The 133514-nt window shown below is 41.9% G+C and overlaps 2 protein-coding genes across 2 annotated transcripts; both read left to right on the top strand.

Moving 5' to 3' along the window:
* The first annotated feature begins 39935 nt into the window (after positions 1-39935).
* On the top strand, positions 39936-88850 carry SLC22A4 (solute carrier family 22 member 4). Its single transcript, XM_033140059.1, has 10 exons — positions 39936-40567; positions 66541-66644; positions 69065-69219; positions 74534-74705; positions 81677-81803; positions 83155-83252; positions 84963-85177; positions 86294-86476; positions 87286-87421; positions 88563-88850. Exons 1-10 carry the CDS (start codon positions 40175-40177, stop codon positions 88645-88647), a joined length of 1668 nt encoding a protein of 555 aa, XP_032995950.1. The 5' UTR covers positions 39936-40174; the 3' UTR covers positions 88648-88850.
* An 11860-nt stretch (positions 88851-100710) lies between these two features.
* Positions 100711-129274, top strand: SLC22A5 (solute carrier family 22 member 5). The gene is made up of 10 exons (XM_033140058.1): positions 100711-101246; positions 114881-114984; positions 116948-117102; positions 118057-118228; positions 119351-119477; positions 123328-123428; positions 125022-125236; positions 126171-126353; positions 126865-127000; positions 127962-129274. The coding sequence occupies exons 1-10, from the start codon at positions 100854-100856 to the stop codon at positions 128047-128049; spliced, it is 1674 nt and encodes a 557-aa protein (XP_032995949.1). The 5' UTR covers positions 100711-100853; the 3' UTR covers positions 128050-129274.
* Positions 129275-133514: the final 4240 nt, after the last annotated feature.

The following is a 133514-nucleotide window of genomic DNA, read 5'->3' as shown; positions in this document are numbered from 1 at the left end:
GGCACATTCTACTCATGTAAAAACACGCTGATTCCTGGACTGTCCGTGAGCTGGATTTAGAAGGCGATTGGGCTAGATCCGGCCCCCGGGGCTTAGTTTGCCTACCTATGTTCTAGGCACTCATGCAGGGTTGTGTTTCAAATGGGAAATCAAGGCACAGCAGAGACTTTATTGTACCCATATTTACCTGTGGGTCTACTTTGCAAAGAATTAAGAGCATTATATCTGAAGAGGAGCTTGCTCTCCCAGCAGTGCAGCAGTGGATTCCCAAGGCAGTCTGGCCTCCATCTCTGTGCCTCTGTCCCAGCCTGCCAAGATGGCTCTGCCTTCACAGCAGCTCATGGAGTCCTCCTTCTTCTTCCCCAACCTCTACATTTCAAAATGATGCATTTTTCCTGTGTAACCTCTTCCTCCTAACTTTGCTATTTACCCAGAGCTCAGGCAGAGGGTCAATGGCTGGCCATTGTCCATTGATGGCCCTTGTCCCCCAGGCGATTTCCTTGTTTAGCGTGCATTTTAAATCTAAGATCTGGCACCCAGGAATTTTAGGGTATTCCTTGCCCCCTGCAAACCCATGACAATAATATCAAAGCTCTCATTCGTACAGCTAGGACTTTGCCTTCAGTTGTAATCCTGGAATTCTATTGAGTGACTGCCTCCGGAAAACTTTTTGCAACATCTACTTGTGGCATTTCCCCTATGATGGCAATAACATAATTTTACAGGAGTTGATGGGAGGCCCTGCCACCCACGTGCCTTGCTATAATCTTTTACAGAAATGCAAAGTATTCTTTTTAATCAAACCTGCTTCTCTTTCACCAGACCTTGAGTCCCTTCCTCTCACTTGAAACAATTTTTTCTTTCAGGAATTCACAGCATAGTCCCATATAATAAAAAGACACAACCATATGTTTCACCATGTTTGCTCGGACTATGAAAACTCTGTTTCCCCTTCTCCTTCTTACATATGTTTATTATCTGTTTAAAAGCTACAAACACCAATCGTATATCTCATTTTCATCATACTTATTTTCTCATTACTCAGCTATTTGCAGCAAGAGAACATGAGCACTAAAAGGCCCCCCATCTAATGCATGTGTAATAATAATCATATGGTTGCTTGACAGAAAATAGGAAATAGTAGAAGTTTGTAAACAAATGAATCCAGCTACATCTCGGTCAGAGAGTGTATCACAAGCCTCATGCAACCAGCTTTTTCCTCATATAATGTGAGACCTACATTTTTGACATGTCAGACCAGTGCCTTTTGTTTCCTACTCAGCTCCATTTCTAAGGCCATTTTTCACCCAGCAGGTTCCACCGTCTACCTCACATGTGTTCAATAGTACTAAAATATGTACCCATCTTAGAAATTCATAAGTGGTTCCATTACCCCTGAATCCTGAGATTATAAATCATATAAACCTGTTCGTGTAGGTATTCTTTGGCGATCTTTTTCAGACTTCTTACAGATAACAACACTGGCAAAGAAACAAAACAATCTTGGGCTCCCATCTGAACACAAGTTCTTTTAGGAATCAGAATTCCCACACATTTTTCTCCTGGCTATGTGTTTTTTTTATAAGTTGACAACTCACCAGATTGTCCCAAGGCACATCAAGAGAGCCGCCTTGCACAGTAACATCCTGTAGTTAACTGGCTTCTTTCTAGATGTATTTTCTTGTGGTCTGTTGAACTTATCACAAATTACCAAAATGAGAATGCAGCTTTACAAATCTCTGCAAGCACAACTGAGAAATAATCTTTTTATTATTGTTGTTAAATGGCTGCTTAGTAATGCAGCAAAGCATTTTTAGGGAGACAGTTCATAATAGACTTTAAATGTGTTACTAGTCTCTTGGGCTAGTGGGACACCGGTGGCGCTGTGGTCTAAACCACAGAGCCTAGGCCTTGCCAATCAGAAGGTTGGCGGTTCGAATCCCCATGAAGGGGTGAGCTCCCGTTGCTCAGTCCCAGCTCCTACCCACCTAGCAGTTTGAAAGCACGGCAAAGTGCAAGTAGATAAATAGGTACCGCTCCGGCGAGAAGGTAAACGGTGCTGCTCTGGTTCGCCAGAAGTGGCTTAGTCATGCTGGCCACATGACCCGGAAGCTGTAAGCTGGCTCCCTCGGCCAGTAACGTGAGATGAGCACCACAACCCTAGAATCATCTGCGACTGGACCTAACAGTCAGGGGTCCCTTTACCTTTACTAGTCCCTTGGGCTATCAGATTAATTGTGAATGGGCAATTAACTTCATCACAACTACAGAGGCAATAACAATCTTTCAACAGTATATCATATTTTATATTTGTACACTGAGGAATGGTGCATGTGGTACATACATTCCAGTCCACCTGGGCCTTGCCACCACTATTAATCTATTTTTCTTTGATTCTGAACACATATTTAACTTCGATAACAGGAATTCCTCTTGAATAATAGAAAAACAAATAAAAACATGTAAACAGACTTGCAACATTCAGAATATATAGTGCAACTTACTATCTAATGTGTACCTTTTTAACACAATTGACTGATTCTTCATAACTGTTAGTGTTTTGCGGCAGGCAGCTGTTCTGAAGCACTGAATGAGCCAGTGGTCTTCATCCAGATGTTAACAGGCAAGTGCCCATATTACATTCAATCATATGTGAGGGGAAAGATCAGGAAGGAAATGGGTGTAAAGGCTGTGTCCATAGCACAGTATATACTTGTTGTTGCAAGCATGTCTATGAATGGAAGAAACAGAAATAGCTAGACTTGGCATCATGAAATGAAGACAATGGTTTATATATGCTGCTGAAAGCAGCAGACTTAGCAAAATAAAAACCATGAGGTGGGAATCACCTGTTGTGTTAGGTTAGTAGGAAAACAGGAAGGCTTAGGTAGGTCTTTGAAATGCAACACTCTCTTATTGCTACATGTCATGTCTGGGCTAAACTCCACCTATGAACATGCAGGCTATAGGAGTTCAGAAGCTCCAATGAACACTAATACTTAACCACTGTGTCTCCATATATTCAACGAGACCAACCAAAGTACAGCTAACCTAAAATACTCAAGATGTGCATATTTACTTAAAAGTAAGTTGCAGTGTTTTTACTGTCAGTGGACCCATGAAATTTACTGCCAGGTAAGTGTGGACAGGAAGAAGCTGATTTAAGCTGTAATATCCAGGGAACGTGTACACAGCTTGTGTGTGTGTAACTAGCCGTATATTGGGAAGCCCCCGTCCACCAATGGTAGGAGGAAAGAAAACTGATCTGTTAGGGGAACTACAAAATTCACCAAATCGTTATTTCAAACAGTGTTTGCAACAGCAAAAGGCATTCTAATTTGGGATAAATTGTCAGTTTCTGAGCTCCTGTGCTGAAAGAAACACTGCAACTGTGGCAGAGCAGCTATCTTGAGGGAAGATTTCAGAATTTTTGGAATGATAGTTGTAGATTTACTGTACTATAAACTGGTGGTCTGGAAAAACTCCTAAAATGGGTTATGGGTTGAGCTTTTGAAACTGCACAGATTACGGGAGCATGGTAGCTACAGCAGAGTTCAAAATAAGGCTTCCAGGTGAAAACACAGAATGATCACCGTTGCAGCCCCTTCCATAAACTTCTTTATAATATGTATCTCGTTCACTGCTCATACAAATGTTTACACTGTGACAAAATACATTTTGGAAGTCAGTGGTGACAATCTTCCAACATATCTGCATGTTACAGAGGAGCAGAAATCACAGGGTAAAGAGGATTTGCCACCAAATGCAGCACTTATAATTGAAATGAAAATAACCAAGACAGTCCTCCAAATGGGCTTGAGGCAGTTAGCATTTGTGTTGCTACCTTGGTCTCAGCCACAAATGTACAGATATCTTCCTGCACAATACATCCGCATTCAAGAGGGCAGCTTGTTGTTGTCCAAAAAGTCACTTCATATTGGATGTGGTGATAAATGTTCAACTGTACATGGCATTTGCTATGTAGTCCTTGCCTAATTTTGGCCCATTGCAGAGAAAATTTCAGACTAGTACAGCTCATCAAAATCTGAGCTCTCAAAATTATAATAGTAGAGTCTATCCCCTCCTGTTTCTCTTTCTGAATATTGTCAAAATAAGATTATCCTTGGAGTTTTCAAGGAGAGGCTGCAGGGCATATCAGTGGTGTTAGAGCAGTGGATTTCATTCATCAGCAGGTGATTGAACTACATGGACTTCCAACTCTATGATTACAGGTGTAGGAACCCCAAATGTGGTTCAGACGAGTCCTATATGCTCTAATCTGGGCCAATTTATCTGTCAACTGAGAAATAGCATAGGAGAAGTGTGATGTGTCCAACTGATTTTACAGATGCAATGAAGCAAGAGCTGTACATAATGTTCCCAGTGTGGGTGTACCTGCCACACAACATCTCATATGCCCTATGCAAGAAGGATTTGTGTGCTAATTAAGCAGGGCTATCACTCAAGTAAAGAGATGTTAATGGGTTTTAATAAATGATTCACTTACCGTAAATGTCTTTTTTCTATTAAAAGGAAGATTTGTTTGTTTGTTTCTAGATAATACACATGTGTACCACAGCAACCAAACAGAAATCATTAGGTCCACAGCTAAATAAATATCAAAATGGAAAAAGTAAATTGCTAAGCATGTAGAGGGACTTTAAAGAAGATTGGGGGCCATTTTCACCTGTGTGAACTGGAGCTTTTCACATGGTATCTGTGCCATGTGCGACGGTCGCGAAGGCAGAAGACAGCATAGCTGTACACTCCCACTGATATAGGTTTTTCCAATTCCATTACAGAAGGCGGCAGCCCCAAAAGCACATCAGCCACTCATGTGAAAATGCCCTTTGATTTAATGAGCTATCTCTCTAATATAATAAGCCCCTGTTACAGGCACTGGAACAAGTTAATAAACTCCAGATAGCAACTGGCAGCTGGGAGCAGCGACACAAGACTGGCTGTTTGCCACTTTTTACCATGCCAGGACTGACTGCCAAGGCCTGGTACAGACTGGTGAGTTTAGCCCACATAAACCGTCCCAACTTGCTCCCCCCCCCCATTTTGCTGGAAAAGGACAAGTTATTGTTTGCCTCAAAGCAATTCTCTGGTGCAACTAATCAGCTTTCAAAGGGGATCATTCACACTTGGCACTTCATTGCTACTTGCTGGGCCACAACAGTTGCGTTTTCCGCTCAAGATTGTTTCCAGGGCCTTAAGGTAAGGCATACCAGATACGCTTCTGTGCTTTCTCTTCCACCCTAACCCCACTCTCATTCTGCGCACACTGAGTAAATGATCACAACAGTTCCTTGGTGACCAGGCTTGCCTTACATAAAACTGGCTGGGTTTCTCAGAGGCCCTTCCACCGCTTCATGTTTGACTACACTGTGCTGCCTCGGTCTGTATTCCTGCCAGTTTACTTCTTTCTTTAATTGTTTCTGACTAGGAGGAATGTGGGACAACATCCGAGGCCAGCCAGGACAGGATGCCAAGAAAGGGAGGGGGGTATTAAAAGGTTAGACTACGCACTGCTTCTCTTGGGAGAAAATTCAAGCCTGAGGGATAAGGGGGTTTCCATTTGGCCTCACAGCCAGATTGCTCCAGCAAAGAATTTGAGTTCACTGGACTGATATGGGTTTGAGCAACCAGTGCAGAGTTTTGCCACATTCCAGGACCTTAGAACTGGGTGGCCTGGTCTGCATATTATGCAAAACATTTGCCGTTCATGCAAAACTTTTATTCAGATTCTGTTTGGGAAATGAACTTTATGAGTTTTTAACATTAAAAAATGAAATGAATCTGCGTGCCATTCAATCGAGCGTGAGGCTTCTGCCTTCAGTTAAATGCTGGATTTGGGCCTGGGGAAATTAAACTTCGCTGTGGCCTCAGGTAAATTGTGGGTGGCAGCATTTGGGACTGGAAATTCAAAGCAACCATATAGAGCAAGTGAACAGAAGGGGTGCGATGGGGGGGGTGTTCAAAGAGAAAAACTGGCTGTCATAAACCAGTAACAAATATTCTGAGAAGAAGTGATCCTGCAGAGACTGTGTGGAGAATATTCACTCGGGGTTTCCATTTCACCCAGTTCTTTTCTCGGCTGTACTGTCCCTTACACAGCACAAATTGATTGTAACAGCTAATAGGATATTAGTAAAATATGGTGCCAGATTTTGTATTTAATGCTAGTAACCTTGATTCAGTTTGAATCATGCTTAGAAAGGTATTTCCATGACTAGTTGGATTAGACTGTACATGGGACTGTGCATTCCAGATGGTAGTGATGTAAATGGGATAGTGGATAGATGGCACTTGGACTCAGATGTACAGTGTGGTGCATATTTGAGCACACATCAGATTTACAGCATCTGATACACAGCAGATGATAACCCCGTAGAGGCCTGCTTACATTAGCCGATAGCCTGATGCTGGATTAGGGCATTTGTTTTAGCTGGAATCAGATAAGCATTATTTGTGCATGCCTTAAAAATATGTGTTTTCATTTTTCGTGGCAATAAAGAATAAAAGAAGGCCACCTGCTAGCTTCTGTTTCTTCCCCATGTTGCCATAACCGAAATAAGCATTCTGAAGACCACAAACACGGTCTGCAAAGAGCAGAGGACAGGACATTGTGCAGAGGAGCTATTAACAAGATAGGTGGTCCAAAGAGTATAAACAAGTACAAATCACGCTAGGTCACGCATAGCGAAGAGCATCTGGAACTTGGAAATGTTAGCTCTTTCTCTTTCCTAACATTTTTAGACAAGTTTCTTCTCCAAAGAGTCTCACGCACCTGCCAGTCATTTGGCCGGACTTTGATTACTGCTAACAGTGAGTAGGAACAGAATAGCCTGTGTTTCATCTCTCACCAGAAAACCACTAGGCTCCAGGGGGAGAGAGAAACATGTGGGGAGGGATCCAGCAAGAGCATGTTATAGGTACACAGCTAGAAGGCTTTCATAGATTTCTGTTTTGGCAGCAGCCCTTCCTCTCCTACCCTTGAATTTACAAAGAGAGGAGTCAAAATGAATTTGGAGGTTGGGGAGAATGGCTGTGGAAGAAATGATGGGCCATATCCAACTAAGTCACTGCAGGAGCAGAACTTAGGCAATGAAACAGCTCTTTTTCCCCCCCCCCATGCCCCACACCCCCAAATCTGCTCTGCGTTTCTTCCCCGCATCCCTCTGGAGACGTTTTGTATAAAGGAGGGATGTGCAGGGAGGGGAGTTGGAGAGGAAGATCTGTTGCACCGTGACTTTGTTGGATTCAACCCTTTATTTATTTACGTATCTATATACTACCTTCTAGGGACGCGGGTGGTGCTGTGGGTTAAACCACAGAGCCTAGGGCTTGCCAATCAGAAGGTGAGCTCCCGTTGCTCGGTCCCTGCTCCTGCCCACCTAGCAGTTTGAAGGCACGTCAAAGTGCAAGTAAATAGGTACCGCTCCGGCAGGAAGGTAAACGGCGTTTCTGTGCGCTGCTCTGGTTCGCCAGAAGCGGCTCTGTCATGCTGGCCACATGACCCGGAAGCTGTACACCAGCTCCCTCGGCCAATAAAGCGAGATGAGTGCCACAACCCCAGAGTCGTCTGCGACTGGACCTAATGGTCAGGGGTCCCTTTACCTTTACCCTACCTTCTATATTGAGAAGAGAAGACTCCCTGGAAAAGACCCTGATGTTGGGAAAGATGGAGGGCACAAGGAGAAGGGGACGACAGAGGATGAGATTGTTCTTGAAGCGACTGGCATGAGATTGGCCAAACTGCGGGAGGCAGTGGCAGATAGGGGTGCCTGGCATGCTCTGGTCCATGGGGTCACGAAGAGTCGGACACGACTGAACAACTGAACAACAAGAACAACAACCTTCTATATAGCATGAGGCACAGCACAACAAAAATAAAACAAGAAGTTAACATAGTTTTAAACATCTAAACAGCAGTACAAACACAAGGAATAGTGACAATGCAAATCCTGAGGTGTCCATAGCAGTTCCACCCATGTATGGCATATATACTTAATATGGGATTTCCATCTGATATTTACTGTAACTACTAGACGCTACATCTATTCTCCTCCTACTCTTGATTTTTTTAAAACTGTCCATCCAGTGTGAAGGAGTAATGGCTGAAATGTAAAATACATGGTTTAATGTTCAAGTGGACTCATGTACAGTCACTGAAACACACACACAACTCAGCTATTTACTCAACTATTTGAGAGATTCGGAATTGTGGGTTGTTGTTTTTTTGTTTTTGTTTTTTAAAAAACAGTTTGGGTTGTTGTTTTTTATTAAGATTTTTTTCTGTTACAAATTACACAAGAACAGTAAAACAAACAAAACTATCTCTCCCTCGCCCTCCCCAGGAAATGAAATTACTAGATTACTGTGAAGCCAGCAACCATTAGAAAAACACAATTCCAGTCACTTATCCAAATGAATAAACAAATTATAGTTTAGAATTATGCTAGCCAGAAAATTTTGTAGCATGAGGAAAGTTCCACTGCATCTTCTTTAGCTTTATACATAATTAAGGTGTAGCAATCCATTGTAAATGTGTCCTTTTGTATCAAACCCGTTGCAAGATTTAATCAGTTAGTAATTTTTCTGCCAAAGTTAACTGCCATGCTTTCTTTCACCATGTGGCAACGGATACTGCTTCCAGAAATTTCCAATGACCAATAAGATGTCTGAAATGCAGGTTTGTGTTATCTCCCAAGAAGAGGTTGAGTAAAACCAGCTCCGGGGATTTAATGGTGTTTTGTCTTGTTGTGGCACACATTTCCCCAAATACTGATTCCTGAAACGTGGCCACTTTTTGCAGCTCCCTCACAGGTGTTGGTGTGACCCTAAGGATGCACACCCCCCTCCAACAAGTTTGGAACTGATGCCGGCTACTCTGGCTGGTGTTAAGTGACACTTTTGCAGAATTTTAAAAGCAATTTCCTTTGTACAGTATATTATTATATCAACTCATTACAACTATGTAACTTCTCTAAACATTATTTATAAATTCAACCTGGCTGTGGGTTTTTTTTGCACCCACAAGCAGACTTTGAAGAAACTGACAAACGCTTTTTCCGTGGGAACCATGAACTACTATGATTTTTTGTAAGCACACAAATGCTAGCAAAAAATATTGTAGGTGTGCAAATGGTTTATTTTCCCCAAGTTCTCCATTCTCCAAATATCTAAAAGATGCTCTACTGTGCCTCAAGACAAGCTGTTAGATGTGCGCTCTGAAACTTAGAAAATTGAACTTTGAGTTTCCCATGGTCCTGCAGAGTTCAAATAAGCTACCGTATGGCAGGGGTGGCCCAAGTACCACATTCCTTCTGGACAACCTTCTGAGGGACACATGACAGTGGTGGGTAGGGCCAGAAGCAAAAGTGGGTGGAACAATTCATGTAAATGTCATCTTTGTATAGTAGGCTACTTTCTAGACACACACACGGAGGACACGGGTAGCGCTGTGGTCTCTCTCTCACACACACACACACACACACACACACCTTTTCCACTCAAGTCATTAACAGGGTTCAAGGACACATTCCATCCTGGCAAAAACACTCAGGGTTAAGTAAGGGTAAAGGACCCCTGGACGGTTAAGTCTACTCAAAGGTGACTATGGGGTGCAGCACTCATCTCACTTTCTTTTTTTCCCCAGTTAATTTTTATTGAATTTTCTCGTAATTATAATGTAAACAGACATGTACAACTTTTATAACTTATATATCTTAAACACGTGTTAATACATAACTTGTACACCATTCTGCATGTTATATATACACTAGAACTTATTATTTTACATTTACGTACCTTATCTACAACTTATACAGATAAAGAAAAAAAGAAAAAAGAAGAAAAAAAAGCGAAAAAAGAAACAAATCCCAAAAACATAATCCCCCCTTCTGCTTCCCCCCATACTTCTTCTGTTTTGTTTTGTCATCTTCTTCCACGGTTTACACTTCTTTATTGCATTTGTCATTTGCCATCTATTATACTCCAATCCCATATTATAAATCCTCTTTCATTAATAATGATTTTTCTTATATACATAGTCGTACAAAGTAATATAATCATATTCTGTTTGTAGCTTCTAAATCTTAATATTATTTTATGTTCTCATTCATCTTCCAATAAAGAATTTTTTCAAAACTATGAGTATTACGTTTCCTTTTGTTTTCTCATATTCCATACAACTTGTTCAAATATACCCTAAATTTGTCCCATTCTTTTCCAAAAGTTTCACCTCCTTGTTGCCGAATCTTTGATGTTAAAAAATACCTGAAGCATTCCTATTAGGAATGGTAGGGGAAGATATTGAAAAAAATGATGTGAGGATATTTCTTTATGCAACGACAGGAGCAAGAATTTTGCTGGCTCAAGTTTTGAGACAGCAACGGACTCCTACCATAGAGGAATGGCGTCAAAAAATGGTTGAATATATGGAAATAGCAAAATTAACATTAACAGCACTCATCTCACTTTCAGGCTGAGGGAGCCAGCGTTTGTCCGCAGACAGCTTTCCGGCTCATGTGGCCAGTATGACTAAACTGCTTCTGGTGCAATGGAACACTGTGACAGAAACCAGAGTGCACGGAAATGCTGTTTACCTTCCCACCACAGCTGTACCTATTTATCTACTCACACTGGCATGCTTTCCAACTGCTAGGCTGGCAGAAGCTGGGACAGAGCAACGGGAGCTCACCCCATTGCACAGATTCAAACTGCCGACCTTCTGATCGGCAAGCCCAAGAGGCTCCGTGGTTTAGACCACAGCGCCGTCCGCATCCCTCTACTCAGGGTACAATGTAGTGTCAGTGAAAGGTGTGGCCTGGGAAGAGTTCAAAGGGCCAGGCAGAGAGGATGGAGGGCCTCATTCAGCCCTGGGCCCGAGGCTCCCTTCCGCTGCCCTAGAAAAACGGGTCCCTCCCAAAGAGATAGCAGACCTCCAGCCTTCTGTTCTTCTGATGCACACTACAGAGTGAGTTGAAAATAAGCACCAGAAAAGTGAAAACATGCATGTACTTTATTTTGCCTGCCCCATCAGCTCCTGCATTTGCTTTGTGTAGGATAGAGACTCTCGCTCAGATTATAGGGTAGCAGCAGTGACATAATCAGCATGCTATCTGCAGATGTTGCTGGCTTTTCTGAAGAATATTTTCCTTTGACCACATCTGTAAAAATCTTTCTCAAAAAGCATGAAGTCACCCTCCTCGTTCAGTCACTGGAGCACATCATATATCCCAAACCAATTTTCTATGATAATATGCTCTAAATTTAAACCTGAAGCTCGGGAATTAAATGGAGAGGCTTTTATTATTGGTCTCCATACTTTGTAATCTGCCGGGTTTCACTGAGAAAATGTACAAAGAAATATGAGCAGATAGCAGAGGCAGATGCACTAGAGGAAAGGGCCTTTTTAAAACTAAGCAGCTTTGTGTTGAGCAGGGCCCTTTTGCTTTCAACTTTAATAAAGGACTTGGGCTTGTAACGATTTCCATCTGGGGACACTTTTGCTTTAGAAAAGGCAATCAAGCATCTCCATCTCCAACTTAGTGAGCTGTAGGATCAGCAGAGTCCCTCTCATCAACGCAATGCTAGACCAGCTATATAAAAGTTTATCGATGTTTTATAGATTATGAAGTTTATCGATGTTCTGTCCACCAAAGGGTGTCACCCAGAAGAACAAAAAAGAGCCTGGCTGCTGGATCAGGTCAAAGACCCACCTAGTCTAGCATCCTGCTCTCACATGGCCAACCAGATGCCCATGGGATGCCCACAGGCAGTACCTGACTGCCACAGTGCTCTGCTCTCCCCAGTCAAAATTTCCAACAACTGGTTTTCAGAGGCATACTGCCTCCGAGGGAGAACGCAGCCCTCATAGCTGGTAGCCATCAACAGCCTAGTCCAGGCATAGGCAAACTCGGCCCTCCAGATGTTTTGAGACTACAACTCCCATCATCCCTAGCTAACAGGACCAGTGGTCAGGGATGATGGGAGTTGTAGTCCCAAAACATCTGTAGGGCCAAGTTTGCCTATGCCTGACCTAGTCCTCTAACGATTTGTCAATTCATAGCCAGTACTATGAGAGGGTGTTTGTACTCACAGCAAGCACCACCTGTCAGGTGTCAGGAGTTAACATGGGTGCTGTAACAGCCCTATTCAGGCATTCAGTCTGGTCATGGGAGTGCTAAAGGTGTGCAGGGGGGCAACTCTGAGCATGATGCCCTCGATGCCTTCTGCATGCTGGACATGCCCTCTCTCTCACACACCCCAATCTTTGTGTGTGTAGCACTAATATCTGAAGACAGCTTCTGGACATGTTCAGCTGTTTCTAGATCAAACGGAGCCTTCTAACCACAACCAGCTGGACGTGGTTAGCAGTCCTCTTCAGACCTTTGTGCTAAATTCTCAGATTTTGTTGGATGAGATGGAGCCAGCCCTCCCTTCACACACTTAGCCCATCAGCCCATCTCATGATCAGGCTAAGTGCCTGAAGAGGTCATGTATTCTTTGCATATATTTTCTAAATTATTTTGTGTAGGTTACTGTAAAAGTAATCAGAAGATGCACCATCCGTTGGTCTTAATTGCAGCTGGCATCCTTTAGCCCAAAGGGGGAGCTTTCCACATGTAATGCCACATGCTATCAACTTGGCTCCAAGCAGGTTCAGAATAATTTCAGCTATGTGGACTTCCACGTGACATATTTCTTCCTCTGCCAACAATGCCTTAACAAAACTGACATGGGATGGAAAGAATTAAGAAAGCAAGAGAAGCCATTCGTGTGGGCTGATCGTCTGCTTGCCCATCTCTACCACTTTCATTCTTTTAAGGGTGTTTCATTTTCTGGTCTCCTTATAATTCTCACTTATCATGTTTATTTTCATAAGATATATAAGGCCTGGGCTGCCATTTTTCTAAAAGGACCATTTGCAAATGCACCCCAAAATTGGCTCAGGAGGGGAGGGGTCCGGAGAACCTGCAGAACAGCATGCAAGGAGAGGAGAGGGGAGGGGACAAACTGAAATGCTTGTACAAATGGAATGATTGGAAGAGCACATAATTTAATTCCACCCTATATATGTTGCAAATTTTTCGCAAAGGTTACATTAGTTCCACTGAGCATGCAGTGAGAAATATGTTGAGCTGTGCTGTTTTTCTCGAAAAAGAGATGCCAAAACTCACCACAGACACCTCCCTCGTTTTCTTAGAATGGCAATAGCACCTGTCTGAGGGGTGCCAGAACTGAGTTGTGGTGAGTTCTGGCTGAAAAAAGCCATGATGTTGAGGCATTGTGAGCTAATCAATGTGGACACACACCAGTCACATAATGTACCAGCCAGGATGCAATATTAAAACTGCAATCTTAACATGCACTTACTTTGGCCATACTAAGCTCAGCAGGACTTCCAAGCAAACCTGCATAGGATTAAGCTGCCTAGTAAAGTTTCAGTGAAGTGAATAGGACGCTCCCCTGCCTCCAATTATATACTCAAGGCATTTGCAGCAGTAAGTCTTTATGAGACTACTGCAAGATTTCAAGTCATTAAAATGCAATGTTTCCTAGAGTATCAGGGCAACTGAATGGCACATTTTGTTTTGAAACACTAATGTTGCAAAACGTTAGGCCCATCCCAAGTTGTTCTTAGTTATAAATGAGGGTATTACTTAAAAAGGCGGGGCTGGGGACCTGGGAAAACCTGGTTGTGATAAAGAAACATGTTCTTACACTGATAAATCACTATTTTTGCATTAGCTAATACTTGGAAAGTAGTTTTAGAGTTCAGCCATCAGTGTAGCTTAATGTTACTGCAATAGATTTAAGAATCAATTACCTGTCACGAGGTCAGAAAAAATTGTAGCCCTGCAGCTGGGATGTTTTGGACAGTGAATACAGCTTGTGAGTCAGCTGTGCACATAACATTGTTTAGATGTCCACCTATGGTTTTTTTGGGTGTAGGTTAAAATGTGAATGTGATAAATCAAACAGGGACATTATACAGTATCAAACAGTGACACTTATCAGAAAATCATGCTGGGCAGCTCCCAACTGAGTGTACTTTGAAATCATAGCAATTCCTGTACTTCAAAAATAAATGGATTATATCTAATGGTAGCTTTGAAGCAGCAGAAAACACTGGTGCTCATAAAAAGGGAATGCTCCCTTGCCTACTGCAGCCCTTTGTGCCTCATCTCATACAGTTCTGGAGGAGCCAAGCCATAGAAGCAACTTTGAAGAGGGTGGCATGGTGGGTGAGGGGGGAAATCAATGACAGTAGAAAGCTACTGCAAAACCACTGTGTGTATAAGGAACAAGGAATAATTTTATTGGACAAGTACCAATCATACTTGGAATTTTGCTTTGACTACATTGCAATGTAAAGAAAAACCGACCTCATACACACACTATTCCCCTCACAATACAACAGCACAGCAACAGAATCCCATACCACCAACTGACCTACCTTCCGCACACAACCACGAATTTAACAGTTTGATAGCACAAGGGGAAAAAATTATTCCTATGCCTAGACGTTTTTGTGTATAAAGTCCTGTAACGACGTCCAGATGGAAGTAAACCAAACAGGTAATGACCAGGATGCAAAGGGTCTGCGACAATTCTCTCTGCTCTCTTCCTGGCTCGAACAGCATAAAGTGTCTCTATTGGAGGCAAACTAACACCAATTACCCTCTCTGCAATTCTTACGGCTTGTTGGAGCCTTTTCTTGTCCAGCTTGGAGGCTGTTCCATACCAGTCAGTAATAGAATTACAGAGAACAGTTTCTATTGTACCTCTATAAAATTGGATCAATAATTCCAGGGGCAAATTAAATTTTCTTAGTTGTCGCAAGAAATACAACCTTTTTAATAATACTATTAAATAATAATACTATTAAATAATACTTAAAAGACTCTACTACCACAACCATGTTACCAAGGAGGATGGAAAGTGGCAGCATTAAAACACATTAAAACACATGCAGCCAGCTCAGAGCAAATAGCTGGGTGCTGTGAGAAATAGCCTTCTGCTCATGTGCTCCTCAATTCTCTTCTTCTTTCCCTCATATACTCCGCTTGTTACTTCCTCTGCTGCTGTTACGTCTGAAGCTATGCCAGTCCTATAAACCAGGATGGCTAACTAGCTTTGTACGGTTTGCAATTGTACTTTGGAGGAAAATTACAAGCCTAGGTTGCTGCTATGGAGGGAATGGAAAAATTGTGCTTTGTGCTAAATCAGAAGTAGCTAGAAGTACAGTATGCCAAAGGAGGGGGCTGAGAGAATGTGTGATCACAACATTTGCTCCCATAATGCAGCCTTTGCCTGCCAGGTGCCTTCCAGATGTTTTGTACTCCAACTTCCATCAGCCAGCATGGGATTTGTGGTTCAAAATATCTGTAAGGTGCTAGGTTGGTGAAGGCTGCCATAGTGCTGAAGCCTGGCTTGGCAATGCGGCTGAACTGAGCCACAGCCACTTTGAGGTGGCCAATCCCAGTTTCCACATACCAGCTGTAAATCTGGATTAAAGGAGAAGACAGGCTGGCATTTTGATTGCAATAACATCATGAGGACACTGCAGGGGGGAAACCTGTGCGCATGAGAATAAACACCCATCTGGAAGCATCCTCAGTATTGTAAGGTTCAACACTGATTTAAGCTCCTTACCCAGAGTTGTAAAATATTAACAAGCAAGTATTATTATATTGTCGCAATCCACTGCCCATCTCTGAGCAGTGAGAGAATCCAGGGGTTCCCGTGTCCTTGGAATGAGGTCAACGGAGACTGTGATGTCCTTAGGATATATGGCTTTATTTACACTTACATACAAACTGTGCATAGGATGGAGGGGCTCACAGCATTAACACCTCACCAGATATTGCTTCCTCACTCTGTTGCCAGCAAGCCCCAAATTCCAGCACAAAGCAGCACAGAGCTAATCATATCTCTCCATCCTCAGCTTCACAGTGTCTCCTCCTCTCCTCCATTTCATTTACACAGCAATACTTTCCAGCCCCGCTTGTTGCTTCTTTGTCACCTAGATGCTACAAACTGAAACCCAACCTACCCCCCTTTGAGTAAAGCAGAGCACTAAAAGTGACCATCTGGTCTTCATCTACAAAGGAACCTGCTCGGCCAATTCCTTAACCTCCCCCAAACTCATAATACGATCAAAGAACTGCAAGACATTTTCCACATATGTATCACAAAAAATATAATTAGTTTTGTGGGAAGTTCTTTACTTTCTGATGACATGGAACATCAGGAAGGGTGAGTCCACCATCCCAAAATACACCATCCAGCCAATTTTGGTAGAGGCTATTGGAGTGTGGTTTTAATTTAGCTGGCTGTTTATACCACTGCTGAGCCCAGCTCACCTGGAGTCAATTGTCACCATTTCAAAACACAACAAAATGGAAGAAATGTGTACTAAAACACCCTTCCCCTGTAAAGGCTGTAACCATGGTATGGAATGGCCCAACTTAAAACTCCAGCTGTGTAAACTGTTTTAATTCTGGACGAAACTTAATTATAGCAAGAGCCGAAATCTGATCCTCTGCCCTTCAGCATATATATTCCTCCTTTTTAAAGGTTTAGATTCCCTGATTCTGATTTCTTGAACTGGGCAGGTCTGCAATATAAATAGATTAAAGGCTTTCTTAAAAAGGGTGGGTGGGTTGCATTTTGCTCTCGTGCAAAGACGCAGAGGCGCACACAGTACATTTTATGTTTCCTATCCTGACTCTGTGCTTTCCCTGGTCAATTCTGTAAGCCAGCAAATTACCTGTTCCATTGTGGAAGGTTCTCTCTCCAGGGCTTTTCTAATGCTGAATCTATAAACCCTGAAATATCCCTTTTCCAAATCTCTTCCCCAGGAGTAAACATTTGTATCTCAGCCCAAGACCAAGATGACATAATGTGACTGGACAGATTTCAAGGACTTCCACTTTTAAATTACTGCATGGATATGCCTGATCTGTGTGCCTGAAGCACAGTTGCAGAAAAACAGCAATCCATTTCCCCACCTGGAATATGAACAGACCTTATTACTTTGTAGTATAAGTGCTTTGTATTTCAGAGCTATATTGTGCATTGGAAGCCTTTCAAAACCAAGATGTTGATGTATTGTACTAATTGAGCTGCCAGAGGAGTAGGGATCCACGGAGTAAACAAATCTTAATTGTTTACATTTTTCCATTAATCATTAAAAGTTTCCTACATAACAAAGCCCAGAGCTCAACGTCCATCCCTTTCTGATTTTTCCCCCCCTTAAAAATTGTTTAACTTTTTCTGCTGTTGGATGCCTGCCACATTGGGGCACTAATAAGACTGAGACTGTTTCGTTCCTGTTCAAATAAACTGCTGGTGCCATCCTTAGTTGACGGATGATAACGAAAGATAAGTGGGAGAGTGGCTCTATGCTAAAATAATGCAAAATGATTCCTCTTGCTGCTGTTTTATTTTAAAAGATTATCAGGGCTAAAAATAAAAAAGGGACACAATTGTTATGGAATACTGGCAAAGCCTTCCTGCATATCTTTCCAGTAGACATAACAAAGATTGTCTTTGCTCATAACCATTTAGAGAACTACATAAAAAAGGCTTTCCTCTTCAGGTAGGGATGGGAAACTGGCTTAACTCTCCCCTGCCCTGCTGTGGGCAAACTTTGCTAGGTAGGCATTATTAGGATGTCAGGTGATCTCTTCAGAGGCCAAGCAGCTGGTGGGTGCTGAAAGGGAGCTCCTTTGGAGTCTGTTTGCAGTATGGATTCAAACCATGCCAGCAAATGGACCGTCTTCCTGTAGAGGAATTACCACTCTTCAGCCTTCTTTGGGTGTTCAAACAAATATGTGCAGGGCTGGCGTAACAAGTGTAGGGTGTGTGCTATGTTCCCACTCCACCCAACTATTCCACAAAAAGCAAGAAGATCTGAACTTGAAGTGGGATTCTCAGATGAGAGAAGGAAGGAAGCATTCTCATGATTTGCAGTTGTGCACAGTAATCCAAGTATGTTCAAACACAAGTAAGAGTCCGTCTCCAGACCTTCCTAGTCATTGAGCAACAAACTCTGCCGTGCTGCCCTCTACACTTTTCTCAGCAATTGCCTGAAGACGGCTTGTGTCAAATCCCTTTTTATGGGGCTTGGGGGGGGGGTCATGAAAACTCCCAGAAAAAGAGCATGTGGAGAAGGATCAGTCCATCTGACAAGCCAAAATGCTTCTGCACACTGAACGTGTAACATAGTGTGACATTGAATTCCACTCTGTGTGCCCAGAGAGTATGTTGATAGGGGGTTTCTGGCTGATAGGTCTCTTATAAGCCAACATATGTCAGCTGTAAGGTTTTCTTAATAATAATAATAATAATAATAATAAAACCCTGACTCAAGATATTTATCAGAGAAGACTGATGTAAGAACTGCAGGTAGGTAAGGCTCACAGAAACCCACCTATCATACTAGGCCATGTTTGAATCAACAAGGCGAGTAGTATTCCAGAGTGTCTGAGATGCAGCATAAAACCCCATTTTGTTTTATGCTATGGAAATACGAATGTCTGTGATGAAATTCACGGTGCTGCAATTTCAGTGAGACAGACAATGTTTCTCTAAATGGGTGCAAACCTTTCCAGGGCCTCATTAGTTTAGTCTGCAAATCTATGACTGTAACAGAAGTTCAGGGACACACAAAAAATTAGATAAGACCCGAGCATTTCCTGATTCTCAAAGTATTCTTCCTCTTGTTAGATAAATAAATAAATATAAATAATTTATTATTTATACCCCGCCCATCTGGCTGAGTTTCCCCAGCCTATAAGCAGAGACAGGTGCAGTATCTTTTCTTGGGAAGAAAAGCACTGTTTTGGGAACAGTCAGGTAGTGCAGACACCACCAAAGCTTCAGAATGCAAGCAGCACGGAGGGATGAGATCTTTCTTGGGATTACTCTGAGTTTGTTTTGCTGGAACCCCCCTTTCAAAAGCTAAGGGTGGCAGCGATTTGTTCCTAGACACTCTCCCATCTGAGCAGCTTACAAGGTGAGCATGAGACCCACTTAGCTTCAGCTGTAATAATACATTATATGCCTTTTAAGCTATTCTCCAAGTTCAATACCTGAGAACAGATTTCAAAAGGTATCTTAAATTGGGCTTTGCTGTACCAAGTCCAGTCTTACATCTCATAATAAGCTGTACACCAAGCATGGTTTTCCTACTATACTAGCAATGATGCAGTGTAACTCCATGGGAGTCAAGGGCAGGTTTTACTGGATCTGCCATTGAAGCAGGATTTGGCTAACTTACATAAGCTTCAGCTCTGGGGGCTCGGCACCTCTGGATGTCAGCCCAGTATGCTTTTGTCATGTTTTCATAGGCACACAATAATTCAGACATCCCAAAGAGCTCAAAGTCAGCGGGGAGGGTTAAAAGCGGGAATCTAACCTCTTCTGAAAATGTAAGTCCTCGGTTACAAAAGCTGAGATCTTTTGAAAATAATTGCAAGGTCACTTGGCACCGAGATCAGATCACACACTGTGCCTCTATCCCGATAGGAACTGAGATGAAAGACATTCTGATAAGGATGGAATGAAAATGCTTAACAGCCTTTGTGATTTTATTGAACTAGACTAGTTCATCCCATTCCATTTATATTACATCATAACCATTCTTTGGGGTGGGCTATGCAGACAGTGTACCAAGGTAACATGGCTTTGACTGTTCTATTAAATTAGAAATAATTGCCTCCTCAATGCAGCTGCCCAACAAAAATTAAAAATCACTCTCTCTCTCTTTTGCAACAACATATTGTTAAATTTACCAAGAAGTGTGGTCACACCCATAGGCTGTAATTGTACGTGTACTACCTTGGGAGTAAGCCCTGATGAACCTAGCTGGACTTACTTCTCAGTAAACATGGCTAGGATTGCACTAGCAGCAATCCTATCATGTTTACTCAAAAGTAAGCCCTGCTGTATTCACTGGCTTACTCAGAGGCGTCCTAACCATAGGCGTTACAGGCGCGGGGCGCCAGGGCACCAGATTTTGCAGGGCGCCACAGGCTGTGTCCGGGAAGGAGTGTAAGGGCGCGCTCCCTTCCCTGCTCTGGTGCAGCCCACTCCTCTCCTCTAAGCCACCAATCGGAGCGTGCTGCATCCTGCTCAGGGAAGCCCCTTCGCGTCCCCTCCCGCCGGGGCTGCCTGGGTGCCTGATGGGCACGATCGGGGGAGGGCACGGGGCGCCCCTCTCTGGCTGCGTCGCTGCTTGCGCGCCTCCCTGCGGAGTCTGCGAGGGGAGCAGGGAAGGAAGCGCCCTGTCAGCGCAGCTGGGAGCAGAGAATCCCGCCGCCCCCGCTGGAGGGGAGAAATTGAAAGATTGTGCGCTTTTGGGGGGGGGGAGAGGAGGGGAAGCGTCGCCCAGAGATCCCCACTCAGCTGGTTTGAGGGAAGATCACACGCTGGTTGTGGGGGGATGGAAAGAGAAGCGTTGCCCACCCTGCGCCAATACCTGCCGCTCACCCTGCACTTATCCCTGCCCCCTCGGGGGAAGCAGCTAGTGCCCACCCTGCACCATCAGGTGAAGCAGCCAATTCCTGCTGCCCACCCACCCTGCACCCATCTCTGCCCCCTCGGGGGAAGCAGCCAGTGCCCACCCTGCCCCCATCCCTGGGTGGTAGGGTGCCTGCCCCCCAAGAACTACATGGAGGCGTGCTATAAAATGAACCTGCATGCTGGGTCATCAGGCTGCTTCTCTCATTCCTTCCAGTATATAATTTGGCTGACCTAAGACCTCTGGCTTCAAAATGCATTTATGTGTGTGAGGAATGGGACTATGTACATACCCAAATAATTGCTTCATTTTTTTCTTTAATTCACAGAATTTAATGACAAGCCCTAGCTAGATTAAAGCCTTGATTAAATCTCCGGCTGGTTGGTGCTGATACAAAGTCCCTTGGAGGGCATCAGGTTGACAAAGGCTGCTTTACACAGCTGTGACAGTACCAATGCAACAGGATTTAAAAAATAAACAACTCAGTGGTAGAACACATGCTTTGTACACAGAAAGTCCCAGGTTTAATCAAGAATCATAGTGTTGGAAGGGACCCTGAAGACATCTAGTTCAACCCCCTGCAATGCAGGAATGCAGAGCCCACTCAGATAACTCTTTTTTTAAAAAAATGTGGATCTTGAATTGAAGTTGTGCCCTGCAAAGTAACACTTACATCTTGCATTGCTAGGCTTTCTAGCCTGAGTTTGTAATAGCACCCCTTATTTTGTTTTTTCTCATATCTGCCTCTCATCTCATAACAGCTTGCCCTGCAGCTGATGAAATGGTTCATGAAAGCCACAGTCACAACTCTTATTGGGCCCCCAATATCCTTTGGACCTCAAGATGTTGCTGAACAATTTCCATCAGCCTCAGCAAGCATGGGCAATGGTCAGGGATGATGGAAGGGCCCTGATCTAAGAACATTTTTTCACCCCTATCAACTTGCATGTACCTTAAGGTCAGTGAATGAGGCCTGAATGGTGGTCCCTGTGCAGGTTGAGATGCAAACCACTGGGACCCATGAAAGGGTCTTTTCAGTGGTGGCTCCACATCTGTGGAAAGCTTTCTCTCCCAGAGATGTGTCTAAGCCACACCATTGCTTTCCTCCTGAGAAACAGGTGGGAAAGCGCCTCTTCCAGCCAGCTTTCAAATGACGATATGAGTGACTTAAAACAATTATGAACAATCTGATGGTACTTGTACCAATTCAGCTCTTTCTATCTTTTCCATTTTATGCGTATTATGTTCCGTATGTATATCATGTTGTTGTTGTTTGCTATGCTGCATGCAGAGAAAAAAACCTTGTGGCCTTTGGGCAAATTGTGGTATAGAATTATATTTTATTTTAAAAAATCAAATACTAACTTTTATAGTGCTAACAGGACATTTTGTTGTTTTCGCATAGAATTGGACTGCACAGCTGTAATCCTGTGTATTTTGAAGTAAGACCCATTGAATCTGATGGTATTTACTTCTGAATACACTTGCATAGGACTGCTCTGCATGCATCTTAGAACAAACACTAAACAGTCTTACGCAATGTAAATGAGCTGGACCGAAGTCCCCCCTCCTTAAAAAAGGTTGACAATTCTGGGAAACGGGGGGGGGGCTGAGAGATATTTGTACCACGGTGTCGGGTAAGCTTAGGACGGCCTTGGGCTTACTCCCAAATAATTAGTCATAGGACTGTAACCTTGGTGTCTCTTCTGCAGCTAAAGACTTGGGTTTGGGTGGTTTTATGATTTGTAGGTCCCAAACTGTGGGAGGCAGTGGAAGTGCCTGGTGTGCTCTGGTCCATGGGGTCACGAAGAGTTGGACACGACTAAATGACTAAACAACAGCAAACAACAAATTCTAAAAATAATAATAATGAGCCCACCATCCCCTTACTAGTCAGGGCCATGATGACTAGTTCCTGCTCCAGCAGCATCACATGTCACAGTTTTGAAGTTACACCCTTCACTGAAAACTGGATGCTTGGCAGGAGATAGGGTTGATAAACAACAAATGCCTTTGCTTCCTTACTTTTTTTGGCCTGGATACAAATCAGTTCCATCTCCCCTATGCAGATCCCCTCTCTGCAGGTTCAGCCTTGGTCACAACATAGGGCAAGCATTGGGTGATGGGAGTACTGTGGCTTCAGCGATATCAGGGGGTCATGCCTTTTGTGCAACTATACTCCAGTCAGCACTCCAAATGGCTTGCTGAGCAAAGAATTATATTTTCTCAGCAGAAATATATAGCTGTTTGCTGGGGAAATGAGATATTCCTAGAACAAAAATTCTGCCATGAATGGAAGATGTTTTGATCCTGTGCAATAAATGGACTTTTGTTGCTGGGCCAAATGTTGGGAGCGCCCTGCGTTTCACTTTCAGCCTCACATGAAATAGGTTTCCTGAAATCAGATGTTTGCGGTTTTCAAATTACTCCCTCCAACAGTGAAAGCCTATGCATAAGTACTCTGAAGTAAGTCCCACTGTATTCAATAGAGCTTACTCCCAGGATCATGGGTTTGTGATTGCAGCCTAAAGTGAACATTTCAATGAAGAGAGTCTTAGCCTGGGCAAATAAAGTTATGGAGGTATACTTTTTAGTCATGATCCAAGGAACAAACTTTTTTTTTATGAAGAATTTATTAGCATTTTCATAACACAATACACACCCAAACCCACACCTACAGATATGAAACAACTACAAATACAAATATTGCCAGGATTCTTCTTCTTGATCCAAGGAACAAACTATGTCCTGTGTTCTATAGTCCTGTGTGTGTAATTTTCTACTAACTTTTTAAAGAAGAGGCTATGATTGAGGGGTGGGTGGCATGAAGAGATAGCGGCATACCAAATGGGTTTCATGGCTGTGCAGGAATTTGAACCTGGGTTTCCTCAGGTCTACAGGCCAAACTAGATGTTACACAAGAGATAAGCTGAACAGGCTCCTGATTTTTTGTTTTAAATGTGAAGTAGTCATGGGAGTATATCAGTTTGACTGGAAGAAGGGCTGGAAACTTGCAACCCTCCAGATCAGAGCAACCCAACTTTTCATACCAAGTGGGCTGCAAGAGTCCTTCAACATGGAACCCGCGCGCACACGCACATGCACACACCCCAGCCCTCACACTGCTTTCCAAAATCCAGCTAAATTTGGTGCTGAATTTTGGGAAGGATGGAGGACTCTAGGTCCCTGTCAAAGCCTTCACACTTTGTCCCAAAGCCCAGCGCCTCACTTATCCAGTGTGGAAAGGCAGCACCAACGGCCACCAAAAAGGTCCTTGAGGGCTACATGTGGCCCTCAGGCCATGCATTGGACTACCCTGCTCCAGATGTTTCTGGATTACAGTTCCCATCACCCATCACCACTATACTGGTTGTGGCTTATGGGAGTTGGAGCCCAGGATGTTTCGCCGCTTGTGGCAAAATGCCTCCCCTCCGCAGATCCAGGCCATGGAGGAAGAAGAGGAGGAGGAGAAGGAGAGTGGTGTGGATTTGTTATGCTGGCCAGGGCTGATGGGAGTTTTAGTCCAACAATATCTGTAGGGCACCACATTGGCAAAACCTGCTATAGGTTTCTGTAGTTGGAGTATTCACACAATCAACAATAGTAACAGTTATAGCAATTGCTTCAAATAAGCTGGACCAGCTCAGTCAAAGCAGGAACAGGAGAGACCCAGGAAAGGATTGGGATTTGCAAGCTGGCAATACATCAGTACCAAGCAGAAAAAAGATATGAGCCCCAACAGTCTATGAGGCAGTGAGGTCTAGAGGAGGGTGAGGAGTCTGTGGCCCTCCAGATGTTGCTGAATTCGACATCAGCCCCAAGCAGCATAGCAGGTGTCCAGGGATTATGGAAGTTGTAGTCCAATAACATATATGGGGGCCACAGGTTCCCCATCCTTGTTCTCTAGAGCAGGGGTGGTTGTTGAGCTTTTTTTAGGGAGGAAGAAAGCACCAATTTTGGGGGGTGCAGAGCTAAAATGTTGGGTTTTTTTCAGGGGACCCAAAGTTGTTGAGCTTCTTTGGGGGGAGCCAGTGATCTATCAGTGATCTCCAAAGACGTCCAATGATCAACCTGTTAGATGTGCCTGCTAGAGCATCTAGCAGGACTAATAGATTTCTTGTTCTTTTGGGGCTGTTTTTTTCCTACTTTATGCTCACACTGTAATGCAGGGGAAAGAGTCAGCTGATAGCCGAGCAAAGTCCATTTCTATAGTGTGTGGGAAGGAGTTCACCACAAGTCTTATTTGTTTTTGTTTTTTTAAATTAAGTAACTCAGATAAATATTGTTACAAGAGAACCATTTGATGGTCTGCTTGAGAGTGTATTTGTTATGCTGACAAGCCTGCTTTTTTCTGTAGATCTAGTGGGGACTGGGTGCCCTCTGGTGGCTCTCCATTGCTTGATACCTACATGGCTTTTACTCATCAGCAAGTTGCAACACGAGTGTATTCTGTGTTAATTGTATTGCCATCTTTTCCACTTGGTATAAAGAAGGAATCACTGTAATAAACGAATGCTTTGCTATGTGTGTGAGGGGGGGAGCGTGCAAATATTTATTATTGGTTAGAAAACTAAGTCAGGAGACACGTCAGTTGTTAGGTAAGCTGCAAGTAGAGAGGCTCCCAGGCCTAGATGATAGTCAGAGGCATATCTATGCTCAACCTGTAGATCTATAAACTAAAATATAACAACACACCATAAGCCTCCAATAACCTCCTTCCATAGGAAGCCCAATCTGGGTAAGTGTTCTACCTCTGGAACTTCTATGATTCTATCATTCTGTTTCTTCCCAACACATAACAGAAAAGCATCCCAAAGTAGGTCATGCAGAGTTGCGAGGTCTGTTCTGTTTGCACAATCTGCTGTTGTATACGGAGGATATCAGCATAGGCATATGAACATGTACACTAGTGGCGTGCGGTGAATTTTTTCATAGGGGAACAGTTAGGGTGAGGGGTGCGCAGGGGGCCATTGATGTAACCCATGTGACGTCCTAACGTTATGCACATGAGCATCATCCCACCTCCCTCCCTAAGCTGGGCAGGAGCTTCCTGAGCCCTGGGAAGGAGGCACCAGGGGAACATTTAGGGGACTAGCTTAGTCCCCTTAGTCCAGGCATGTCCAAAATCTGTTTCAGGAGCCTAATCTGGCCCACCAGTCGGTTTAATCCGGCCCCTGTGGCAGTTTATTTCCTGGGGTAAAATCCTTAAAAAAAAGTTCAAGAACTTCAACCCTAAAAAAAGGTTAACAACTTTGGTTGGCCCTTTGGTCGGCCCTCACAGCCCTTCACTTCATCAAATCTGGCCCTCTTTGAAAAAAGTTTGGACACCACTGCCTTAGTCCAATGACCGCACACCCCTGACATACACACATATTGTGAATGAACCAACTCCCAGATAAACTCCTTCATGTAACATTCTTAGAATGAGTACAATGTGAAGCACCGCTTTCTGCTTGGGTGTACCATCTGATGTACCTTGCTGAACTTCTCTGAACAAGTTGTTGTGCTTCTCCAACTTGCGGTCTCAGGATGAAAAAGGCTGGCCAGGAGAATAGTAGGGCAGGGCTTCAGCCTCTTTAACTGTTGTGCAAAAGAAGGAATTTCAGCATCTGCTGAAATTTCTTCTTCTATACAGCGATTAGAGGTGTAGGTGCCCTGCCCTCCTTTTCCATGTGGGATCCTTGGCATGAAACCAACAGATTTGTGAATTCCAGGACATTCCTATTATTCAACAGGACCATAGTGGTAATCACTTTTGCAAGATTTAATATGGATAATCTCTGCCTACATCAATCAGTATTGCACACTAGAACATCAGTTTATGTTGGCTGAAATGAATGGCCCACACGGGGGGGGGGGAGTCCTTAAACAGAGCTTTTGGTTTACACCAGTGGAGGGGAACTTCCAGATGTGACTGTACTTCCATCAGCCCCAACAACCAGGGAAGGTGGGAATTGCAGTCAAGCAACATTCCCCACCTCTGAATTACAGATACAAATCTGATCCATCTATAGCAGGGATGTCCAACAGGTCGATCGCAATCTACTGGTAGATCCCTAGGAGGTTTTGGTAGATTGCGGTCGATCGCTGGGTCCCTTTCCTTAGCATAGGCAAAATAGAATCCGACTCCGCCCCGTCGCTCAACCCTCCATTGTTGCACGATCTGCAGAAGCTTACTCAGGGAGGCTGTTTGCTTCCAAAGAGATCTGTCGGTGAGTGGCTGTTCCCCCCTTTCCCTTGAAGTTATGCTTGAATTCTCAAAAATGGGGGCTTTCCTCCTCCCTAACAACTTTGACATGAACCCCACAAAAGGGGGTAGATCACTGCCAGTTTTTAATTCTGTGAGTAGATAGCAGTCTCTTGGGAGTTGGCCACTCCTGATCTATAGAATATCTCCATAAATATACCTAAGCCCCATTGCTGCACTCCCTAACCCTTTCCTTGAAGAAGCCATAAGCAGAACGGAGAAACAAATAAATGGAGCATTTATAAAATATTAATCTTCTAGAAACTAATAATGAGTGGAGGGAGTGGAGGACCTAGTGGATCTGTCCAGGATGATACTGTCTTTGCCCTCCTGAGCTCTCCCCATTTCTGAGTTTCACTCAGAAGCTCTGCATTCGGGACTATGCACAATTTGTGATTCAACAATCCAAGTTTTTCTTACTTAATTTATTTAAATAGGCAAATGGCAACTCCGTTCCCTGGAGTAAGAGTATATTTAGAAAAGCAAACATTACACTAGCAATTTCCACTAATCCAAGGATCAGATTTTCCACTAGTGAATGAGGAATTTATAAGAGTAGGCCGCCCTTTTAATGTCAATAAAAACTGTAAGCAAGGAAGGCCCCTGGACATTTGTGAAGCTGACAAGAGAACTTGCATATTTGGGCTTCCCTCCAGTTTTTCCTGGGTATACAGCTCGCTCTAGCTTGCTCCAAAGATAAAGGGCCCCAGGTGGGATATTTAGAAATCTCTGAGAACAGTGTAATCCTATATAAAGTAAAAGGTTAAAAAAGATCCTATATATGCCTACTCAGACATAACCTCTATTTGTTCCAGGAAGTAGAATCTAAATATTGATGCCGGTAAACAGATTTTCTGGGAATAGGAGTATTACTGTGGGTTTGTCTTAAGGTAATTCCTGCCCAGACTTGGGCTTGACAAAGGAAAAATGAATCAAGGAAAAACTGTTTGGAGAAGGGAAGTGGAGGGTGCATGATTCCATGCTTAAACACTTTCATTATTCACACACTTTCCTTGATGTAGGCCCCACTGAATCTAATGGTTTTGGCTTCTACTGGTGTTCATAGGACTGAACAATTAATCAGCAAACATTTTCATTCATTGATAGCATATGCAAATCTATATTAGTCTATAAAGCTTCTGTACCAGAAACAGTCCATATTTTTCCCTATCTGAGATTTTTTGCAATAAATGCCATTTTAGAAGTCATCTGTCTTTTCTTGAAAATCAACTTATAATGGAGAGCTTTGCATAGATAAAACACAAGTTAAATACTGGCCCCTGCCAGTCATATATGGTTGCTCAATATACTCTAAGTGTCTGTGTTCACCAGGAATGGCCCTTATTTTCCATTCTTCGTAAATCCACTTTCTTAGTAAACTCCAGCCCCATTTTTGCCTTTTGGGGATGGCAAGTTAATTTTTCGGTAAGATTTCCTAGTGCTGACATCCTGGAGGGTTCAGCTCCTTTCCCCAGAGTCCCTAAAACTTTGCCTGGAGGTTGGATGCCTCACATTTGCAGTGCTCATATAAATGCAAGCACATGAAATAATGTGGAGCCACTCTGAAGCAGCTAATCTCCCTCTTAACATTTGCCACTGAAGGCCATATGGTTTAAACATGTTTGGCAATGTAGCGTTGTTTTATTGACATCAGGTTATATTCTCTACTATCAGTCTACCTTGTGTTTAATCACTGTTATTTCAAATGATACATGCATGGCAATATATTGAGTAAAATTTGTGGAGGGTGAACCAGCACTCAATGCCCCTCTCTCATTCTCACCTATGTGCAATCACATTAACACTCCCCTGATTCCACCTCTACCTCCCCTCACCATATGCACATACCCTAAACTGAATCCTGGGTAAAACTCACAAACTGTAAGAGCTCGTTTAGAAGGTACAATCAGCCAAGCTAAGGTTCTGTGGCCATCTGCCCAGAATGCTATAGTTGCATCTTGCATTCAAGATCTTGAATAGAACAGGGCGTTGAAGTAGATCACCTCTGATATGCTTTTAAAACTCTTTAAATCCTATGGTATACGGCAGGGGTGGCCAACCCCCAAGAGACTGCGATCTACTCACAGAGTTAAAAACTGGCAGTGATCTACCCCCACTTTTTTGGGTTCAGGTCAAAGTTGTTGATCTTTTTTAGGAAGGAAAGCCCTGTTTTTTAGGGGTTCAGGTCAAAGCTGTTCTTTTTATGGGCTGCAGGGCTAAAATGTTTTTGGGGGGCAAATTCCTTGGGCTTCTTTGGGGACAGCCAGTGATCTACCACAGACGTCCAGTGATCAACCGGTAGATCATGATCTACCTGCTGGACGTGCCTGGTATACGGGGAAGGGTGAACAGGGAGATATCTCAGGCTAGATATTTTTGCAACATTTTCTGAAGGAGAACCTTCCAGGGCCAATGGTAGAAAACTGTTAGTATGGCAACTCCATTACCAATTAACATTCTGAGAGTAAGAAAGAAACAACGTGCCAGAATAATTCATAGCACCACCTTAATAAACCATGTCCCTTCATGCTATTCCCTCCAGCAGAAAACATATTTGCATAGTGTGAGCATATGTTGCAAGTGAAGATTAAAAACTTGCTGCTTGTTCTTTTGGTTACGGCTTTTCCCACACAGTGCTGCAAGCAATAAATACATTCCCAAAAGGAGATGTAAAACCTTGGGTGGAGGCAGGTGGTCTACTGTTACAAAACTAGGATTCCACCATGATTCATCTCTTGTAAAAGTGTCCATTATGTATAGAGCTGCCTTAGGACTTGGCTCTAAAGTTGGAATATTTCCTTGAGAAAAAGCCTTAGAGGGAAAAGGCTACTATGCTGCACATCCTGTAAATACAGCATCATTGCAAAGGGACAGCTACCCAGGCTGTGGTCTCTCTACCCTGGCTGATTCAAGGAGGGTAGGCTTTCTTAAACTCCTCCAGGATTCTGTATGCAGCTTTGCAAGGAATCTGGGATGCTAGGCTTTACTTCTTAGGAAAGTTCCCTGTATTTATTGCACAGGTATGTGTGAGAGTGGTGAATTATGAAATTGCAGCATGTTTTTAATTGGGGAGAAAAGCCATCTGTTTGGGCCTCTTCAACAGCTGATTCTTCTGCAAACAAATTAAGCCCGTGCTTTAGGAGTGACAAAGGACTGTAATCCAGAAAGGGAAAGACTAATCCCCTAGAACAGGCATAGGCAACCTTCGGCTCTCCAGATGTTTTGGACTACATTTCCCATCATCCATGACCACTGGTCCTGTTAGCTAGGGATCATGGGAGTTGTAGGCCAAAACATCTGGAGAGCCGAAGGTTGCCTATGCCTGCCCTAGAATGAACTACACCCCCTTTTTCATAAGCACATCATCTTGTTTGCTGGAAGGGGGAAAAACCAGAGTGGAGTTGATATAAACCTTGCTCTGAGCTTTAGCAGGCCCCACCTGCTTTTTAAGGTATTGAATCATGTAATTAGGCACAAAGGTTTGCCACAGTTAACTTGAGTTATGCTTCTCAGTACATTCTAAGATGCATGCATTCATAGGTGCCAACTCCCTGGGGCCTGGGTGCCTGAGCACCCATAAAATTCACCTGAAGGGGCCAGGCACCCACAAATTTTGGTGCCAGGGCCTGCATGCTGCATGGCACCCACTGCCCTGGGCACCTACAGTCACAGGGCCAAGCCGGCACTCATGCATGTTGTGTATATTCTTCCTCTATAAGGGGCCTTTTCTTGCATCCAATCAACCTTCTAATGATAAATTCTGTATCCTTTCTTCATAAACTGGCTTTACATTTCTACAGTCTTGTTCCTCAGTGCAATATGAATCCACTGTGATTAATGCCAGTGACAATGAAGGTTTTAGCTTAGATAAGCAACAGGCTTCATCACAAAGCTTGGTATGTTAGCTTCATCACAAAGCTTGGTATGTCAACACTGCCAGACAAAATGGGTCAGAGATGCATGTCAAAGCCAGGCCCCTGTGAATGTGACCTCAGTCCAGAAGAACAACCCAAGATCAACACATGCCCAATCACTGGTGCTCTAGGACTAAAAGCTCTCTGACCATCTGCTGCTGACAGCCTGCAGTCAAGATAAGAAGACTATGAAAGGAGAAGGCTTGAGCAACTGATTGCCAGATGGACGAGGAGAGTATAGTACAAAGCCTAGGCAGAAAGCAGCATCCTTGGGGCAAGAATTTTGCATCCACTTGGAGCATCTGGCACTACAGCCCTGCTCCTTACTCCTCCTCCTCCTCATTCTGAACTCATCTCAGGTAGAGAACCTATTCTTGATATCCCTGCAGTGTGTGAATAAGAGCTCTTTTGATTTTCTGAACTGTATTCAGTAAACATGCTGTTCTTAACTCCCAGCCCACCCCTCCACAGAAGAAAGGCAATGTGGCAGAATAGTGGTTAGAGTGTCAGATTAGGACCTGGGAAAGACCAGGGTTCAAATCCCCATGAAGCTCACTGGATGACCTTGGGCCTGTCACTGCCTCATAGCCTAACCTACCTCAAAGGGTTGTTGTGGGGATTATCTGATGAGAGGGAGAACCACTGCCTTGACCTCCTTGGTGAAAAAGATGGGATGTAAATGCAACAACAACATTTTAGCAGTTTAAGGTTGGGCTTTACACTCACTAGGGGTAGCCTTCCTCCCAGTTCTCACCAGCATCTCTTCTTCTCTCAGTTCATTCCCATCAGGGAGGTAAAGGTTGCTATTCTTCCTTCAACTCTAATATTCATTTACAGTTTTGACATTTAGTCAGCCTCTCTCCATCAAATGCCCTTTGGTACTCTCCAGCAGCAGGCTTCAGGCAGGTTGTGGGGCAAGGTAAGTGGAAATGTTTAGTCCCATTGACGCTAGTCTCTCCAGCAAGCATCCTTTCATATGGTTCGCCCTAACAGGCAACAGCAAACAGAGATCTCACATCTTTAACCCAGCCCCATGGCAGCTAAAGTATTTACCTCCAGCAGGGTGAGGGCAGATAACTCAGCAGGTTCTGCAATCCCCAGCTCTTCACCCCCATCACATCCTCAACAAACTGTAGGAGCCTGAATATAGAAGTCTCCACAGGGAAGTGTTTATCAGTTATACCAACAAATTGAACCAGGTCCCATTTCATGATATGAGCTTCATCGTGATATGCTGGATAACAATTATTTTGTTGTTTATTACATTTATACCCTGCCTAGAACCAGGGAAACCCATTCAGCCATGATGCTTAGTAGGTGACCATTTTGCAGTCACCATCTTTCAGCCTAGTTTACCCAATAGTTTTAATTTTAAGGCAAAACATGGAGAGGTGAAGAACTATGTATGTGTGCTGGCCCCAGGGGTTTGTCCATGAAGCGAAGTCCAAGTCCAGTCCTGGGTCTAGGGGTCCAAAGGAGGTCAGTCCGGTGGGGAGCGAGGCAGGGAGCAGGTCAAGGTTCAAGGCAGGTGCAGGCACGAGGTTGCAGGTTGAGCATACGTTTGCAACTAAGATGCTCACGCAACTTGGGCTGGGTCTGGCTGGCTTTTATCTGGCCCTATGCTTAGAGGGCCCCCGATCCTCTGGAGACTCGCCTCTCCTCCGGGCCTGCAGGCGAGCACTCCTCCTGTAAGCACTTAGCTCTCTTCGCCTCTCTGTCCTGAGCCTCTGCAGCTCAGGAGAGGCTGGTGGGTTACTGGACCCAGGGGCCGCCTCAGCTTCCTCTGAAGAGGCGGGAGTGGAGCACCTGCAGGCAATGGGTCCTCCCTCCCATCAGGAGCCAGAGCAGACTCTGCTGATGCCTGCACCTGGGGATCCAGCACAGATGGGCATCCTTCAGGCTCAAGCCCTGGCCCCGGCTCAGCTGGTTCTGGAGGCGGGGAATCCTGTGCAGGCTGGGATCCCTCAGGTTCAGCATCTGAGTCTGACTCCCAGGCCATCACAGTATGCCACCTTAAACTCATTGGAGAAAAGGGTGAGATTTTTTATAATAAAAAATACCCAAGACCGAACTCTTTCACGCACTGAGGCCTTTAATTTTTTTACCCACAGCTCTCAGACTTAGGAATGCTCAGCTAATCCTCCTCCCCCCTGAACCGGCTTATAGGCTCAGAATATTTTTAATGCCAAAGTACATGCCTAATTCCACATACATAATTAGCTTTCTCCTGAAAATCCTGATTAAATGATTTGCCCACAAATTTTACAAATTCTGATTTGCACTAATCAGCACTGATGACAGGCTCATTCCTCTTTGAAATGTCAGCAAGTGATATGAAATCAATCTGTATTCTGCCTGTTCTTTGAAAATGGCTTAATTGAAAGAACAAAGCCATTGCAAGCCATACATAAAAGTATTATAGTATTTCATTATATTCATATTAAAGATTTAAGACATTAAATATTTAAGAGTCAATTATTGTCAATGTTCTTCTAAAGCACTTTGTTTTTGATGCACTGCTCGCAATAATGGAACATGGGTAATAAATAATTTCAGGAATATATTCCTAATCTAGAGATTAGGTTCACCTGTCCAGTATCCTGTTTCTGACAGTGGCCAGCCAAATGCTTTCAAGGACATGAAGAAATAACAAAAGCACTTTTCCTCAGATGTGTGCCAACACATGACCAAAAACAAAACATTTGCCATAGGAGAGGATGAGAGTTATATTCACCTAATATTTACCCAGAGTAGTCACATTGAAATTAATTGACCTATGTTAGTTATGGTAATTACAATGGGTCTACCCTGAGTAAAAGTTGGTTGAATACAACCCATACATTTTAAGCTTTTGCAATACTTCTTCATGATATGCTGTTGGATATCTCAAGGGAGTGGAAAGTGACATTTTCAGCTCTTTGTGATGTGGCCAATCTATTACATGGGGGGGAAAGAAAACTACTAGAACTAGCAAAGCTGATTTTAAAAGGCCTTTATATACCTTCATGGAAGATAAGGCTATCAATGGCTACTAGCTGCGATGACTATGCTCTGCCTTTGCAGTTGGAGGCAGTAATGCATCTCCATACTAGTTGCTGGAAGCCACAGGAGGGGAGATTGCTAGTGTGCTTCTTGGGTCCTGCTTGCCAGTTTCCCACAGGCAAATGGATGGCCACTGTGAGAATAGGATGTAGATGAGATGGGCCAGTGGCCTACTCCTGCAGGATCTTCTTGCGGTGTTTTGTTCTTGCCCGTTTCATTTTGTACATCAGAAATATCATTTTGTACACTCACAATACAATCAGGCAAGGAGCAAGCCAGGCTCACTAAACGTATGAGTCAATCTCCTGCTCATTGCTCTGTCCCGGTGATGGTATTCTCCGTTATTTTGTCCCATAGTTTTTGTATTTAAAACTGCTTTAATTGTTGATCTGTTAGCAACTGATCAAGTCTTATAATCTATTATCAGGCATTGATTGGTTGTCCCTATGTAAAATATGTAATCCTGTTTAGACCTGTTGAGGTGTGGGGCATCGCCTCCTCTTGGCCTTTTGTCTCTGCTTCTCTTAAATTGCAGCCAGGAGGGTCTGGCCCATGGGCATAGTCAAGGGGGGACAGGGAGGGGAAGCTTCCCCCTCCCCAAATCAATAAAAATCAATAAAAATACATGGCTAACTGAGGTTCTGCCCCCCCAAAAGCCTCCCCCCCCCAACAAAAATCCTGGCTACGCCCATGGTCTGGCCTTACATTATCTTTTCACCTCCTCCATACCATCCCTTTTATCTCAAGTCACATTCAACCTGCTGTCAATTCTTCTTTAACAGCAAAGTATTTTATCTTTACAAGTTGTTTACAGGTTATTTAAAAAGGACAACAGTGATTTACATTAAAGGAAATCAGTTTGGCTGACTAGAAAGAGACACAGTCTGTGCTGAGGTTAGGATCTGCATCCTACCGGTACTTGTACATATTTTTCTGTTGCCAACTGTGTGGGCAAAACTTCTGCCTTGATTAACATTTGTTAGTCGCACCAAGGGCAACATAAACATTGCTTTGGTTAAGTCAACACGTGGAAACAAGTCATGCAGTTGCTGCATACTCATTGCACTTTTAAAACACATTAGAAACACACGCACGTGAATTCTGGGTACTGTAGTTTGTTAAGGGTTGCTGGGAATTAGAATTCTGTGAGGAGTAAAGTGCAGGGCTCTTGGGGGAAAGAATGTGCTGCAATTGTGCTTTAAAGGTATAGTGATTAGGCAGCATAAGATGAAAGGCTTTGGTTCCTGCTCTAAATAACTTGGGAGATCTCCCTATTGATCATGTTTATGTCTGCTTCTGCATGGACTCCTTTTTCCAGCCCTCCTTCCTGGAAATGGGAATGTCTACATGTCTATATTTGCATTTTTTTTAAGGCATTAGTGCCAACACATATTTGTGCATGATATGCAATTAGCTCCTTTACAGTTTTTAAGTGTACACTTAAGATCTTTTATGCGTAAAGTGCCCTTAGGAAGTTAGGATAAGTTTGTTCACATTAAGGGAGTCTCCTTTTGAAAAGAGTGCAGTGCTGCTGTTGAAACTTGCACGGATATAGAAAAAATAGGGGTGGTTGGCTTTTGCTGCCTAATTCCCCAAGGGACTGAGTCCCTGAAGTCCATGATCGGTGAGAGATGAATGGATGGAGGCAGGATAAAGTGAAAGCAAGACAGATCTTTATTTTTCTGTTGCAACAGAGTTCCCTCCACTCCTTGCAAGAAGGCAAGAGAGACCCAGAACCAAGAAGAAACATCTCTTTTAAGGGTTTGCATTTTGTCGTGGAGAAGAAGCACATCCCCTCTACAAACATTCAGAAATTATATCACACACAAGGTGAGGTTATTGTGGCTCACAGGCCAAGCTGTGATATTCCTGAGGATTTAGCAAGTTTTATATAGTTCCAGACACAGTTTACACAAAACATTAGCATTTGATAAGACAATCGGGATGCCAGTCAGACAGCCCTCAATGCAGAGCATCTGGGAAAATAATGACAATTAATACAAAGGAGGTTCGTAGATATAGGAGAGGATTGCTGTCTGCCTACCTGTTCGCAGGCAAGGGGGATTTAGGAGGCAGAGGAAATATTTAGTCTTCAGGAGAGCCAAAATGGCTTTTGGATTGCTCTCCTGTACAATTTTAGACATGTGGTTTATATACTTATGTATGTTTGTTTACCTTGTGCAATTATCAACATTTATTCTATATCTGAGACCTTAGAATTCCTATAACACACCTTATACTCGCTCTCTTTAGAATCATTCTAATTTCATTGAATAAATATATACAGTATGTATACAGAAAGGCAAGCTGTCTATTAGAGCTTAAAATCTTTGGTCTTCATTTGTAAGCAGACTGTTGTCCTGAGGATTTTGTCTTCTCTTTGTAATTAAGTGAAGTCACTCATCTAAGACCATCTGCTAAATCCAGCTGTTCAGAAACAGCAGAATGCATATTAGATCCAAATGCACATAACAGTATATTTCTTGGAGAAAGGCCATAGCCCACTAAGGTACTTATACTGGCCTCCATTTTCATAATTAAAGCAAGGTCTGGAAAACCTTGCTTAAATTCACTTTTTTGTAAGTGAAAATGGAGGCCAGTGAGTCTACACAAGTACCTTAGTGGGCTATGACCTTTCTCCAAGAAATATACTGTTATGTGTTTAAACAAGTTGTATTCAACTTCTTGTATATACTACCCATAGAAATTATAGGATATTGTATAGAGTGCATTAACTTGCTTGACATGTTACATTCTCAAAAGTGTGGTTCCTGTTAACATTTGCTGGAATCCTGGTCATCCTTACAAGTGATGCAGCGAAAGCTTCTGACTGCTTGAATCCTCATCTCTCCTTCTGCTCTTGGCAAGCACACACACGTGATTTCCGAAGACCATTACATACCCACTCCTTAACAAGAGCAGTTTCTTGCCAGAGGACAGAAAGAATTGCTGGCCTGGCCTTTGAAGAAAGAAAAAAAGTTTCTTGTTATCTTTAGTTCAGAGAGTTCCATTCTTTCTCTATTGCACAGCATTTCCAGCAAAGGTTACAGGGGCTGGGACAGCAATAACTCTATCTCCCAACGCAAGTCTATAATTGCTTGATGTAATTCAGTTGATAGGTGAAAGGTCTGTCAAAGACTCAGGAAAATGCAGATAAATGTTAAAGGTAATGGGAGAAATTCAACATCACCATCTTCTAATCATTTGACGCAAGCATTTCTGTTTGCCAAGAGGAACAACCTCCTCTCTCCTCCCCTGCATGCTGTGCTGAGGGTTCTCTTGACTCAACAGAGTGAATTTGGGGGAAGGCATGGACAGGAGGAGGAGAAGAAAAGCCCAGCTGCATTAGCAGGAGCAGGAGTCCCCATGAACAGAACAAAAAACAAACAAACAACCAGTTAGATTAATCATACCAGATATGATTTTGGGAAGGTCTACATACCCGGAGTTGGAAAATATGACAGACCTACATCATCACACTGTTTTGTGATAAATCTACAACCTTTGGCATGAGGCAACATAAAACTACAAGATTAAGGGAGGAACAACTGGGAATACAAGACCCAGTGTGCTATTTGGAAATAATCTATTTTGGTGACATGGTTCAAGAGCAATGTGACTTAAAGGAGGAGGCAGTTTAATATGGGCAGAGATTATTCCTGTGCCCTAAAGATAAAAAACAGCACCTTAAATTAAGTCTGAAAACCAGAGTAGATGTTATAATTCTCTCTCTCTTTTAGGAGAGTTATAATTGTGGCCTTCAGGCTTCACTTAATATTATGGTGCTGACAGTCTGAACCCATTTAAGTTTCTTAACTGTCTTCCTAAACACCCCCAATAATGCAACCTGGGAGTGACTAGAACAGGAGAATGAATGAAGTTAAGCCAGGCTTTTCACAAAAAGGGAACCAACTGGAACTAGCAAAGAGGGCACTCTGCTACTGCATGATCACTCAGGAGCATGGCTGGTTCCAGAATCACCTCCAAATGGCAAACCTGATTCCCAAGGTTATGCTCTTCTAAACCAAATCTTTCTTTGAGATAATTACGGTACTTTACCTGTGATGTCTTGCTTTAAGATAATCATCTTGGTTCTTGGGAGAATAATATGTCATACATTTGTGCCCCAGGCAAACATGGTGTGCAGAAGGACAGCATACTTTATAATGTCATAGCCTACCATAACACTTCAGTCTTGGGATCCATTTATCGCTGTGAGGTCCCAGCATTGTATGGGAATTATGGGCATTAAAAGCAGTCAATGCAAAGAACAGCCATGGTAGTGCTTGCTTGATGATAAATAAAATGGAAAACATTAATACATTATTCTTAGACTTTACATGAAAGTGCTGGGGAAGGCAGATCTAGCTGTATACTCTTGGAGGGGACTGATTCCAGTGAACTGTTCACAAATTCCCAGTGCATTTGCATCTTCAAGCTGTCTTCTGTAACTTGTTTAAGTATTTGTTTGTGCACTCTTGCTCATTAGTTCACAAGTAGGCAGATAAGTGAAAGAATGTTCTCATTCTTTTATTCTCTGTTGGTCTATGTGAAAAGGCTCCTTTATCTTAGGCTTCTTTAACCAGGCCTTGGGCTGATTGATATCCAATAACCCTTTAAAATGTGTTGTGGAAGGAAGGATTATTGGGTTGTCTTTGTTTTTATTATTTTTTCTGTTTTTTATATTATAATTTTTATGTTGCGAACCACCCTGAGATCTATGGGTATAGGGCGGTATACAAATTTAAATAATAATAATAATAATATCATCTTAGGCAAGCAAGCCACCGCCAGTGTTTTCAGATTCTATGTTGTGCTCTCCATGATTCCAAAAATAACTACTGATATAGGATTTGTCGTAAACTCAGGGAAACCCCAACCTAGAAAGTCCCACCTGGGCTGTGGGTCCTTGCCTGCCTTCTGTCAGAACTGACAGCTATAAATTATTGAATCCTGAGGTCAGGGGTGGTACATTTCATTTCACCACTTGAGGCAAAACAGGAAGTGCCAGCCTGCTCTGCCACACCACCACCACCCACAGGACACTCGCCACCACTGGGCCACTTGCCGGTGGCACTGGTAGCTGTACCATACCCTCCAACATTTCTCTGATGAAAATAGGGAAGTCCCACTCCAACATGATAATTTTACTAAGGATAAGGATACCACATTTCATAGTACAGTGGTACCTCCGGTTGTGAACGGGATCTGTTCCGGAGGTCTGGCCGCATCCCGAGGAATTCGCAACCGGAGGTGCCGCTTCTGCGCATGGCGCAGTTTTGTGTTTCTGCATATGTGTGCGGCACGTAGAGCGCTTCTGCGCATGTGGTGAAACCTGGAAAATATTTCCGGGTTTGCAGCGTTCACATCCCGAAGTTTACATAACCAGAGGGATACGTAAGTGGAGGTAGGACTGTATGTGAATGTGGTGCAGTGGTTAGAGTGTTGAATTAGGAGCTGGAAGACCAGGATTCAAATCCCAATGAAGCTCCCTGGGTGAATTTGAGCTGGCCACTGTTTTTTAGCCTGAGTGTATGTGTTGCGAGTACAGAATGGGAGATATATACCACTTTGAGCTTATTGGAGGAAAGGTGGACCATAACTTTAATAAATAAAAATAAACAAAAGGCCTGCCTGTTCAGTTGGCATCCATCTGTCTTGGGAGACAATGGAGCATGCACCTTTGAGGGTGAAGTCAAACTGTTGGAAGGTTGCAGCGCTTGCTGTGGCTGTAGAGACCGATACAGGAGAGACATATTTCGTTGCAGCTGGGGCACATGAAGGCGTCCAGTTTTGCTATTGCAAATGCACCATAGCGTTTCTTCTCTCTGTGCTCCCTGTTATACAAGGTGAGACACAGTAATTTTTGAAAACGAACATTAGCATCTTTAGAGCAACACCCCTTTCAAGGAAGTGTTTTAAAGTTATTTGCAGGGTGCTTGGGCTTGGCCACCCTTTTTTTTAATACATTCCTCACAGAAGCTATTTTTGCCTCTGGAAACAGCGCGACCGGCAGCTCACCAGCGAAAACCAGGGCCTTAATTCCCGTGCGGCGCTCTCTGCCTCATCTCCCCAGTCCATACCGCTCCCGCCTGGTTGCTTTTTTTCCAGATTGCTTTTCCCGCCCAAAGGCCCGGGCGCCGGGAGGCAGGCGGAACGCCTTAGGGCGGGCTCGTCGCCGGCGCCTCCCTTCAGCAACGGGAACCCGCTCGCAGCCCCAGCGAAGGTTATCTCGGTCAGGACCGGTTAGCGCCGGTCGCCCAGGCGAAGGGGGTGTGCGCGGGAAAGGCGGAGTCCGCCGGGGGAAGACCCCACCTCCGGAGAGATGACAGAGCCAGTCAAGAGAGCGCAGCGCGGCTGCTGCTGCCTCAGACCCAGTCGGCGGTGTGCGCTCCGCTGCTGCGCCTCCGTCAGCCTCCCGCCGCCGCCATGCGAGATTACGACGACATCATCGCCTTTCTGGGCGAGTGGGGCCCCTTCCAGCGCCTCATCTTCTTCCTGCTCAGCGCCAGCATCATCCCCAACGGCTTCAACGGCATGTCCGCCGTCTTCTTGGCCGGCACCCCGGAGCACCGGTGCCGGGTGCCGGCCAGCGCTAACCTGAGCCGCGAGTGGCTCAACGCCAGCATCCCGCTGGAGGAGCGCGATGGGCAGCAGGTCCCGCAGCGCTGCCGCCGCTACAGCCTGGAGGCCATGGCCAACTTCTCCGCCCGCAACCTGGTGCCCGGGCGAGACGTCAACCTCAGCCAGGTGGAGCAGGAGAAGTGCCTGGACGGCTGGGAGTACAGCCGAGAGCCCTACCTCTCCACCATCGTCAGCGAGGTAAGGAGGGGCGGCGGGCAGGCGCCGCAGCTGCTTCGAGACTCGGGAGGCTTATTATTATGACTGGGCTGTGGCGCGCGCGTGTGTTTGTGTGCGGAAGAGTCAGCGGTGGGTGGAGGGGAGAGTGAACTGCGTGTGTTGCCGGCTTGAGGGAAAGGAGGCGCGTGTGTCTGGAGCCTTAGAGTCAGAAAATGGAGGAGTGGGTCGGGGCTCAGAGGAGGGGCCTTGTCGGCTGCAGCACGCGCAGAAGATGCGCTCCGGGGCGGACGCGCCGCCTAGCTCCCCTTCCTAAGAGCGAAGGCCGGCTCCGGTGCCTGTGCTGGGGCACGTGTCGCCCGCTCGGTTGTATTCGTTTCTGCTGCCGCCTGGCTCCCCGGAGGAAGGGTTGCATTTAGGCTGCGCGGGGTCTTTTTCTCATCCTTTCCTGCTTCTCTGGAGAGGTCAGTTGTTGCCGGGCTGGCGGAGGCATTGTCTCGTGCATCGCGCGACACCTCGGTCCGTTTGCCTCTCTGAAGTCGTGGCACAAGCCAGCCGCTTCCTCTGCTCCTCGCCTTCCATGCGTAGGGACAATGCTGCTTTGTTCGTGATCTCTTGGGTGTATGAGGAAGGGACCGAGAAAGGCCGGCAGGCAACGTGCATGCATACATTGAGGCCCACGTAACAGATCCCGTTCAATGCATTTAGCTTCTTATGGATAAGATCCAGTAGTACTATAAGGATGTGGACTGGCTCCATTGCAAAGTGTTGTATGTGCTGTGTGTAGGTGGATGGTATGTTGATTGGTTCACAAGTGGAAATAAACTGAATGCACCCATAACATTTTGTGTTAATTGATTCTGCTCTCAGGGGAATCACATTAGGGGGGGGGGGGAATTGACTGCAAAACACAACATCAGAGTGAGGCTCTAAGTTATCTGATGGATCAGGCTCTTCTGGGTATGGGGGCCATGATGCTGGGAAAGATTTTTGTTGTTTTGTGCCCTTCTCCCTGTGTGTTGTTTTCCAGCTGTCACTCCCTTCCCATAGGTACCCTTATGATCAGCAACCAGAATACTGCATAGGTACCTCTCCCATTGCCACCTGCGTCCTGGATTGGTAAAGGTAAAGGGACCCCTGACCATTAGGTCCAGTTGCAGATGACTCTGGGGTTGCGGCGCTCATCTCGCTTTACTGGCTGAGGGAGCCGGCGTACAGCTTCCGGGTCATGTGGCCAGCATGACAAAGCCGCTTCTGGCAAACCAGAGCAGCGCATGGAAACGCCATTTACCTTCCCGCTGGAGCAATACCTATTTATCTACTTGCACTTTGATGTGCTTTCAAACTGCTAGGTTGGCAGGAGCAGGGACCGAGCAATGGGAGCTCACCCCGTTGTGGGGAGTCAAACCACAAACCTTCTGATCGGCAAGCCCTAGGTTCTGTGGTTTAACCCACAGTGCCACAAACATAGCTATTGCTAGCATGCTAATTATGTCAGGTCAGATTAGATCAACTCCCTAGAGTTCTGTTGAACTATGTAAGTGTGGGCACTGATGTGGAATAATATCAATGTGGTAGCTAAGGGTGTGTCATATAAAGGGTGTTTTCATAATACAATTTTAAAAACATGTTATTTCCCCGCCTTAAGGGGAGGAAGAAAGAAGCACAGTCCAAAACAAATTAAATTACCATAACTGTAATCTAGGATAAATCTGGTAGTAATAATTACTCAGGCATGAACTAATGTAGAGGTTACTCTTTCTTCATTTTTTTAAAAAATATGTCACAAACAATTGTTCTATTGGAATAGACTATTTTGTAGATGAGAGGTGAAACTCTGACTCATTTCTGAAATATTTATGCTTAATATTTGGAGAATTATGGATTATGTTAACCCAACACGTACCTTTTGTATATACTAGAGTGGTAACATTAACCGTCCAATCCTATACCTGCTGACTCAAAAGTAAGCTCCATTGAGCTCAATGGAATTTACTCCCAGTAAACTGGTCAGGCCACTGTTCAGGCTTGCTTGTTTGTGAACTGCTACACTGCCTCATGTTATGAATGCTATCTGGGAGACTGCTTGAAAGACTTATCAATTTAAACTGTTGGTCCTGAAAATGGGGTCAGTGAAATGGAACATATAATTATGAATAAGATGCACAAGCCCATTATTTTTATTGTGATCTTCCGAAACATCTGAAAAAGCACCACATCTTACCAGTAGTCAGTGAACTGCAGTTTTAAGTTGATGTGGGGTCTTTCAACAAAATTGACTGATTGTGCATTAAGTCACTGGATGCTATAATGTTTCCTAATACCAGTTGCTGGAGGCCACAGAGGAGAGAGTGTCCTTGTGCTCATATCCTGCTTGCGGGTTTCTCACAGGTATCTGGGTGGCCACTGTGAAAACAGAATGTTGGACTAGATGGGCCATTGGCTTGCTCTTATTCTTATTATGTGTGCAGTTGTTTCCCAATCTTAAATACCGTACTTCCTCATAGTCTTTACTTTGCAGAAAGACAGAGAAAGCATTTCCTAGCCACTCACAAAATAGTTATTCTGCTAGCATTTGTTTCTGTTGTGGTTGCTCTGTTGAATATAGTTGTACAGGGACACCTACAGTGATAAGCAATAATATTGTCCCTTCTTCCCTGCCCTAGCAGCATTTTGGAATCCTTGTGTTGGGGTGGATGTTGTTGTTGTTAAAAAAAAGTTTAGATGCTGCTTTTCAGTTTAAAATTCTTGGGGTTATCTCACATAAAACAGCAAAAGATACAGTATAATAAAACAGTTTTAGCTGACCTTTATCATGAGCAGGAGAATACAATCCTGTTGTTGCTTGACCGTAGTATCTATCCTCCTAAACTGGCTTTGTGCAGTGGGATTGGTGGCACTGTAATTCAGTACAGGCAAGCCCCAGTTTGCACAGGGCTTGTGTTCCTGGCCCCCGCATACATTGGCAGAGTGTGCATAATTCCACCCCTCCCCATTATGCCCTGTTTTCAGTCGTGCATCAATCGGATATGCGTAAAATGGTTGCTGCCTGTTGTTAACTTCTACCGGTAGCTTTAGGACAGTTCACAGAGTATGCCTTTGTCCAACTGTCCATCAGCCCACTGGCATTTGCACTATGGGGTCCTTCTACCATAAGAACATAAGAAGAACCTGCTGGATCAGGCCAGAAGTCCATCTAGTGTAGCATCATGTTCTCTCAGTGCCCAGCCTGTAGGAAGGTCACAAGCAGGACATGAATGCAACAGTGCTCTCACTGCTGTGATTCCCAGCATCTCGTATTGAAATAGTGAAGCAGAACATGGCCACCTTGACTAGTAGCCTTATCTTCTACGAATTTTTCTAATCCTCTTTAAAGCCATCTAAGTAGATGGTCATGACTACCTCTTGTGTAAGCAAATTCCATAGTTTAACTATGTGCTGCATGAAGAAGTACTTTCTGTTGTCTGTCCTGAATCTTCCAAAATTCAGGAATCTTCCAAAAGTCCAGAGTGCTCTGACTTCTAGTGTTAGGAGAGAGGGAGAACACTGTATTCATTTTGTTTCATACTATGCATAATTTTATACACCTCTAATCGTGTCACCTCTCACTTGCCTTTTCTCTAAACTAAAAAAGCGCTCAATGTTGTAACCTTTCCTCATAGGTGAGTTGGTCAGTACTCTTAATTCTGAGATGAGCCGACCAGAATTGTACACAGTATTCAAAATGGATTCATGCCTTCGATTATGATATTGACAGTCTTATTTTCAGTCCTTTTCCTATTGATGCCTACCATCTTGTCCCTAATGCTTTTTAACTTAACATTGAAGCCTTTGGGTGCAGTCATTAGGATATTTGGAACATATTTGGAACATGGTGTCATCAGTATGCTGAAGACACTCAGCTCTACGCTGTCACATCTGAAATCAATTGAGACTATGCAAGTTCTGTAGCAACATGGCTCGAGTCAGTGATGGGCTGGATGAGGGCTGGTAACCTGAAGCTGAATCTTGTTAAGATGGAAGCTCTATGGATACGCGGTTCCTAAGTTTGAGAAATTCACAGGTTGCCTATTCTTGATAGGTTTGCACTCTTCCTTGGGAGTACTCTTAAATCCATCATTGTCACTGGAATCACAGGTGTCTCAGTGGCCAATAGTGCTTTTTCTGGCACATATACCATCTACACCTGTTCCTTGACAGGGATAGCTTGGTCTTAGCGATGGAGGCTTTAGTAACCTCTACACTGTACTATTGGAATGCACTCAGTGTGAGGCTACATTTGGGGTGGTTTGGAAATTTCAGCTAATGTAGAATGCTGTGATCTAGAGCAGCTCTGCATTAGCGTATTGCACAGATGCTAAAAGCTCTGCACTGGCTTCCAGTACATTTACCAAGTTCAAGATATTAGTGTATAAAGTCCTAATGGCCTATAATGCCTTATACACCTACCAGAGTACTAACATCATGTGGCTGAATCCTCCTGACTGCCCCGCAGTTAACTCATATTCATTCAGTTTCTGTGCAAACCAAGGTTTTTCACATTATGGCACCAGTAATTTGGAACACTGTTATAAATATTCTTGTAAACAAACATACAAATAAGGTGCTAAAACCAGTAAAAACCAATAAGCAAAGCAGAGCTGGTAGGCCTGGGCAAGTAAAAAGGTATGGAAGAAATGCCTTAAATAAGTAAATGAAAAATATTTTCGTTTACACATGCACTGGCTGCTTAAGTGTTATGCACACTTTTTAAGGTGCGCCTTATCAGAGGCGTAGCTAGGGGGTGGGGGGCACTTGAGCCTGCAGTGCACCCAAGCCACGCAACTCTCCTGGGAGTGACGTGGTGGCTTGGGTGTCTGCAGGCTCCACGCTGTCTGAAAGGGCAGTGTGCAGTTTGCATCTGCCCGCTGCCTTACCCTCAGGATGGCGCTCTACAGCTGAGGGGGAGGCAGCAGACAGACTGCATGCAAGCTCCACGTTGTGCGAAACTACAAGGTGTTTCAGCGATGATAGTTTACTTTAGACCTTAGCCTGGGGCTTCCGTGCTGCCTCTCCATCCTTCTTTCATGTACTCTGACACACACACACACCCCGCTGACTTCCTGGTTTGCTGTAAGCATAGCTTCCCCCCACTGCATCCAATCCACGTGAAGCATGTTTTTCCTGCAAACCGTAGTTGGAAACCATAGGCCACATATCTGTGTGCTCCTAAAGGACTACAACATATATATATATATATATATATATATATATATATATATATATATATATATATATATATATATATATAACATGTAGAATAGATGCTCTTCCCTCCCTGTTTTCTTCCCTAGCAACAATTCTTTTTGCCACCATTTTAGCAGCATTTACCCTAGATAATAGCTGTCTAGGCTTACCGGTTGGGCCATCTGTTGTCCATTGTCGATTTTGACAGAAAGCATTAGCATGATACAAATCTTTTCATCTGCATTGTTTCAACATTTGATGGTACTTGGGGGCTAGGTTCTTGGAAATGGGGGCAAAACTACTTCATTGTATTGCTTTCACCACATATACTTTGGCCAGCTTCTACTTTGATTTAAAGGTCTTTGTTAATTGTAAAAAAATTGAGTAATTAGAAACGTAGCTAAGGGAGGGCACCCTGTCGAAAGGGCTTAGTACTTAGCCAGTGTACATATTTGGGGGTATTTTAAATCAAATTGGCCTTATTTCTACAATTTCCATAAGTGAGCTCTGCATATTTTTTCTCTGTGTGTTTTGAGTTTCTAGGCCAAATTGAACATAAAATACTTGGCTTAGGTGGGAATGAGTGGTCCTGTGTGCATCCCCAATCCCGATCTCCTAGCTTCTTCCCGGTGCAAGTCAGCTTCAGTACTTTGATTCTGGTCTCTTTAAACTAGTTTCCCATTATTATGCCTAAAACAGAAAATTAGTTTAATTTCACTTTTTCTGTTAGACAGGATCAGAAGCCACAATCAAACTGTGGTTTCAGATCCTGATGAAGTACAATTCAGTTTATGATTTAATGGAATAGCAGACCAGATTCAGTCTGGTGCATGGATACGTACTGGAAGTCTAAGGAAAAAGAGGGTACCTTTTACCATATGTGGTGGTTATGTAAGATAGTGAAAGCTTTTTGGGAAATGATTTATAATGAACTGGGGGGGAAATGTTCAAGGTATCTTTTATTTTAAAAAGCAGAAGCTTTACTTTTGGGAATAATAGGTCAAGAGCTATCCAAATGTCGGGGAGGGGTTATTATGTATGCAACAATGACTTATGATGATTTACGCGCAGAAATGGAAAGAAGAAAAAGTTCCAACCAAGGAGGACTGGCAGATAAAACTGATAGAGTATACAGATGGAACCACATGTGCTTTCATTATTTGTATGCTTTGTTATAAAACTGGAAAATGATAAATTATATTTAAAAATGATTAATCTGGTACATGAGGGGTAGAGCAAAGGATAGGTAGCACAGTGGACCTGACACTTGTTTCTGGCATAAAAAACCTATGGTTTGTTAAGCCAGGAACGTTATGTCAGAAAATCTCTTGATCTTGTTAGCTTTTTCAGTCTGCTTCCATTATTTTATCCCTTTGTTTCATTTTTACTTTCCCACAGGTTTCCAAAGATTGGCACCAGCTTTTTATTTTGTCAGGATTTGCCCTGAAGCAACCACTGAAGGCAGGCTTGTTGAGTTTTAGGCTCGTGGACATTTGCTTCTTAGGCTAATACAGGTGCTCTATTGTGCTTGAACTCTGATGTTCCGGTTCATTGCAAGACTTGGTTTATTATCAATTCACCATGATTCACAATTTATTTCTATAACTGTATTTGCCCATATATTGACTGTTCTTTGTGTTCAGTGTTACATACAACACAGTAAGGTATTTATGTCAAGAGTGTTCTGTTCTCACCCCACTATTTTGATTACTGGCGAAGGCTCAGGAATGTTCACAATTATTATTGCGCTAGAAAGTATTAATATGTTTCAGAATGTTGTTATTCCTTCTGAACATGAGAAAGCTTGCGGGAATTTGCACCACTTCCTGTTCCTTTTATGGTTATTATTCCTATAGTTGCAGACCCATTGATATTTCTTTGACTTTGGTCCTGCAAACTACAGGTGAAACTCAAAAAATTAGAATATCGTGGAAAAGTTCATTTATGTAAGCAATTGTTTTCATTAGCTACTGGAGTTTAATATATGAGATAGACTCATGACATGCAAAGCGAGTTATGTCAAGCCTTTATTTGTTATAATTGTGATGATTTTGGCGTTCAGCTGATGAAAACCCCAAAGTTGAGATTGTTAATTTGGAGTTCTCATCAGCTGTACGCCATAATCATCACAATTATAGTAAATAAAGGCTTGACATATCTCGCTTTGCATGTCATGAGTCTATCTCATATATTAGTTTCACCCTTTAAGTTGAATTACTGAAAGAAATGAACCTTTCCACGATATTCTAATTTTTTGAGTTTCACCTGTAACATTCGCCTCCTCCATTAGCTGGACCAATTTTTTTAATTCACAGGTGGCATTATTGAGCCATTTAGTCCCCTAGTTACGATAAAGCTCAGGGGCTACAGCAGGTGTGGGCAACCCTTGGCCCTCCAGGTGTCACTGAACTACAACTCCCATCAGTCTCAGCAAGCATGCCCAATGTCTAGGAATGATTTGAGCTGTAATTCAGCAACTTCCGAAAGGCTAGACATTCCACACACTTGGGCTAGGAGATGCAGCAAGCAGGGTGATATTGAAAGCAGATTGGGGCTGGGGGAAAGCAGCCTTTCTTCAAGGTGTGTATTGTGAATGTGGCAGGAACAACATGATTGCTTTGCTTTTATGTGATGGAGGGCTGGGTGGGTAATTGTGAAGTGAAAAGCTGGAAAGAGCAGAACCCTGCAACAAATGCTACTTCGGAAGTATCTGTTGTGTGGTTTACTGTGAACAATTCCAAACTGGTGTTGGTTATGGGAAAATATGACTTCTCTTTCATTTGGGGAATAGTAAAATCTCTGACGTCTTGAGATTTTAAAAGGTTACATTCTTGGCCCGCAGTTACAGAATATCTGTAAACGCAGAGAGAGGAGCAGAAATCCACCATCACAGTACAGTGGTGCCTCGCAAGACGAAATTAATTCGTTCTGCGAGTCGTTTCGTATTGCGAAAAATTCGTATTGCGAAGCACGACCATAGGAATGCATAGGAATTTTATTCCCATAGGAATGCATTGAAATTTTCATCTTGCGAAGCACGACCACAGAAAAATTTGTCTTGTGAGTCACCCTTTTGTTAGCGAATGCCTTTCGTCTAGCGAGTCTTTCGTTGTGCGAGGCATTCGTCTTGTGAATGTATTGGTATCTGAAGAAGTATCTGAAGAAGTGTGCATGCACACGAAAGCTCATACCAATAACAAACTTAGTTGGTCTCTTAGGTGTTACTGGAAGGAATTTTATTTATTTATTTATTTTTGTTTCGACCATCACAGGGGTTAAACTGGAGAAAATAAAGTTCTCTCCTTTACTTCTGTTTTTCCTTTGAGATAGAAGAACCGAAAACATATTACAGGAAATTAACTCATATTGTCCAGCACTGTGCACATTATGAAGTAGAAATAAGAAGAAAGTGTGAAAATTCTGTCTAGCCTATGATTTAAGAGTTGTTTGGTTTTCAGGAGCAAACTAGATAGATGCAAATTATTATATAGATTAAATTCATCTATGCATTTAATGCATACTAGGCTCTTAAAAATGCAGGTTGCATTAGTTGAGAAGGGTTGATAATGAACTGTATCAGAACAGGCATGGAGAAGAATGCAAACACTTTCCTCCTCTGCTGTGTCCTGAGGAGAACCCCTTTTCTGAAATTGATATCTACTGTGGGGAGGGGTTACCCATTGATTCAGTGCATGGCCAGAAGGAGCCAGAATGAAAAACTGCAATTTATAGTGAGCCCGGAGATATAAGGTATCTGGATTGATTGATTGATTGGTTTTTAAAAGCTAACTTAAACCCAACTTTTATTTATATCCCACTCCATCTTATTAAATAATATAGCATTGAAAATATTACCAGCGTTATTCATGTTTATCTGTCGGTTAGTGTCTGAAAGATCCATAGCTTCCTATTCGGAACTTTCACTTGGAGTTTCACAGCTTAAAAAAATAAAAGATACTTGAATCAAAATAGTTCTTTAATTATATGTCAGCATCAATAATCATTTGATGCAGAAATCTTAGACAAATGAAAGCTCAAAGGATTCATTCAAGGCCTTGCCACCATGTTACAGGAGCAATATGCTTGGCAGACACCCAGATTATAAACATCTAAACATAGCACTGTATTCTGCAATATGAATATGTAAGAGTGCTTCCACTTAGGGCAATGGCCATAGGGAAGCGCCCCCCCCCCCATATCTAGGTGAGAGAGCATACATTGCACTAAGAAGTTTAAGCTGCGCCAACAAACAGCTGCAGAACTGTAGCTGTTTCCCATTCATGTCACTCCCTTTGTGCTTCAATAGTATTTCTTTTCTCCAGTTTTGTTTCATCTATAAGGCAGCAATTTCATGTTCTGGTCATCTTTAGTTTATACACCAATATGATTTTGGTTTATTGTTGCTGTCTTTTTTAAATGCAGTGGCCGGACATTGCTCTGATTATTTTTAATACAACCTAACTGAAATGATTTCATTAATATGAATCCATGTCATTTTGATGGGTGATGACAGTTGCTATTTAAAATAAATAAATGCCAGTGTCTCTTGTAATGGAGAAGCTGTGATTCTCTTTGCTTCACTAAGTCTTCTATTTTTATTTATTAGATTTATATGTGCTTCTATTCCTTTCTTATAATGTCTGTGGCCAACACTCTGGTAACCTCTAGGTTGGATTACTGCAATGCATCATGTGTGGGGCTGCCTGTGAAGGTGTTTCAGAAACTTCAGCTGGTGCAAAATTTGATGGCCAGATTGCTCACCAGAACAAGATTTGAGCTGATCCTGGCCTGACTGCGCTGGCTGCCAATTAGTTTTCAGGCCCAAGTGCTGGTGTTGACGTCTAAAGCCTTACATGGCTCAGGACCTCAATGCCTTAAGGACTGGCTCTCCACATTTGAACTGACCAGGACTTCTCATCTCAAGACCTTCTCTATGTTTCCCCTACCCAAGAGGTTCGGAGGGTGGCTACACGAGAACAGGCTTTTTCTGTGGTGGCTCCCCATATGTGGAATGGTCTCAGAGAGGGTTGCCTAGCGCCATCATTACATGTCTTTAGGTACTCAGGTCTTTGGCCATTAAATACCGGTAATCTATGACAGACACCCCCAACTTTTGGCCCTCCAGATGTTTTGGACTACAATTCCCATCATCCCTGACCACTGGTCCTGTTAGCTAGGGATCATGGGAATTGTAGGGTTGTGTGTGGGCGCAACGGTTATTATGATTATTTTATTATTGTGCTTTCTATTATTATGCTTTGTATTATGTCATTGTTATGCTCCATAAATTATGTTCTTAATGGTGTACATCACCCTGTGATCTTTGAATAAAGCGTGGTTTAGAAATCAAATAAACAAAAATGCCAGACTGCTGTGTTGATTTTGCCAAAATAAAAATTTCCATGGGGGATGGGGACATTTGGCATTGTTTCAGTATGTTCCAGACTGCAAAGTATGTTTTGGAAAAGGGCTGGATGTTATGGGAAGTAGTCCTAATCCACTTTAAGTCATGGGATCTGTGACATTTACTTTAATAGAATTAGGATAACAGCTAAAAAAGTTTTTTGGGGAAAACTTAATATGTTTCATAAGACTTTAAACACACAGCTTTCCCATGGAAAAAAGTCAGTCTGATATCAATTTAATAATGCAGTCTTAGTATATAAAACAGCACATTTTTGTTGCCTCTCCCTTTTTAAGCTTGCTCCTGCAGTATTAGAATTGCTACCAAATCTCCATACAGTACCAGATGGCAAATATGTTTCAAAAGTGAGGGGAATTTTGAAAGCTGTGTGTGATAAAACATTACATAGCATGTCATTTTAAAAAGGTTTTTAAATATATATATATATATATTTAAATTTTTAGATTATAACCAAAAGGAAAACATTTCAACAATAATTCTAAAATTTTAAGCCTCAACTTCCCTCCCCTTCCTGTGGTTCCTTAAAGTTGTTTTCATCTTTCCCTGCATATCTTAAATTATCTTGTCTTATTCTTTTTATTCCTCTATTATTATATATGTTTTGAAAACGGCAAGTTTTTACAGTAATCCGGCTAACGTCTTAATCTGTTTACAGCTTGTATTTCAATAAACCATTTCCTAGCCTTAATAAAGAGTTTGTTATCTTGATTTCTAATTCTTCTGGTAAGTTTTGCCATTTCTGCATATTCCATTGATTTCTTTAACCATTCTTCTCTTGTCAGAACGTCTTCTTTCCATTTTTGGGCAAATATTCTTGTGGCTGTAGTTCTATACATAAATAAGTTTCTGTATTGCTTAGGTAGCTCTGATCCCATTATTCCCAAAAGAAAAGCTTCTGGGTTTGTTTTTTTACAAATGTTATCTTAAACATCTTTTTTCAATTCATTATACAGTCGTACCTTGGAAGTCGAACAGAATCCGTTCTGGAAATTTTCCAAAACGTTTGAAAACGAAATCGTGGCTTCTGATTTGTTGCAGGAAGCTCCTGCAGCCAATCAGAAGCCACGGAAGCCCCTTCGGATGTTTGGGTTCCAAAGGACTATAGAGACCAATAAGGGAGAGGCATGTTTTATTTCAGGTGAGGCAGATGAATGCATCTAGGGTTTTGCTACTACAGGTGCATCATGGCCTTTATTCTCTGTGCTCCTCTCAGTTCTTATTCCTCCTATGGTCACTGCTGTGGATACACGACCTGTGTCACCAATAATCTGCAATGGATTCTCATACAGTGGCATTATGTTGCCAGCCCTCATGTCATGATTGCCGACATCTTTGTAATGCAGAGTTGGTATGCCATAACTGCAGCCATAACAGATGGCCACCTTCTTTCCATAGACCCAAATAAATATGTGCTAGTTAGATACTTAGAACTGCTTCAGGACCACTGGGTTGAGCGGTTTTAGAAGGTCCATGCCAGCTGTCTTAATAAGGCAAAGACCAACAAGGCATTGGCAGTATCTGAAGCTGTGTGTATTAATTCACTTGACTAAAAAGGGAATAATATCTGCCATTTGCTACTTGTTAATATTGAACGTAGAAGAAATCACACAGTGTTTATTGGAAGGCATGTTTGGGGAATCCCAATATGTGAACCAAGCTGGAACTCCGTCTGGCAGAAGCAGCCCATGTCATCAAGGATAGTAATGTAGGTTTATTCTGTAATGGATTAGTTGAGCATTTCTCCGTGGAAAGCAGTGGTATGTAAACTACTTTCACCATGCTCTTTTTTTTTTTTTTTTTTAAAGAATCATTTTTAAAAGTATTGCGCTGGTATTTCTGACTATTGTGTGCTGCGTATTTACAAGAGATTTACAGTTGGGTGCATTTCAGCTCAGAAGTTCTATTGAGTTCATTGAAACTTATTTTGCCTGTATGTAGGTATGTGCACATGCAAGAGAGAGAGCAACCATGCCCAGGACCAGGTTGTGTATATTCTGTGTCACCATGCAGTTGCCTGGTTCCTGAAGATGGCCCACCTCAGATGCTCTAGCCAAACCATGGTTTTAGCTATTGGGCATGTGCTGTGGACTTGTATATGTCTGTGGCATTTATCATTTCCCTCCTGTACTTATTGGTTTGAGATAACTGTAAGTACAGTCTTTGACTGAACTGTCATAGACTGTGGTCTTGAGGTACATTCTTTTTCTTTCGTTCTGTCTTTGAACATGTGCTTGTGAAAGGCAGGGGTGGTTGTTGTTTGATCCTTAGGTTGGGAGTGTATGGTTAGAATTATCACAAGTATGCGCCTTACCCCTGCTGGGTAGAGAACTACATAAAATAACTTTTTTTTTTGATTGCCAAGAGATTTCCTAATAATAACTGTTTGATTGCCAAATGATTTCCTAATAATAAATCTAAATAAAGTTCCAACACAAACTGCTGTTTCTGTGTATAATCCACTCTGCATAATCCACTGATGTGATTTTAATGCCAGCTTTTGTTTTGGTAAACACATGTAGTAATGATGAATAATTTCCTTTTACCATGACAACCAATAGCTATTTTGAGTTCCACATGCTTGGTATTAAGGTTGCTTTCATAATTCTAGAGCCATTCTTTTTGGCAAGGCATTGTCATCTTAGGTTTTATAAAAGCAGTGAATATAAAACTGCTGTGGCCTTTTGATAGGGTTTTGAATGAACAAAAGTTTTTTTTTCACTTTTGTTTGTGCATTCAGGGCTTTCCAAGCAATATGTAAATATAGGATCCTATCTTTGTGAAACTATGCAAGGCTGTGGCCTGTGGCAAGAGGTAGGTTAATTAGTTACTTCAGATTGAGTAATAGACTAAAGTCTTTTCTATGAAGAGCAATGCCACAAGGAAAGTATATTACCAGAGAAATTTCTCACATTAGAGAGATTATATGTTCTGATTCTCAGAGCTAGTGCTCATGGCACAACTTTCTCTTACAGCTTGCAACCACATATAATCTCATATTAATAGCTATTTATTCATATAGGCAGTGTTCCTCTGCATGGGCATAACAGAATTCTCCCTCTCAACCCCGCCTTCCTGGACATGCATAAGGTCCCATATGCAAACTGTATGTCAGAGCACTCTGGAAATGAGGAGGCTTGTGAGTACTGCCTTAATCCCATCCAGTCCTCCCATTCTGCTCAGTAAAACTATGTCAGCAGCATCCGTTTGAGGACTCTGAATGGTGTAGAAGTTCTGGCTTGGAATATTTATTTTAAATATTTGTTTTTTTTTCATAAATTTTATTGGTTTTCCACACCATAAAAAACACAACAACATCAACATAATAACATAATGACAAAATAACATAATAACAAATAGAACAATTCAAACAAAACAAACGCAAATACATACCTAAACTGGGACACCAATTTATCTCTTACTACTTAACAAGATCTAGTTTCTAATCTTCTTAAGAGACCTCCCCCGCTCTCCCTCCTCTGTCTTCAATACTAATATACTTTGGTAACATCCATTTTTAACATTACAATTCCTTATCCACACCTCTTATACTATCATAAAAACTTAACATCTTATAGTATCATAAAATATTTCTTAAGTCAATCTTATTCTTCTTTTCACTTAAACTGCTGCTGTTAATCAATTACACATCTCTTCACTAATTCAAAATTCCCAAAATCTTAACATCAGAATCCTACAACTTAACAACAAAATCCTAAAATCTTAACACGCTATCTTCAGGGTACCATGAATCCGTCCTAATTCAATTTTTATCATTTTCACCCTATTCCCCTTCTTATCATTTTTCTGCCCTCTCCCATGTTCCCCCGCCGTTCATCTTTACATTTCCCTCTATTGTCCTTGTTCAGTGTCACCTTATAGTTTATAAATCTCCTCCTTGGGAGCCTCAAGGAGCACCAACTCTCCTGTTCCAGCAACTCCAATTCACGATTTTGATTTTCTTCCACTTGTGTCTTCAAAAATCTTCTCACCTTCATCTCTGGACTCCCACTCCAGAGACAGGATATTGTAGCTCCAGCCAAAACATCAGCCCTGTGTCTCTCACTACAACAGGGCCATCCATTTACTTGGGGATGCTGAATCAGTTCATCACATTTCTCCAGCACCTCCTGCAGCTCGCTGGAGAAGTTTGCTTCCAAATTATCAAAGTTCTCCCAGATCTGACTGGTTTCTCTTGTTCCATAGCAAATTTCTTTAAAATTGCACCTTATCCAGTCCATTTTCCGATTCATCAGTTCAAATTGCAGAAGGATTGTTCTTTGTTCCTGGGTAATACCCGGATCTAGGATCAGTTTAAAAGCGAAAGCAAGCATGGTTGGAGAAAACAAAGGGTATCAAATGTCAGTAATTTTCCATCTTGCGTACTAGTTTTCCAGCGCCATTTTCCCTGAGACAGGGTGCCAAGACAATTCCAAAAGTCACAGAAGAGATGTTTCCAAAATCTTCAATCCCCTCACAGGGATTTAATCCACCTTCTCTGTCAAAGTAGTTCCAAACAACATTGTATCTAGTGATGCAGCTGCAGCAACTTGAAACTTAATTACCTCTCTACACAACAAAGGAGAGGGACGGGCTTCCTTTTAACATCCCTCCCGGTTGCCAATTATTCAAATGTAAATCCAATTAGTCCCGTACTTACAGCAGCCGGGGTTCTTCTTTTTTCTTTGAAGTTAGCAGGAAAAGCTTGGTGCTCAGGTCTGGCAGGATCGCTGCTTTGATCTCCTGGGGGGGGTGCATCCGCCTCTTCAGTCCCGTGTCGGAGCTCCGCTCGCTTGATTTCCCCCCCTTACGAGGGTCAATCAAGAGCAGAGACGGCACGTCTGGGACCCACGAGGCCGCGGTCCACGGGACGCTCTTCCCGTGGCTTTAAGGGGCCCTTGGCGCAGACAAGGAGACCCCTAAAACCCCCCGGGAGCCGGAGCTCTTCAGCTCCGCTCCGCCATTATCCGGCACCAAACCGGAAGCCTATTTTAAATATTTGTACCCTGCTACTTAGCTAAAGGCTCCCAGTAATAAGATAGCCCCTACCCTCAGGCTTGGAATATAAAGTGATGAATGAAAAGGGGGGGAAATACATCTCAAAGATGCCAAGAAGATTGAGGTTTTAGGCATAATGAACATGCTAGCATACTGAACATCCTGAAAACAGCATATCTTTTTGGTATCTTTGAGAATCATTCCTCCTTTTTGCTTGTTATTTTTGAATACTTTATGGTTTTGGTGGGGTTTTTTTCCTTAGTCTGAAATACACGATACAAAAGGAAAAGGTTTTGTGACTGAGGAAGAAAACAAATGAACTTTGGGTGCTAGTTCTTAGTTGCATAGTTCTTGTAAGTTCTCACTGCCATTGTTCATTTGACTGATGGATGGAACTAGGTTTGTCTTCCCTTTGCTATGATATTATTTCTGGGAGGCAGGGGCAACAGCTTCTCGTTGACCCTTGGTTCCCTGGTCAGTGATCGAGGCACAGCACCCTGCCCTGTGGTCTCAGAATACAGTAATTTACACATGTAGCTCTCCTATTCCTAGTAATATCCCACTGTATGGTTCACAGGCAATGAAGAGAGAGTAATATCCCATTGTATGGTTCATGGGCAATGAAGAGAGAGTGCAAACTGAGGTCTAGTGCAAGGAAGAATCCTATCCATAGTGGATAATGATGAAGTTGAGGGATTGATAATTGCAGAAAGCCAAGGTCATTCCTCCAGTATGGGATTCCAGTCCCTACTCTCACACTAGTAAATTGCACTGTTTTATGTCAAATTTCCAGAGACTTTGCCCTGTGATAATGTTTAATCAAATGATAGAAACTTGTTGCCTAGTTAATGACTAACATAGCGCTTCCTTTGTTTTCATACTGATGTATTGGTGCAGCCCTCATACTCAAGTGTTGTTAACCTTGTGCTTGGTAGTAAACCCAAACATAAGAGCTCATAAGAGCTCTTCTAAACCAGTACAGTATGTCTAGTTTTCTGCGTGCAGGAAAAAAATGTATGGAGCAGTATTTGGATGTCTGTATACTTTTCCTTATAAAAACAAATATCCCTAAGCTGGACCAAACATGTAGGAAAGAGGTGTCAATGAAAATCTCCCCTGGTGCCCACAAAAAGCAAGGGGGGGGGAACAGTGGGGACCATGACAGTAGCAGAGGATTATAGACCCCCCCCCACCTGTCACATAAATAAACATGTGACAGCTATGTCACACATGTGGTGAATGTGTATTATTTTAAATGGTCAACATAGCAGGATTAACTTAGAGCAATTGGGACTGTTTTAATTTAGTACAAAATTCCACAGTAACACACAATTACTGAAGTCAGTTTGTCAAGTTATATGGCAGTATTCTTCATGGTCTTTAACAGTGTGTAACACCTGTTTATCTGAGGCATACAGCCTTAGTGACACAAACTCTCAAATTGTAGATTCTTATATTTTTGTCAAGTAATTAACTGCAGTCTATGGTGAACTAAGGTCATACTGGCAGCAGTTCAATTTAGCTGTTAAAATTCTAAACAGATATGACCACAGGTCTTTATATAACAATAAATAGTAGCAAAGAAAAAGTGTGTGCTGTACAGTGCCCTGTGAAATCTTAGAACAGGTCTCTCAGCTCTATCCGTTCCTTCCTTGGTTATCAGTACTATGCACTTTGGTTCATAGAACATGAAGGTTCTCCTATGCAACTATGCAAAATTCCGAAGATTGCTGTATTTTTCCATCTATAAGAGCCCTCATGTATAAGACTCCCCCTATTTTGGGGGACTCAGATTTAAGAAAACGGGGAGATATATCAGTGTATAAGACGCACCCCCTAATTTTTGGCATTATTTTTTAGAGAAAAAACCTAGTCTTACACACAGAAAAATATGGTATAGATTAAAGGTAGTGGATGTGGGTGTGTTGGCAGAACACTCTCCTGGTCTTCTTCTTCTGTTTCTGTCATCTCCACTGTCTCTCTTCTCACCTTGAGAGAAGACAGAGGCTGGTGCAATACTGACTGTTACTGCTACCAATGCCTACTTACCGTAAATGGGAAAAGACCATGGGGCAAAGGAGATACCTATCCAGGCAGGTAATCAGGCTCTAGGAGGCTGGGGAGGAAATAATTGGCTCTCTTACCTGCTCTGGCAGGGAGTAACTAGAATGGTTGGAATTGAGCAGCAAGGTGGTTTTGTTGTTGTTGTTGTTGTTGTTGTTGTTGTTGTTGTTGTTGTTGTTGTTTTTAAACCCAACTGCTTCCTTAGAGAAAATCTTTAAAGATAATTATTTAATTTTAATTAATTATGCCATTTGTAGGCTGCTTCATTTTCTGGGTGATTGAAAACAGCTTTAAAAGCAGTAAAAAATTAAAAATCGCAGTAAAATGCAGCAAATAAAGCATGTGCATTATAGAAACTAACTTTTGGTAACTACAGAAGTCTATAACGGGTAGATAGGTATTTACCATGCTAATTCAACTGGATTGCATAAGGCTTATGTGTCATCATAATGTGTCACACCCACAAGTTTTTAAAAATAACAATAGTCATTTGAAAACTGTGTGTAAATATTTACCATTCCTTTTAATGTGTAGCTCTGTAAGTTGTTGTCTTACTTGGAGACATCCCTTAAAGACCATAGGCAGGAACACACACACACTTGAATTGTTCATGGGGTTCAGACACACAAACAGGTACTGGAATGTTCTTTTAAAAATTAAATAGGTTCTCCTTGAGTTCTGTATTGGCCCGAATATAAGCCGCACCCAAATATAAGCCGCTCCATTCCTCGCTGTTCCTGGCTGCATACAAGGGGGAGGGGCCGCACTGTGTTGCCAGCGCCCTTTCCTACACTCCTGGCGCTGTTTGTCCCACGCTCCTGACTGCATACCATAAGGTCATGAATATAAGCCACACTTTAACTTTTCATGGTCGGAATTTGGGGGGGGGGAGTGAGGCTTATATTCAGGCCAATACGGTATTGCTGTTCTCCCCACCACACACACACACACAGTTTTCCTACAAAGTCTCATGCCTGCTTTGAAACGCTCCTGCATTTTTTATTGGAGATGATAAACTGTGTTTTCCTTTCATTTTAAGAGGCAGTTGATTGGTTTTCTTCATTTCAAGATCCCAAAAGGAAATATTTTTCATGAGCTAATAAATTATTTATACCAAGGCTCTAGGAGTCACAATGTGAGAATAATGGGGCTGGATTCTCATTCCACCCTTCCTGCTGGCACTAGTGTTTCGCTACTCCTTAATTGTGTCAAGTTATGTAGCACACTGGGTGCAAGTATTTCCTAGCTGATACTGCACACCCTGATCCCAATCTTCTAGCCATCTGGTGAGATTAAATGTATTGAATTGTGATGCGAGAAGCGTTTGCAAAACCAGGAAATCTTTACCAGATTTTTCCATAATAAATGGCTTCCCAGCTGCACAAATAAATATCCACAGTACAAAAGAGATATGTACAAAGTTGCAATGTAAAATTCTGTGGTGTTTCTGCTTCAGCCCCACATCTTGGCAGCAATGAAGGGATATTACAGGGGTAGTCAGCTTCTTGACTACTTGGGAGATAATTCATTCACCCAGTCTATAAGACATGGTGGTATCCAAGGGGGATTGAATAATTTGCCTTTAAGTGCCTAGGACATAGAGTGGGAAATATCAGACTAGCTGTCTGGGGTTTGGAAATATGATAATTGTGTCTGGTGAAGGAAATGTCTTACCTAACCTGAGGCCAGTGCAGTACTTCCCAGAACTCTTGGGTTTTTGAGGAACAGATATGACACACACGCAAGTATGCTGCGCAAGAGGCAATTTGGCTTGCTTTTAAACGTAAAAATAATGGGGGGGGGGAAACAGAGGTGGTGAAGATAGCAAATTTAGCTGCATCTTATCAGGGCTATGGGGAACCTCTGGGGAGAAATTTATAGAGGCAAACTAGGTCATAGCTCTTGCCACCCTTATTGAACTATTTTTCCACAGCAGAAGTGAACAGATAATACTGGGCTGCCCATTGTTAAAGCTCCTTTTAAAGTTGGAAGTGTGGTTTATACAAGAGACAAGTCAAAATCGCAAAATTCAGGTTAAATTTCTGAACTGCAAAACAATTCACGTTCCATTTTGTCTTTGTTATGTGCTGATGACCTTTGGCTTAATTTTAATTTTAAAACAAAGGAACAAGATAAGATGGTTTTGTTTAAAGACGCTGTGCATTTTAGCATGTATGCCTTAAGTTGATTTTTCATACCAGCTTATAGCATCTTAAGAAGTATAATGGAATTAATTTTTTATTTAATTGTGATATGTAAAATGCAAGCCTAAGGCAAGCATTTGAAAAGGGGACTGTTCTTTGTTTGTGATATACCAGATGTCAGGGACTAGCAGGGTACTGCCGAGTGTGCAGGGGGCTGGAGTCTGATTCAGGAGAGCAGGACAGTGGTTTGTAGGGACCTGTTCCAGCCAGGAGGCAAGAGGAGCTTCAGAGCTTTAGGAAGAAGCAGGCCAGGCAAGTGAAGGGCCAGATGCCTCCCCACCCTCTCCTATACTATTGTCTTCCAGAACCAGGAGAGTCTTGAAGCGGGGAGAGCAGAAGCAGGCTTCCATGCAGGCATAGTCTCCAGCTGTGTGCACGCAGTGCCTGTCTGGGAAGGTACATAAACAGATGGAGGGGAAGTGGTTTCCTGTTGCTGCAACTGCTGCATGGAGCACAGGCCTGGGAATAGCTGCCTAGAAACCAGATTGGTGTGCATAGTTATCCAGAGCTGTAGAAGCAACAGTTGTAGAAGCAACTGTGTTATCTTTGACAGTAAAGAATTAACTATCTGCTGTGTGCATTCCTTTGGCTGGGAAGCGCCCTGGACACCAGAGGCATGTTAATCTTGAACAGTGACTGACCTCAATCACCTGGTTGCCTTATTATTGTGTCCACAAAGAAGCAAAAACTGTAAAATAATAGCATTTTATTATATATTGTGGAAAGCAATGTGTGGCCTTCATTTTCAGAACTATAACATGCAGTTTACGGATAGAACTATAACATGCAGTTTACGGATGGCTATGTGGAGTGGGCTTTAACAGGAAACACAGTTATAACACTCTGTTATCACTGTTCTGTCAGGCTGCACCTCTTTATCTACCTTAGTCGTGCCTAGCATTTTCTCATGTGTCTTTCAGTATTGTAACATATAGCTTTTACTGACTATATTGCTATAGAGCTGCGGTCAAAGCGTTGAGCCAGGAGAACTGTGCCTTACTTGTAATCTGACATTGCCCAACCTGTGTGGGCAGTTAAGTGACCTTTCTTCGTGGTTTTAAAGCATGAGCTTGGTTCAGATACTTCACTTGATAATCCTTCTGACCCACTTTTGAAAATATATGCCACCTTCAATTACTTTGTTGGCTGTTGTTTGCTTGAAGCTTTCTCTGCTCTGAATAGAATACAGTGGTACCGCGGGTTAAGAACTTAATTTGTTCTGGAGGTCCGTTCTTAACCTGAAACTGTTCTTAACCTGAAGCACCACTTTAGCCAATGGGACCTCCTGCTGCCGCTTCGCCGCCAGAGCACGATTTCTGTTCTTATCCTGAAGCAAAGTTCTTAACCTGAAGAGTTATTTCTGGGTTGGCATAGTCTGTAACCTAAAGCGTATGTAACCTGAAGCGTATGTAACCCGAGGTACCACTGTAGTTAAAATGGCCAAGAAGCCTACTCTTACTTTTAAACTTCTATAGCTGTTTAATGTACTTTATTTTCAGATATGTATTTCAAAAAAATCTCAAAACACTTTGCAACCTATCTTAAAGCATGAAATAGAACGTTACAAAATATCAAAATAACTTGACTGTCATATACAGTGTTTTTAGCGGGGGGGGGGCTTAAATATAAACATTGAAGATAAAAACTGAAAACAAAAATACAATAAAATTCCACATATACAACATCATTTGCAATTAAACAAAATAACTAACATAGAAGTTGCACAACATTCCCCCCCCCCACACCTGGTACTATAACCTCTCCCAAATACGTCCTTTACAATCTTTCATTTACAAGCCTCATTCTCAAGCATTCCCACCAATCATACTGATAACATAGGTAATGCTCAGCCAACCATTTGACATAAAGAAAATGCCTGGTCTGCAAAAAATCCCAGACAGTTTTAAGCATGATTAACAACCTGCTCATTCACCCATCACCATCTAGGTCAATGAAGCAACATACAAACAGCAACATAACCACTCACTCCTTGTCTCTCATCCAGGTAGCACCTTAATTAGTTTGCTCTCCCACACTATGTGGAATTAAACAACTTCAAAAGACACAAACAAATTACAACCCAGACTTTCACTCTGGGCAGCCAAAAACACAATTCCAGTTACCACTGAATAATACCTCTGGATATGTATATTTAGATAATAATGTAAATTACATTATGCTTTCTAAATATGAAGGAGAGAAGGAACTTATTTTGAAAAATTCTGAGAAACAGTACTTCAGGCTCCCCTGCACCCAGTTTAGGCAATGGTAGGCATCTCTTCCAGCCACCTGGCTAATTTTCAAAATTCCAATATTGCATGATAAGGGACATTCTCAAAGCCAGGAAATCTTGAGTAGAAAGCTAGTGTTCAGTTAGAAAATGTCTATTTCTTCACTAGGTTGGGGCACACCTATTAAATTACGTAAAAGGGGAGAAACAACACATGGGAATGGCAAGCTTTAGGAAATTCCAAAAGAGCATGGTAAATAAATGCAAACAAGTAACATCTGCCTCTGTGCTGTGACTCAGTGGGAAGGATGGCAGTTCAAGTGCTGCTTCAAGGAAATGTCACTCTGCATATTTGCAGTTTGTGCCCCACAAAAATCTGAGCAAAGTATATTGGTGCTGGCCTGCTGGAAACACTTTTTGCTGAATAAAAATGTTTTTTTACTTGAGGAAGCAAAGAGAACCTAGGAAGAGTGCTGCTGGATCAGGCCAGAGGCCCATCTAGTCTACCATCCTGTTCTCAGAGTGACCAACAGTTGCCTATGAGAAGCCCACAAGCAGGACCTAAGCGCGGCAGCACTGTCCCCACTTGTGATTCCCAGAAACAGTCAAGCACTGGGGCCAGAATCCAACCCTCCTCCTGAGGCCAGCTGCCATGTCATCAGAGCACTGCTGCCTCTCGGTCTGCAAAGGCTTTTATTAGTCTTATAAAAGCACACTTCACACCCACTCCAATTGAGATACGACGTATAGAGTTGGAGCTGATCAGTTCTAGGGCTCTGTCCAGTCATGTTATGGATACCATTTTCAGCGTGTTCACCCTGAGGTTGTGAACCAAGCTACTTAGGGAACAGAGACATGTACATGCAGGATCATGACGCTGGTGGTGGTTCAGCTTCAGGTGTTTTCCCATTAAAAGTACAGTTGTACTTACCTAAAGCGTAGTTTTCCACTTGGAATGGGAAAACTGAGTATTTGGAATGCTTTACAGTCTCGCTCAGACCTAGCTTCCACCTTCGGCTCCATGTTGGGGAAAACATAGGGTATAAGACAGACAAGCAGATGAGATTCTATCCAACTAAGTTATATTCAGAGCAAACCCACTGAAATTAATGGACCTAGTATGTGTAGGACTAACACTGGATAAAATCTATAGTTTTGGTGCAGAAACTACATTGGTTACCCTGGTGCATGACTGTTTCTGGGAGATGGAGGAGGGGAGGTGCAAACCTTTTGATTCTGCTGGACCTCTCAGGGCACTGGAAAGCAACAAGGCACCCCTGCACCCCCATGAATAGTCACCCCCAGACTTCAACAGAGAAAGCTTGTGTATGTAGAACCTGAAATATGATACAAAATGTACAGGCACTATTCTCATTTTGGAGGAAAAAACTTTACTGCTTCCCTTTTTAGTGTTTTATTTTCCCTCACCCCAGAAGAAATCCTGTGCCTACCCCTGTATCAGTAGCTTTTGATACCATCAGCCATAGTATCCTTCTGAGATACCTTGTGAGGTTGGATTTGAGGCCATTGTTTTGCAGCTTTTCTGCCTTTTCCTGGGATGTTGATCTCATAGGATGGTGTTGGTTAGAACTGCTGTTCCACCCTCTGGCCATTGATGTGTAAAGAACCACAGGTTTTCATCTTTCCCCCAGTCTTGTTTTAATCAGTTTCAGTTCATTTTTTCAGTTTATTTTATTTTGGCTTTAAGCCCATAGACATAACAAACAAGAACAGAGAAAACGCGCACATTCTGATTTACAATTACTAGCAACAAAATAGGTTAAAAGATATACAAATTAAATAAATTATTATTGAAATTAAAAATTTCAAGTTGTGTATAACAATCCATTGTGTCTTGTTTTAATCTTGTTTTGATTATTTTTTTGTGACGTACTTTATATTTTGAAGGCTGCTTTAAATACTTTGCAAAGGAAAAAAGTGGACTAAAAATAAAAACTTAGCTGGCAAATGCACGCTCCTCATCCTGAGTTTGTTTAAGGAATAGCAGTTGCCTAACACTTGGTACCATATCATTCCCCGCTCCTGAAATGCCCCCACATGCCTCTTCCTTCTATCACAAATTGAAACAGAATACTGTATAGTTAACCAGTTTACACTTGTGCAACATCAATATAAAAGCTAGTGGGTGAGATATTTTCTTCTTCTTCTCCTTCTTCTTCTTCTTCTTCTTCTTCTTCTTCTTCTTCTTCTTCTTCTTCTTCTTCTTCTTCTTTTTGCTATGATTTCCCTCTCGTTCCAAAAGCTGGGTATTTTTAGTCCATAATAAATATAAATAAAGTCTGATAATGTTTCTGGACTGTATTTTCTTTCAGTCATTCTCTCTCTCCCAACCCCCCATCTCTTTCTCTTCTGCTTCTCCTCTTCCAGTAATCGTCGCTCAATGAGTTGGAAATAGATGAAAGATCTAAATAGTTCACAGTAGAAATGAGAGGTTAATATATGCTCTGTTGAAAGTGATTTGACTTCTGGTTTGTTTGCCAATTGTGTGCATGTTGCAGAGCATGAGTTCTGTAATCCAAGCTCTGCGGGAGCAGAGCTGTCTGTCGGCATTTCTCAACTGAAGAATATTTGGCCTACATTTGCAGAGTATTGATTTTATCTTCAGCAAATGCCTGTTATTAACTCTGTACACACAGACAAATGCATTGTAATAAAGAGTTCATTTCTTTCAGGTATACAGCCGTACCTTGGAAGTCGAACGGAATCCGTTCTGGAAGTCTGTTCGACTTCCAAAAAGTTTGGAAACCAAAGTGCGGCTACTGATTCGCTGCAGGAAGCTCCTGCATCCAATTGGAAGCCCCATTGGATGTTCGGCTTCCAAAAATAGTTCGCAAACCGGAACAGTCACTTCTGGATTTGTGGCATTCGGGAGCCAAAACATTTGAGAACTAAGCTGTTCGAAAACCAAGGTACGACTGTATAGGTGTTGGTAATAAAAGTATTCTATATTTGTAAACAAAAAAGATCCGTATTTCAGTTAATTTGCTTGTGTGTTGAGAGTTCTTAGGCTAGCATAAGGTTACAATGCAAAGCACAACATCAGATGATAGCACAATGCTATACATGCTTACTCAAAAGTCAGTCTTGTTAACTTCAGTGGGGCTTACTCCTAGGTGATTGTGTCTATATAGGATTGATTTGTTTGCCCCAGGTTGTTGCAGTGCACCATGACTAAGAAGATGAGTTCCCAATTTTTGAAATACCTTAGGAGCTAGCTAAATTTGTTCCAAAGCTTGCTTCTCCTCCCATCTCAGGGTTAGCTTCCGAACATCTTCAGAATCCTTTCTTTACAGCCATATAAGCTAGTGAATATCTCCCCAATTTGGGACAGTAAATAGAACAGCCTGGCCGGTCCCAAATCTGCCTGCCGAGAGCCAGAAGGGCCAAGAAGGGCGCCCAGCAGAACTGGTGTCAGGATGGGGGTGCAAATGCAGCAGAGGTGGGGCACCACCCACCCCACAACGCTGGTTGATCAAAGGCAGCCTTCCCTCGCTTGGGCAGCAACCCCAAGTGAAGGAAGGGCTATTTATTTACAGTATTTCATGGTAAATGTGGTTGTGAGTGATGGGGATGTGCGTAAGTGGTGGTGGTGGTGGTGTGTGTGTGTGAGAGAGAGATTGAGAGAGAGAGAGCCTGTACACTCTAGCATGGGATTTGGCTTTTTCTCAGCAGGAGCACATTCAGGTGATATTTTTACTGAGCGCTTCCCCACTACCCTAAGTTTTCTTTCTTGCTTAGTCACTGCTAATCCATATACTGTAGTTAGTAACCAATTTAAGATAAGTTTATGCCTTAATGACATGGGGTTTACTTTGTTGTGTTTCTCTTGCAGTGGAATCTGGTGTGTGATGATGACTGGAAAACCCCCTTAACCACATCTTTGTTCTTTGTGGGTGTGCTGCTTGGATCCTTTGTATCAGGACAGCTCTCAGACAGGTAAAGTACACAGTCAGCTGGCTGCCCTAGGATTTTTGCCCTGCGCTTTTGAGGGTGCAGGATCATTTTTAGTGTTTTCAATTCCAGCTGTGAACCAAAATTAGACGTACGCAGCAGGCTTCAAATAGTGTGCCATGCTCAATGTGAATTTTCCCTTTACTTTCTAAACTCTTTTAGGCGTGCCTCAATAAAAAAAGAAAGACACATACTTCCTTGACATCTACATCTAATTTATTTATTTAATGAAATTTATACATTTGTATAAATGTTAAAAACCTCAAAGCGCTTTACAAGTCTTACACATGCAAATGAGGGAGAGAGGGAGACTGTGAGTGTACCATGCTGTATATGGGTATTCATTCTTGCCTACAAAAAGTAAGTAATAATAATATTATGCAACCTGTTTATGCCAGTACTTTCAGATTAATTTTCACTTCCGTAAAAGGACACTGTGAGTATGAGTGTAACACAGGAAAAGGAAATAAAAATACACCCAAGCCAGGATGAAGATAAAAGAAAAGGGATTGTGGTAAACTATTGCTGCAAGGTTTTCACAATCAGTGTTATAATTTGGGCAGCAAAATGCTGTTGTTATTTCTGTGATTGTAAGTTGTTTTCGACTCTTCTACTATTCTGTTTTAATTGTTGTAACCTGCGCTGGGATCTTAGAATGAAGGGCAAGTAATTAATTATTGTGAAGGCTAATATTCTGGACATGTTGCCTTCAGAGGCTGGGATCTTGAGGAGATAAGTAAAAGGAAGTGTGTGCTGAACCCTTGTTTTACTGGACCTATTTTTTGTTTGCTTAATCTCTCCCCCCCCCCCAATACTTTTCCCTGGTGGGTTCCAGGGGCACATTTACAAGGACAAATAATGCATCTGGAACTTCAGAGAAACTCCCCATAGGCTATTTCATTTAAAAACAAAGTTAGTACAATACATGTATTTGCATGTAGTTTGCTCCTTGAGTTGCTGGACAAAGGCAATCTGTGCTTTCTATCGTTTCTATTAAAACCCAAACAAATTCATGCATGGCATACATATGTCATCCATGTTCTAACCAATAACGCAGAATTCATCCTGTGCTTGCCACTGGATGTTCCATGGCTGTAGATTTTCATCTCTCATCAGGAGATAATGAAAATGACATGCTGCCACCATGTGTTCATCTGCTAGGAAAGGCAAATCCAGATTATTTAACTTTATCAATTGTAAAATTATTGTGACATGAGCTGATACTTAAAATACTTGTTATCTGATTATATCTTGCTTCTCTTTACTAAGCATCACTCCAATTAGACAGAATACAGAAAACCCCAGAATTTTGTCCAACAATATTTACATAATTTCAATGGTTTAAAGCAAAGGTACCTGTAGCTGTGCTGCCTCTTGGTTTGATGAGCATAGTTAATTGCCATTTTAATTTGCAATTAGAGAATGCACAGGACAAATTGGTGGTAGTCAAGCCTTACTAATTTGAGTTCAAAGAATAGTCTACATCATCATCATCATTATTACAAGCTGACCCCATGGGTGCAACCCTGCCTAATGTTTGTACTCCCCTCCCCCAAAAAAGATTCTGCTAACTCCCTGCTTTTTATAACATCCTGCCTGATGCAGAGTTCTGGAGGACTCAAAAGCTTGCCACATTTTTGTGAGTTGTTGGTTAATCCTTGGCATCCTTCCAGGGGGGACACACCCATGGTGGGCAGGACCCAGAAGCAAAAGTGGGCAGAACAAAACATGTAAATTTTACCTTTGCATAATATGAGAGTTTCTACACACACTCACATGCCCTACTCTTACCTTGCATCCATGCAAGCAAAAAGGATTATTGGAGTCCAGGGGCACACTCCAGACAGGAAAAAACACTCAAAAGTTCCTGTAAAGTAGGATTTCCCAAATTTGGATCTCTAGCTGTTTTTGGACTACAATTCCCAACATCTTTGACCACTGGTCCTGCTAGCTAGGGATGATGGGAGTTGTAGTCCAACAACAGCTGGAGACCTAAGTTTGGGAAACTTTGCTGTAAAGCAGGACCATTGAAGGGTGTGGCTGGGGAAGGTGTGTGGCCTGGGTTGAGTCCCCATGGCCAGACAGAGGGGCCCAGGGAATTCCATTTGACTCTTGGGCCCATCTCTGTTCTAGGGCACCATTTTCATTTTTGAAAAGTGGGGCTCATCAAATGTCACAAGTCTGTGTTCTAGTGAAAAATAATGAACAGGTCTTGCAATGTTGGGTGAATGTTGCCAATATCTAAACTTTCAAAAGGTAAACTCAATGCTCCAGTCCCTATCTGCAGGAGAAATGTCTGCTCCTTGAGTTAAATCAACCTGCTAGGTTTCTTTGCTTTCTCTAGAACAATATTGTGGATTCATTTACGGTCTTGCTTGTTTGTTTTTTGTTCTTTTCCTCAAAAGGTTTGGCAGAAAGTCTGTTCTATTTGCAACCATGGGTGTGCAGACAGGTTTCAGCTTCCTGCAGATCTTCTCAACCAGCTGGGAAATGTTCACAGTTCTTTTTGTTCTAGTTGGCATGGGGCAGATTTCAAACTACGTTGTGGCCTTCATATTAGGTAAGACTATTTCCACTCCATTGAAATGTCCTCTTAGCATGGTAGTTTGAGTATGCATACTAAATAATTTCACTTAGTAAGAAATGATTCTGTGTAACTGATAGTCCTTTGCCTAAGAGATTAGACTTATTTTAGGAACATTTAGCAAAATTGATATAGATAAATTTGCCATAATCTATTCTGCTCTGTAGGTCAGGAATTTAGGTCTGGTTCTCTGTGCCACACTAGATGAGATGATGAAGATATTTCTTTCTTTGGCCAATTGCAATTTCAGCAATGGCATGGAAATTATTTCTAGATATTTAAGTTTCCCAGTAATTTGGTGAGAAATGAGCAGAGAACAATTCAAAAACTCTTCCGTCCCCCAAAATGTGGATGAACAATGAGTTGAATGGGCATTTCAAAAATGTTACATTCCTATGGAGACTAGAGTGGTATGCATCTGCAAAATTTGTCAAAAATTGTATATATATATATATTTTAAAAATCAGTTATCTCATTTTGCTTAGGTGTTCCATGCTGCTGGTATTATTATTATTATTATTATTATTATTATTATTATTATTATTATTATTTGATTTATTTGTGTCATGCCATCACTGTGTACAATGATTCACAGGGTAAAATAAGTAAACAAAAATAGCTTATGCTCCAAAATCCTTTATAATCTATAATCTAAATGGTGGTCAGGAGAAAAGGAGGCACAAAGGAGGTAACACTCAAGTAAATGGTTTACTTGGTAGAGGCAACCTCCATATAGAGCCATTTGAAGGTGGCTACCACACCAGAGCAGTTTACATATAGGTGCTTGTCTTTCCCAATCCAAACATTACTAAGTTTCTGTAAATTTGATTATGGTTTCATTGACACTCATTTAAACTTCTGTATTATTATAGTTTTTATTGGGGTGGGATATTTTAATCTTTCCCCACCCCCCAGAAAATGTTCAACTTTGTTTTGAGGTGTTTGGAGCCTCTTGTGATGGATATAGGGTCAGAATGTTATTGTATGATGCATTTTAACATGTAGAAAGCGACTCTTTCCATTTTAAAAAAAATGTTTCTATTGTTGAGGCAAAATTGTGTTTCCTTGAACTGCCATGCATTATTTTTCTTGTACTGGACCAAGCTGGGCCGAAGGCAGCCGGGGTTAGCAGGGTTTCTCAGGCAGGACAGTGATGCATTCCTAGTGTCCCAGTGCTGAGCTTTGTTGCTGCTGACCAAGAGGAGGAAGAGTGAGGTGCAGGATGCTCAGCACCATGTGGGCACTGTGGCACACCATGCGGAGCTCCCAGCGCCTTGCCCCTCCCCCCTTGGTAAGTGGCAATGATGCTTGGTGTTGGGAAGTCAGGTGTGCTCTCCCCCCACCCCACTTGCACCATCCTGTCGACCACAGCTGACAGAATGGGAATGGTGAACTGCATTGCCATGCTTTGTTTTTTTTTTTTTTAATGGAAAATGTTATACTTGTGGGTTGGTTTTTTTTAAATTTAAACCCACTTTGTCCATGCCTCATGTCTTTGTGCATTTAAGTAAAATATGCTTAAGATGTCCATTTTCATTGTCTCTCCAGCAGCGTAGACTGAATAACAATGCAATTCTGTTAACCGACATATTCCGTACTTGTACAGATTTTCCTTCCTCATTTGGTACCCTTTGCTGGAGAAATCTCAAAGGCTGTAGCCACAAATCCCAAACACTGAAGCAGGATTGTACAGGGGACAGGAGTGGGGGAATAGGCAGGGAGTCATGCAGTTGTGGAAAGTTACATCCACCAACTACTGGAATCACTTCATTTGGACATGCTTTGAGTTCACACATGCTCATTTCAATAAACTGGAGCAATGATTTTCTCTTTTGGAGGAACTTCTGACTTTTTTGTACTATGGGGCACTTTTTTTCAATCTAATAATCATACTGCACAGTTTGATTTATTTTCAAAACCTCTCCTAGGCTCATGCACCCTCTGTGCCTTAACACTGTGTTCACACACAAGCAAGCAACTTCACTTGTATATGTATGTAATTGTTTTTTAAAAGGCACTTCTTTTGTTGCCCTACTAATCCTTTATTGGGCTATTGAGTACCAGCACCTCATCCCCCCCCCATCACTGCCCAGAATTGTTTAAAACACATCACGTTTTTGCCCCAGGTTTCTAATATGTGTTGTCATCTCCATGGGTTTGATCCCCAGCATGAATCCCAAGTTTGTGTGGGTGTGTCATTCCTTAGCATTCAGAGGCAGACAGAGAATTCCACCCTGTTTTATCTTGATCAAACATACCCACATTATCACGCTGGCTCATAAACTTTATTACTACCATTTCTTTATCACCCCTCCATGTTAGCAAAACTGTATTGGCACATATTAATTTTCTAAGCATCATCCGACTTCCAAGAATGGTTAGATTTATAACTTTTAGTGACACTTTAAACAAAATTTCATAAGGAGAATTAATATAAATTTCATCTTGAAAATAAAAAGAGAGCATTCTTAAGGCAAGATGTTCTCTTTTCCTACTGCAGTAGCAGCACTGAGGGCCAGGAAATAAAGTGCACTGATACTTTCTCCTCTTTGCCCTGGTGTATATAAAGGAATATTGCCACACACTCTTAATTGAGAAGGAGGTCAAAAAGAGCACCCATAACCCTTGTGTGCACATTCCTTCCACAACAAATGTTGTACTGAGTGCACTGTTCTTTAAGCAATTTTCAAGAATTATTCAGATTGCCAGAGTCTACTTGAAAATGACCTGATGCATGCATATTTCTGGTGGCACAGCTCTTGAAAACCTCTTTGAGCACGCTCCAACTAAGACAGAACAAATTCCTGAAAGTATCTTCCTTCCTCTTTTTATTTTCTGCAGGGACATGCAACAATGAAGCACTATAATTTAAGAAACGATTCCACACGATTCCAGCACTACAAACTTGTGTTTTTAAAATGTGTTTAAGGAGGCCACAAGTGCAGGAAATAAAGGGAGAAGGGAAAAGAATCACGTAATATATTTTATAGAAACTGATTCGTATGCAACTTTGGAACCTCTTTTCTTAATTTATTCCAGAACATACAAAGTTGTTTCATAATGTGTAAGGCACATTGTAAAATAGGGGGTAGGAGTGGGTGGGTGTATGAAAGAGAGATAGAGACCCACCCCACCTCCCAAAAAATCCATCTGAACCACCCACTTGATTCTGCTGAATTCAGTCTTCTTCAAAATAAGAAATTGTGGACTGAAATGTAGGATGCAATGACAAAAACTCAGGTACCCATTGTTGAGAATCTTGTCACCAGTGAAACATACTAGATTATTTCATTTTCCATAAACTACTTCAGAGAACAGTTCTTCACAGAACTGAAGAAAAAAATAAAATTTGCTGCACCAGTTGGTTCATCATTCAAATCTTGCAATATTTCTAACTGGGTTTACACAATGGCCTTCTTTCAATCATGGGGTGGCCTATTGTGATGAGATACATATGAAAGGGAAATTTAAAGGTTAAACAATAATTAGATTCCCTAGGTTTGGCAGTCTTGATTTTTGAACTTGCTGGATGCTAAACTGGAAAGGGGCCTAATACAAAATAGTAATGTGACTTCATCTTAGAGAAGGAAATGCATAATGGTACAGTTTTATGAGTATCAATAGCAATTGTACTGTAAGAGATGATGTAGCATAGTGGCTAAGTGTGTGAAGTCCCTAATTCAAATCTTGCCTCAACTACAAACTCACTAGGGAGTTTTACACAATAGTATTTTCCCAGTCCCCAATATGGGAGTAATAGTAATATGCACTTTCATTGCAATAATAATATGGACCTTCCTTCCTTCCCTTGTTGAGGGAATTGCTGAAATAATCCCTCAGGGCCTTGTGCTTGGTTTCCCTCTTTTGATGCAGCTGCTAGGGCTGCACTTAGAAAACCCAGTTTTAAATGTGTGGTTGTCCGATCAACTGTTTAAGAGGAGAGCGAATTGTAGAGAGGGGGCTGCCCTGCTTCCCCTCTCCACAGATTGACACATTTCTGCCTGCATTGGGGGCACTAACAACTCCACGGCCCTAACAATTTCATGAATGTATACTTGGAGTGATGATGATAAAGAATTTATTCATATCCCACCTTTTCCCCTGGTTTAGGCCAATATATGTGAAGGACTTGGAATATTTGAAAGGGCTACCTAAATGATAAGTGTATTTTTAATGACACTGAAGGTTCACCAAAGAAATAATTCATTAGCCCCCATAGTCTTCACAGAATTACTGGCACCAGGAAGTTTCCCCCTTCTTCAAAGCTTTCTGTTACAGATGGTTATTGGGGAATGTGGCAGGTGTTTTTATTATTCTTCGGAGTGAACCAAAGTAGTACTTAAATCTCATTATAAATTTGCATATTACAGCCCTTATTTTCTGTTTTTTAAATTAAGATTATGTTTCTTATTTAAAACATTTTAAAGCATTTTTCAACATTTGCCCCAACCCCACAGTTTGTTCTAGTGAGTCTGGGCTCTTCAGCACTCCCAGAAGTCTCTGAAATACAGCAGGATGAGTCTGGCCTTGCCCCCAAGGCCAGGTGGAAAGGGCCTTGCAGGGAGCAGTCTTCAGCACTCACAGCAGTGCAAACATCTAGTCATTTTTGTGAGAATTAATACTAGTTGTTGGATTGAGATAGGATCAAATGGGACTCTGCTTGTATGACAGAGCTATGCTGACTCCCCACCAAAAACGCCATCTGGGTCCCTGCAAAATCTTCTCCTGAAGGTCAGCAGCCCCTCTGGAGCCAAATGGGCTGGGCTACAATGCACTGCTGTAGGCTGGGGAAATTGGAGGAATTTGCGAGGGCAGCTTTTCTCAAGCAGAATTGCTTTTTCGCTTGCACAAGACATCTCTGGATCTAAGCTGTGGTTACAAATGGAATGACTCTTACTTTCATGCTCTACTTGTCTACTAGAGAGATGTGTTGGGAACATAATAATGGATTATCTGAACCTTGGTCAAACCTAGCAAAGGCAATTCTGATATTTTTTTATAGAGGTTGAAACAGATTCTTAATACAGTAATGTTAAAGCTGTGTTTGATAATCCCCTCCCATTTCCCCCCCCCTCCCCCAGCATTATATCCTATCTTACACATTAAACCATAGTTACAAGCATAGCTTAATTTTGGGCCATACTTCTCTTGAAATGTTCTAGGACAATTGGCTCCATTTAAAAGACTGTATTCATTTTTCAAAATGCAATAGAATATTTCGAGTAACTTTTTTTTAAAAGGAGGGGGGGAGAGAGTTAAGATGCTAACCCACACTCCTTGTTTTGAACAGGCACAGAAATTCTTGGCAAATCAGTTCGTATTATATTCTCTACATTAGGAGTTTGCATATTTTTTGCAATTGGCTACATGTTGCTGCCACTATTTGCTTACTTCATCAGAGAATGGCGGATGCTGCTACTGGCTCTTACTGTACCTGGGGTTTGCTGCGTTCCACTGTGGTGGTGAGTCTTAACGTTTGAAAGGCGTTCAGCTTCAGAAATGTGTCATCTGTAGCTGATAGCCTTCAACTTGCATTGTTATATAACCAGCTGGAGGATTTTAACAGCCTTTGGTTGCTGTGGATATATTCCCCACCCCTGGCATTTTGGTTGCAGAGAACAGAATTGTCTTCAATGCCGAACATGTTCTTTACAGATAAATTATCTTTCTTTTTAGAGCCTGACTGTCTCGGGTAGCTTGGTTGAGTGCATCCTGTGTCGGCTCTTCAATGCAATTTTGAAATTATTTCTCGTTTTTCTTATTCTTTTTCCTCCAGCTTTTTTATTGCCTTTTTTGAATCTTACTAGATGAGCACTCTTATACAACCTTTCCCTTTCTCTAATTTTCTTCCATCCCCATTTTCTTCATAGTTACAACTAAAATTTTTCCTGAAATATCTGTTATAAATTACATAAAATAGACCATTCACCTTGCTCCTCCAATAGTAGTCATAGAAAAGTAGTAGTTAAATATATGTATACCTCATCTTCCAGATCACTTTATATAATTTCAGTTGGATACCTTCTGTATGTACAGTGGTACCTCGGTTTTTGAGCATCTCGGAAGCCAAACGTTTCGGTTTTCGAACGCCGAAAACCCAGAAGTAAATGCTTCCATTTTTTAACGTGCCTCCAAAGTCTAACAGCTTCTGCTGCATTTTTTTCAATTTTCTCCATTGACTTCGCTGACCGCCCTTTTCGCCTCAGTTGTTGAATGTTTCGGAAGAGGAACAGTCTTCCAGAACGGATTACGTTCGACAACCAAGGTACCACTGTATTTGATATATGTAGCCTATTTACTTGTTTGCAACTCTGACATATCTAGGCATAGTGAGGGATTGGGGAAGGCATTGCAAGTTCATCTTTGGGGGGGGGGATAGCTCCCTAAAAACCATTGAATGACCTAATGATTCCTAACACAGATGCTGAATCTAACTCAACTTCTAAAACCAGAAAAATATTGAAAACACATATGTACCTGTCTTGGACTGGGTGTGTATGTTTTGCTTGGTATTCGATCCTGCATTACTGCTCAGTTTGGGATGTGATGTTAAGTTTATTCCAACATCACCATTTGTAGCAGCTTAATACTATAGCTATTTTCACTAGTAGAGTATTCAGATGGTGAAGTAGGAGAAGAGCCACACTACTCCCAACACTTTGCTCCTGGGCTAGTTCTGCCCCTGTCTGCCCTGGTGCCCATGGATTTCACCTGACAGAATTTTTTTCTCCAGTAGCTACCGGTAGCAATACGTTGGCACTAAATATTTCAGTAATAATAGTTTTTTATTCATTCTATAGTTGGTGTCTGCTCCAAATAACATGAACAGGAGTATGGGCCTTTTTATTCCTCTACCCCACCCCACCCTCCAGCTAATATTTTTTTCATCTTCACTGAAAAAGCTGTTAAGTTGATTCTAAAATGTGGTGTACAGCTCAAATGGTTTTGAGGGACATATCACATTTAATTTAATGTATTTATGCTAACTCATTTATCCCTTGTTCTCTCTGTACCCCATAGTGTGCACACACTTTCTCTCTTCCCTGCTTCCTTCACCATTGCAGGGCTCTCTGAATCCACCCCCTTCTACTCTATAGCTAACACTCCTTTCCCCCCACTACCTCAGGCCTTTATGCACTCCCAGCTCGGTTTCTTTATTTTTCTTGCATTAGGCCTTTTGTTTTGTTTACACACACACTTTTGAATACCATTATCTGCTTTCCTTCTCCTATCCCCCAAGTTCTGGGCAACAGAACATAAGGCATTCACTCTCCTAGAAATTGCACAGTGGTAATTCAAGTGGTGGCTAGTTGCAACAGGCTAGAAAAACTAGTACAGATTCTACGATGTAGACCTATTGATAACGGTATTTGACCATCTCTACGCCCACTTTTGATGGGCTTGAGTGAGGTGGGAACAGCTGCAAACAAGGGGTATTTTTAATTTTCTGAGAAGGATTCAGTCAACTTTTTAGATTTGTTGACTTGAAACAATGATTTGGCAGTGGCCTTACAATTTCACTATTATGAACACATCAGTTTCAGATGCTCTTAATATACAGGAGCTGTGCATTTAAAAAAGTGTTTTAAGAATCTGCTACCCTGTTAAGCAATTTTGCTTCATTACATTTTAGTCTACAGGGAATGTGTATGGTGTCTTTTCTCCACCCATACTCCATTCCTCCCAACCTCAGACTACTTGCTTGAGTTCTACATAGGTGCCCTCCATCTTTAACCTTATCCACCAAAGCCCTCTCCCTAAGTTTCTGGTGGCTGATGTTTGATGTGTGTTTTTGCTAGGGAGAAACTTCTACAATGAATTCCCCACTTTAGCTGCTGAAACAAAAACATGGTTCAACCTTGGTCCCAGCTGCTTTCTACTCTGCTAATCAGTTTGCCAGTTTGTTGAAGGATAAAGCTGACTGTTAGAGATTAGAAATGTGCCTTGGGGTTGACCTGACTCCCTGAATTGTCCCTACTTTTTAGCCTTGGTTCCACAAAAATAAAGTAGCAGATAGTTTTAATCAAAATCCTGCTAGCTACCATATGTATTTTTTCCTACGGTGGTTGCACTAGAGTTTTCCCTTTAGTTACTTCTTGTATCTTCATATAGTTCTTCCTTCCACTTTTAATTTTCCTGCTTTTTGTTCCTGCAAATCTTGAGTTGTTGAGCTCATAGCTAGCCAGTGTCCATATGATTCAGCAGCTACAAAGTAAGGGACCACATTTTATAATGGGCCACATTTTTGAAAAGACTGTCACAGGTATCTGTAGCAACCCCCCCAAAAGAGGTACTCTCCTTTTCCAGTTCTGCTGGCCAAATAACATAAGATTGAAGGAGATGGATTGCAACAATCTGCGATCCAAATGGAATATCTCTTTTCCAGTTTGCCTGATACACTTTAGACGTGAAGCTAGTTTCTTGGAAGATGGGTGTTTATTGAAACAGTTTTAGGGGGGCCAGAATGGAAAGTAGTAATGGAAGGTAATTATTAGACAGTATGTAGGGTGTAGGAAGCCGACTTTGGCTTGAGTGGCCATGCTATTATGCTCAGGAAACAAAATGCACTCCCTCTCTCCTCTCCCCCCACCCCTGCTTTTGGGGGAGGGTTAATTTTGTGTTTTCCATGCATTCTTCCCTCATGTTCACTACAACTCTTGGATTTTCATGCATTTCAGTATTGGCCATTTCAACACTTGCCAATTCCCCTGTGTGTGTACACAAAACTACCCCTCTCAAGTGCTCTTGGATATTTCTCTTTTGGCTTTCAGTTGCAGTCGTTTCCTTTACACCTTTTTTCAAATCAATACAAATTTAAACAAATTCTCACTGAACTCGCTTCTGGCTGGTTATGTGGTTTCAGTATGAAGAGAGATAATATATATAGTTATTTTGTCTGTGACTTGGTGAAGTAGCATACAAGAGAGTGGGGACCTATTACACTTAGCTTGTTGCTCAGAGAAGATCTGTGATGTGAATTATGCCAAACAGACAACTCCTCAACTTATTTTCATGTATAGATCCTAACTTGTAGAATCCTCTCTCAGTGAACAACCTCTGTTTCAATATTAAGGTGATAAAGAGAATGTGGTTTAATGGTTTTTATAGGTTTAAGCAAATTAATTCATTTTGTTGCAGAAATGCCTTACTGTTGCCTTTTTTATTATTTTTCTCTTTTGTATTAAATGAAAACATCCCTGCAGGCAAGCACCTGCATGTGGGGGGCTCACTATAGGGTTTTGGCCTCTGTGTACTGGGCGTTATAGGAAATAGGGAGCTTCAGAACTCTTGTGTCTCCATCCAGCCCTTTTGCTCTGAATGTCTGTATGTATTAGCCACCCCATAGCATACATTCTCTGGGCAACATTTTAATTTATATTTTATTTTATTGTATTTTCTTTATTCTTTGTAAACTGCTTTGAGACCCAGATGAGGTGCAAAGTGCTGTATAATTTAAAATAAATGCATAAATAAAAAACGTACAACAACTTAACTTTAAAATAAAATACAATACTAAATATACTAAAGCTCATGTTCCTCAAAAGTTTGCAAGGAGTTGGATGGAAATATGGGACATGCACATAGACCTCCCATTTCCTGCCGGGGCTTGGTGCTCCTTCTGTGCACGTACGTTGGGGTTTGGATACAGGAACCTGTGCATTATACCATCGGGATTCCTGAACAAGAAAGTATTGGGCTCGTGAAATAAAACTGTTGTGAAATTCTTTCCTCTCCCCCCTTGGTTGCTTGCGGAAAATCAGTCCTATTTTATATTGGTTAAATTACAGTATAGACCAATATGTTTGCAGCAGAAATCTAAATACTCATTTGCTACAGTATGACATATTTGTGTCTGGAAATAAGCTCCATTGAGCTCAGTAGGGCATGCTTCTAGTAAATATGGCCTGGATACTATGCTTAGTATTACTGTGTTTTGAATTTACTATGTTTAGTATTTAACAGTTGTTCTTAATTAAAACTAATATTTTTATCTTACTTTGGGGACATTTTGGTTGAAAAGTGGCATTTATGCATTTTTTAAAAGTATGTGGGAAAGATGGTTCTTTTCAAATTCCCATTGGAAATGTAGCTGTAAGATGATACTGTACAAAAGCCCCTGACATGAGATCAGATCATATCAAAGTGCACTTGTGAGAAACTATATTTTTCTTTTATGGTCATAAGTGACCACCTCATTCTTTATCAAGCCTTCTAGAGATGGCAGACGTGCCCTAACTCAGTGATGGAACACTTGCCATACATGCAGAAGGTCTGAAGTTCCTAGGCAGGGATAGGAATGTCCCCTAGCTGATATTGTGAAGAGCTGTTGTGAGTCAGCATGGATAATTACTGAGCTGGATGAACCAATGGACTGACTCGGTATAAGGCAGCTTCCCATGTTCCTTTTCACAGAGATTTAGGAAAAGCTTATGCAGTGCCTACCAGTAGTATTAGTCCTTAGCATTCCAGTCCCATAAATGCCTTGGGTGTTAACCCTATATAAAGTTCCTATGCTTTGCAAGTATTTACAACTGTTACCTGGCCAATTAATGGCCCACGGAGTATCATGTAAGGGGAATGCCTTGCTTTGGTCCATACAAATACACACAAACACACACACACACTGTGTGGCACCACCCTACCGCATAAGGAAGGGGGAGCAAGGAAGGTGGCTGTGTAGGGTTCAGATCAGTTCTTTGCCAGCATTAGAAGAATGGGCCGTTATTTTGTGCCAGCTTATGACTTCTGTGAACATAGGAATCCTAGTGAAGGAACAAGTAGTGTTTTGGGGTATTACCCATGAACAAATCAGCAAAACAGAAAACAAACCCATAATGATCCACAGGGACAAAAACATCTTTTTGTTGTCAAAATCTTAGAAAGTCCAAATGTGAAATCCTAGTATTTGGTTTGCACATTCTATATATTTCATCTCTGCTATAAAGGAATTGTCATTTACATTAATATCTGAGCATTTGGAGGGGGAAAAAACAGCAGTTTCTTATCATTCAAGACTTTCTACGGATACTAGATTATCTAATTTCTGAAGTGTTTTTCTGGAAAGAGGGACCATTTCCCCTGTGAAAGAAAGCAATGCCACAATTTATGAGAATAATATTTCTACTTTAATGAGAAGTAAGCATGTACTTGCCTTAATCACATGCACAGTTCCTGGCTAACTTCATTTGGATTCTGCTTGAGAAGCAGCCATGCCCACAAGATGGCACTACTAACATTTTCTCAGTTTGCTAAGTTCCTGCTGCAATTCAGTTTTGCAGGTTTTCGTGCCACTGCAAAGAATGCCCTCAAAACGTCAAAGCAAGCTCTTCCTCCAAATTGTATATGAGCATTGATGTGTACACACGCCATGCCCAAAGCATTTTTTGGAACTATGATTCATTTTTTTGAAAATGTATGTAAGCAAGAAAAATTACAGACCTGGGCGCTTGCGCTCTGAAAGCCTACTTCTACATACATCTGTACAGTTACCATATTACTGATGTCGAAACCAGGCCAATAATCCCTGCTGTAAGTGGGATTTCCAATAATCCCTGCTGTAAGTGGAGTTTGCAGTCAGCTCCTTTTGGAAGGTATCCTCAGCTGCAGCTCAGCCTAACTTCGAGCCAGGCTGCAAAGGAAGGAAGAATTTGGAATGCCCTTAAGAGTGCACTCCCAAGTCTTTTCTTTGAAGTTGGGTCACCTGATGTCATGCCCTGAACTGTTTGACAGGTGGGCCTCCCCACTCCCCTGCCAAAGTGGCCTGCAGGAGATTGGGGAGTTGAAGTTCTGACTGCTGGATGGATCCTGTTCTCCACCATTGGTATATAGCCTTAATAATGGTTGGTTGTACATTAAAGCTACTGTTTAAACACGCTTTCAGTTTTACTGAAATTTAGTATTATTAATATTGAGGCAATTGTGCTTTAGAACCAGACTATTTGGCTTTTCCATGAGTCACAGGTTTGATCCCCATATGGGACAGCTGCATATTCCTGCATTACAGGGGATTGGACTAGATGATCCTCAGGGTCCCTTCCAACTCTACAGTTTGATGATACTCTTCTAAAGCATTGATATGCTCCATACCATTGCTGAAACAGATCTGATTGTTTTTATTTAGCATTACATTTAACAAGGAATACATTGAATATTTACCTTTTTATGATCTGTGACATATAAAACATAGCCATGAGGTAAGAAGAGTTTGGCTCACCTTGCCCTCATGCACCTTTTTGATATGAAATACAGAACTCACTCCCTGCGTAACACACAAACAGAAGAGACATGCATAAAACACACATATCCTCCTCAATCATATCTACAACTGGTCCTCAAACTCCAACTAAGGAAGTAATTGGCTTACAAAGTTCCTTTGAACCAGCAAATTCATAGTTTTAAAAATATCAGCTTGATTATTTGACGCTTGTTTCAGGTTCATTCCCGAGTCTCCTCGGTGGTTGATCTCCCAAGGAAGATTTGAAGAAGCTGAAATTATTATTCGAAAGGCTGCCAAAATAAATGGTGTTCCAGCCCCAGCAATACTTCTAGACCCTGTGGAGGTAAATGTTTCCATGTGCTTGACTACTTTGTGATCCTTCTTTGTAACTGTTTCAAAAGGGTTTTGTGATTACCTGTGTTTAGCTACAATAAGCCAGTATAGTAAACAAGCCACAGCTGGAACATTTGTCATACTAATAAGTAGTAAATATGTGCCACTGGCAGTTGATGGCTCATGCGGTCCTTAAACTTATTATTACTTTCAGGGCCAGCCCACCCATGAGGCAAGGTGAGGCATGTTTTCTTACTGGGCGCAACCGGAGTAACCAGTAGGGGCAAATAAGGCTACAAGGCAATCACCGCCGGACATCAGGATCCCCAGGGGCAGCAGATCCTGATGTGTTTCTTTCTCCCCTGCCTTGTTCCTTCATCCCTTCTTCCCTGGCAGAGAGGGGGGCACTATTTTAGGGTCTTCCTCACCTGTCAAAATGTCTTGCAAGAACTCTCTTAATTTGCTGAAAGATAGGTGTGTCTCGTTTGCCTGTTCTTTGTGGGAAGATCTTTGAATGCTTTCAACAAAGAAGTAAAAATAAGGATCTCAGTTTGGTGGACAAATCATTAGCTTTGAAAAATATTTTCACTGAGATAAAATGGTTTTTAGCATTAGATTATTATTTTTTAAGTGACAACCTGTGACTTTCTAACCTGTTGCTAATGTGTTAGTAAAATAACTCACTTAAATTCCCTCAATCTCTGAGCAGTGTTGTAGAAACATGTGCAAGGGCCAGCTGGTTGCTCTAGTCTATGGGCAAAGGAAAACAGGTCACCTGATTCCATGTGGCATCAAGTGATTGACAGGTGGGCCTTCCAGCCAGCCTATCAGAGTTGGCCCATGAAGTGTAGTAGTAAGGACCTGACCCACTGGCTGGATCCAGTTTCCCACTCCTAATTGAGTTGAACTCATCTAGCTTTCTACTGTAAGGTAGATTCCTAACCTGTAACCCTCATCTGCAGTGAATTCTGAACTTGGTTCCACCAATGGCTTTACTATTGCTAAAAGAAAAAGACAGAACTGGACAATTCTAGCCTTGTATTCATTTTACACATAAAATAGGTAGCTGACATAATGCAGTGAACAACAGAATACATTTGATAACAGGACCACTACAAAAGGGGAAGAAATCAGACTCAGAAATGTAATGGTGTCTCAGAACTTCCATTAGACATAAGTTGGTGGATTACCTGTATCTAACAACTGATTCCCAGCTAACTTGAATCCTATTTCATGACTTCAGTTTTTCTGCACCACCCCCCTGATCACAATTGTTTCCCATTTTGGGTACTGAGGGCTTTTAAGCTTGTTTTTTTTTTTGGAATCATTTTCACTTTATTCCCCCCCCCCCCACTCCTAAGATACAAGATATGAAGGCCAAGCAGCAGCAAGGATTGCTTCTGGACTTGTTCAGAACCCGAAATATTGCAACTATCACTGTCTTTTCTCTTCTCTTGTGGTAAGTGTATGTATGTTTCTAAAGCACATAAGGATCAAGGGAAGATCTGATTCCAACAGGACACTACAAACCATGTATGAACTGAGTTGTTCAAATTCCCATCTAAGTGTTTAAATAGCAGGTTCAAATTCAACATACATTTTGCGAGTTGCTCAGCTGTCTACTGCAATTGTGGGAATATTTAGTCTCTATGTGTTTCTAGCCTCTGCGATATTAAATGGATTCCTTATGAAATTGAGGACAGTGATGGGGCTACTCCCTTAATGCATGCAGAAGTGCCCCAGTAACAATTATGTCTGGCAATGTTCAATAAAAGAAAAACAGTCAAGGAAAATAGTCTTTTTAAAAACCAAAACAAACCCAATAATTGCCCACTAAAATTCTTCATCCTGGCAGGTCAAATACCTATCAGAATAAAAATGTCTTCAGTAAAAAGCAAACAGCTGAGACAAACGAAGAAATCAAATGGGCCTCCCAGGTCAGGGAATTCCAAAATAGCTGCTTCCTTGTTCTTTGCACTAAAATGACTAAACATTATTGAGCGTTTCTACAAGATGGAAACAAGAGGAGGGGAAGTGCACCTGTTTGAGGTACAGTAAGTCCACAACTTACGTTCTGAGAATCATGCCTAAAGCCAAAATCACATATAGTAGAAACCCACTGGGCTCAATGGCAGGTGGGATTGTCAAAATAATTTTCCCCAGAACCCTGCCTCCTTTCTGCCCACCCCCTTCTTTTTGGCATGTGTATAAAGCTGAATGCAGACAAGTTAAATGCATATATGTTGTGGGCTTAGTGTACTTAGCTTACTAAATGGCCATTAGGAAATCCAGACCACTTTGAAGATTCAGAGCTGTTACTAATGAAAGCACTTCTTACAAAGAGCCGTAACAAATGCTGGCATTGCATGGATGTGGGTAACTGTTGAGAGTCAGATAATGGGTATCTAATAGACCACATTTCATCTTCAGAGTAAAGTCCCCTCAGTTACATAGCAACTGCAGAACAGCCACAAAAAATAATAATTCTCCCTGCTCATGAAAATCTCATATAGTGCAACTCAGGCCTAGGGAATCTTTGACTCGCCACATATTGTTGGATTACAATTCCCATCATACCTGACCATTGGCCCTGCTGGTGGGGGCTGATGCACTTGGAATTCAACAACAGATTATCCACTGGTTTGAGACCCTGTGTAACAGAAACCTGATAAGGTTCCTACCTTCCTACATAAAAGCTAGAAAATTTCTTTCCGTTGCTGGGCCTAGAATAGAAGCTCTTATTTAAAACCTCTTATTTAAAACAAGAAAATAAAATCAAAGCTATCAAATGTCCATTGTGTCTTAGCTATATATTTTGGAGGGGCAAAGTTCTGTAAATGTTGTTACTACTTGCCTCTGACTGAGAGAAGTGCTCAGTGACCTTTGGTCTGATTGGTAAGGCAAGTATTATGCTTGTCTTTGGGGATGAATGCATTTTATTTTATTTATTTTTAAAATGTGTAGAGCACTCTGTATCTGAAAACAAAGAAGTTTAAAACCACAAATACATTATAAAACAAAGTGTTGCTACATGGAAAGGTAGAGTAGAAAATAACTAGCTATGGTTGTATTGGCTAATACTTTGAACATCAAGGCACATTATTGTTGTTGTTGTTGTTGTTGTTGTTATCATTATCATTATTATTTATTTCTCCCTTTCCTATTCCAGGATGTTTACATCTATTGGCTACTTTGGCTTGTCACTCAACACCCCCAATCTACATGGAGATGCCTACCTCAATTGTTTCCTGTCAGCAGTAATTGAGGTTCCAGCCTATGTGATTGCTTGGCTTCTGCTCCGAACCTTACCTCGGCGTTATTCAATAGCTGGCACCCTTTTCTTTGGTGGAGGAGTTATTCTGTTCATTCAGCTGGTACCTCCAAGTATGAACACCCACCAATGCTATAGATGTGTTGATATTTGACAGTACTGTCCAAGGCAGGGATGGAGAACATTTTTCATTTCAATGGCCACATTTCTTTCTGGGCAACCTTCTGAGCACCAGATGGCAGTGTTTAGGCTGAGGCAAAAGTGTGAAGCAAAAACTGTAGATTTCCCCTTTGTATATTGGGCTACATGCACTGCTCTGTCCTTCATCCGGGCAAGCAAGAGGCATTAACAAAGTTCAAGGACATATTCCAGGCAGTCAAAAACACTTGAGAGTGTGCAGCTGGGCCAGTGAGGGCTGTGGTCAGGGAAGTGTCCTGATAGCCACATATAAAGACACGGAGGGCCATATTTGGCTCCTGGGCCTAGGGTTCCCCACCCCTGGTGTAAAGACTCTGTTAGCTCAGGTTGGTCTTTTCCAATACCCAATCCTCTAAGTATCCTTGAGTTTTGTTTAGCTCCATTATCCTAGTCAATTATCCATGTTGCAAATTAGATTATGGACTTGCTTACTTTGTACTTTAGGATGTATCATCATGCATTTATTCTAACAGGGATTTGAAGCATGAAAGCTTCACTAGTCCTATCTGTGCGCATAAATGAAAGCTATGTAGCTCAGAGGTTGGCTGGACCAGGTCCTTGCCTTCTTAGTGCCTTCATTTACTTGCACCCATGCAGAAAACGACAAGTCTCTCTAGTTGGTAGCGATGGTGCAGCCTTCAGATGTTTTGAACCACAACTCCCATCAGCCTTGTCTAACTCTGGTGAAGGTTAATACCATGGATGAAGACACAGCTCTTAATGGCCCTGCCTATATAACAAATGTGCAATGTTAAATAGTTAAGAAACTTATTTGGTGCATTTAATGCTATTATGGTTAATTAGATTTTCTACATTTAGCTATTGGTACTAGTCTCAGACCTGTTCTGTAAATCAAGTATTTAAAGGTACCACTAACCAACAAGGCATATATGCTAACATGCTGTGGTGCTCTTAGCAACATTTAAAACAGTTTGTAGGATAAGCAAGAATAGTTGGGATAAAAGGAGGATTTCTGGAAAGGTGGTTAATAACAATAGAGGTCTTATGACTCCGTTTCTGTTTTTCCGCAGACCTCAACCTCCTGTCTGTTATCTTGGTGATGTTGGGAAAATTTGGCATCACGTCTGCCTTCTCTATGCTTTATGTTTACACCGCAGAGCTCTATCCAACCATAGTAAGAAACATGGCAGTAGGTGCCACCTCCATGTCATCCCGTGTGGGCAGCATCATTGCTCCTTACTTTGTTTACCTTGGTAAGAAGTGTCCTATCATTTTAAGAATCTTGCAGTTCACTTTTCTGTCATCTCTAGGTAGCAGTTGCGTAAGTTCAATTCTGACTGCCTTATCACTCCTTGCTTCAAAACACTTACCCTCAAACTTCCAACATGCAGTAATGTAATTATTACATTACATTAGTAATGTAATTATGCATTTGAACTAGGTTTTTAAAACAACCTTCAATTCCCAGTTCCCATCTAATTTAGGATTATGAAACTGAATGACCTTAAACTAGGGATGGATAATCTGACAGCTTTGTTTTCACTTAGTTTTCATCTTTTTTATAACCTTAAATTCAGTTTGTAACATTTCCACAAGTTTTGCTTTTTTTTTTTTTTTTAGTTCTCATGAAAATTCATCAGCATTTTAATTCACATTTCTCCTAATATACATTTTGCAAGCAATTTTCCTCATATAGTGCATTTTTGATTATGCTTTTACCAATGTATATATTTTTATGCAAACTGAATATGTGTATATTTGTGTTGACCTTTTCTCTCTTTTTTTGGTTGGAGAACTGCAAAATTCAGAGAAGTATGAATTTTGGAGGATAACCGCATTTCAGTTTGTATATTGTTTCAGGAAGTCCAAATTGGTAATTTCACGTTAAAATATGAAATTCTCCCCCCTTCAAATCGTGAAATATTCACTGTACCCATCCATGCTGCCTTGGTGTCTTTAGAGGAAGGACAGTATGCAAATATGATAAACTAATAATTATTTCAGTTCTTCTGTAACTATATTGGAATATAATCTAAACTTTGGAACTTCTATCTTTCACCAGGTGCCTATGATAGATTTCTACCTTATATTGTCATGGGCAGTCTGACTGTGCTGATAGGGATTCTCACCCTGTTTCTCCCAGAGAGTTTTGGAAATCCTCTGCCAGAGACGTTTGAAGAGATGCTGCGAGTTAAAGGGTAAACACATTTCACTAAAATAAAGCTCCCCCTTGCATTGTATTTTTTGCAGTCATGGAGTATAATGAACTTTTGGCCTAGAGGCAGAATGTCAAATCTACTTAGATGCTGTGCAAGCTTCAACAGGATGCTAGGAGCTAAACCAAACCATAAAGGAAAATAAGTTTGTTTCTTTAAGGTTCTTATATACTACTAGGTACTTTGCCCCTGCTTGCTCTGCTCACCAATCCCTCTGCTTTTCCTATATGAACACTCTATAATAATAGAACTGTAGAGCTGGAAGGGACACCAAGGGTCATCTAGTCCAACCCTCTGCACTGCAGGAATCTCAGCTTAAAGCATCCAAGACAGATGGCCATCCAACCTCTGCTTATAAACCTCCCAAGTAATGAGGGAGACCATTCCACTGTCGATCAGCTCTCAATGTCCTAAAGTTTTTCCTGACGCTTAGAGTATCCACTTCCCACCCCAGTCAAGTACTAAGCTTGCTTTTCACCATCCTAATTCTATTTCTGAAGCCACTTCTCTCTTTTATTCTGCATCTCCGCTTTTCCCCATGACCCTACTGCATTCTTCTACTTTTGTGGAATGCCCCCCTTGAACACGACCCCACCCTTGGTAACCTCTGGCATCTTCCTTCTCCCAAGCATTTAAACTGCAAAGCGGCCATCTCACTTTCTGCCCATTTATGAAGCCATCATCCCCTCCTTTCACCAGAGGTACTACCCCTCCCCTAGCACCTCATACACCCCAATCATGACAATTACTACTATTAAGATAAACCAGTGTTACTATTAGGTTATACAATGTTCAGATTGTACAGGCTGAAAAACAAAAGGAAGTATCTAAGTATCTGAGTGAGGACATGCTCTCCTTCAGCAAGTGTCAGTTCTAAAATGACCCCAGTGCTCTTGCAGCTTGAGCCTCTGCATGCTTCCTCAGAAGTAAATCTGACTCAGTTTGATAGATCTTGCTTCTCACTAAGTGTGTTTAGGATTGCCTTAACTGGATTACAGATGCTCTTTACTTAAATATGGATGCTTGAACAAAATTGTATTGTAGGAGAGTTCCTGTGGGGAAAAATATAAACCAGTGCTTTGCTGTTTCTGTTTCTAATGTATGTAAATCTGTTCATTTTCAGATTCAGAAACAGAAAACACACCTACAAAATAGGGAGTTCAAAGCAGAGTGAACTGAACTCCAGGAATATGAGAACATCGTTATGATCATATATCTTTGCCTTTTACTAAAATGAACAACCAGGACTTGTTAAATTGCAACTATGAAGATAAATGAAAAAAAAATATTTACCATACTAGGCAGCAGTTGTCCTAATAATCTCATGTTTCAGAACACTGGTGTACCAAATGTGTGGGTTTTTATGCTAAGTCATTGTCAGCATGTATAAAGCTCCTCCATCATATTTTAATTTTCTTTTGTGTGCCTTGGTTTTGGGTTTATTTGTTTTGTGAAGCCTTGAGCACTTTTTAAAATCTCCTTGGGATTTATGTAGTACTGTATGCACATTTTAAGAGCAGGCCATCAATGATTGTTGGAAGAAGTAGAGGTAATTACTGTAGAATCTTCAGTTGTAGTTGATGGTGCATCAGGCTGCCTTGAATCCCATATTTCACTTTCAAAAGGCCCTTAAATAGCTGGATAGATTGTTTTAAGGAAATAAATGGTCCTTAAATTAATGGAACTGTTACCAGAAAGTACTTTGAGAACCAAGCTTCATTTTCTTACACTAATTGGAAAATCTTGAAAAGGAACAAAATTTTAGTAGACAACAGTTTATCCCCAATAAATCATAGATGTAAAATTTAAAGCCATTTTTTTAAAATAGCAGCGTTCTCTTTAGAGTCTCTGTTATTGTCAGGAGTAAACCTGGACCATATTTCCATTCATCTGCCATCTCAGATGACATATCTAGAATTCCACACCCTTAAAAGCAGCTGTCATTCACCAAGAGGTACCTTGCTCTTCATCCTGATAATTTTTCCTAAACAATGTTCACTAATTGATCATTTGGGTTTCTTTCTCTTTCACTCTCACCAATTCCCCTCTCGCCCCTTAAATCCTACTAATTGTGGCTGAGGAACATGTGTTCATCAAACTATAAAGGTTTGTACAGAAAGTAGTACCGTATATCAAAGTACTTGCGAGTTTTATTCACTTCAATGATGCCCAAGCTGGGCAGTGTTTCTGGAGACACGGCCTTGGGGGGGAAATTGACAGTGCAACCATGGCTGCAAATCTATATACATTTGTTTGAGAGCAAGGCTAATTGAACCCTTTCGGACTTATTTCAGAATAGATATACCGTGTTTCTCATAATATAAGACGTGCCTATAATATAAGCCATGGCAGGATTTTGAAGCAATCCAAAAATATAAGACATACCCCGAAAATAAGCCGCCTGGAGCCACGTGCCAGCGGGACGCAGCACGAGCCGCCTCCTCCTCCTGCTGGCTTCCGGAGGCTCGGGGCGCTCAGTGCAGCGCTGCTGGGCGCCGACCCGGCAAGCCGCCTCCTCGCCCTCCTGCCGCCGCGTCTCGGGGCGCTCCGTGCGGCGCTGCTGGGCGCCGACCCGGCAAGCCGCCTCCTCGCCCTCCTGCCGCCGCGTCTCGGGGCGCTCCGTGCGGCGCTGCTGGGCGCCGACCCGGCAAGCCGCTTCCTCCTCCTCCTGCTGGCGCGTCTCGGGGCGCTCCGTGCGGCGCTGCTGGGCGCCAACCCGGCAAGCCGCCTCCTCGCCCTCCTGCCGCCGCGTCTCGGGGCGCTCCGTGCGGCGCTGCTGGGCGCCGACCCGGCAAGCCGCTTCCTCCTCCTCCTGTCGCGGCTCAGGGTGCTCCGCATGGCGCTGCTGGGCACTTTGCCAGTACTTCAGCAGCAGCACCAACAGCCAGTTCCGGGCGCCAAGCCGCAGCAGGAAGAGGAGGAGGCTTGCCAGGTCGGCGCCCACCGCCCCGAGCCTCCGGGAGTCAGCAGGAGGAGGAGGTGGCCTGCCGGGTCGGCGCCAAGCAGGGCCGTGTGCCCGCCCCAAGACAGCTGGACCAAGCAGCAGCAACACCGGCCGCGGCAAGAGGAGGCAGGTGCCCAGAACTATACAGTACTTAATTAAAAAAAAATAAGACACCCCCGAAAATAAGCCATAAGCTTATTTTCTTAAGTAAAATAAATATAAGACGGTGTCTTATTTTATGAGAAACACGGTATATAGGCTTCAGCTGAAAGCTTGCAAGTTGCATTTCCTATTGTTATGCCAAACACTCTTATTCCTCCTAAGTACCTAGCAAATGAAAGTTAGTTCAATATAATTGCTAAATTAAATTTTCTGTAGCAGATAACATTATTGGAACTGGATACAAACCGACATTTAGAGAGAGACTGGTTTTTCTGGGACCAATACTGCAAACCAGATCTTAGGTTGCACTTGTGGCATTCTGCCACAGGAATCCATTGTGAAGCTGGAATCTTCTAACTTTTTATATTATGCACACTGTAAATTTCTATATTTAGGACAAACTAGAAGAAGTATTTAAGTAAGGGAAGACTTCATTACCTAAAACACGATTTGTTGTTTCCTTATGAGATTTTGAGCACATTTTCTGCTGAGAAATGAATATTGGTGAGAGAGTTAACAAGTCAGGTATTGATTGACATTGACGTTTGTGCCAAGTAAAGTTCATGTATAGATGGCAATTACCCACTTAACAGTGAAATTATCTGCTTGGAATATATATTAGATAATCTCCTGGTTTGTTGCCTCAGAATGAGAGTTGAATGACAATTTCCTAGTGCAGATTTTGAGGACCTAGTCATATATACTAGCAGCCCTGTTGGGGGGAGACCCTGGTATGTCTGCTTCCATGCTGCAACTTCCACAAAATACAGTCCAGCTGAACTTAGAATGATCAAAGACTGAAGTAGATTGACCTTTCTTGTCTATTTTTAAAGCCTAAACTTACCAATACACCAGAACTCCACAATATATCATTGCTGTGTTAAATTTGGTTAGAACCTGCTTCATGACATCACATCTGATCCATAATGGCAGGGAATGTGGCAAAGTGATACTGTTTTGCAGCTTCTTTGCACCCAGTTCTCTAAAGGACTATAAAGATCTGGTGCCCCACATTCTATATGGGTGATCACTGCCCTCCTTTAAACAGCAGGGGAGGAGCTGGCTATGCCACAGAGTTCTTAAGTGGAAACACATTTCTGATTTTGCAAGTGGCCTAACAAATGTTATTAATGTTGCAAGCCCAATATTTCACCATTGCAAAATTAGCCAATTTTTTCCAGAAACAATTTTGTTTGCCATATGAAAGCCTATACCACTGATATACCATTGTGCCAAAACAAGGTACTCCTTTATTTTCTGTACATTACGTATGTGTATCATACCGTGTTTCTCATAAAATAAGACACCGTCTTATATTTATTTTACTTAAGAAAATAAGCTTATGGCTTATTTTCGGGGGTGTCTTATTTTTTTTTAATTAAGTACTGTATAGTTCTGGGCACCTGCCTCCTCTTGCCGCGGCCGGTGTTGCTGCTGCTTGGTCCAGCTGTCTTGGGGCGGGCACACGGCCCTGCTTGGCGCCGACCCGGCAGGCCACCTCCTCCTCCTGCTGACTCCCGGAGGCTCGGGGCGGTGGGCGCCGACCTGGCAAGCCTCCTCCTCTTCCTGCTGCGGCTTGGCGCCCGGAACTGGCTGTTGGTGCTGCTGCTGAAGTACTGGCAAAGTGCCCAGCAGCGCCATGCGGAGCACCCTGAGCCGCGACAGGAGGAGGAGGAAGCGGCTTGCCGGGTCGGCGCCCAGCAGCGCCGCACGGAGCGCCCCGAGACGCGGCGGCAGGAGGGCGAGGAGGCGGCTTGCCGGGTTGGCGCCCAGCAGCGCCGCACGGAGCGCCCCGAGACGCGCCAGCAGGAGGAGGAGGAAGCGGCTTGCCGGGTCGGCGCCCAGCAGCGCCGCACGGAGCGCCCCGAGACGCGGCGGCAGGAGGGCGAGGAGGCGGCTTGCCGGGTCGGCGCCCAGCAGCGCCGCACGGAGCGCCCCGAGACGCGGCGGCAGGAGGGCGAGGAGGCGGCTTGCCGGGTCGGCGCCCAGCAGCGCTGCACTGAGCGCCCCGAGCCTCCGGAAGCCAGCAGGAGGAGGAGGCGGCTCGTGCTGCGTCCCGCTGGCACGTGGCTCCAGGCGGCTTATTTTCGGGGTATGTCTTATATTTTTGGATTGCTTCAAAATCCTGCCATGGCTTATATTATAGGCACGTCTTATATTATGAGAAACACGGTAGATGGTATTTTAAAAATTTGTTAAGAGGTGTTGTTGTTTTTGTTGTTTTTTGTTTTGGTTTTTTCCCCGTTTTTTGCCACAAGAAAATATCCCTAGCCCAATGTGTAGCATGGCTTGGTTGTCTTGGTTGCTGGTAAGGTTGCCAGTTTCTGAGCCAGAGACTGCAGTTGTTGCTTTTATATGTAAATATTTGGCAACATTGTTTCATACTCTTGCTCTGCAGCAGAACTAATCTTCTGCTTTATTGAAAGGAAGACTCTTCACTTTTTGCCCCACAGCAGACAGGCAAATAAATTTTGTGCTCTGGCCACCAATTCCAAATGCAGTCTTTCTGATTAGGTTTTTTTAAAAAATATGGAGCTCTTGATCCTAATAGATTTCTCAGCACACTCTTAACATCTGCAAAGGATAAAATTGTTTACATAATCTATTGCAGTTTGGCAATATGTACCATGGCATCTGTTTCTGTATATATTTTATACAAAAATAATGGATTCTTATCCTGTTTTACACTGTTGTAACTGTAACTATTTCTAATATATACACTTTAATATATATATATATATATATATATATATATATATATATATATATATATATATATATATATATATTGTGGTATTTTTGTGGAATACTTTGTTTTGCCAGTGTTTCTTTAACAATTTAAAGATCTCTCAATTTTTAATTGGGCAAATTCCAATGTAGCTCCTTAGGCAGTGCTTAAAAAATCTTTTGGAATCTTAAAACATGAAGCTGCACTTTCTAGAGGATTGTGATGTGATGTAAAATAAAGGCCTTTTAAAAGGGACCAGTTCTGTAAAGATTCCCCCAGTATTGCTTGATTTGACTAAATGTTCTTGGGGGTATATTTGGCTTTTAAAGTATGGGTGATGGTTTCATAGATAATGAGATCAGTTATGTTACTAAAAGCTGTGACTCTAAGGGTCTGCTTGCTGCCATGCAACACGGCTTCTGATCTAAAGAGATCTTACTTAGTAACTAACATACAGTATGTGGTTGAAGAAACCCACCATAATATTTCTGTGTGCTTTGCTATAAAAACTGTAGGGGCTTGGGGACTGGAATGGATTTTTATACTAAGTCTTTACAGTATTGATCCTAGAAAGAGTTGCTTGATTCTTGTGGAGCATTTACAAGGAAAATGTACATTCTCTGCCAAATGATTCCTCTCAGGGATTTGCCAGGTGGTGTCTGCAGTAGTCCAAAGATTGTGAAAGAAAGAAGGATCAAGATGGAGAGACTTCTGTTGTTGGCACCTTATTTTTCTTATTTTCTTTCTTACTTACTGTAAATCTTTCAGAAGGTGCTGGCAAAAGCTTTAATTTACTTTTGTGGGACTATTCTATCTTTTTATTACAGGGCTGTACAACTTTGACCCACTTAGCAAAACACAGCCAACCAGCAGCTTTATCTGCCTGTTTTGCTGCCTGCCTGGGATGGCACAAACTTTAAAGATACCAGGCTGCTAGTAGGCTGTGTATGGCTCTGTGGTCACAGATTCAAGCTGTGCAGGCCTGTTCAGCTGCAATCTTTGTATAGTGCCTGCTGGTCAGGTTAGGCCCAGGATTGTTCTTTATTAGAAGGGAGAAATGTTTGATCAAAGTCTTTCTACTAATCTGAGTGGAAGTCTCCCTTTCCTTAGACCTCACCTAGCTGCTATCTGAGATGCCCCTCTCCTTTCCATGTTATATCTGAATAATGTACACTCTGTTTAAATCTACAAATGTTTTGTGTGTGATTTTTAAAATATGCTATGCATCACCATGTAGCAGTTGCCTCTTTATTTTTCCATATTGGCAGTAAAAAAAAGAAAAAAGAAATACAACTGCACTGACCAGTTTTCTCTAGGTATAAAAATACATGTCTCTTTCTAATATATGGTTACAGGACCAAAAAACAACCAACAACAAACAAAAAAAACCGCTGTGTAAATACTCAGATATTGTGTTAAGTAAGTGGGACAATGAGAGAAAGAAACAAACCAGTACAAATGTCCTCACCTGAAAATGGAAGAACTGGTATGAAATTGCACTGAATAATATAGATACACCTGTCAGTATGAAGCATTACTCTAATTGGTTCTAGTACAGGCACTGCAGTTACTGTTCCACCATGTTCTCAACGTTTGTTGCATGTTCTTTGGTATAATAAATAAATAATAAAGCCACAAAATAAAGCTGCTGTGATTACCAGAGAATTTGCTTTTTTGGTCTGAAGGTGGGGAAGAGTAGTAATGAGCATCTTGGAAGTCTCTAGTCACTTTTTCCACCATTGGAATTTTTTATTCCCACAATTAACTTGCAGAATTGGAAGAATTCATGCATGTGTCTATTAGTACATCAGATAGGTATTCTAGAATCCAGCAGCAGCCATTGCATCCACAAATTCCAGAGGATTAGCCATGTCGTTCTGTTGCATGATATAATGAAACAGAATCATAGCAATATAAAATTGGAAGTAGCTTAAAGACCATCTAGTCAACAAATGCTTGTCATGTCTCTACTTAAATACTTCCGAGAGCCAACCAGCTCCAGAGGCCACCTGCTCCATTGTCAAATAGCTCTTAATTAGGAAGTGTCTCCTAATGTTTAGCCAAAATTTGTCACGCTGCAATTTTTACTCTTCAGAGCAATGTTTCCATGGTCTCACTAAGCCAAGGTTTGGCTTAGACGGTCATGTGAACCAGGCCACCCACACCATGCAACCCAGTTTGTTTCTGGCATTTGACACATTTGTTTCATCAGGCCTCTTCACTACCAGTGACTGAAACCCTTTTCTTGTTCTATCTACAACAGAGACAGTGATTCTTATTTCCAGACTGAAATAGGGTTACAGCCTTAAAATATTTTTATTTATAAATTTAATATTGCAAATCTGTACTCTTGTATCTGAATATCACTACAATATGTACTCCAATATGCAACAAATGTGGTTGCTTTTTGCCAGGTACAACCAAACAATTGCATCTATTTCCACAATTAATCTTGGTAAAATCTGTCCATTTCCACACACTCCAAAACTTCAATTAGCCACTCCTTGAACCTTGGATGTTAAAGCTTCAAGCTTTTACTAACACTATGCAACACAGTCTTGCCTGCTAACAAAAAGTTAATGATAAGCCTAAAAACATCCATACTGTTCTCATCTTAAGTCCAGTTATTGGTTACCGGTACAAACTTGTTGCTACTCATCTATCTATGTTAAACTTGAGTGTAATAACCCATGCCTAACATTACTGGGAGTACCATTGTACTCCCCCTGGTGTCAATGAGAGCATGCCAAGTTGGGAGTAATTTCTATTCTGTTGTTAATTGCCAAATCTAATTCTAAATTGAGCAGAGGGCCATTCACCCATCACTGCTTAAAAGTTTGTATTGTGGTAACTCAGGTTTTCCTTAGCTGCCTGCCACAAAACTTAAGTTTTTTCAAGTGGTATTAAAATTTTATGAAAATAAATACTTCTAGTGAGTTTACACCATTTCCCAGCCACTCAGAAATCCAGGTTAACAGGATTAACATATACCCTATCTTAATTAATCAGCTTCACCAAATGGTTGGAGGCTACACTTGCTGTCCTAACTTGTAAGCAAGCAGCTGCCTTTCCCATAGCTCTGGGTGGCTGGTTAGCAACTTGGGTTTATACACGGAAGGGGGGGAGTTGCAAATATTAGAAAGAAATCTTTGCCACGCCTGAAAAGACCCAGTTGCTTTAATGAACAAAAGCGCAATGAAATGGGTTTTATAGGAGTACTCTCATCAGTGCTGTTGAGCAATTTTTATTGTGAGCTTGGATGTGACAAGATAAAAACAATGTGTGCTGACTTCATTGTCCACGCAAAGAAAAGAATAGAGAAGATAAACTGTATTGCTGTCTAATGAAATCAAGCTATTCAGACTTTGAAGATATTCCTGACCTTGTTTAGTTGTGCAGCCTTCACTAGTAAAGGCCTAATGTTGTATAGTCTGAGTTTCTGTTTTGAAAAGCTGTGGAATTTTTCCCGGTTGGATTAAAGCATATCTAAATCAGAGCTACATATCTTGTGCTTTGTGAAATATGTATACAATGAGCTTTTCATGGGACTCAGTTAAAAGGTATGTCTTCCTCATGATTGTTTTTGCATCATTTCAACCTCCATCAGCAGTCACAGCATTTTATTATGGCTGAGTCTGAAATTCTAAAGAACTCTTTAACCCTTATGTGGGCATCTTGTCCTGTCCATTTTTGCAGGAACTGGAAATCAAAACAGCTCCAGTTGGGGGCGAGAGAGGTTTTATAATTCATGTTGCATTTTCTGAATAACTCCAGACCATACCCCAGTTTACATGACACATATTATGGCTTAGTTCAGCACAGCAGCAAAATGACCGGGAAGGAGTAAAGCAGGCAGTCTTCTGAAATCCACATATGTGCAAGATGTGCACACCTGGAGTGTCAAATACAGCATCGGTGCTCAAAAAAGTAAGGCCCAAGCTATGCATGATTTTCACACAGCAGTCCTATACATTTCTTCTCGGAAGTAAACCCCACTGAGTTCAATAGGGCTTACTTCCAAGTAAGTGTACATAGAATTGCAACTTTGTTTAACCCCCTTCCCCATTTCACCCCCTTCTATTTTTGTTATTATTTTTAACTAAAATCATCCATGATATTGTGTTAGCAGAGGACTAATAGGATTCTCCTTAATCCCTGTTCCCAGTTTTTTTCCTCACTCAGAATTGCCTCCCAGCTGCTTTTTGCCTCACAAGGAAAAATAGATGGGTACCAATATTTCCCCCCCCCCTTGCATGTGGACATGCAACATCGGGGAGATATCTTCTGCAGAAAAACAAGGGGAAGTGAAAGGGTGAAAGTGGGCTGTGGGTTGTCCACCTTTGGTTTAAGATACCCTTTCACCTGGCATTCCTCTGCTCCAATTCACTGGAAAAGTGGAGTGTGAGGCAGTGAGCATTAGATGTAGCTTGGACCAAAGTCCAAGAACCCAGTGTATATATATATATATTCAACTGTACCCTCAATACATTATCTTTCACCTGCTATTTTAAAGGCCAAACAACAACAAAAACCCTAGTAAAATCAATGATATTGATTTTTTAATGTAATCATTCCTTTTTTCTCTGTTAAAATGGGTGGTGCATACTTTATACATAAATGTCAAGGTAACAGGTTTTTCTGCCCTGAGGACTGTACTACATGCTGATGATTATGTATTCAAGTGCTAAGCTGTGTTGCTTTACCTTTCACCCAGTAACTAAGAGAAACAGGTTGGAATTTTTACAGCCAGACATGCAAAAGGTATTTTTTGGACAAATGTTTTGTGGAAGCATCACTCTATTCTAATAAAACCAAGTATTATTTTGAGAACTAAACCATTATTTTAGTTAGCCATTTGTACCTTGGCCCCAAACACATTTATATTCTCTGCCAAATTAGATAATGCACTCTAGATGGAGGTGATGAGTGCAGCCAGCAACACTCATGGCTTCATTGTCTCCAGAGGTCTTGCAACGTTGCCTTTAGGGTCATATCATACTTTTTGGCTATTAAAGCAATCAAAACAAAATGTTAGCAATGCACTGCCGAAGCAACTATCTGCAAAATAATTTATCCTTGATTGACTTAATATAGGTGGAACCAATAACAGACCAGGAGAAAGCATCCTGCACTTTCGGCTTGATCATTCAAAGCTTTCTCAAGGTCCTTAACCACAAGAAATCTCTGAAATAAATTATTCCCAATATGATTATGATTATGAATAACTGTAGAACTAATATATCATTTCTGCTTAGACTTTGGTTTTGTTTTGTGGGAATGGGCACATTTGTGCCCAATACCAGCTAAATTAAAATCTAGGATTATTCCATTGATTTCTATGGGAAACTCCTACTTCTGCCCCTGGATACATTTAATAATAACTTTGTTGTGAACCAGGAAATATGTCCAGACAATGAGACAGTTCTCTGTACACCTTTTATATACAAACATCTTCCCCCCCCCCACACACACACCTTTCCAACTATTCCATTCTATTCCATTCCCAGTCCTGCCTGATTTCCTGTTGCTCCCTTGCCTCTCCTAAGCATGCTCAGTCCTCATTGGGGTATTTTTGTCCTCTCCTACTGCCCCCAAAATAAGGTTCCTCCAAATCTGCCAATATATCCCCATTTTAGCTGTGTAAGCACAAGGACCCTGAAGGCTGGAAGCAGAATATATCATGAAGACAGCCTAGCAAAGAGTCATCAATGAAAGGGCACACTTGCATTCTGCAAATACATGGTAGTGGGGGATGGCAGAGGCAGGAGAATTAATAAGGCACCACCCAGAGGAAGTGGACAGAGACATTTTTCTTGCTCCCAAAAATAGAGAACTCCTTCAAAAAATTTTTTTACCAACCTTAAACTTGGTTCACAATAGATTCAGGATGCTCAGGATATAATTACGTGTGGAACCGGCTACCACAAGCTGTGATGGGGATCACTTGGTTAGATTGCTTTGAAGGGGACTGAGAAATCTTACAGCTCATTACAGCTGTATGGAACCCCTAGCTACAAAGGCAGTATACTCCTGAATAGCAGCTGGTGAGGAGCAGCAGTGACTTGCCTTCATGCCCTCCTTCGTGGAAAGCAAGATGGATAGCGTAGATGGACCTTTTGGGTCTGATCAAGCAGGCCTGCTCTTAGGCTCAGCTAAAGAAGAATGTAGTATAAGCAAATGGATGCTACTCATCAGCAAATTCACAATTAAGGCTAACAAGATGCTTCCATTTTCCATAATATATATCTGCACAGAAAAGCATACTTGTACCAGAGGCATCAGTGTACAGTAACTGAAACCGTTCTTGGGAGATTACCACAACCCACTGAGCTTTCACCTAGATTTATATGTTTAGGATTACTAACTCCCCCTACTTTTAACTTTCTCATACAATCTTGTCCTTGTGCTCTTTTTTTTTATCTAAATAGTTTTATCCAAATGCTTGATTATCATAGCCACATGCAGTGCCTTTGAATTTGAAGCAATGTTGATTGGGAACTCAGCCAGAACCAAAACACCCGCAGATTTGGTTGCATCATAGAAAAAAGAGGTCACATGTCTCACGATGTGAGAGCACTTCAAAAAGAAAGGAAAATGTGAATATTAGTCACAGCTTTGTTTCAAAAACAAATGCTGGAACCTAGAGAGATATGAACCTGGGGGGAAACACAGTAAGAGCTCAGAACATCTGTGGTGGCACCAGGCACCACAGTGTATATTATGTGGAAATCTCGATCGTTTTGATAGTTTGAAAGAATGTCCTAGTGTTGAAACATGGTCACATTTTTAAAAATGCCTATATTGCTAAAATCTCAGCACAGTGATTTTCAAGAAATGAAAATCTGAAGCTGACAAGTGCATATACAGAGCTAGAGGCTGCTTGTGCCATGAGTGGGGTATCGATCCAGGGCTAGTCTCTGCTGACAGTCAGGCTCCAGGGCGACCTTCTAAATTATTGTTATTATTAGCCACCCATCCAACCCTTATAAAAGCACGGCAAAACATCAAACATTAAAAACTTGTGTCGCTAATTATCTGCTGAAGCTGCTCTTGTGTGTTTGAGGAGCTGCACTGGCATTACATTCCGGGCCTGTGCGGCCGACGTTGAGTTCGACGTAAGAGTTTCTGCGGGCCGGCTACGAGGCAATGGACATACAGTATTGCCCCGTCTTCGTTGCGGCAGCCGAACCCCGGAGCCAGCTTCTTCGCCGAGGAGGCCGCCTGCATTACAAGTGACGGGAAATGCCGAAAGCAAAAAAAGAGAACCCGTAGCGAGGCTGGCCGCTGCCGCCTCACGCGCGGGGACGCCGCGGCCTCCACCTTGGCTCTGGGCCCAGCGCGACTCTAGGCCTTTGTGTACAAACCACACCCACCCGCTCCCCGTGCGAAGAAGCACTTGCTGCTGCCGGCAGCCCCGGCCGCACTTTACCTCATAGCGGCGGCGGCGGCTCGCCTGTTCCCTGCCCAGGCCGAGAGAGGCTGCGGACACATGTCGTAGCAGAGGGCGGCTCTTCGGCCCTCGCTTGTCCGTTGCCGGCCAAGGCGCGCTCGCTTTGCCCCCCCCCCCCGTCCCTCCCGCTATGTACGACTACGACCAGGGCACCGCCTTCCTGGGCGAGTGGGGCCCCTTCCAGCGCCTCGTCTTCTTCCTGCTCAGCGCCAGCATCATCCCCAATGGCTTCAACGGGCTCTCGGCCGTCTTCCTCATCGACACCCCCGAGCACCGGTGCCGGGTGCCGGCCAGCGCCAACCTGAGCCGCGAGTGGCTCAACGCCAGCATCCCGCTGGAGGAGCGCGGCGGGCGGCAGGTCCAGCAGCGCTGCCGCCGCTTCAGCCTGGAGGCCATGGCCAACTTCTCCGCCCGCAACCTGGTGCCCTGGCGAGACGTCAACCTCAGCCAGGTGGAGCAGGAGAAGTGCCTGGACGGCTGGGAGTACAGCCGAGAGCCCTACCTCTCCACCATCGTCAGCGAGGTAGGGAGGGAAGGAGGGGCGGTTGCTCGCGAGGTGGCCTCTTCTGGACGGGGCATGGAGAGGAGAGCGCGTGGTTGGGACTTGAGCGGCGGAGACGGAGGTTCAGCTCCTCCTCGATCAGCCCTGAAGTTCACGGGGTGACCTTGGGCCAATGGCCGGATCACCCCGTGAACTTTCCTAGCCCCACCTCGCAGGGTCGCTTTAGAAACCTTGGACCCCTCTCTGGTCTGGGCTCCTCAGAGAAAGGGATCGGAGGGCAGAAACCCAAGAGACCCAAGGAAAGCGATGCTTTGAGAAAGAAGCGTCAGTTCGTTGTAGTACAATGCGCGTTATTCCATGCCTGCTCTGTTGCCAACTTGACATGTCTTTGGCATTTTCCCTGCTGTGGTCGTTTCTTTAAAAAATTAACCTGCCAGGCACTTCTTTGTGCACTTGCAAGATCTCTCTTCTTCTTTTAAAACTCAGGTATCCATAAAATTCCAAGATCGCCCCACCCCATGCGTGATGGGGGGTGCCCTTTCTTCAGCACCCCTCTCTCTTCTCTAGGTCACCTCCCTTTTTAAAGTGAGCAAATAATTCCAAACTTGCTATCTATTCCTATGGTGCCAAACATGGCCAGTGGCTCCTTAGCTTCTCATATTCATGACAGATACTTCTTGGATTTTACCCTGGAAATGCAGGAGGAAGGGGGAATAGCCTGAGTGACTTCTGCCACACAGGAAACAGAATGAGAAGTTGGTAATGTTCCTGGTTGTTACAGAAAGCTTTAACACTATAACATAAAAAACAGAGCCCTGCTGGACCAGGCCAAAGGCCCATCTATTTCCATCTTCTGTTCTTACATTGGCCAACTAGATGCACTTCTGGGAAGCCTACAGGCAGGACATGAGCACAACAGCACTCCCCTCAGTTTCCCATTTATTCCTATGTTGACTCTCCCTGCCGTAGTGTCCTGTGAGTTTTATGGAGATGTAACTTTTATAGGAAGAAAAGAGAGAACCATTGGAACAAAGTAAAGTAAGCTAGATCATATATTTGCATGTAGAATGCTATCTTCTCTCTCTCTCTCTCTCTCTTTCTCTCTCTCTCTCTCTCTCTCTCTCTCCCCCCCCCCCCCGGCAAACAGAAATGAGTGGAATTTGAATTACTCCGGTCAAGATTTTGTAATTGTTGTCTAGTAGCTTGTTGCACAATGGGCACAGATGGAACTGCTGACAAATTGCTACTGATTTATGGCAGAAGAACTTAATAGTTGTATGAGTTATGAAGTCACATAACAAAGGTCAATGTTCCAAACATTCCCTGGCATGTGATGGGAATTGAATGGCCACTCAATTAGGGGTTCATTTGGGTGCTGCCGTTGGGTTTAGAGTTATTAGTAGATTATCAGGGGTTGGACTGTGACACTCTTGGCCCCTACCAACTTTATCATTCTGTGATTTTACCTACCTACTCATTTATTTGTATATCCAAGAAAAGCATGGAAAATATAGTGCAGTATTGTGCAATAACAATAAACACGTCCACACACACAATTGTTCTATTACTTGCTAAATTACTGCAGGTAACAGCTTCCTTCAATACAATAGAGATAAAATTTGCATGCTTCCTTACTTCTTTTTTGAAAATTGCAGAAGGAGCAGAGACAGTGGAACTGGCATGTTACTTTCCCATACTTAGAAACATGGGAAGCTGCTTTATACCAAGTTAAACCATTGGTCCGTCTAGCTTCCTGTGGTCAATACTCACTGGCAGGCTTGCAGCACCTCTGTTGGATTTCAGACTGGGGAGATTCACAGCTCTACCTGGAGATGCTGGGGATTAAACTTGGAACCTTCTACATGCAGATCAGTTGCTCTACTACTGAGCTACACCCTGTACAGTATATATCTAGTTTTTATTCTTAAGAAATTATTTAGCTCTTTAATTATATAATAGTTGCAGTCAACCTTAATTTATAATTAAAGTTAACCTTTCAATGGGTTGAAATGGTTAAAAGAAAATTGAGGAACATGCCTTTCCCATAGCTTTGAAGTAGTTTAAGTTCTTATGTGCTTTGGGTTTAACTATCTCAGATTAAAACAAATGTGTTCTGGCACATCACTCTATTTACTAGAAAGTAAGCATCACTAGTTACAGTGGAACTTACTTCAAAGTATTATGTTAAGGTTGGATAGCGTTATAAGTTTCTGTAAACAAACTTTGCCACGTGTAGATGTGTAGCATTTTCTGAGTCAGTACTTTTACATACATAGTAACTTAGTAACTTAGTAAAATATTTTACTAACACATGCCAAAAGTTTGCATAGTCCATAGCACTGCTTGAGAGTATCAGATCTACGCACTCTAGAAACTGTATGCAAAACTTGTTTTGCACAATCACAGGAGTTGGAATGGACCAAAGGTCTGTTTCGTTCAAAACCCTGCTTCAAGGCAAAATCATTCCCTCTTCCTCCCACCTCCATACTACAGGTACCTACGTAATTCTGACTGCAGTGTGCCACAACCAGGAAACAAGTGCTCTTCAGGAAGGAGAAATATGTTTTAGTTCAGATCATTAATGCTAGCCTTAGCTGATTGAGGCATAGCTGGGGGGGCAGGGGACAACCCCCCCCCCCAATCAAGTAAATCAATGCAAATACTTAACTACATAACTAATTGAGGTTCTACCTCCCCTAACATAAATCCAGACTATGCCCATGTCAGGTCCCCTTGTTTGGTGGTGACTACTAGTCATTACAAAGTGCAAGTAGATAAATAGGTACCGCTCCGGTGGGAAGGTAAACGGCATTTCCGTGCGCTGCTCTGGTTCGCCAGAAGCGGCTTAGTCATGATGGCTACATGACCTGGAAGCCGTCTGCGGACAAAGGCCAGCTCCCTTGGCCTATAGAGCGAGATGAGCGCGCAACCCCAGAGTCATCCACGACTGGACCTAATGGTCAGGGGTACCTTTACCTTTATTGGTCATTACTGTATGGTTATGCTCTGCCTCCATAGTCAGAGGCAGCAATGCTTATGGAAGCCCCCAGAAGGGAGAGTGTCCTTGTGCTCAAATCCGGCTTGCGGGTTTCCCACAGGCATCTGGTTCAGCAATGTGAGAACAGGATGCCGAACTGGATGGGCCATTGGCCTGATCAAGCAGCTCTTCTTCTGAAAGGGAGGAGTAGTGGATCAGTGCTGATGCAGCTGATGCCACCACTGACCAGCCAGTCACCACCTCCAGCCCAGCCCCTATGATTCTAGGGGTGCTGGTGTCACATTGCTGTTGCAGCATAGTGGCAGCAACACTCCTAAAGGGTTTCATGTGCCTCAGTCTGAAGAAGGGTCCTTTCTAAGAGTGAACTATTATGGACAAAGTGGCCTGGAGAACACCTGTTTGCAGTGCCACAGTTTACTACTGGGAAACATCAAACTGTTTTTGTGATTGCAAAGTGACATCAGTCCAGGCACTTTGTGGAACTACGGTACCTCGCTCACGGTGTCTCACTCTGAGGAAGGAACCCATGTTCCTTAGAGCAAGACATGGGTGAGATTGCCCCAGAGGGCCTTAAGTGGAAGAGCATATTGTGGCAGTGGCTGCAGAAGAGGTTGGTGCATAGAGATGGGTTGATGTTAGCTGGTCTGTCTTGTTTAAAGATGCATAACGTCTTGCATACTGTTAAATTCAGGTTGCACAATTAAAAGTGGATCTGATGCTCACGCACAACAAGCCAGCTTTTATTCAGGGGGTGGGACCTAGATTTTATTCAATAAGGAAAGTGATAGGAAACTGCACTGGATATTGTAGGACAACAACTGCTTGGCACGACGTCCAGGCAAACAAATTGGGTTGTATGCTCAATAAACAGACAACATCGTAATAACCTTTCCACAAACTTTATTGAACATTAGGTCATCTGAAAGCAACCTTTGTATTCAGAAAGGATCACATTCTCAAAAAGCTTGAAAATTGTGGTCTTCCAGGTCCCCGGTACCAGCAAATGTATGCAGTGCTCACACTGAACACAGCAAGACCTCAAATTCCATGGCTAGAATCTGGCTCAGAAACTATTATGTTTGCTAGCTAATCCTTCTTGCAATTCACTGTAGGAGACCATGTCAGTGCAAGAGCCAAGGAAGCAGTTCATACTAGGGAAAGTTCAGTGCGATGAAATACAAACCAGGCAGTTCCAAAGGCTATTTGACTATTTACTTACTAGAATAATTCAAAGTTTTGGGGGTTTTATAGTTCATAACATTGTGGACGACGGATGAATGGGTTGTGTGTCCAGGGAAGAGTAAATGCCATCTTACAAGAGGGATCAGCATTAGAGCCTCAAAAGATACTGTAAGACTACTCATGAAGAAACCTTCTTAGAATCATAGAATCATAGAGTTGGAAGAGACCACAAGGGCCATCCAGTCCAACCCCCTGCCAAGTAGGAAACACCATCAAAGCATTCCTGACAGATGGCTGTCAAGCCTCTGCTTAAAGACCTCCAAAGAAGGAGACTCCACCACACTCCTTGGTAGCAAATTCCACTGCCGAACAGCTCTTACTGTCAGGAAGTTCTTCCTCATGTTTAGGTGGAATCTTCTTTCTTGTAGTTTGAATCCATTGCTCCGTGTCCACTTCTCTGGAGCAGCAGAAAACAACCTTTCACCCTCCTCTATATGACATCCTTTTATATATTTGAACATGGCTATCATATCACCCCTTAACCTTTTCTTCTCCATGCTAAACATACCCAGCTCCCTAAGCCGTTCCTCATAAGGCATCGTTTCCAGGACTTTGACCATTTTGGTTGCCCTCCTCTGGACACGTTCCAGCTTGTCAGCTTATCTTAGAATCTGGATTTTAGGATTTTAATGCCTATTGGCTTGTCACATGTGGAATGCTCTTCCCAGGGACCCTTATGCTCCTTTGTATCTGACCACCTAGAGTGACTTAAAGAAATGCTTTGAGTAATATTTACAGGGCTTGTGGTAAAATATAAATACTGTAGTACAATTCAATCCAATAATCTCTCTTGTATGTCCATGTAAGATGGAAAATTCTGAAATTACATACATACACACAGACATTAATGCAATATTGGGAGGGTATTTTTGCCCCACCTTCACCACCTGAAATCTACAAAGGTGAGCTGGGCAAAATATGTATATGCCCAGCACTAATTTAAGGAATTTAGCCTTTCCTTATCAGAATACTTCTAGAGTGCAGTCCTAAACATATTTACTAAGTCCCATTGAACACAGTGGGACTTACCTTCGAATAAATATTCATGGGATTATGCTGTTGCACTGTGTGGTCTCCTATATTACATTCCTTTAGTAATGTTTATTTTACAGTTTTCCATATTCCATAGGATCTTAGACCCTGGAGTTTCAACAAATGGGACAAAGCCTAATATGAATGGCACACAATCTTAAGTAATTAGTACAAAGGGACTGGGGAAATGGCGTATTATATGCCCGTGCACTGAATTCAGCATAGTGTTTAAAGATAACATAAAAACATCTAGGGAACACAGTTCCCTTTAACCTACTTACATTTCTTCTTTCCTGTAAAGCCATGCCCCACCCTATATACAAGTCTCTACCCATAATTAATATACTCTTTGCCCTAGTTTTCAGAACTTCCATATACCTACTCCTATCCTCACCTTAATTGACACTTATAAAAGAAACAAAAAAAATTGTATAGCTAGGTAAAAGCACATTCTCAAGACGGTGCAGATGAAAACAATACAGAGAATGAGAGCAGTATTCAAGGAACTGGGTGGTCCGATACTAAAGCTGCATTTTTAAAAGACATGATAGACACACAGAGATTTGCTCCCCTCCTGCCTGACCTTCCAAAGCTTGCTACGGTTGGCAATTCATAGCCAAAGATGTGGAGCAACTAAACACTTTACAATGGTGTTGTGTTTATGTTGTCAGGAGCAGTTGCATAAGTGGCCTTTCACCTACTTTCCCACTTTCAATTTTAAATGTGCTTAACTCTCTAATCTGTTGGCTCAGTCCAGTCTTGCCTTATCTTGCCATTTAGTCTGGGTGACCTTTACCTGAGATTTAGCCTTACAATAAATTTTTAGGAGGGGTGGGGAGTGTTCACGTTTGATGAAGAATGAGTCCCATTATCTGCATCCATCAAAGCCCTCTGTGCTCTACTGTGTTTAAAGGTCATTGAGGATACCAGCATTGGATTTATATGACAGGAAAGGAACCCTCCCTGTGTCAGATCTTAGTCCTTATATGTGCCCAAGTTACACACGTGGACAGTTCAGATGCCATGATAAACCAGGCCTTCATGGTTCCCTCCCCCTTTCCTCTTCCTGTGTAACCATAAAGAAGAGCCCAGAACTTTGGCTTCCATTTTTGATTGAACACAGTTTAGTGTTTCATCTGAACCATAAACACTTGTTAATTTTAACTATGTTTTGTTGAGACAAGCCTGCTTCATAAACAATGGTTTGAAGTTGACCTGTTTATTTTATTTTATTTTATTTTTTAAAGTTTTCTAAAAATTAGTAAAGATCTTTCTTAAAAAGGAAAGGAGGAAATCTGCTGTATTTCTGTTATGTTGTTGTTGTTGTTTAGTCATTTAGTCATGTCTGACTCTTCGTGACCCTATGGACCAGAGCACGCCAGGCACTCCTGTCTTCCACTGCCTCCCGCAGTTTGGTCAGACTCATGTTAATAGCTTCGAGAACACTGTCCAACCATCTCGTCCTCTGTCTTCCCCTTCTCCTTGTGCCCTCAATCTTTCCCAACATCAGGGTCTTTTCCAGGGAGTCTTCTCTTCTCATGAGGAGGCCAAAGTATTGGAGCCTCAGCTTCAGGATCCGCCCTTCAGTGAGCACTCAGTGCTGATTTCCTTAAGAATGGATAGGTTTGATCTTCTTGCAGTCCTGGGACTCTCAAGAGTCTCCTCCAGCACCATAATTCAAAAGCATCAATTCTTTGGCGAACAGCCTTCTTTATGGTCCAGCTCTCACTTCCATACATCACTACTGGGAAAACCATAGCTTTAACTATACAGACCTTTGTCAGCAAGATGATATCTCTGCTTTTTAAGATGCAGTCTAGGTTTGTCATTGCTTTTCTCTCAAGAAGCAGGCGTCTTTTAATTTCGTGACTGCTGTCACCATCTGAAGTGATCATGGAACCCAAGAAAGTAAAATCACTTACTTTCGGTTATAGCATTTCCTAATGTCCAAATGTTCTATAAAGTGAGACTGCTATTCTGTGGACAGTTTCATTGCAGTAATTATAGTTGAATTCAGTGTGACCTATTTCTCTTAATAAGTAAAGATGCATAGGATAAGTATCCCAACCCAATTCCTGATGTTTGGTTGTCCTGCTGCTGGGTTAACACTGTCTTTCTCCCTCCTGATCTAACACATACACAGTCTACAAAGAATCTCCACTTCTGTCATGCATCTTATATATAATTAGGTATATCTGAGACCATTGGAATCAATGGGTTTAGGCATGCCTAATTCTGATTGGGATAAGACTATAAAAGTGTCTGCCACTGTCACAGAAAGTGTAATTTGGACCCAGGGGATTCAGGCTCACCAGGCTGAAAAAGCTACTCTTTGTTGAAGGTTTCCACTGAGTAATGTACTGTTTCTCCAGGAACTTGCTTTCTCACCTTCTTTTTCAGTGGCTTTAAACAGCCAAAATAACATATGATAAACGTTGGTAAGAGTGGGTCACATTTTACAATGCAATATTTCCTCCACACAAAATGTAAAAATTTAATAACCTGGTAGTTCGATATTGACTACTGCCGTACGTATGACTTAGTGCTGTATTTACCTTGCGAATATCCACAGTGAATGTTAGCAGTGACCATTTTGACGATTGACCCTAGTTACTTACCTGTACCTAGGACTGTCAGTAAACAGATTTTAAAATTGTGTGTGTGTGTGTGTGTGTGTGTGTGTGTGTGTGTGTGTGTGTAGAAACATGTTATGATAGCAGGGTGAAATACAAATGAATATATCAACAGCATGATCCTAAGGTTATTTACTCAGAAATGAATTCCACTGAGTTTAGTGAGACTTACTTCCTTGGTTGAAAGCTCAGATTTGAAAACATTTCCTATTAGGTTTAGAATGAAATCATTTGTGTGTCCCTGAAAATAGACATCACATACTTCAGTGATGATATATATTCAAGATAACCGTGTTTATGTCATCAGGGTGGAATTGAATATTCTAGAGGGAGGCCATTCTTGATACTATGTTTATAAGAGCTGCACTATGGAAACGTTCGTTAATATCAAGGCCACATTCTGCTATGCTGGGCTTGCAAGTTTTGTAACCTGAGAAATAGGTCTCCTTCATGAGATGCCTACATATCAGACCAGTGCTGTGCCACAATGCTTCTGTAACTTTCCAGTCTAAGGCAGAAGTGATGCAACCCATTCTGTTAATTTATAGAATGAGAAAATTTTGACCATAGCCCCTGTGGAAAACCTGTTTGTGTAATGCAATCTGTGGAGTTGCAATATTGCCCTAGTTAATACACCCAATAGCCTGGCTACTGTGGTCTTGGTACTGGTGACCCCAAGACTGGAGTGCTGCATTGTGCTCTGTGTGGGGCTTCCCTTGGGTTTAACCTGCAAGCTGCATCTAGGTTGTTGACTGGGGACAACATCATCTAACCCTTAATAACTTGGGACCAGTTCACCTACAGGATTGCCTTACCCCATATGTGCCCACTCAACCACTTGGATTGGCGGAACTGACTTCCGGCGGCGACGCCATCGCCGGGTGGTCGAAGGCTGCTTCGGGTCCGAAGCGCCTTGTCCATCCCGGGGGTTAGGAGCCGCGCTACCGCAGCGCGCGGCTCCGGTTGGGGTGCGGGAAGAGCGTCCCGCACCCTGGGCTCCCCGGCTGCGCCCGCGGAGGCTCCGAACCCTTCCCCTGCCCCCCTGTAAAGGGGGAGTGGGGGTGAAGGGACAACCGGAGCCGGGCTTCGGGGACATGCCCCAACCGGGATGCAAATGCGGCGACAGAGCCCGCGGTGAGCGTCTAAGTTCTACCTGTGAAGAATGGAGCTAAAGGAACCCGGTGGTCGTGAGTAAAGAATCTGAGTGAAATCGTGCTTTTGGGACGATCCGGGGGGAAGGAGAAGGGCAGCCTGCCTCCCTCCCTTCGAGCTCAAGAATCTAACCAATCTGAGTGATTACTGCTACAGAACTGGCTATAATGTATTTAAAATTGACACATGAGACTGGCAAACTTTTCTTTCGGGAAGCTAATTAGAGGAAAATATCTCCATTTAAAGTTGCGGTATTTGCGCTCCAGCTCAGGAAAATGGCGACGAACAAAGAGGGGAGTAGAAATATGACACCCACTTCCTCCTCCTCTGCCAGTATGCTGGGTTTCGTCCTTGAACTGGTATTGAACTCTGGATTAACGGATGAACAGAGACTCACTGCCTTGAAGGTGGAATTGCTTTGTAGAAAAGTCAAAGTCTTGTGTGGGGGTCTGAAATGGAACCAATTGCCCACAGAGGAGGCTTTTAAAACTTTTGACACTTTGGAAGAATCCCTTGCCAAGGAGCTGAGAGGGCTGATGAGTGAGCTACTTCGGAGAAGAAATTCGCTTTCTGGGGGTGGCAGCCCCAAGGCGACGTCAAGATTTTTTATATCCAGTCCCCGAGGTGTGAGCTCGGGGGCCAGGGACAAAGAATTAAGGTATTTACAAGAAGAAAAGGAATGTTACAAAGAACCGAAGAAGCTGAGAGATGATGAGATGGTTACCTCTGAACTCGTGGCAAGGAGAGGTTTGGACTGTGCCTGGATCTGTGGACGTTTGGAGAGGGAAGCTACATGGAAGTTTAGTGTTGAAACCACCAGGAGAAGAATAATGGACAGAGGGGGTGTGGGGTGAAGCATTAAGTAATACTTAAGGTAGCCTGATATGGTAAACCGAAATCGGAGGGTGAATACTGTCAACAATTTTCTGTTATATTTTTTATTTGAACATGAAAGGAGATATTTCAAGTTATCATGTTATTAGCAGCAATCTTAAGGATAGAAGAGATAGATTTGAACGAATAAGCTGTGAAGATCAGTGAGGTGGAGTATAAGTAAAGTAAATCTAAGTGGATTATGTTTATGGAATAAGAGGATTGAGATCAAGATGTAGTGATGTATTTTTAGTAAAATGTTGAAGATATAATTGATTGTAATTATACAACTGAATTTAACTTCTTTTTTTTTTTGTTTTGTTAGGAGAAATGGTTATAAAATAGACTTAGGATATAAACTCGAAGGTGAAAAGGCAGGGGAAGTCAATAGTCAAGATACGGAAATAGAAATTTTTTTTTTCCTAGAAAGATGCAATGAGAAAACTTGACACTGTTTGTATTTGTTCTATGTGTTTTGCATTTGTTTAATTGTAGGTGTGGGTGTGGGCACATGTTGTTATAGAAAAATGCCAATAAATTCTTACAAAAAAAAAAAGGATTGGCGGAACTGGCACTACTACAGGTGCCACATAATAACCATTCTGCATTTGTAAGAACTAAATCATTCTGTATGACAGCACCTACACTTTGGAACTCTCTGCCTATTGATATCAAGCAGGTGTGACTTCACTGTATGCTTGTTTAGGCAAGCCTACACAGATGCTTAGAAATGCAGGCGTGAATTTTAATCTGTTTTCATATTTTAACTTTTGTATGTATTCGTATATTGGACATTTTTATTGATTTGATTGTTTTGCAAACTGCCTTGAGGGTGTGTGTGTGTGTGTGTGTGTGTAACCTCAATCAAGCAGCACACCAATACCACCCCTGTTGAGGGAACTGCTCTGGCTGCTGGTATGCCACCGGGTGTAGTTCAGTATTTTGTTTTGTTTTTTTCTTTTTCTTTTTGTTTTTAGCATTTTAGCATTTTGTTTTTTTGTTTTTGTTTTTAGCATTTACAGCCCTAAACAACTTGGGACCAGGTTATCACCTCATTCACTGGCAAGTGTGTTCCTTAGATGGTGCACTGCTTAGAGTACTGCATGCCCAGGAGCTGTGCTTGTTCTAGAAAGAGGTATTTTAGTGTTGCAGCTCCAGCCCCCTGGAATCAATTACCAGCCAATATTTGACCGGCACTCAGTGTCATGAGCAGGGGTCAGCAAACTTTTTCAGCAGGGGGCCGGTCCACTGTCCCTCAGACCTTGTGGGGGGCCGGACTATATTTTGAAAAAAATAATGAACAATTCCTATGCCCCACAAATAACCCAGAGATGCATTTTAAATAAAATGACACATTCTACTCATGTAAAACACACTGATTCCCGGACCGTCCGCGGACCAGATTTAGAAGGCGATTGGGCCGCATCTGGCCCCCGGGCCTTAGTTTGGGGACCCCTGGTCATGGGGTTTAGGCACCTACTACTGTAAATGCATTTTTCTTTAAGAAGGCTTTCCCTGAGGTGTGACCCAATCATTTCTTAAATATAAATTGTACACTTGTATTAATGGTTTTGTTGTTTTTAGAGTTTGTAGCCCTGTTTAGGGAAGTTTTTAATGTTTGATTCTATTTTTAATATTCTGTTGAGAGCCGCCCAGAGTGGCTGGGGAAACCCAGTCAGATGGGTGGATTATAAATATATTATTATTATTATTATTATTATTATTATTATTATTATTTAATTGATTTTAGAATTTGTATTGTTGCCTTTTGTGTTTAACTCGTTGAACCCCACTTTGATGGCCTTCCACTATCCCACATTGTCAGTCTACGTTATGAAATTTGTCTTTCATCTTCAGTGGAGTGTCCTGAGATACGTAATTAAGTGGCCACCACATTATGAATGACTTTCTGTGTCACACCTTGCAGATAAAGCATTATCATCATACACAATGCAGACCCTTCTAATCCTCTCTGACAGTGTTTTATGCACTATCTGGCCTGATATAAGTAGCAGCACTTGTGATTGTTTGGCAGCTTTGAGTGGATTTCATCATCTGAATTATCTCGGTGGCAGGGAATAGTATGTGAAGGTCAGGAAAAAGTAGTCAGGTATATATTTTTCTATTGCTAGCAATGCTACATTTTGCATTATGTGAGACCTGCAGCCTAGCTCTGTGAACTTCAGTAACCTTGCCTAAAAGGTATCGGAGAATGAAAATAGCTCTTGCCTGAGTTGATTTGCTATATTCAGTTCTGAATCTGTCCCAAGTAATGCTACTAGGCTACACTGCAATTCTAACTGCTGTTGAGCTAAATACATGCTAAGCTTACACGGAAACAGCACAGTCTCACCTGTGCAAACACAACTTTGTGTGGCATTTAACGCTGATTCCCCTCCAGTTTCAGTGCAGATGTCTCACTGATGCAGATTAGAAGGCCTTTGCACGTGGCAAAGTCAATATAGATAAGGCGTAACAAAGCAGTTTGAAGCTGTAACAAAAGTATGTTCTGTGGGCTACAATTCAAGAAGCATTTCTATGTGCCTCGGGAAAAATCCAGTGTTCATTTTCTACCAGAAAGTTACAACTTGGTGAGCAGGGGGTGAAAACTCAACCATAATTTGCACCCCCTAAAGCGGAGGTGCATATTCTGTGGCTCTCCATATATTGGACTCCAGCTTCCTTCATCTCTGACCATTGACCATACTGCCTAGGAGGGCTGCAGGTTGGTCACCCTTGCCGTAAAGTGTTAAGCATTGGTCTCAGACTCTGCTGTTCTGACAGTCTGTTTTCAACTGTTCTTAGGAAAATGTGCACAATACTAAAAAATAATAATAATACTCACTGGCTCAGATCCTAACAGCCCTTACATGAATAGAACAGAGTTTTTGTTCACAGAACAGGGCTTTCACACCTCTCACCTTCCCTCTGCATCCCCTGAAAATCTGCTCCTGGGGATTGGGGAAACCCTTGAAAATAACGTGTGATACGGTGGTGCAGTGTGAGGCAGCAATTGGCAGCAATTGACCTCCCCCTTTCATGAATGAAGGAACAACTTAGGATCCAAAGCATTGCGCTTGCTTGTGTATCTAGGAATATATTGTCAACAATGCAGAATTCAAATTTAAACAACAAAAAAATCCTTTAAATTCCACTCATTTTTTTCTGAATCACCCTATGCTAAGAATTCAGCTCCGTAGTTCAGCATCTGTAGAGCCCTGTTCTTTGATGGTTTAACCTAAGGCATGGGTAGGCAACCTAAGGCCTGGGGGCCGGATCCAGCCAAATCGCCTTCTAAATCCGGCCTGTGGGTAGTCCGGGAATCAGCATGTTTTTACATGAGTAGAATGTGAGCTTTTATTTAAAATGCATCTCTGGATTATTTGTGGGGCATAGGAATTCGTTCTTTTTTCTTTCTTTCTTTCTTTCCAAAATATAGTCCTGTCCCCCACAAACTCTGAGGGACAGTGGACCGGCCCCCTGCTGAAAAAGTTTGCTGACCCCTCACTTAAGGTCTCAACAGATAGACCAAACAGGCATTTGGTGTAAGAGATTTTAGATCAAAACATTGCATTCTGATTTACACATAAAGGTACTGTACTTTTTTAAATTTAAAAAGTCCATTGTAGGTAGTAATCTAGTAGGTTACTGTTTGGTTATTGTAGAAAATGAGCCATCTATATTACATGCATGCCAGAAATATTGAAACTCTCTCTCTCTTACAGTGGGATCTTGTGTGTGAAAACGACTGGAAAGCACCTCTAACTACCTCTTTGTTCTTTGTGGGCGTACTGATAGGATCCTTTGTATCTGGACAACTCTCAGACAGGTAAAGTGTATGTATTAATGGTTTTGTGAATTTTTTTTAGACAACCTTTTAAATTCAGTTAGAGCTAAGTCTCTGCATTAGAGTGCATTTATTTTTCATCTTTAGTGAATTAGCTGATTTCTAAATAGGTATCACCAAAATGCCTGGCTCTTCTTGCCATAATTGCATGATCTGTGATGGACTTTGAGAGCACAACATGCGTCACATAACTTACTTTCTTTCAGTAGCACCTTAGAGACCAACTAAGTTTGTTCTTGGTATGAGCTTTCGTGTGCATGCACACTTCTTCAGATACACTGAAACGGAAGTCACTCCCTCACTATATTTAAGGGTCTGGTGACTTCCATTTCATGCACACGAAAGCTCATACCAAGAACAAACTTAGTTGGTCTCTAAGGTGCTACTGGAAAGAATTTTTTTATTTTGTTTTTATTTTCTTTCAGTTAAGCATAAAGTATTTCAACAAATTTTGTATTACAGTAGTATATCAAACAATAATTTGAGTGATGCCATCTTTTCACCCTTGAGCAATCTTAAATAATCAACATAGCCGTCAATTTAAGCTGCCAGCACAACAGAAACTAATATATTTGATATTTTCCTTTATCGTTCAGATATGCTTATCACAACTATGAATGATGCCATTTTGACATTATGAAATACGTAAAACAAAATTTCATTGTGATGTGTTTTATGGCCAACCTTTGGCTTAACTTACCTGCTTAGATATCTCTGTGTATGTATGTAATGCAGTAGCTTTGATGAAAATGAAACTGAATGTTATGTACATACTCAGGATACAACTGTACTTTTCATGCCTGATCCTCAGCTTAAATTCTGTACCTTTTTTTCAAGGGGGTCAGGCAGGACATAAAACACAGTGTAAAGTGATATTGCCCTTGAAAATTGAAATGTAATAATGCAACTTAGTATCTGCATAAACAACACAATTTTCTGTTTAGAGTACATACAGCACAACTTTCGCTCCCATTTTTCATCCCAATCCAGTTCACTCCCACAACCTGTTAAAAATCACTTGATAAGTACTCAAGAACAGCAACAATGAAAGTAAAAACAGCATATCCTTATTCTGTTTGAGTTGTCCATCATATTTAAGAAGCAGGGCAAATTTGTCTTAAAAATAAAATGTTTCCCTGTTGGAGATAAATGTTTACTGAAAATGTAAGAATTTATCCATAACCTTTAAAGCAGTAATTTGAAACACCTGCATATGTTTAACTAATCACAGAAAACACATTATGTTTTTTGTTTTTAAAAGCAAGAAGTGATCATTCATATCACACCTGAAATGCAAAGTAAACATTGAATACATTGGGCAGACGACAATTATTGGATGTTTACTCTAGTGCCAACCTACCTTACAAGTGGCTTTTTTATTGTGGCACAAGCCACAGTGTTTCTCAAACTTGGGTCCCCAGTACAGCAGTTTAAAGTAATGGGAACAAAAGTTTGAATCCAGAGAAACTTCCTCTGCTTCCAACCCAAAGAAATGTTTTTATTCTCTTTAATAACATAAGAAGAACCCTGATGGATCATGCCAAAGGCCTACCTTGTCTAGCAATCTCTTCTAACAGTGGTCAACCTGGTGTTTATGTGTAGCCCACTGAGTGGACATGAGTACAACATCATTCTCCCCACTCCCAGTAACTAGTATCCAAGGGCATACTATTTCCAATAAGGGAAGGGGTCCCCATCAACCCCAGATAATGTGGCCAGTAGTCAAAGATCATGGGACTTGCAGTCCAGCAACATCTGGAAGGCACCAGATTGGGTATCCCTGATGTAGAGAGAAAACAAGGCTAAGGGAGATGTGATCAAGAGGACCCCCCATGAAAGTTAATAGATACTAATCCCCACAAATATACACCCCAGACCCTTGATTTCTACTATTTTAATGTTTCATAAACTAACATGATTTTTATTTATCTTTGTCCCATGATAGGTTTGGAAGGAAAAATGTGCTGTTTGTCACAATGGGAGTGCAGACTGGCTTTAGCTTCCTCCAGATCTTCTCAACAACCTGGGAGATGTTTTCCATCCTGTTTCTCATAGTTGGAATAGGACAGATCTCTAATTATGTGGCAGCATTTGTACTTGGTATGTAACAGTCTTTAAGCAGAGTATGAATTCTCAGTATTGTTGCCGACTGTCTCAATGAGTGATGTCGTGTTTAGGGACTCTTCCTTCTCCCCCAGTACATTCCTCCCTCTCCCAGTGCATGCTGAGCCATTATAAAGATTGGGCAAGCTGTACACGTTTCCCTTAGCCCCATCCAGCTCATTCTCTTCACTCTGTGTAAGACACTCAAGCTCTGAGTTTTAAGTTACCAAACTGAAATGGCAACTGAATCTGCAGTGGAAGATGTTAGGGCATGCAGACCTTCCAGTCTTCATAATAACCCAACCAATACATTGAACAGATAAAGAAGACAGGGTTTTATTGAACCTATAGCAGTCTTCCCATAAGCTAATTGTGCATTTTGTCCTATGGCTTCAGTCTTTCATACTGTAGAATTGAATGGGATTTAAGCAGTGTAAGGGTCATATTAAGTATTATGTTATAAAGGTATGACTGCATCCCCAGTGCCTTTGTATTTTTTACCAGAAAGATGCCAATGAGGCATTCACGCATCTATTTTTTTCCTAACTGAATGAATATACTAGCTTAAATTATTGGCAAAGATTAGTGTGTGAATTCTTTGCTAAACATTCATTTGGTCTTGCATCCAGTGACCATTGGAGAGTTAATAAATATATTATGTGAAGGCTAGACTGTCCCTTTGAACTGTATTTCAATATATTGCATCCTCTTAACCCATAATATTATGTACTATCATATACAGCAAATGCTTGATCATGAGGAACTCATTCATCACTATCAATCTAAATACTCTTCTTTATGCAAGATCAGGGACAGAAGTAGAGGCATATCTTAAATCCAAGGAAGATGCACTGGCCTTTTTAAAATGTTTCCCAAACACTTACATTTGGGCAAAACAAGAGGGCTTTTTAAAAGTTAAAAGGCTAACCAACACTCCCTTGTTTTGAACAGGCACAGAAATACTCGGCAAATCAGTCCGTATTATCTACTGCACATTAGGCGTTTGCATATTTTATGCGTTTGGCTACATGCTGCTGCCACTGTGCGCTTACTTCATCAGAGACTGGCGGATGCTGCTAGTGGCTCTCACTGTACCTGGCGTGCTGTACGTTCCACTGTGGTGGTGAGTGTATTTTAAATAAAAGTGTTCACATTTTGGAAGCTACACCAAAAACTAGTGCTAGCTAATGCCTTTACTGGGGGCACCCTCAGTTGACTTAATTTTTTTCAAATTACATGCATACTGTACATCATTTTATTCATATATGGCCTTTCCATAGTTCAAACTGTGCTGAGGCAGCTTACAACATGATAAAATGCACAGTTCCAACATAACGGAAGTGGTGAAAAATAATGAATAAAACATAAAAAATATACAACCAAACTGAACAATTTCCACAGAAATCATAAGATCTGAAATAAAGATACAAAAAATTAATATCAATAACAGCAACAATCTCCCCAGCAAAACTCCCAGCCCAAGAGTCTGTTCCAACAGCCTCAGATTTTGTAGCTGGAGTCAGTCTGGGCCCCATGCTCCCAGGTAAGGTGGAAAAGGCCTGCAAGACAGAAAGCAGATCTTTTAGGACTCACAGCCTATATATAAAACACGTTGTGTGTGTGTGTGTGTGTGTGTGTGTGTATGTAATAAAAATAACATTTTTTTACTACCACACAACCTAGGCAACACATAATAAGTTATAGTGGGGGCAGGGAGGGGAAAAGGAGAAACAGGATGCAATGGGAAACCAAAGAGTTAAAACCAAAGGTGCATAATGTCATGCAATTCAGTCTTTGACTTATTTTAATTGACCACATTTCAGATCCTAAGAATTTTAATTTCTGTTGCTTCTCCAAGAACCCTAAGAGTTGGTTTTTGGTGAGACTTGCTGAAATGTGTCATTGCCACGCTAAGAAACGACTTCACTAACGTATATAACACATACACACCCTTTTATGTTGCTAGGTTATTTAATGTATCAGACACATGTTAGAGTTAGCAACGTTGTTGCTTCCTGTAACCTCTGCCAAAAGCCCCTTCATATGTATAGAATAAATTGCTCCTTTTCATACAGGCTAATGACCCTAATCTTGCTCTGTATATACACTGGCTCTTCAACATTGTATTTCTATGCAAGGAGGACAGAGGATAGCATTGCAGTTAAAGTCTTTTTGACCATGGTGGTTTGGGATGTCGGCTTAACAACCCTGGCTGTTCTGTTGAAGTTACGTTGAAACATCACAGGTTCATTCCAGAATCACCTCGATGGCTGCTGTCCCAAGGCAGGATTAAAGAAGCAGAAGACATCATTCGGAAAGCTGCAGAAAAGAACCATGTTGCTGCTCCAGATGTAATATTTGACCTCATTGAGGTAAACTTGCCCATGTGTTGCATTTGTTTACATTTTCTTCCCAATGTCTGGATATGGCAGTGCCCATTAAAACATTCTGCTTCGTGAGTTGAAATCTAGCTCTCCAATAATGAACCTATACCACAATCATTTTCAACCCGTTTAATGTTATATGAAGAGCACTTTATACTGTGGGTTGAATCCAACTAAGTTCCACTTAAGAGTGGACCCATTTAAATTAATGAACCTCCATTAATAATGTCTTACTAACTTCAATGTGTCTACTCTGGGTAGGATTAATATTGGATGCAATCCTATATCTTGTGGTTTGGCAACATCCTGGATTTATTTCTCAGCTCCTTTAAAATGCAGCACTCTACTTATTCTTTATGTTAGGCTGGCATATATGTCATGCTAGGCCCTTTTTAGATTATCTGTTTATAGTACAACAGGTGTTATTTGTATTTATCTTCCCTGTTCAGGGATATTGCATTTTTTTCAACTACACACAAATCACAGTAATTGCTACACGTCACAGTGGACTGGTCTCCCCTGTTGCCCACCCTGCTTGAGATTCCTCAGAATGCCAGGACATTCTTGCTTCACAACAGATCTAGTAGGCCCTTGGTTCTCAGAACTCAGGAGCCAGCTTCATCCTTCCTATCAGCTTCTCCTCTCTTCCTGTGCCTAGGTTCTTCCCCCATCCTTCTCCTAGACTTCCCTCTGTGCTCAATTAACACAAAAATTACTAGCACTCCTTCCCTCAGTGCCGCCCTCCTGTGTCCACCCCACCAACATTCTTTTTGACTGTTAGGAAATGAGGTTGCTACTCTACTGCTTAGCCAGTCAGCATTCTTGGCATCTACAGCATTGAGGTAGAGGGAACCACCCTCTTCCTTGCCTATTAGGCATGAACTGTGGCTGTATAATAAGTACCAAATTCCATGGGACATTTTCTGCAGCCATCTCTTCTTCTGTTCTCTTCCCCTATTTCTGTCGCCCTCAGACTTGCACTTCCCCCTCAGCATTTCTGGTTTATTTCTACATGCTGAGAGAGGAAATGTGTTCTTTAGCCAGACCTTGTTTATTGCTGCAAGGACTCACCAGTGCCTCCTCACAATCCTGTTCTGCAAAAATGTAAATTCTGAAACTGTTCTTAGTTACTGGCCATAACATCAGCAATAACAATGCAGTTCTAACATGTCCATGTTACGCTGAGACTCAAATACCACTAATCATTTCTTCGGACTCACTGCTGAGGTGAATCTGATAGGGAGTTCTTCATACTTTACCGTGAGACAGTTTTGGATCTTTTGAGTGCCCTCTTTGCTGCTCTCCTGTTCTGGAGCATACAACCTCCAGCCTTTTATTTGCAAGGAGTGGCTCAGAGGAGCTTTCACATCCATTATAGGTGCACATGATATCATGCGATTAGCTTTTATTTAAATTGCTGGATTGTTTTACACAGTAATTTGCAGTCAGAGTCATGGTTTGAACTGTTCATTAGAGGAATCCCCCAGACAAATAATTGGCAGTTCATCTTCCAACCCAAACATGGCAAGTGATGCTTAATAAGGCAGCTGACATGTGCCTGAGAACTCACACTGACCCTCTTGCCGGCTCCTGCCTGTGAATACTCTGGATTTTTGGCATAGTACATGAGATGTCATTAATTGATTTATTTTTGGATCAAAAAGAAATGTCAGCAAAAATCTAAAGTTTCAGGATAACAGTACAAGAGAACAAGGCAACAGTGTTCTTTAAAAAAAAACCACAACCATGACATTACATTAAAATGGAATTAGGTTGAAAATGTAATTGCTATACTGTATTTAGTTTTACTAAATATATATTTACAACTGGAGGCAGCCCTGGTCAGAGAAGTTTTTAGTATGTGATGTTGTGTTGTGTTTTTACTATTTTTTTGTTGGGAGCCGCCCGGAGTGGCTGGAGCAACCCAGTCAGATGGGCAGCATATAAATAAAAATATTATTATATTATTATTACTTTACATAGTCCCTTTGCAGTCACATGATTGGGTTAATATTAAGTGCAGTTGAGTATTTTAATTGAAACTATATCATCATATCATTTGCTAAGTTCATTTTTTTCCTCCCATTTCCCCCTAAAATTTGGTCTTCTATGATGCAGTATAATAACAGCATATTGATATTAGTTGTATTCGGAAACATTCTTCCCATATGGAGCTGCTTGAGTTCTGCACTGTTTCTGAGGCTTTTCTCGTTGAGCTTTCTCTGGCTGAAGTGCTGCCAGTGAGCATGGGAGGTGGTTATTTCAAATGATGCCTAAACTATGGAATAGCCTTCCAAGAGAGTTTCATCAGCCCTCTTTGCCTGCTTTTAAATAGGTTCCTAAGTCTGTTTTTTTTTTCTATCAGGCCATTTGATGTGAAATGATTTTAGTTTGTGAATATTATGATATTTTTTAATGCTGCGGTTTTTTCAGGGGAATTAACACTTATTCATAAGCTTCATAGAGTTTGATTTTTAATCATAGAAAGGTGAAATCTAAATACATGCATAAGTAAATAAAATATTGAATACTGTATTGTGAAATAGTACATTTATCTTTTTCCAGTATTAACGTGGGTACTTTTACTTGAAACGTTCTAGATTTATACATAAATGAATCTTTATAGCAGGGTTCATGAACAAGATCCAACAATAGGTTCCCCACTCCTAGCAAGTCAGTTTTGACAAATGGGGAGGACAACCCACCTGCTGATCACCTGATACTATAGTGACGTCAGGTGATTGACACCTGTCAAAGTTTAAAACAGGTAGCTGTAACAGCAGTTTGAAGGGATTAAATTTAGATTAGGAAAATGTAACAAAGTTAAAGGGTCAGTCCTCTCTGGGCATCACCACTCCTTCTATCAAAATCTGAGAGCCACTACCCCACCAATTGCATTTAAGTAGCAAATAGAATTCTTGGGTGATCCAGTATTTTGTACTTTAGTCCTGAGTCAACTCCTGTACAATTTGCTGGCAGAAGTGGAATGAACTTTAAACTACAAAGCAACCTGCTTAGCATGCCAGGATGTTCTGTACATTGATACAAATTAGTTGTACAGTTTTATGACACTTCCTACTGATCAACCTGTGGTTTGTAGCCTAAAATCTTGCAAATCTTCCACTATTTTGTTCAAAATCCATATATTAAACTTGCACACAACTTCCACGCAGTGACTACAGTTAAACTTGCTGGATACTTTATACTTATCCCCTGCAGAATGCCTGAATTATGGCAAAAGCCTTTTCAGTGCAGCCATGGAAAATTAATATAGTGTCGGTCACATAAACCAGAAAATGTAGTTTCACATTTATTCTAAACAAATACCAGATCACAGATCACACCTAAATGCCAACATTCCCAGGAGCTGTCATTCAAATTAGCAATGGCCACTTCTGCACTGAATCATCAATCATATACAGTCGTACCTTGTGTTGCGTTCACTGCGGGTTGTGAACGGCACGGGTTACGAACACGCCGAACCCGGAAGTAACGGAACGGATTACTTCCAGGTTCGGCGGGTTGTGCAGACGTGTGCAGTGACGTCACACACATGCGCAGGCGCGCCGAATCACAACCCGCGCATGCGCAGAAGCGGCGCTGTGGGTTGCGGACTTCTCAGGGTGCGAACGGGGCTCCGGAATGGATCCCATTCATATCTAGAGGTACTACTGTAGTTTTTTAAAGAAAAAAACAACAACAAACAACAGCACTTAACAGCAAAGATTCCTTATTTACCTTGAACATGCAACTGAAATTTCCTGCTGCATGAAAAGCCACTTTAGTTTAGATAAAGAAAACAGGTTTTCATGTGTGCATCTGTAATTTTTGTCTATAGCTACAAGATGTGAATTCCCAGGACCAGCGGTCATACAGCATTCTGGACCTAGTGAGGACCCAGAATATCCGATGTATCACTATCATGTCTGTGATTTTATGGTAAGCTGATGATGAACAGACACAAAGCTTTCCTCTCCTTATGAGACAGCTGATTCAGAGCAGCTTCCCACAAGCTGGTGCCCCTTCAAATGTCATGGGGACTGCAACGCCAATAATCCCTGACCACTGGGCCATGGGTCATGGGGCTGATGGGAGTTGTAGTCCAAAACATTTTGAGGAAATCAGGTTGATTTCACAGTAGCTGAGACTGCAGCCGTAATCACACACCTATAAACACCCAGGAGCCACATTGCATATCATTATTTACGTATAAATGCGTGTGTGTGGCATGTCACATAGCAGCATATTGAAATGTCTCTGCTCCAGTCTAAATCCCAAACTCTTATCTATTATTCCAGCTAGCATTTGTTTTGAGAATTTCTATCAAAGATTCACTCACCTTGGTTTTTTGTGTGTTTACTGCAGCAGATAAATCCTGCTGTTTTGGAGTTGGATGCTACGCTGTCATAACTAGCATCATATAATTTGTCTGCTGCCGTTTTGCTTCCAATGGCAAGTTTAAATTCACATCCACATATAAATGTACCCCTGACATGTTTTAGTTTTATATATATTCATATATAAAACTAACATGTCAGGGGTACATTGATGGGCTCCACCTCCTTGATTTGCATATTTTGAATGTATAGGGAGATTTGTACATGAGGGAGCATTCAGAGACTGTGTTCCCCACCTGCAATCAAAAGTGGTGCAGTCTGGTAACATGCACTGGTTTAGGAAGAGGAGTGCAGGGGGAGCGCACCCTCCCCGGCAGCGCGATCCCGGTGGGGTGCCATCGGGGCTTCCCTGCGCCCATGCTGGGCGCCTCGCCCCGCCCCACCTGCTCTCTGCCCCCTGCTGCCAGAGCATGAAGCTCCACCACTGGTAACGTGAGGCTGCAGATCATGTGTGTGAGGTCTAGGAATCCCTTTACTGTAGTTCAGATACCTTAAGAGAAGTCCGTTTGTTCACACAGCGGTGGAACTGGTATGTGTACCCATGCTCTTCACAACACAAGTAAAGTAACATTTGAAACGAGCAAACTCCCAGGAGGTCTAATTAATGTAATTCTTATGCCTCAGAAAAAAGAGAAGTGCTGCCTGATCAGATTACTGCATATCCAGACCTCTGTTGTGTGTCCCCTTCTCATGCCACTTTGTATGGTGGAGAGGAGAGGAAGGACATGTTCCCTCCACAGTGTGAATGAGCCATTACCCTGGCAAGGTGTCTTAATGGGCTTAATGCAGTTGGGATTGGACAATAATGTGAACACCAACAAATGGAGACAGATTGCATTTCTTTCTACTTGGGAACACTTGCTACCATGTGTAAATGTGTGTGCGTTTCTTTTTAAAATCTGTTGATTTTATCAGTATTTGACGATTTCATTATGTTTTTAAAGCCAGTTTTATTGTCATTTTTAATGAACATTTGATACCATTTTATGCAAACCACTCAGAGATTATTATTATTTTATTAGGCAGTGTATAAATCTTGCTAAATAAAACAAAACATCGTTTTAAAAGCCTAGTCCAATGCAGCACTTTCTCTGAGGCCTCCACATATTTATTACAATATAGCTCTGTCTTTCAGGATGGTCATTTCCATTGGCTACTTTGGCCTCTCTCTGGACACCCCTAACCTGCATGGAGACATCTATCTCAATTGCTTCCTTTCGGCAGTAATCGAAGTCCCAGCTTATACCATCTCTTGGCTGCTCCTCCATTATCTTCCCCGGCGGTATTCAATGGCAGGAGTCTTGTTCTTAGGAGGATGTGTCCTTCTCTTCATTCAGTTGGTACCTCCATGTAAGAACATTTTACTTGATGTGAACTTTTCCCCTACTTTTGTAGATGTAATCCACAAAACCAAGCAGGTTGAACATAACAGGGCATAACAGGTGTGGGCATAACAGGTAGAATAGTGAGCAGGTGACTGTACTTGTCCATTAGAGCACAGTTTAAAATAGAAGCCTGTTCTGCTTCTGTTCATTACATCTGAAGACCAATATAAGACAGAAAGGGAGCTCACAGTGCTGATAATATGCTGTCAGATTTGCTTCCTTATGTTTATTTTGATCTTGATTTGGGGGTTTTATGTTTGATTCTGTATTTAAATTGTTTTACACTTATTTCTTGTCAGTCTCCTAGGGACCATTATAACATGGCGTGGCATACAAAGTTTGAACATAAATAAATGAGCTCTCTCATTTGTTCCTATTATACCAGCAACTGAACACTAATCTGTCAATCTTTTTATTTGGGGTGGGGTTCTATCAGCCACTTCACATTGTGATATAAACTTTTGCAAAGAACAATATATTGGATATTCTTTTTGAAGTGCCATGTGATTCATAGTCTAGGTTTTGATTTTGACTTTTTGCTGCAACAGACTAACATGACTAGTCTTTGTGAATCTATTTATTTATTACATTTATGGACCACCTTTTCCTCCAAGGAACTCAAGGTGGTGTACATGGTTCTCCAACCCAACCCTAACCTACTTCACAGAGTTGTTGTGAAGACAAAACTGGGTTGGGTTGGGTTGGAGAACCATGGCACAAGGTACCACCCAGTGAGCTTCTCGGCTAAGTGGGGATTCAAACCCTGGTCTCTCAAGTCATAGTTTGACACTCTATCCATTACAACAGGCAAGTTTAAAAGAAGTAGGATAAAGTGAATGGCAGAAGGCAGGTAAACTTACTGACACTTCAGTGACACATAGCTTGATTCTCATTTGTAGACCTCACTGTGTTCTCCGTTACACTGGTTATGATCGGAAAGTTTGGGATCACAGCCGCATTCGCAATGGTTTATGTCTACACTACTGAGCTCTACCCAACGGTTGTGAGGAACATGGGAGTTGGTGCCAGTTCAATGGCCTCCAGATTTGGCAGCATCCTCTCACCTTACTTTGTATATCTTGGTAAGTTCCCAGCTATCTTATTTTCTGACAGGCAAAGTACCACTACTCTCCCTTTTAGTACTACAAGCCACTCAGGTCAGTATTATTGCAGGGTACAATGAATAGTACGGGCAAAATTGATGTACCATTAACTGATCTTTGTGTTGAGAGGCTCCAGATAAGCTTCCAAGCAACCTTAGAAGTCACAGTGTGGCTTTAAAAACATAATGAAATTAAACTGGCTTTAAAAACATAATGAAATTATCAAATATTGATAAAATCAACAGATTTTAAAAAGAAATGCACACACATTTACACATGGTAGCAAGTGTTCCCAAGTAGAAAGAAATGCAATCTGTCTCCATTTGTTGGTGTTCACATTATTGTCCAATCCCAACTGCATTAAGCCCATTAAGACACCTTGTCAGGGTAATGGCTCATTCACACAGTTTGCAAAGAACTGGTCTGTGCAAAACATCATGACAATAACCACTTATTACTTCCCTTGCCCCCCCCCTGTGCTTTCTACCAGGTGCTTATGATAGATTTCTTCCCTACATTCTAATGGGAAGCTTGACAGTGCTAGCAGGAATTCTCACCCTGTTTCTTCCGGAAAGTTACGGCATGCCTCTCCCAGATACCATTGAGCAGATGCTAAGAGTTAAAGGGTAAGGAGAAACCATTTCTTCCATAATTTAAACAAACAGGGATTGCAGCCATTATCATTGTGGTTCATGCTGTAAAAATATTGGGAACCAAATTATAGAAGAGATTAGGACAGTATAGAAGAAATTATAGAAGAGATTAGAGCAGTATATACAGAGTAGTCAGTAGTGTTGCTTGGAGACCTGGAAAAGAGGTTTCCTCAAGAAATAAGGAAAACAAGGAAAACAGATGGCTTAATTCCTGAGAAACAGTGGGGTGGTATGCCAGCTAGATAAACATTAATTACGTGTCTCTATTGTAGCTTCTTAGATACAAACTAAACACTGTTTTAAAAATACGCTCAAGCTGACAAATTTATTATGAAGGAGAAGCAGGCAATTGGATCCCTCTCTGGGTCAGAGCCCCTCTCCAGTTTCCCAACGGAAATTCACCACCACCCTACCCACCACCCCCAATGCTTTTTGCCTCCAGAGATGCAATTGGCAGTAGCAGTTTAGGGGGTTAATATCACCCTGGCAGGGCACAGGACAATTTTCAGAAAGAAGCTGTTGTAAGAAGTTTAGGGAAGTTTTTAAACTGTGATATTTTAAATGTATTTTAATATTTGATGGAAGCCGCCAAGAGTGGCTGGGGAGACCCAGCCAGATGGGCGGTGTACAAATAAATTATTATTATTATTATTATTATTATTATTATTATTATTATTATTATTAAGAATCTAATCTGGATTGGTGCTCCATATGAAGTGGCCAGCTGAAGCATATTTTTTTACAAATTAAAGGTCTGATTAATATACTATGTTCTTTGGGCTGTGGGGCTAACCAAAGTCAAAGTTTGGTTTTACATGAAGATGACAAATCTGCCTATTGAATGAGACATTTCCTTGAATATAAATGTGAAATGTATGACAGCATTATGCAAGCTTTTGCTTGAACAGTTTCCTGTTTTTCTTTCCATTTACAGAATTAAATACAGAAACACATCTAAAAGCAAAAGGACACTAAAGGATGAAGAAGAAAATTCAGTGATTATAAAAGGCACGACTTTCTGATCAAGCTACATACCCTATTATGAACTAAAAAGTACCTAGACATATCCTTCAATTTACTTCCAGAAAGGACTAATGGAAACACTTTTTCTATAATCAACTTATTTATTAAATGCACATTCATTTTTGTGAATGTAGATACTGTATATCCCACTGTGGGACCTCTGCCAGTAAATGTATGGGTTACAAGGAACAATATCCGAAAAGGTAGGGACAGGGAAAGCCTGTTTGCCATCAGGACTGTTGGCAAATGTCCTTTTTGTAAGATTAAAACATGCTTGAAGTTCTAGATGGATGGACTGACTTTACTATTCTGTTCATTCAGTGCACAATGGCAAAAGGTGAAACATGTTATTGAATTAAAATATTGTTAAGTGTCATCACCGAGCTTGGGATGCTACTTCTGTTCAGAAAACCTGAAGCTTGAAATGATGTGGATACTAAATGATTTTATGCACTGCTTATGCTGATTTTTAAAAATCAACATCTGTTTTAGAAAGGGAGAGGTGGTTTTCATGTGCAAAACATTGGCAGTCTAGTTTTGTTTGCAAGCCTACTTATTTCAGATGTAGTTTTAAATATTAACCACTAGATGCAGTTGTTTGCATCTGAGAATGATGCCTTATTTAGGCTTATATTTATTTTTTAAGGATTACATTGCATCTGTAATGCATCTCTTTCAATATTCCATTAGTCAATTTTTTCTATAAATTGCCTCTAATTCTGAAAGGCACTGGAAACTAATACATACCTGTATTTCCAAATAATTTGGTCTTTTCCCATCTCTGCCTGAAATGTCTTCAGTCACATACTAGGTATGTAATAAAGTTACTTTATTATACAGAGCTTGCTCTAAATGTACCAGTCAGGTGCCTTCAGCTTGCTTAAAGACATAACTGTTGCCTTTTGGGAACAAAGTGCATTATTTTAAATGAGTATCATGAATGATAATAACAAGTCTCATGTGTGAGAAATTGTGTCAAGTCTACCAAGAAACACTGTCCATTACTGGGGAAGGAGCTACCTTGATTACATTTGTTACTTTACATTATGACACAATTTAAAAAACTATGATACAAATATGGTGCATTTTAAATAGTTTGATATAAAGTCACATGATATTGTATTATTGTTTTAATAATTTGTTAGCTGCCTCAGAGGTTTTTAATGACAGAAAGGTGATACATATATATCTTAATATAAATAAAATGTGATTTTTATAACCAGAGTTGCTAGACAGTGCTTACTTCTGTTAACACAGCTGTTTGCAGACATTCCAGAAATTGTGATGATATGTGAAAGTTATCCCATGAATGTAAAGTTTTTCCCAGTTCTTACCAACTGCTGCTCACTCCAGTTTTGACTGATGCCTACTGTAGGGCTGTCCATGTGATGGTAACATTAACAGGGCCAGTAAACCATTTTTGGTACCTTTTGAGTATGTATTCTAAATAAATGGTAAGGAAGACTGTAAATTTCCCAGCACTCAAGTTTCTGATTTTCTTTAAACTGGCATGGCATTCTTATCCCAGAGAGAGCAGCTACCTACCATACTTATTTTATTGTGGAGATAGGAATTGCACTAGTATTAACGTTACCTGCAGAATGGTACCCAGAAGGTCACTGCAAGTCCTTCACTTGTGGAGGATGGGGCAATGGCAAGTGATGTAGGATGTTGTATGTGGAGCTCCTCAGCCTGCAGAAACAATCTGGCCACCTGGTACCTTTGGAGGCCCACCTTCAACAAAAACTCAGGATTCCAGACTAGTCAAGCTGGCCAGCATCCTCTGGAGTACTTGTCATTTCAAACTTCTTAGAAACAGAGGTGTGGCCTGCCAGCTCTTATAAGGACAAATAACAGTGCCCAAAACTCATAAATCCTCTAAAGAAGCACAAATGGAGACTCCTGAATATAGTACTGATGACATGACTCTCAAAAAATAATGGAGCAGATGGCTGAGGTATTGGACAAAAAACTGGCAGAATTGAGGACCTACACTGAGGCAGAATTGAGGACCTACATATTTGGCAAGTGTATCATTCATGCCACAAAATGACTTCTTGCAAACTCCTGAGCTCTAGCAGGCAAGTTCAGATTTCTGGGGAAAGTGAACTTGGTGCAGGGAGAGACTTCAGATAGTGGGCATTGGATTCCATTCCTAGACACAAACTGTGTTCTTTGCTGTACAGTGTGGCAGGCAAGCCACAGCTAAGCAACGATGCGAAAGGGAGGCTAGAAACTCTCTATGACACTGGTAGAGGAAGGAAAGTGAGGATGCCCTCCCAGCAAAGCTCTTCCATTGCCATCACATGAGCCCAAGGCAGTTCTATTCTGTCCATGGTATTTCTTCCTGTCCTTGTAAGATGTTATCTCCTTCCCCCCATTGTTGCTGTTATCTGTCATTCCTTGGGCAGAGCTGATATCACATTGTTCCAGAAATTTCTCCATCGCTCTGTCCCGTGCTTCGTTGTTTTGCATCAAGAACTTTTAACAACAGCTGCAAAAGTCACTCTGTCCCAGTAAATAAACAGTTTTCACCATTTTTCCTCTCAGCCTGGGAAGAAGAGTGGTCCATCAAACTGCACATGCCTCAATAAAGAACCTTATCAGTTCCTTGGCAGCTCACAGACTCCTTTCATCCTTCCAGCTGAATATATGCAGCCAGTTATCCTTTCAATTAAATTAAATTCCAAGTCCTTTTATTCAGTTCACTTCATAGATAATAAAGGATGGGGAAGAGTCAGCTCTAAGTTTCCACTGTAAACCTTTTGCAAAATAGAGCTTCCCTCCATTTTTTCCTTTATTTTTTACTCTCACAGTTCCATAAATATTCCATATTTATAATCCCATTTCTTCCATCCTGACTTGTGCAAATATAATTTGAACTAACGTTCCAAGGAGGGTTGCCAAATCATAAATGTAGAGAAGAAAACTTTAAATAAAGAAACCATAGGATCCCCTCCCCACACACACGTCTTTTGCACCAAATGAAGTCTTATCTCAAATTCAAACCTTGAAGTCCTTGCAGTTGATTTGTTCTGCAGTTTGTGATCTCATCTCTTCTAGTACATGCCTGTACTTTAGTCCAATTAAGCTCTAATTATCAGGAGAGGGTTTGCTTCTTAATGGTGGTGTTAGAGGGTTTTCAGCAGGCGAAGTTCTTTGTCATTCAGTGCTTCCCTGCCCCCTGCATTCCATGCCGGAGCAAGAGCCAGGTACTGAGACAAACTGCGAGTGAAGCTCATCCCCCCCCTTCACTGGGGGGAATTTGCATGGATAATTATCCTCAATCATCCTTGTTTTTCCTTCGCCTACGATCTCCCGCTGTCGTGGGGGCTTCCTCCATTAAGACAGAGAGGAACCGGAAATGTATCCCTCACCAACTTCCAGCCCTTTTTACCAGCAGATGTTGTTGCACAAGTCTCATCTCCATACCAGGTTTAAAACAAAAACAAAACAAAAAAACTTGTTGAATGTCTACTTCAGTTTCTAATGAATTTCTGCAACTATTAAAGGCACAGGACACCTTCAAAGAAAAAGATTGGCAAGCCTACCCATCCAACGCTGAGCTACAGGGAAGTGTACTCATTCTGTCAACACCAGATCCCATAAAGCCTATTGTGTATTTAATATCAGCCAGGAAGGAGAAGAGCCATTGTATCAAATCAGGCCATTGATCCATGTAGCTTAACATTACTATGATGGCAGTGGCTTTTCAGGATTTCAAGCAGGAGCCGTTAGGCCTACTGAACTTTACAGTACATGGCCAGAAAGGAACTTGAAATATACTCGGAGTCAAGTGTGAATTTCATGCTCTTTATTCAGCTCATAGTAGCAATGAATGAATCTTTCCCCAAAATGTCTGCTATATATACATTATTTACACAATGGGCCCCATGTGATTGGCTAATTCTGGGCTATTCCTGTAGGCCAATCAGGTTGTGGATTCACTTCCTCCAGGAGCCTGATTGGCTGCTCTTGCAGGCCAATCAGGTCTCTGATTCACTTCCACCTGGAGCTGGATTGGGTGGCTCCTGCGGACCAATCAGACTGCTGCATTCCGGATCGATCCTATTGTTCTAGGATTCAGCTCAGTACATAACAACTCTTTATAAGCCTGAGACCCAAATGGCGAAATCAAATTATTACATGGAGTTGGTGGCTTTTGTATCAGACTTTGTATCAGACTTTGATATCCATCTGATTTCCAGTCATTGCATTTTTATGTCTATGTTTTGCATCTCAGTCTCTATACATTTCTGAAAATATATCTTTTGTTCTAACCCTAACCTAATTCTTTTTTATTCATTTGCTTTCCCCCTGTTTGCAGTTTTGAGGTGGGTTTTGGGTGGAGGAGAACACAAGGACATAAGAAAAGTGTTGAATTGGGCCAAAGGCTAGCATTTTCTTGCCAACAAATGTCAGATAGATGTCTCTTGAGAAGCCCACAAAGCACAGCATGGCCTGCCCACATCATTTTCTCCCACGCATTGGGTGTTCAGAGATACTGCCCCTGGATTTGGAGGCTACACTCAACAGCAACGTCTGATGCCACTGACAATGGCTAATGCCACTGTCCTGGAAAGCCTTCTCCTCAATACCAGTTCTGTAGAGCTGGGATTAGTTGCTCTGTTATGATGAAATGACACTTTGCAGATGCTCAGGGATTATTTTCCATCACCCATTTTCCATCATGGGTGACTGCAGAGGAAAGCGCAAGAGGAGGCACATGCCCCCTCTGAAATTCTAAATGCTGTTGTCTTTATTACATTTTGTACATTGCCTTGAGATATGTATGTGGAAGGTGACTGATAATCATCACCTTAAATTTAGTTTCCACATTTCCAAAGCAACTTGCCATTAAAAAAACAAAAAACTCATGAAGGTTTGTCAGCATTTTAAGACAAACGTATCCTAATAAGCAAATTTTTGTATGCAATTTTGATGAGTGTACACATTTTTGCAAGCAATTTCCCCTAATACATGCATTTTTGCACATGTTGAAGAACTGTTTGAGAACTGTTTGAAGAACATGTTTGAGAAGCAGGTATTTTCCCATTCAAGTGCAAACAAAAGCAAATTTAATAGATGAAGAACACCAAGAATTATGTTTGTGAACATGGCAACCTTGTTTGCCCATGGCTGAGCATGAGTGATAAAAATAAGTTTTGAAACTAGCCTAGAATTGAGGCATACACTTTTGCTTTCTCAAACTCCTCTTTTCCTCCCTTATCCCAGCCTCCTTTTCTCTCTCTCTTTCATTTGACGTTAAGGTCTGAAACAGGGCAGAAAGAAAAGTGAAAGCGATAGTAATATGCTTTATGTTTGAACGGCAATCTGAGGTTTGACTGCATTTGTTATGGAAGATGGAAGCATAACAGAGAATGGGCCTTTTAATCATCTAGAAATTGCCAAAACCTGTAAGTTCAGCCAGGATTGCAGTTGCCAGCTGTTCCTGTTTATTCCC

This window comes from Lacerta agilis, chromosome 2 (assembly GCF_009819535.1).
Source record: "Lacerta agilis isolate rLacAgi1 chromosome 2, rLacAgi1.pri, whole genome shotgun sequence".
NCBI lineage: Eukaryota > Metazoa > Chordata > Lepidosauria > Squamata > Lacertidae > Lacerta > Lacerta agilis.
Note: the sequence above shows the minus strand (reverse complement) of the source record. Positions and strands in the feature narration are given on the sequence as shown.

Excerpts from the sequence above, each read along its gene's own strand:
- SLC22A4 (XM_033140059.1), top strand. The coding sequence starts at position 40,175 with ATGCGAGATTACGACGACATCATCGCCTTTCTGGGCGAGTGGGGCCCC. Across the intron at positions 66,645-69,064 it reads TCAGGACAGCTCTCAGACAG|GTTTGGCAGAAAGTCTGTTC; the intron begins GTAAAGTACACA and ends TTTCCTCAAAAG. Across the intron at positions 81,804-83,154 it reads TACTTCTAGACCCTGTGGAG|ATACAAGATATGAAGGCCAA; the intron begins GTAAATGTTTCC and ends CCCACTCCTAAG.
- SLC22A5 (XM_033140058.1), top strand. The coding sequence starts at position 100,854 with ATGTACGACTACGACCAGGGCACCGCCTTCCTGGGCGAGTGGGGCCCC. Across the intron at positions 123,429-125,021 it reads ATCATGTCTGTGATTTTATG|GATGGTCATTTCCATTGGCT; the intron begins GTAAGCTGATGA and ends TCTGTCTTTCAG. Across the intron at positions 125,237-126,170 it reads CATTCAGTTGGTACCTCCAT|ACCTCACTGTGTTCTCCGTT; the intron begins GTAAGAACATTT and ends TCTCATTTGTAG.